General features: G+C 45.8%; 7 protein-coding genes across 12 annotated transcripts; 2 read left to right on the plus strand and 5 right to left on the minus strand.

Annotated features, from left to right (window-relative positions):
* Positions 1-2,365: 2,365 nt before the first annotated feature.
* LOC120849601 lies at positions 2,366-26,777 on the minus strand. 2 transcript variants are annotated; one of them, XM_040221847.3, is made up of 6 exons: positions 26,516-26,777; positions 10,609-10,804; positions 8,432-8,568; positions 6,449-6,577; positions 5,676-5,740; positions 2,366-2,835 (listed from the first exon to the last, which is right to left on the minus strand). In XM_040221847.3, the coding sequence occupies exons 1-5, from the start codon at positions 26,634-26,636 to the stop codon at positions 5,724-5,726; spliced, it is 600 nt and encodes a 199-aa protein (XP_040077781.1). In that variant the 5' UTR covers positions 26,637-26,777; the 3' UTR covers positions 2,366-2,835; positions 5,676-5,723. The 2 variants fall into 2 exon arrangements, with proteins under 2 accessions (XP_040077781.1, XP_040077780.2); XM_040221846.3 differs by having other exon boundaries at positions 6,434-6,577.
* Positions 26,778-27,486: 709 nt separating this feature from the next.
* Positions 27,487-47,738, minus strand: LOC120849600. 4 transcript variants are annotated; one of them, XM_040221843.3, is made up of 12 exons: positions 47,480-47,738; positions 45,955-46,146; positions 42,858-42,980; positions 41,673-41,837; positions 40,500-40,613; positions 36,886-37,089; positions 35,411-35,521; positions 34,687-34,752; positions 33,568-33,750; positions 32,271-32,453; positions 29,522-29,689; positions 27,487-28,117 (listed from the first exon to the last, which is right to left on the minus strand). In XM_040221843.3, the coding sequence occupies exons 1-12, from the start codon at positions 47,550-47,552 to the stop codon at positions 27,915-27,917; spliced, it is 1,785 nt and encodes a 594-aa protein (XP_040077777.2). In that variant the 5' UTR covers positions 47,553-47,738; the 3' UTR covers positions 27,487-27,914. The 4 variants fall into 4 exon arrangements, with proteins under 4 accessions (XP_040077777.2, XP_040077776.2, XP_040077779.2 ...); XM_040221842.2 differs by having other exon boundaries at positions 32,271-32,486; XM_040221845.3 differs by lacking the exon at positions 36,886-37,089.
* A 6,085-nt stretch (positions 47,739-53,823) lies between these two features.
* LOC120849602 (superoxide dismutase [Cu-Zn]) lies at positions 53,824-59,346 on the minus strand. The gene is made up of 5 exons (XM_040221849.2): positions 59,099-59,346; positions 58,146-58,252; positions 56,394-56,587; positions 55,445-55,562; positions 53,824-54,433 (listed from the first exon to the last, which is right to left on the minus strand). Exons 1-5 carry the CDS (start codon positions 59,298-59,300, stop codon positions 54,242-54,244), a joined length of 813 nt encoding a protein of 270 aa, XP_040077783.2. The 5' UTR covers positions 59,301-59,346; the 3' UTR covers positions 53,824-54,241.
* Positions 59,347-65,931: 6,585 nt separating this feature from the next.
* LOC120849603 lies at positions 65,932-68,334 on the minus strand. Its single transcript, XM_040221850.2, has 3 exons — positions 68,174-68,334; positions 66,898-67,089; positions 65,932-66,341 (listed from the first exon to the last, which is right to left on the minus strand). Exons 1-3 carry the CDS (start codon positions 68,238-68,240, stop codon positions 65,947-65,949), a joined length of 654 nt encoding a protein of 217 aa, XP_040077784.2. The 5' UTR covers positions 68,241-68,334; the 3' UTR covers positions 65,932-65,946.
* Positions 68,335-77,908: 9,574 nt separating this feature from the next.
* Positions 77,909-81,171, plus strand: LOC115330120. The gene is made up of 2 exons (XM_042292168.1): positions 77,909-79,106; positions 81,166-81,171. Exons 1-2 carry the CDS (start codon positions 77,931-77,933, stop codon positions 81,169-81,171), a joined length of 1,182 nt encoding a protein of 393 aa, XP_042148102.1. The 5' UTR covers positions 77,909-77,930.
* A 40-nt stretch (positions 81,172-81,211) lies between these two features.
* LOC121836701 lies at positions 81,212-82,702 on the minus strand. Its single transcript, XM_042291691.1, has one exon. The coding sequence runs from the start codon at positions 82,700-82,702 to the stop codon at positions 81,212-81,214; it is 1,491 nt and encodes a 496-aa protein (XP_042147625.1).
* A 9,084-nt stretch (positions 82,703-91,786) lies between these two features.
* On the plus strand, positions 91,787-119,730 carry LOC120849604 (methionine aminopeptidase 2). 2 transcript variants are annotated; one of them, XM_040221851.3, is made up of 12 exons: positions 91,787-92,063; positions 92,586-92,696; positions 94,127-94,171; positions 95,086-95,191; positions 97,143-97,248; positions 97,906-97,961; positions 99,636-99,817; positions 100,548-100,642; positions 112,588-112,684; positions 112,752-112,855; positions 114,300-114,415; positions 119,224-119,730. In XM_040221851.3, the coding sequence occupies exons 1-12, from the start codon at positions 91,910-91,912 to the stop codon at positions 119,474-119,476; spliced, it is 1,425 nt and encodes a 474-aa protein (XP_040077785.2). In that variant the 5' UTR covers positions 91,787-91,909; the 3' UTR covers positions 119,477-119,730. The 2 variants fall into 2 exon arrangements, with proteins under 2 accessions (XP_040077785.2, XP_040077786.2); XM_040221852.3 differs by having other exon boundaries at positions 91,926-92,063; positions 94,096-94,171.
* Positions 119,731-142,415: the final 22,685 nt, after the last annotated feature.

The raw sequence follows: 142,415 nt of genomic DNA on the forward strand, positions 1-142,415 counted from the left end.
CGATCACAGTAGCAGCGAAAACAACACAGCAGCTCCAAAACACAGGTATCTAAACACGTACCAACAAGAAAACAAGCTACAAATGTTTGTCCTGTGGTTTGTTTTGGGGCATTTTCTTGCACCCCTTGGTCCCAGGATACAACTCAACACAATTTACAGCATTTGGTTGCACACGTTCGATAAGGCTCATTTGACATCGCTCCGGGATAGGAATATGTGTTCACTGCAATGTATTGGGTATTCAAAACCCCAGCTGCAATGCTTTTTAGATAAACCGAGTAAAGGACAAAGGTTCAAGAGCATCTTCTCGCAAATCAATATCCTATACGCTCCACAAAATGTATTCACAGATTTTGCAAACTGTAAACAAACTAAAACAAACATCGATCACTATACTTAGTCTCATCCTACGATGAACTAAATTCCAAAGCCACGGGCCCTCCCAGGTCCAATCACGATCCACGCTAAACTCTGACATACTTAACATTGATTATGGATGGACGAATAATGCTCCGAATCAAAGAGCGCTGCATCATTTCTATAGCTTCGACACTGCAAGAAGCCTTATTTCGTGGCATTCTTTGCAATGTAAAATTCATGAGTCATTCACTGCTATTTTATTCAAACCACTGTCCGCTCGTCCCCATAATAGTGATCCGAGACGCTGGCACCGATACGTGCATCGAAGCGAAATACCACGCAATTTCTAAATGGCTCGAGATTGGATCTGGCGGTCCGTAACTATTGCCTTTAGTCCATCGCAGGATAAGATAAAATGTAATGACAATGAAAATACAAAAGAAACGAAGGCGAAAATAACTTCTAGACACCATTCGCATTAAATTATTCGTACCGTCTACTTCTTGCGTTTGTTGTAGCAATGCGTGTTGCAAGTTCGTCTGCTTCTTTTGCTGAGGTTGTGGTTACGTCAGAACGTCCAGCTCTGATTGGCTTTGATTGACGGATAGTGGGTAGACCTCAAGGCAGCTTGCTTTAAGGTTTACTCACTATCCTTCAAACAGAGCGAATCGGAGCTCGGTGTTCGGACGTCACCACAACCCCTGCAAAACGAGCAGACGAACTGGCGCTCTGGATTGTGTTACTTGAAGCGGGCTTACCAGACCATATGAACGACCATCAAACCGCTTTACATTCCTCAATTTCTCAGTGATTATGCACAGAATAAACTAAGTTAAGAAAGTAATTAAGCCCAAAAGGATATCATGGACAGAAAATGTTGTTACACCGTCTTGGTTTAATGTGGTTAAATTTCCCAACGAACTATAAACTGTATGACGCAATATATATATATTTTTCAAATTGTTTTGATTTCGGTACTTCAAAGGTCTGCCATATTATTCTAGAAGTGTACGTTGGTTTTCTATTGCTTGATTAGAGACGGGTAATATAATTACAAAAAGGTTCTTCGCCGCCGTTAGAACCTCCCATTCGCCACTTTTTGGGAGTTCATGTTAAATTAGCATTGCATTACTGCGAAAAATTTCAGCGACAGGGTAACTTAGTTTGAAAAAAGTGCAATGGGAATTATGCTAATGCAATTAATGAAAATTTGCAGGCGAGCTGGACAAGAATGATGATAACGAATGGCAGAAATGATTGTGTTAATATTGTCACAAGTCTCCAAACTGAAGCATATATGTTTGACTTTACACCTTATGCCATTAGATCTCATACTATACTTGTGTTCCTGATACATAAATACATCATTCAAATTGTAAAAAAAAAATAGTACAGTAACGTACACCCTAATAAATGGAAAGAGCGATGTTCCGAATCAACATTTCATTTTTTAAGTTAATGGACTAATGAAAGTAAGCATTTGTATGTGATATAGCGGTGCTAGAATGTAATAAGAGGCACATTCTTCTAACTCCAACAAATCCGAAAATTCCTCTTATAAACCTAATGCTTCATTGAACACACCAACTTGGTTCACGAATCCAGCTCTTCGAACAATAACAAACTTGATTAACCCACATAAGTTTGATAGTATAATTTTGTTCAAGCGGGTGCACCCTATACGTTGGGAGGCCGAAACGATACATCAACATTTCACTTCTACGGACAGAAGTTCAAAAATGTTGGCTAGCCGGCCTTAAACTACCCAAGTCCTGTTTCCTTTTTTTTTTATGGCATGAAGAAGTTTCACAGCTTCAAAAACTTCTAAAGTGTTTGACAAGCGTCGTGAACCTCGAGAGGGTGACAAAGTTGGCACAATCAGAAGTATTGTGCTAAAAAAATTCGTAACATCTGTGTAACGATTGCGTTTTTGTTTGCAGAACTTGAGAAGTGTGGGGTAGACTAACATAGTATAAACGGCCGCTAGAAGCATGACCTTCTGGCATTTTCAGCATCAGTTTGTGTTTATTTTGTGTTTCTTCGACTCTTTAGTGCTCAGTTGAGTTCTTTTTTTTTCTAGTAGCTTTACTAAGCATTGAGAGTATAGTGTCTGCTCTTCTTTATCGCAACAATGAGCTTTCTATAGGCAGTGGAGTGCAAAATTCAAAACAAATTTACGCGTCAATGTTTCCAGCTCACTTGCAAGCAAACTCTTGGCGTCGACGGCACAATTTCTAGATTGTTTCTTGGATCGCTATGAGGCAGCTTTCGCAGACGGCACCTTGCTTCGTAGGAACCAAATTTTAGGCATCCAGGGTTGGGAAGTTGGACTGTGGCACACGCGCGCACGTTGCTTGATGATACGCACGATTGTGCCTTCTGATGCTTGTTCTTTTTGGTAGATTCTCTGACGGCGGGTTCACGGAGCGAACAAGTGGGCTTCTGTGAACGCTTGCCAGCAGCGTCGTTCACTTCCTGAAATTGATATCGAATCGTAAGGCTCCCGACTAACGAAGTGTGAGAAGATGCACACCGCGTGTTTCACCGAACGCCCGCCAAACTTTTCGGATAAAAACTACACATTGCTAAAAAAATAGGATCTATACTGTCACTGTGTTAGTCACTGTCATGAGGATTTTAATAAGGGGTAACTCCGGTACATTTGTTTAGATTAAATATTCAGTTTTTAAGTTAGTTAGGGTTAGTTAGGGTTAGGCATTCAGTTTTTAAGTGAAGAGAGTGCCCCTAATTACGAGGCGTCCTTTTTTTTTCCCGATTCTTTGTGTAGTTTCGTAGATATCCCATCTCAAAGTTTTGTTTCGGAGGTCTACGGTGAAACCGAAACTACCTGCTTGAACATGATGGCAACCCTTGCGATCACCTGCATGGCTGTCATGTGACGACAAGTTCATCTTGCCGTACCGCAAAACGTGTGCCTGTCCTAGTCGTAGGAGCAGTTCCGATCAATCAGGTAAGACGCTACGGCTGTTACTGCTTTGCTTTACAGACATTAGACATCCGCAGAAAACATTCATAAAGTTGTCGGTTGAAAAGCCAGTTTGCCACGATGAACGCCTGCTCAGCACAAGCCCCCACTTATCCTCTGAGAAGAACTACAATCTTGGTGATGTGAAATGCACGTTGCAGAAGCGTTGTTTAAGTTAATCGTAAGCTCGCGCTGAGCAGGAACGGACTAAACATGGCCGCCAGGGAATGCCATTTTCGATACCACAACGAGCTTTACCGAGCAGAGAGTCAATAATCTTCGTGTACGGTCGCCGAAGTGCACTTACAAAACTACGGACGCTAAAACACAACATAACATAAGCAGAAATCGTCCGATGGGTCGGCTGAAAACGCAAGGCCGAAAGAAGTGGCAGTGCGAACAAGAAACCTCCTTTAAACGGAGATGGCAGCAGGGCACAGGGTTGCTTGACAAATAGCCGACCCACTGAATGCCCGCCGAAAATCTGCAGCGAGTAGCATTTTTAATATCAGTTTTAGAGTGGTTCGCGGTTTCCCATTAGTGCAATATTATAGCAGCCCCCGTATTGCGTCTCCAAAAAAATCGATATCAGCCATTTACTTTGGTTCGACTTCTGTCCGAAGTTACCCTTTAACCTTTAGGGCCCCTACGCACATTTGCGTTTGAGAGCCTTGGAGTGCGTTCGACTGCGTTAGGTATAGAGGGTATGTGGTTAATTAGACATTTAATTAGTGTTGCGTAATATTTATTTTTATTTAGTGCAACATACCTGTAAAGCTACAGTTAGAAACTGGCTGGGAACTATCAAAAATCTATTCCATCGTCAGTTTTAGAAATACTGTTTTACAGGTTACTGATAGGGTATCAATATTTCTGTACGTTGCATTAGTTTTTGCATAAAACCTTTGGACGACGTGTGAGTTAACATTTAAAATATACAGTGGGATTTGCACAAAAAGAGTGTTTGGATGCCAACTTTTTTTATGTTCACATGCATCACACCGGGCAACAATGAGGTGTGCGATACTAGCATACAAAACTTGAAAGTATAAAACAGATAGTTTTAGTGAAAGTATAAATGAAAGATGTCCGGTTCCCGTCCTCGTCCTCTCTGTTTTATACTTTCAACATTATTACGAACCAGCGCAAGTAGACAGTTATTCAAAATCCAAACACACAAAAAAATACACTCACACAGCGCTGAACTATCAACTGAATTGTATTTCAAACTTCCTCTTCTTCGACCCCAAGGAATAGGTTGCCAAGGAAGAAAAGGGGAAAGACAAGGCAAATGGGGGAAGGCAAAAGAAAAAGAAAAGGTAAACAGATGAATAGAAGACAAAGGAAAGGGGAATAAAGGAGAATAAGACCAGATGTCCAAGAGTTACAAAAATTACAAAAATTACAAAAATTACAAAAATTACAAAAAATTACAAAAACTCTTGAACTCTGGTCTATTAGTATTATCATTATTTGAACTGTGCTTTGCGTGTATGTATTCTTTTTCTGTGAACATCCTTTACATGAATTTTTGTCTTTTTTTTTTTGTTTTGTTTTCTGTGCCACTGCTGCCAAATGTAAGGATGGGGGGCCGAGGACTTGTCAAGCTGCATCATGCAGCTTTTTTCCTCGGTCTCCCTCCGTCATACACTTTTGACGGAAAATAAAACATATTATTATTTTCACTAGCTGATTGTTCCATCCCCAAGCGATATGTTCCTGCATTCGTTCGAGTTTGACAGGAGCCTGACGTTCAATTAATTAACCTAAGACCGGTAACAAACTCGGACTCTCGTCTCATTAGAGCAAGTGTAAATCAGGGTTTATAAATAATAGTTCAGTTTTTTCTCTTTTTTTTTCTTTTTTGTAATGTAACTTGCATATTGTTATAGAAGAAATCATATGAGAAATCACGGAGTGAGAGACCCATTTTTTTATTTGTGCTTGCAGCTCGCATAAAAAAAAGAAACCCGAATACCCAGAAAGTATAAATATTGGTTATGCGCCGAGAAGCTGAGGGAGAGGAGGAGACGAAAGGGGGCGTCAAAACGACGATCTCTGATTGGAAGGATTAGTGGGTAGACCTAAAACTATCTGCCCTTGTCTCCACTGCATGCGTCGAACGCGTTGAAATGAAGAACGCCGGCGTCCGGCTCTCGCGTTCTAACAGGTTGGAAGAGTGCAGTGGAGGCAAAGGCAGCTAGTTTTTTATCTACCCACTAATCCTTCCAATACGAGATCGGCGTTCTGACGTCCCATCTCGTCTCCTCCTCTCCCTCAGCTTTTCGGCGCATTAGCAATGTACTAGAAAATGTCTTGTTATACTTACGTTAAGTAGCCACTTCTTCACTTTATGCAAGCTAGGACTGGACGCGCGCTACACTGCTGTCGCCCCTGATAAGGAGAAAAGGCCGAAACATATTTGGTATCTTAAAATTCGCACATTTCTAATATCAGAGATTTAGTTCGACTCGCGAATTGCGAGTTATTAAGTTATATCTTTCATAAACTTTTATGTCTAGCTTGATTTACCATTCAGGTCCCTTTCATTTTTATTTTTGATCGAGTCTGCTTTTAATAACGAATATCTCAAATGCTATTTCAGATGTTTATTGGCTGCATACACCATAGTCATTGAAAGCTTAAGACACGCAGGGTGTGGCTCAGTACGTTCACGCTTCGTGCTCCGTGATCGGTCCTTCGGCCATTTTTATTGACAAATGCCACAGTTTCATTGGCTGCGGAGCGATGATAACTCACTGGGGACTCGTCATGCTTTGCCTATCTTAGCTGTCGTTGACTCTACATCAAAAATACATAAGCGGAAAGTTAGAAAACAAATACAATTCAAGGATGGAAGTCAATGCTCTTAGCGTTCGACCACGGCCGCTTGAGTCTATCTACACGATATCACAGTTAACATAGTTCAATTTTAACTTCTGATGGTGACTTCTTTTCTTCTTTTTTTAAGTTTTGCACGATTTGCGTACGTAAGCTTGATAACTGTCGCACTGTCAAAGAGTGCACATAATTGCACAATATAATGCTTTGTTGAGAGAGAATGATCTTTATGAGCGCATGGATTACCGGGCGTGGGCTTACGCTGGCTCGGAGTTTTGACGTTGCCGTCCAGGGTCGGGCTGCCATTTGTAGAAGCCAGCGGGGCATATTTTTTCTTGTTTCCGGGCGACTCCGTCGGCATCGTCTCCATCACAAACTCTTGAGATTTGTCTGCATGGGGGAAAAAAAAAAGCGGGACCTCTTCCAAATGCATACCATAGAATTGCAACCCACCGTAAAGGAGCAGCAAAATGAATATGTTAAAAAAAGAAAAGATCAAAGCCTGTACTATGCCTTTTTTCTTTTCAATCTAGCAATGCTTCGTGATGATTTTAACTATATTATTCGCGACTTTGTGTTTTTATATAACTTGTCGCTTGCTAATGCCTTAAGTGAAAGCTATGCCAAATACATAACCAAGGCAACGCTAAATACTTAACTAAAATTGATTTAGCTAAGTAGCCTTGCTTTTTTACACCTTATCGGTATTTAGTAAATAAACATCTCGTTTTCGTGAATGTAAAATATTCAACCTTTGCCCAACCTCAAGTGCAGTTGTAAAAGTTGACTGTTCCAAAGGAAAAAAAAGAAAAAAAAAAAGAAGAAATCCCTAACAGCATCGTTGCTGCGTAGAGCTTGCTGGTATTCTTTAATAATTACATTCCACTTAGCAATACAAATCACGTACGTCAATCTAAAAATAAAATAAGAAAAAAAAATTATTCAGTTTAGTTTAAATGTCAACTTAATCATTTTCAGTAAACGTTTTTGTATTGCCCCCTAATGTGTCACTTTCTTCTCTATAAAAACCAAACCGCTCTCGACAAACAAGTGAGCGTATGGCCACACGGAGTGTAGGCACTGGGCACGCGCAGAAACCAGCTTTGTGATAAGTAAAGCGTCTGTGGGTGATGGGGGACCCAAACCGAACAAATTTGTCGCCACCGGTTTATAAAATAGGGTTTTCGCAACGGAGTGCGGCGCGCTTGCGTTTCCCGCTTGCAGCGTCAATGCGGTTAACAACTGTATTAACTAAAAAAAGAAAAAGATATTAAAAAAAACGTAAGACATGTTATCTTGACAAGTACTTTTTGTTCGCAAATAATAATTAAGGTAAAACCACATTAACCTGTCTAAAACAAGAGACAATCTAAAATCGGTATGAATATTGTTAGCTGTTTTCGGTCAAAACAGTCGAATCAGTGGCGCTCTAATCTGGCGCTCGGTCTCGAATTGTTTTTGACGTTTGTGTGCCGCGTTGACCGTCTGTCGCTAAAAATTTAGGCCTTTAACTATGCTGAAATTGAATCGAACGCTGGCGAGCATACTCTTTGAGCAGCTGCTTTATTTTAATCTGAGCTGCAGCGGCTTGAAGCCTTAGAAGACTTGTTTTAAAGGTTCAGCCAACGTTACAAGAACACTCAATCTGGAAACCTACCCTTGAAAGCCGGACCACTAGTGTCCACCGAGACTGAACAAGAGTAACGTTGGCTACAGGTAACGTGCCATGAGCACTCGGCCGTTCGAGCCAAGAAAATTCACTCAGAGTCTCGGAGTAGCGAGACGGCGTGCCGACGGTTACCGCGTCTCTTTAGGCTTAGGAACGGCCAGAATCGGAAGACGATCTGTAAAATGGGGCGAGCTCACCCGTTGACTATCTGTGATTTGAGCGAGATAAAGCGAAGCGAAAGCCGGCTGCACCATTCAGTGGCAGTGAACGGGGCTAATACGGCAGCGACCATGACGAATTCACTCCGAAGCGAGCGGAAAGGGCGCTGTCATGTTCGCCGACGCAAACCCGGCCCCGAGCAAATAGGGGCCCCTACGCCGTTTCTCGATTTTTGCGTTAGGGTCGAGCGCCAACCCAAAACCCAAAACGAAGTTTGAGTTCGACGCATGTGCAGTGGTCAGCCCCCATTTGTTAGGAGCCCCCGAGACTTTGGTGGCCCCTATTCTAAAACTCTCTTCTGCCAACATGATCGAGGTGGTGCAACTTTGGACAGCGATGAAATGCGAGCAACTCACGGTGCGGGATGTCGTGATTGTAGCGCGACCTGCAGGCGTTGTACAGCGGGCAGCGCGGCCAGAAGCAGCACACGATGACGAGCAGGGTGAGCGCGAAGCACGTCAGCGTCACCGAGACAGCGATGGCCGTCGCCAGCCTGCACGCACGAGGTCGCGTCCGTTGGCGATGGCGTTGGACGCAGACAAGAGGAATCAGAGAGATGCAGTCACTGACAGAATGATACAATACAAAATCCTCACCTCCCGTCTTATTTTTCTTTTCCCTCTGCACAAATGGAGCGTTAGCGGTTCGAAACCTAAGTTTCATCACTATTCGGTGCCTTATTCAAAAGTTATGAGTGATTTTCTGAAACTTTCAAAGGCACAAGGTCGGCAGACGGAGTTCTCGACGACATGGAGCACAATGGCGCCAGCTACCAAGAGTGGGCCGAGTTTTTCCATTGAAATTGTCAAAAAAACTTACTGGTAACTTTTTAATAAGATAACGATTAGTTTTAAAACTTTGGGATCTGGTTTGTACCGCTAGCGCTACCGCTTGTGCGGAAAATGAGCGTTCGGCGAAGCGTAGTTTATTTTTCCGTTAAAAAGAAATATGTAAATTTTGTTTTTGGACACGCTGTAGATGCCTGGCCTCCAGTATACGTGCTCGGTGCACTCCGTTGTGGTTTGGTTGCGCGTGCACGCTGGAAGCTAACGATAATGCCGAAGCGTTATCGAAGGCAGGAAGCACGCGCTGGATTCGGGACAAATGAAAATCCTCCTTTCCGCTTAACCCTGTCAGCGACTAAAGTATCGAGATTTAACAATTATATATCCGTATTAACGCGTAGCAAGGAGGACCTTCGAATAAACGAGGGGACGATAAATACAAAAATCATTTTTATGCTCTAAATAAAGAAAATCTTAACAAAATAACATTAGTTTCTCCCATACAACCCTAAAATAGCAATATTGATTGACTGTTCTCAGTATCTTTCGCGGCAAAACACTGGTATATTCTGCAATTTCTTGGGACTCCTTCTTATGTTCTGTAAGTATGGTAGCTATTGTACTTTTCATCTTTTTCTATTTATTTTAAAGTCATTTTCTTTACTTTCTATTTGTGTTTAAAAAAAAAACATTATTTAAGCACCACCGCTAAGAAATATTTCCCCCTCACTACGGTTCTTCCCCCGACGTAAAGAAAGAAAAAAAACAAGATTCCAAAAATAGTTAACGAAAGGGAATAACGCGGTCGAGTGAAAGTCGTATTAAGACTAAGCCGATAGGGCGTAATTTAATAATTAGTAATGAAATTTGAACCGTCTGAACAATTACAATATATAAATAAATAAATTTTTTCTGGGTTTTGGCATATCTGATGTATCCCATTTCTATTTTATATTCAAGGCGCAGGAAGAGGAAAACGCGCGCGATGTACATGTACTCGGGTACCCTACCCGCGTTTTTAAAACGACAACAAAATCAAACGCAAAGAAACAAATAAAAAAATCACCGAATCGGCTTATGACTGCTTTGTGTAAGTTAATTATTTTGTCAAGGGGCTTCGGTCCTCAAATCCCAGGATCGTCAGGTTGCCCCCCTCCTCCGTCTCTCGGTGTTGATTGCAGAAAACCTTATAAATAACCCTTCCCATACTAAAGCGTGAAACACTGGTAAGCAAAAACCGCGTCGCGTGTTGTTGCCGAAGGACGTAACCATAGCAACTGTAGCTGACGTTGTGACGTCAGCGACAGCTGCTATGGTTACGCTGTTAAGCGACGCGACGCGACGCAGGTTTTTTGGCTTAAAGAGCCTACATTTCGGAGAGGGAGCAACTTAAACCACGGGGAGCGTTTGCATTATAATGGCGGACGCCTCCTGCGCCGATTAGTCACGAGGGTGGGTTCACTGCGCTGTCGGGTGGCGAGGAGGAAAGGCTGAGACGCTTACAGACGATCAACGCTTTCGTCACCTCCTCGCAGCTCGTATAGCAAACGTAACCCATAAACCACGTGACCTCGATGGAACAGTTGGAAACTCTCTGCAATACAGGCTCTGTAGTTTTTGCTCACACTCGTTTCACGCTTTAAGTTTTATTGAGGGACCGCTCACTTTTCGAAGGACATGATATACAAAAAAACCAAGCCACGGAAGGTAAGAAATGTACAAAAAAGTTTTGAGGGAGGGCAGCGTACGTGTTGTCAATCTCGTAGAACCATCTGTCAGGAGGGCAGCATTTGGAGGCCTCTGGGCCACAGCACTCCGTGTAGTCCGGTGGGTGGTAGATGCCCGGGCAGTGGTAGTAGTAGTGCTTCCAGCTGGTGATGTTCAGCAGGTCGCTGCTGTTGGCGGGCATCTCCTGCTCCAGGTGACTCATGCATGTCTTGGCCGCTGCACACGCCACCACGACGGTTCGCGTTTGATCATACGACGGGACGTTAAACCCCAGTCGACAGCTATGCAACAGCGCAGGAAGCGCACGAAAGCTAATTTGATTCATTTTCCGGTATATCGGCCTTGTCCCATAATAAAATATGTAAGTTCAATCTTCGTCGCAATTATTACTTGACAGCTAGTACAAAAGTCCGGCAATCGGAAGAATGTTCTGCATGCGCTAATAGAGGATGCTTTCATCTTTACTATTTTCCACCCTTCAATCAATAAAGTCAAGGTTTCTTTTTTTACAGCGGAGCTTTTAAGGGCTTGTTTCTCCAGGATTGTGTCCCCCGCAAAGAAATGAAGACACCGAACTCTGGACACCTACCGCCATCTATGAGCGACGGCGGTACCCACGTGTCTGGTTGACGCCGTTGCTCATAGATGGCGGCAGCCTTTCCACTCCGGCTGGCGACTTGCGGCCGGCCATTACTTTCCATTGTACAGCTCCGCTGGTCTTCCTTCTTCACCAAAACTAAAAAACGGAAAATTTCTTCTTTTTTTTTTGGGGGGGGGGGGGGGGGGGGAGGGGGGGGGGGAGGGGGGGGAGGGGGGTTGGGTCAAGTTTTAGCAATAAAATATCCTCTCAATCATCCCCCATTTCCCCTTTCTTCTTTCCTACATACAGTCGGGGTTTCCGAAACGGCGTGACGTCAAGTACAGGATTAAAACATAGTCGTTTAATAAATACCTTTTCAACAAAAACAACACACACACACACATTCAGGGGGAAAACTGACCATTTCTCTATATAAGGCATCAAATGGCCATCCAATTATTTAAGATTAGTCACAAGTGCTTCGAGATTCCTTTTTAGAGACACACAAGACAGAAAAGGTATAGACTTATAATAACACGCGATTCTTTAATCGCTCATTGATAAAAACGTAACCGTTTGAAGAGTTGTTGTAGGAAATTTTTAAAAATCTTCTTCTAGAAATTACTTATCATAAGCGGGTATTCTTATCCTTGTTGATACTCATACACCTCCATACACGCGCCGCAATTGATCTTCCATAAGTCGTGCGTCTTTCCCCAGCATTTTTTTTTACTTAGTCTGCCTTTCCGGCAACCGTTATGGTTACCTACTGCTAAATGTCGATATATCCTTACATCGGCCACTCTCGTATATCCCTTTTTATCGCTCGTCTCTATTCTGCGAGCAACTCTTATCATAAGCTTGCCAGTCAGTCGCGCTACATGTATTGTCTTTTTTTTTTTTTTATAATTATTGTTAAATGTATTTTAAGTTTTATGTTCCTTACTTTTATAACCGAATGATTTCTTGCCTCTCAAAGAGATGGCGCTGCAACCGCATTAACAAAACCCCTGTTCTTCTCATCGCTTAGCTTATTAAAAGTACAAACGTATGTTACTATACATTTCTTTATGTGAGACATGTGTCCTATTTTTAACGTGTCTCGCTATTTCAACTTTTTGTGTAACTCGAATAGCGCCGTTACACCTCTCCGGGACCGCATCTTGAGTGTAGGCCAAACTGCTCTCGTTATATACAGCATCACATTTTTATTTAAACTCGCAATGACCAAACAACTTTTAAAAAAATAACGAACCATTTTGGGGGTTTTGACGCATTGCGGAGGAGAACGCCCCCGAAGGATCCACCATCCCTACAATCCCAACACTCGACAGCGTCAACCGAGTTTTAAACATTGTCCCGAAGGACATTCGCGCGGCGTAAACGGAAAAAAACACCAACAAACACACACAAAAAAAAACATCTTTGTATCTTTCGAAAGAGAATACAGACGCGTCAGAAACTGCGCTTGCCCCCAGACACGGGACGCGACAAACTCTGTCGGTCCCAGGAGAGAACCACCAGCGATATTTGCTCTTGTTCTCCCTTTTGTGGCCGCCTCTTCTTTTTCTTTTCTTTTTTTCATTTCTCCGGAGGAATTGACTCAAGCGTGAGGAAGACATTCGGGTCGATAGTCCGCTTTCGCTCGGGTAAACCAGACGATATTGACCAGCAGGGCTGTCGCGTACCACCCGGACCGAACCGCTACAACCGGCCATAACCCTCGCCATTTTTCTGTGTGTGTGTGTGTCGCAGGTCCCTTGTTGCCAGTCGGCGCCACTGGGCGGCACGCAGGCGCCCTCTAGGGAGAAGTCACGCAGTTTCAGTCAGTCGGGGCTCGTCCATGCGGCGCGCGCGGTAACTATTCTCCCGTTTCGTCTTACGATGCTCCGCAACGGGCGCTGTGAGAGCCACGCCAGCCAATCCGGCTCTACGAACGAATCGTGAGACTGCGTTCCCCGCGCGTCGCTGCTCCCCACTCGGAGGACACGCGGCCTTGGATTGGTTTTGACGGATCGGAGTGTCGTCTGCGGTTCGTCCTGAGACACTCGTAAGCTGACAGTGCGGGGGAAGTTGCACGCTCTCCGGGTCAATCGGCCGCCTTTCTTTTCATCTTCTGAACCCGCTCTCCGCGCGTGGGTACACGGCCGGACTGGATTCGAGCGCTTCTTTGTCGTGCGGCCTTTTCCGTCACAAGAGAAAGCATGAGCATCTTTCTGGGGGGGATCCCCGCTACCACCGTAACCCCGCTGCTGGAGTACGTTTCTCGTGACTCAATGGTCTATTGTCGTGTTCCGAATTGCACGTCAACATCGGGGAAGACTTCTGGCGTGTCTTTCCACGTGAAAAAGAAGATACCAAGAAAGACCCTTGTTGTCAACAAGCACTCATTTACGGTGTGTTCGTGAGGACCTCTATTCCCGTTGCAAAGCATTTAGCAAAATATTGCTTCGATGGCAATTAAATGAATAAACGAGAGAATGCTCACACCCTCCGATTTTTGTGCCCTGGTACTACGCCGGGGAGAGTCAAGGCCTGTTCACACATGTAGCGGAGCGCTACAAGCGTAGCGCTAACCTCGCGCTAAGCGCGTGCTGACGGGAGCGTTCACCAGCTTTGTGTCGCACCGTCAATACTGCTGTTCATGGCAGACAATAAGTAGCAGACGACACGTGAGAAGCGCTACATTAGCGCTTCGCTGCATGTGTGAACCGGCCTTCAGCATCCAGGCCTTCGACCAGCGCTGTAATTATGCCTTTTCTAGTGATTTTCAAAATGCATACTCAAAATTAACGTCCACCGCCGGGCACCGAGAATCTAGCATCACCTTACGCGCACGTCGCATTTTCAGCGCAACGTAAGGAATAGTGCATAGCAGTCTCCGCGAGAGTTTTGCAAACAATTTAAGCGTCCGCTTCTTCTTTGTCGACTTCTCCAGCTTGCTTTGACCGGAGTCCATACTCGTAGACAACTTTCTGTGGCATTTCCAAAGAGGGGAAGAGCGCACGCGTGCACAGCTTTGATCAGCAGTCAAGCGTGCGCTCCCGTACCTTTGATTGCATGTATACACTCCGTGCGGGAACTATAGGGGGCGCTTTGAAAAATGCGCGCAGCGCCGCTAGCGGAGGAGCTGGCGTTCGACCGTGAGGCGCGTTCAGCAGCTTGCGGCGCCTTTTCGCATGCCAAGCTGTGGCGGTGGAAGCGCGCACGGACGAAACTTTTGCTTTTTGAGCCGATACGTTGAGGGTGACGTTGCATGAATGCTGGGGCAGACCTAAGAAGGGCATTTAGCTGTTCTCCTCTTCTTATATATTGAGTTTTAGTCGTTATTTGGGGGAATTTCTCTAGTTGCGGCCAAAAAAGGAGTTGGAGCAATTTTACGAAAAGCAAGACGGCCGCCACCATAATTGCTTTGAGTAGGAAATTTATTTCGTTCGTCGCTGTAAACGTAGGACTGCTGGAACGATGATATTGGAGGCGAGTGAGATGTCCACTAAGTTTCTGCACGAAGTGTGCCAAGTTTCATTAAGACAGCAGGTGTGAAAGTTCTTTCTAATAATGCTGTGTTATAGCGGGCTGTGCAAAGTGCAGATTTGGGCACACAGGTGCTTGGACTTGACAGTAACATGACACAGCACTTATTATACAAAAAACAAAAAGGTGGCACCAGGTGAAAATTTGGTTTGGGCGGCGTAACTCAATGGGAACCGGTTTTGACCATGAAAAGGCTGTCAAGGGAATACCACTGGTCGGTGGAGGTGGAGACTTTAGAGGTGGGAAGGGACTAGTGGACTGTACTTCCAATTGAAACAACTTTACGAAAGGTGGTTCCAAAGCCGAGAAAACGAAGTTGTCGGCCAACACACGGTTTGGCCGCCAAGGGCTTTTGCGGTCAGCTGTTGTGTAATAACCTGTTGTGCGAGGTGCTGATTTTCGGCCCACAGGTACTTTGACATGACAGTCACTTGGCAGAACACTTATTATCACAAAAATAGTTGGCATAGCGAAACCAGGTGGAAATTTAGTTTGGGCGGCGTAACTAAATGGGAACTGGCTTTGACCGTCAAAGGCTGTCAGAAAATACCACTCATGGTGGGAGGTGCACACTTCACAGGTAGGAAGGGACCAGTGGACGGTACTTCCATTCGAACCTATTTGCGATAGGTGGCTCTAAAGCCGAGAAAAAAAAATGTTCTCTACAGAACTCGGGGTGTCAGTGTTTCCACATCCAAAAGGAGGCTGATCAAGAAAGAAAGCACACCACATAAACTTCCATACTCAAACGCCGATTCTCCAGTGGTTCTGAGTTTCATGGTAGTTTTTTTTTAGATTTATATTTGTCACTTTCTTTACGGTTCAAATCTTTCTTCATGAAGTACAGATTGCGTGCCGTATTTGTCCGGAAATATCATCGACAGGTACGATGGGGACGAAACTTCTTTGGAGGGCATTCCTCCAACGAAATTGGCATTGCATACCCGCGAGTGTGGGATGGCATTTCAGTTCGTCCCATCGGCGCTGACACATGTGGGCGTTACTGGTACGAAAACAAACGCAGAGCGCAAAGCGGCAGTGCAGAATATGTCAGGCGTGCCGACACAGTGGCAGACATGATCGGGACACCAAATTTCTCGCGTCGTGCGGCACGGCTCCACGGTTGTCGCTGTCCCACAAAACATCGGCGAGGTGAAAAACTGTGAAACTTTGTCTCCACGAGATACGACGCATAACTATTGAAGCACTTAATGACGCAGCACAGGCAGCACTTCATGCTGTGAACCCAGCGCAACAGCACCACTCCGAGTTCAACGCGTACCAACGTACGCCGGCGTGGTTTCGGTTTCGTTTTCTCTGGGATGCTCACAGCCTACCTTCGGAACCGGCCGCGCGGCGGCGCGCCAGTCGCGTCGCACGGAGTGTATAGCTGCACAATTTTGTCCCCGACTATAGCAGTGACACATTCTACGGCCGCGCTGTGGCACAGCTCCTTGCCACCCAGCGGCACTTAGAGCCTAGTATGTGCCAGCATCGTTTCGTAAACATGGGTGTTATCTTGCCTCACTGGAGAGGCCATAAGACAGCGAGCGCGTATCCAGTCCGGCAGTGGTGGGTATGGGCGGGAGTGTGGTCACGAGGTGAAGGATAAGCGTATTACTGGTCCGAAGAGCTCGTAACGACCCCTGCGCTGTCAGCTTGGGAGTGAGAGGCGTATACCTTTCGGGATTTTTGTGTGGACGTAGGCAATGACGTTTCTAAAAATAAAAAAGAAAAAGGAAGGTATGGTTGATATACGTGCCAGGCTGATGCTCTGCTGAGAGTTTAGATTACGTTTGTAGTGGACTTAGAACAATGTAAATAGGCAATTAATATATATTAAGTAACTAGTGGAAATCTTTTTATTCGCTTCCAGTTTTGTTTTTATTTTGTAATAGTATGCTTACCATTCACATTTTAGCATGTTTGACGCGTCGTAGTAGCACTCCATAGAGTCTTTTTTTTTTTTTGGCGTTTTTGACTTCTGAAATCAAAATTATGTTAGTTTATTGAGGAAGTAATTTATTTAAAAACCGTACCTTTAAAAAAAATAATGTTCTAGACAGCACCGCTCTTTAATTCAAAGACGTTAAATTTATTATTGCAAGCCACATTCATGTAATAATAGTACATGCCTTTCCACCAAACTTTCAAAGGATATTAACTTCGTGTTGCGTGTTTTGAAACTCCATCGAGCAATTTACTTCTCAACGAACACATACAGTTTGAAGGAGAATCATAGTTTTAAAGGTTTCAATGAAGGTAACTTGAAAGCTAATTAAAAAGAGAATATAAGTTGAATTAAAGAATGGTTTTATAGTTTTTGAAAATAGCTGACCGATTTACTCTAGGTTTGCTACATTCAAATGAAAACGCGGAAAATATCATAACATAATAAAAAAAAATCTAAATATTCAGAAGTCATTGGAGGGGAGCTCCGGCAAGATATTTATGATTATTGATTTTTATAATTTTGTTCATATGTTCTAAATGTCTACCCGCGAGTATGCCTACAAAGTATTCAATCAAAATGTTCTCTTTTTTTTAAATAAATTTTGAAGTTTACGCGTAGACCAACGAGTCACTTGCTGTTGCTCTACTGGCAACAACGAGCAGAGGCACTCTTCACGTGAAATGTTGTATCCGAGAGCAGACGACTGTCAATACACGGCGTTGTGCTTTGTAGTGGTAGTGAGCTTGTGTGGTTTTGCAAATTTCGTCTGGTTTAGGCTGTTTGCGGCGTGTTACTGAGGATGGGGGGAATTGGTGATTGCCTGTGGGGTGCAATAACACCCCGAAGAAATGCAGCGGAGTGACATGTCATTGGCTGCCGACCGAGAAGTACCTGCGACGGAAATGGATCTGAACAGGTCGACGGGACCGCTGGCTCCTGGCGTTTGCGTCGTGCTAAAAGTACAGTTCACATCTTGCCAGCAAATAAAACCTTCCATGCCATTCTGCTTCGAAGCGGCATTTGAGTCTACATGTCAGCGGATTGCGAATGCAGCCACCACGGGCGGTCCCCTCAAAGGCGATGACGGCGGATGAAATGGGAACGGTGAATCGTATGAAATCTTGTACTAAAAATCTTGAAACATTTGCTGGCCAATGATTGATTAAGACAAGCTTGATGAATCGTAGTCCATTATTTCTCACGGACGATCGCGGTGCTTCTGACTGCTTTTGACGCTGGGCGAAAGAGGCCCAAGCTGCCCATGTGCTGATGTTTATACGACATCTGACCTCAGAAGAAGATGGCGAGCCAGTAAAGTCGCAGGTTTAGTTTTGGTTTAGGTTACATCGTATTTCTACGATTAAACACCATTTAAATTATTTTCTGGAAAATTTACTTGCTGCTCTAAGCTCCGTTTCTTTATGCTCTTTTAGAAAATATGTTTAGTTGAAAAACGTTCAAACCGACGCCGGAGCTCTGAGAAATTTCATTATATTTTGTCGAAGGAAACATGATTGGCCTTTTTTCTTCCTCTGAATAAAATGAAGTTTAGAAAGATCACGTAATATCTTTGGAAGCTACGTTACCTAAACATTTTTTTATACAAAAAATGCATTGCATAAAACCCTCTAAACTTACTGCTTTGTAACGAATGCTTTGTGTGTAAGCAAAACCGTCAATTTCCTTTACATTTATTCTTGTTTTTTTTTTAGACTATATATTGGTTTTACAAATATAGGCTGTGTGCTTTTGAAACGAGACGTTCGATTCCGATTCTACTTCCAGGAGAGTCTCTCCGTGGGCACGTGCGGGGACTTTGAACTAAATTCGTGAGGATTGAGTGCGTCTCGGCAGGATTCGGCGTACCCGTGTATGTATGTATAGGGGTATTCACGGCGAGAAAGAAATCCCGGGGATTTCTCCCCGGCGCGCGCGCGTTACGAGACGAAAACGCGAGGCTTTTGCACATCGCAAAGCCTGACGATTTCGTCGCAGGATGCGCGTGCCGTGGAGAAATCCCCGGGATTTCTCCCTTGTGTGAATACCCCTTATCTAACCCCCCCCCCCCCCCCCCCCCCCCTGTTTTTGCTGTTCCTTTGTTCCCCCTATACTCATCATCGAGGGAGGAGAAAGAACATATTTCTCTCATCCGTGATTTTAGTTTTTTTTTTCTTTCGAGTTAGGGGGTTATTTATCGGTGTTTTTTCATTTAAATCGGTATTTTTTAATGTCTAATTTCAATGTCGGAGAGAAATTTGTGTTTATCGGGCTTGTGTTGAAAAGTGACTGTATAATTACTGGAGAAAATGCTAGACTCTTTAAGTTATAAATTATAATATTTCCTCCAGTAATGCTGGTAAATATAGGAGAAGGGAACGGTACAAAGAATGTGGTGGTACTAGAAAAGAACAACCCCTAGGAAAGTCCAGCGCGGCTGTATTCCGTGTCAACAAGCAAAAAAAGGGGAAAAAAATCTTCCCGTAAAGTTGTCGTTTTATTTTTTTTTTTTATTTTTTCTCAAGGACAGTTCAAACTTAAATTTTGTGTCTTTTACTATTCACTGATTCAAAGAAAACCGCCCTGGGGGTTAATTTTTGGTGTTTTCGGTATATACCCAAAACACGGAACCCTATTTACAACCCAACGCCATTCACCACACCAAAACCAAATAGAGAGCTGCCCCGTACGTTTCGCTTCTCCGCAGTAAGACTCATGGCAAGGTGAAGTACCCCTTACAGAGCAGGGCCCGGGATGCGTAATTTTCTCCTCGAAATATTATTTATATTTGAGTATTACATTTCTCTTTGAAATATTGAAATATCTGCCAACTAGCCCACCATATGATCTTGATGCAGTTCTATTTCGAAATTCGGGTTTAAAATTTACTCAGGCACATGTAAACTCTTATCTGAAATGTGATTCTTTACAGTAAGGGTTTTGCTCTAGTGCACTGTTGTTCAGCGCTAAATGGAAGGTACACGAATCGTGTAAATTACAACAATCGTATCTAAAAAAAAGTTTAGTAAAAAACAACTAATTTTGCATGTAAACATTTTTTATCACATGCTAAATTTTGGACCTTAGTAGCTGGGAGTATTTTATCATATTCGATTCCGCGTATTTCCTCGAGTTTTATCGCTGCTGTTCCGGCGGGACAAGCATTCGTTCGGGACGGCCCCTATATGCAAACGGCCATTTTATTAACGTTGACCCCATAAAAAAAGTAAACACCGCGTAACATAAACCAAACTGTAGTGCGCGGACAGCGACGAAAGACTGCAGCGCTAGACTGTATTATTTCTCCTTGACATTTAAACGCTCCCAGAGTCAAACGTCCGACTTCGGCGGCCTACTTTTTCTTTCTTTCCAAGAAAGATTTTTACTACCTCGGTCGACGCCACAACGTTCTTAGCGCCGTCCAGCGTCGCGAGCGTCGGCAGCCGGCGCTAGAAAGAGCGAGCAGCTCAAACCATAGAGAGAGGTTTGCAATTTGATAATGGCAGCCTCGTGCGATGATTGGGTGCACGTGCACACGCGTGCGTTGTCGAGGGGCGATGAAGGTATCGGGTGCGGAGAGACGAAGCGAGACGGAGACGCTTTCAAACGATAGACGCTTTTGCCTTTTCCCTTCCTCGCAGCTTGTGTTGCGAACGCGGCCCATGGACCACGTGACCCCTATCCAGCAGTTGGAAGCACTCCGGCGTCTGGGCGCCCTCGCGGCGCGGGCGTCGGCTCCGGCGGCCCGGTCCGTCTCCCTCCACCACGCCCTTGCGCTCCGTGCCCGGCGACAGTGCGGCGTCCGAGGCCCCGCCACTGGCGCCGCCGAGGCGCCAGGTGAAGCGAGCCCGAGCCCATCGATCCGCACTCCTTGCACTCGACAGCGCGGGAGTTTACAAACGGGGTCTAATGCTAATGTGCCTAGATTACAGAGGGTTTCCAACTGCTTGGTTGAGGGCACGTGGCTTATTAGTCCCGTTTGCAACACGGACTGCGAGGACGTGATGAACGCGGCGATCGTTTGCGGGCGCGTCTCCGCTTTTCCGCCCGCTTTCCTCCTTTCCACGAGACAACGCGACGCATGCGCACTCACGACCAATCTGCCCAGGAGCGTCGAGATTGTGTGAGTTGCTCCCACTCTTAAATCTTCGCTCTCCGGTTGAACGTCGCCGCCGAGCGTTCCGACTCGCGGATGAAATAACCTTTCTGGGCGGAGAATGCATTTCCGCCTTGGCTCCTCGGTCTATGCATGACCCATCTCGCCAATGTCTCATGGGGGCAATCAAAGACACGAGCGCGAGTTTGGATTTGCGGGTCACCTTGTTTCGCACCGGAGAAAGCACGTCTTAAAGCTACGTGTGCCCGCCTGTGACTTGGCCTTTTTGAATATTGCAAGCCCCGCGAGAAAGCGGGAAGCGGGCGTGCTCGGCTCCATGAATATCCGTGTGCGTGAAGATTCGTTTAATTCCAAAGAAACACTTGTCTTTGAGTCTATGGCTGACTACATGAATTTTTATACGAAGCGGAGAGTTGGTTTCCGTTCAAACGACTTTTTAGGTTCCTGTTGTCTAGCAGTCACCAGTGCGGCACGCTCGCTGACTTGAGGATGTGACACCATGCAGCAGTAATTAGACTGCCAAATGAATGACCATCTCACCATTTTCGAGTGTGCATGTCCCTTCACGTGCTGTTGAAGTACTCATTGCAGGCATTCTCGACGTCCGAGTTCACCAATGCGTCTTGATCTAACTTTCTGGAGTTAACACTCAGTGTTATCTCGGTGTCTATGATGGGAGTCCAGTGGGTAGCTTCACAAAACGAAAACGGAATCGTGTGAAATGGTGGTCCGCCTCTGACTTTTGTTATTACTCTCAATGGGTGTTTGAGAGCTGTAGGTATATCCATGTCTAAAAAAAAACTCGTCGGCTCCTAAACGAATATTCCTTTCATCGCGATACCCTGGCAAACTTCTTTTTATTTTTTTTTAATTTTCCCTTTGTCTTATTTTTGAGCTTCTAGTATCACATTTTGTAAAACACCCAGTACATCCATACGTCAAGCTTGATGGCGAAAAGAATTGCGGCAGTAACTATGTTCAATATACTCAGGATTTGTTCTGAGCTCATGGCTTTTAGCTTTTCATACTATTGTTGAAATGGTGAGCTAGGTGTCAACAACTTTGAGATGCATATTTCCTGATGTCTTACTTATTATTATAAGCTGCCATAGCATTAAAAAAAATTAGCAAACACCACGAACAAGCATCAGTTTTAATACATTCTTATAGTTTATACAGATCTTTCATGGTATGACAGGATATTCAAGAGGCGTTAGAAACGCAAAATTGTTTATTTGCGTTTGCTGATGTTCTAGCGCTCGCAAGTGAACGGGACGGAACTTGTCCCAGTTTACGTTTGCAAAAATAGCACTTGTTTAGGAGTAAAATTGTGCTATTTCACTGATTGGTTATAAAAGTCTTCTTAATTTAGGAGATTATTTTTTGGGGCAGGCGACTTATTTCTTTATAATGAGCTGTGCGGAAGTACAAGTGAAGCGACTTGCTCTATTTTTGTTCGTCTAATTGCTCTTAGGTGATTCTTATTTGCAAAGATGTCTGCTACAATATCATTTTCATGAAAAAAAAAAAAAAAAAAAGCCGTAGGTAAGTTTGCTCCGGTAGAAACTTTGCACGCTAAAACGTTGACATGCATGTTCTGCATTGCGAGTCGCCTGGCTTAAAGAAACTGTTCTTGAGATGTCCGTGCTTTAGATGGAACTATCTTATTTGTCTTATAAATCCACCTGAGCTATAATAATAATTCGTTTTCGTTTTAATAAAGTTGAAAATCGTTGGTATTTGTAACAAATATTTTTAAACCACACTTCTATCAGGAACCTTCAGTTAAATACTTATGCATTGTCAGGATATTTTCGTGTTTCATGTCTCAGGCATAACTTGGGGAAATAGTTTGTAAAAATTACTTACCTAACTCCTTTTTTTTGTGTGGCATGCGAGACATATAATTTTAAGGACGCAAACGAAAGGTTACTTTTGAGCGACGCGGGTATCTTTAATAAATATTTTCATGGCGCGAAATTAGTCCGCTTTAACTATGGCGTTCGATGCAACATCTGCGGAGGTAAGATTTAGCCACCGAAGTACGACATTGTTTTACGATACTTCAATTAAACGAAATCGGCAGAGAGTGAGTTATGTTGTAATTATAGCAGCTCTTATGTCATACTGCGTGGATACACATTAAGTACAATAGAATTGGAATCGTTCCGACGCCACCAGAGAATACCCGGTTAATCAGGCGTAGTTGGTATTCTCTGTAATAAATAATATTCTATATCTCGTGTTCAATTTATATGTTGTTGATAACTTACGAATATCCAGCCCGAACTGAAAATACGAGAGGTCGCTCACACAAGTACTGCGTGTTCAACGTTCCAGTGTGCGCCTTGACACGCTGCTCACGGTTTTTCAATGCAGTGAACAAAAACTTAATTATTACATTTCCTTCGCACTATTTATCTCCTTGTAGTTGCAACAGCTTTTCAGCTCGCCAATTCACTTCGAAGATTGCGTGTGGGCAGGCGTATTTCTTAACTTCAGCAATTCTCTCTCCGGTCTACCAACAGACACTTTTGTTTTGAATGATCAAAGGTTTAAAGAAAATCTCAAATAATAGAAACACAACTTTCCATGGCGAGACTATGCGGGCAGAAACTGAGGGGGAGGAAACAACGCGTTCGCCTGGCGTTGAAACAACGCCAGACTCCGACGCTCCGCGTTTTAACGCTTTCGAACAGTGTAGTAGAAACATTGCTTTGCCTCTACCCACTAATGCCTCCAGTCAGAGCATGACGTTCTGGCGTCTCCTCCGCGCTCTCGTTACCTCCTCTCCCTCAGCTTCTACTCGCATAGTCGCTGACAGACCTATAAACGCAGGGTGTCTCTGTTCATTGCCCGGCCTCCAGCACGCGCGCGTCGCCTTCCATTGTGCTTTGGCTGCGCGTGCACGCTCGAAGCTCACGAGACGCCGAAGTGCTATCGAAAAAGAGGAAGCACGCGCTGGAGGCGGGGACGTTTCAAGGATATCCCCGGCCGCTCTTATTCTGGTATTGGCTTTATATGAGCGTCGCGATGTTTCGGTGGCGCCCTCTACTGATTCCTTTCCATGATGTCACGACCAGGATTTTCCTCGCCGTGACGTCACGAGTTGTAATCCTGGCTCTTATCGTCAGCTGCTAACAACCAACTCCGTAATGTGAAAAAAAAAGCACGGTGGAAGATTGGAGTCAACGCATTCTTGAAGCAACAACGTTGAAGTTGACGGTATTTGCGTCGATGAAACCAAAATTAATACGACTAAAGACGTAATAGTAGTTTCTCCCATCGTGAAATGCCTACCACAGCAATCTTTTGGGTCACGCGGGTCGCCTAGAAGCGCTAAAAAAACGCAATAATTATTTTTGATTAAAAAAAAACTGTGAACAAGGAGCGCGAAATAACGCATTGGTTAGTTTTGATTCCAAAAACTGCAAACGACGCGCGTGAACACACGCCGGGACGCTAGGACCACACTTAAGGAAATTTGCTCGAAGCAGGCAAAACCCTCACTCGGGTGACACTTTTTTTGGATCCTAGGCGTCCGGCTCTTATGGGTAACCATTACGTGTGCAAACAACACGTCCGCGGCCTCCGCTGCTCGGCGCTTCCGTGTCTCGTCTCACTGATTCCCGTATGTTCGCGACTCACCATGTTTGCCGAAGAGCATCGGAAGCAACGCGTCTTACACAGGATGAGCGACCCCTCACGCAGCTATTGAATTGAGTGATGTTCGATTAAAGATTAAGGCAGTCTTTATTCAGATCAAGTCCCTTTACTGCTTCCGAATGATGCTCGAGGAAGGTGGCCTTAAGTAAAGAGATCACGTTCAGTTAGGGGGAGAGGCGGGGGAGAGAGGCATTGAGTCATGGGTCTTTTTCTGCTCCACGAGGTGTCGGACGTGTTTACGGTCGGTGATTCACGCCGTCCGCTCGGGCAAAATCTAGACACCTAAATATAGCTGACCGGCTTATAGCGATATGCGGGAGCTCCGGTGGGGCACCGGGACGCGAGCGATACGACCGATGACGGCTTAACGAGAGTGGTACGCTTTTTAATCGCGATGTCTCGTTAATGTGGACACATCCGCTCCCCCAGAAAAAGCGTCCATAATGAGAGTTGTTCGTAATAACGAGACAAACATGCATGTAGCTGCCCAGTTCGTGCACCAAAATGTTCTCTATATAAAGGGTATTTCATGGGGTCCGTGTTATCGAGACATGACTGTAGTTTGTTGGAGGCCGAATTATGTCATCAAGTCTACGCGTGCTCACTTGTCCTTTATTTATGGCAACGCGGCAGGCAACATAAGCAACGAATAGGAGCCGAGCAAGCTCGTGTTGATGTTTAGACGAAACTCAAACAACACAATATCAAATCTCACATAACAAAACAAAACAAAATTTCGTTACGGGTCGTTCGGTTGCTTGGTAACCGTCACCAGCATTCATACAGCGACCGATCAAACGTAGCCCCCTATTCTCTACCTGACCATTGTCCTCCCAATTTGTTCCTTCTTTTTTTTCGTGAGTGTGTTTCGACGATCACGGCGTGCCATTGTCCAGTGCGGGAGCTTCAGCGGCGAGTTATCGGACCCCAAAACGGATCGGGTCGATCGTCGTGGCGGGTTGAGCGAACTTCCAGTCCGGAAACAGCTAGGCTGCCTTCTTGACGAGAGCGACAGCGCTGAGAAAAATCACCTCACAAACACCGTTGTCCATCATCCCTACCCGGTCGATCCTGGCTCTCTGCATATCTGAGTATTTTTTTGTTTGTCGCTTTTTTGCCTTTGGAAGCAGATGCTTGCGTTAGCGAGATTAACAGGCGTAGTATGAAGGAAAAAAATAATAAAGCGCTTCGTTGAGCCTTATCTATGCGTCCACGGCGGCCGGGTGCGGTGCTTGACGTGGAGTGCGTGCGAACATAATTGAAAAAAAGAAGAAAGCTTTTCCTGAATACGTTATTTTTTTACCCTTTCTTTTTTATCTTGCTCTATTGAGGCGCTATCTTTTCGGAATAATAGGGTTTTCGACACCGGCCACGGCTGCCAGCTGTCTCCTTAATAATGTTCGAAATTATGGATTCTCTACATATAGCTATATTGCAGCAAAAATAAAAAAAAGCCGGATGTTTTTGTGAAAAGCCACAATTATCAACAGTTTAGTTTCTAACAATAGACACGCGACAAAACTCGCGCGTTTTTGTTTTTAATTGTATCCAGCGCGCTTATTTGATTAGCGTTCAACGAGGCACGACGTCGATCAAACAAAACAAGCTAGGATTAACACTCGAGAGTGAGTAGTGCCCAAGACAGCCGATATTTCTCTCCCGAGATCGCGCGCGCCCGGCTTTCAAACCGCTTCGCTCTCTCGCTCGCTCGTCGCGCAGTAAGTAGGACAAACGATCAGCGTCCCGACGGAGCAAAGACGAAGTTTGAATCGAGCCCTGTCGGCGTCGAAGAACTGGACGACTTTCAAAGAGGTCGCGGATCTTTCCTTCAAAAGTGGGCGTGGTCTCGAACACTAGCTCGAAACCGTCGCTAGGAGCTCAGAACAAAATCAGCCTACCCACGCGAAAGTTTCTCCCGAGTTTCCCAACACACGCTCAGCTGCGCTAACGAGTTCGCGAGTTTGTACGCGACGGCTAGAAGAACGTGCACGCGACGTGAGATCGAGCTCGGGGCTCCTCCCTTTTGTTCTGGCTGCAAGTGTGGTGTCTCCGAGTGGCGTTCCAAACGGTTGTACTCACCGACGGCGTGCAGGAAGCAAGCGGGGACGATAATTTTCCTGAGAGCGGAGCTTCCCGGCAGCGCCGTCCAGGCAGACATCTTGACTGGGCGGGCGCCGCTCGGTCGCACATGTTGAGCCATCTGGTGGTGGAAAGGGGAACCACCCCGTCCCGTTCTTTCCCTATTGTTCCTCACCGCTCCTCACTTTGCCCCATTTCTCTTTTCTCTCGTTCCTTTCTGTCTCCCCCCTCTCTCTTTACTCCTCTCCTCTTTATTGTTTTCTTTCTTTCTCTTGTAGTTGTGTTTTCAAGAGCGGATTGGAAAGCGTCGGTTTTATTTGGTAGTTTGAAAGGTTTGGGTGTTAGTGCGAGATACCGGAGAACAAAGGTCGATGTGTGCAGTGCTCACGTACGCAGGGGATGGAAGATTTTATCATCGCTCCTAAAAAAAATAACCGATGGCTTCCCTAAACGTGGCTTATCATACCGACACGAACTTTAGGATCATTGACCGAAGAGACGACGAAAACGCTATGTGATAGTCATGATGGAGAGATACACAACGGATGACAATCTTATATACACAAGCAGTTTTTATTTATTTTATTCTTGTGTACCCTATAATCTATTAAATGCACTTCATGGCATGCCAACTCAGGATTCATGCTTCCAGGCTTGTAGCGGAAAAAGAAAAACAAGGCTGCGATACAAAAAGCCTGATGCCCAGCATCGCAAAAAAAAAAATAATAAAAGAAATTTATTGATACTATGTATCAGAGTTATATAGCGAATACCCGCACTTCTCGCCGCTCTGCGCATGAAATGCGTGCGTGTACAGTGCTCCTCGGAATTAGCCTTCCAACTTCCATTGTGTCTCCTTTGTTGTCTCCTTTCTTCTCGACTACAGTCGTCCCCAATTCGATGAAGAACAAGCGAGCGGCGGCCAATCGTCATAAGCGCATGCGCAGAAAAGAGACGTGAAGATGCAAAAGCAAAGTACCAACCGTCGTTTTATTTGCTAAGTTGCCGCTTCAAGGCGCTGGCCGCGCCGATAGGACCGATGCTCGCGTGTTCACCGTCATATCGAAGGCGAATGTACAGTCTCCAATTTTATGAAAGACCCATTCAACGGGGCAGTTTAAGGGGCCTCTGCTGGATTCGCCTTAGCCGGTCCACATTGCCAGGGGTAAGAAAATAATTTTTCTAAAAGTATAGTTCCTCTGAGAAACAAATGTGCTTAGCACCGCCGCATAAACTGCCCCGGCGAATGGGTCTTTCGTATTGTGGGCTTACACATCTTTCGCTTTTAGTGAGGAATTCAAACCGTGCAACTGGGTCAGCTTTCGTCTTAAGAACGAATATGTTCGGAGGTGGAACACTGAACACGGAGGGCGGCAGTATAGGCGATGTGCCGTGCGCCTTATGACGAGCGGTTGCCGTCTTGCTTGGCACGACGACCGCCGTGCTTCTTGTGGGCCCTGTGGGGCGGCTTGCTCGGTTCCTCGGTCTGGTACGGCTGGTGCGGCAACGGAGTCACGTGCGCGTGTTGCGGACGGTGAGGTTCGTGATGCCTCTCGTACTGCTGCCTCGCAAAGAGAGCCTTCAGCTCTTCCGACGCAGGACCTGCGAGAGAAGTTCGGAAGAAGAAAGCACAAAGATCGCATTACAGATACAAAGTCATCCGTGGCTATCTCGATACAATAAAGGCGCTGCTGACAAATGAGCCTGCCTTCGCCCATACCAGTTGTGGGCACTGCACTTGCGAAGAAACCAGATTGCCGTGAAGTGAAGCTTCTGCGCATGCGCCGTAGGTACAACAGCGCCACCGCTTAGGCGTGACATCAGAGAGTCTAGCTCTTGTATCGTTCTTGCTTTTTTTTTTTTTTTTCTCCTTCGAATTTGTAGACCAGCTAGGGGCTTCGCGTATTGTTTGGTATACTGAGGGTTCCAACTCAGTGCCAGTGCACCCAAAAAGCGTCTTGTGTACATTTTATTTATTCGGCCTTTCTTTATTGCTCGATATAAATTACTGTTTCAAGGTGCGAATGTATGTGTACCGTACTGTCAAGTTCGCTGCACAACGATAAGTTGAAGTGATCAAGCCAGTATACTGTTAACACTTTTTTCATGTCACTTATGGGACGAGTTTTAGTTAACTACGTAATGTGAGCCGTAAAAGAAAGCACCAAGGCTGAGAAATAAGGTGGTGGACACGAGCGTTTAATACCAAGAAAGGGTATGTGTTACCCTGACGTCGTCTTATGACCTCAATTGTAACTTGTCCTTACGCTTGCATTCCTGAGTTTCATCTTTGTATGCATTTCTTTGTGTGTGTGTGTGTGCGTGTGTGTGTGTGTGTGTGTGTCTGTCTGTCTGTGTGAGTGTGTGAGCAGCGTACTTTAAAAAAGCTTTATGGATGGGGAATAAAATATAGCTCGACTTTCGCTTCGTTCAAACCGTGACGAAAATAACGAATGCGTTGAATGGTAAAAAAAAAAAAAAAAAATGCTGGGTTTCAAAGACGCACGGAAGTTCGGAGCAATTTCATAGTCGATTTCCTCTGGCCATTTTTCGTCATACGGTAGAAAGAACGACTTTATTTTCATGAGGGCTGAAATTGTAGCGTCGTTTCACGCGTTCAAAGTTTCCGACCAGTTCGGTCGCTCTCACACAAAGGTTCTTAAAAAGGAACAAACAATATAAATCAATGATAACTTCTAAAGGGCCCTACAGTTGGCCCATTTCCCAACCGTACAATATTGTTTTTAACGTTTACTCGCACATATGGTAAACTATGCGTCATATGCCCAAAATCGCTTGGTTTACGTTACCTAAAGTTGCTGTTTTTAACCAGACATAATTAACGGCCCTTCTAATTGGGCTGTGGCTTGCGCCTCCTAGCCCAGGCTTTCCGAACTATAGCACAGAATTCATAACACAACGTCCAGAAAGGAAGTCCAGCAAAAAGTTAGAAGTTTCACTGGACCCTAAGATAAACAGGGTCAAGTTACGCGGTACCCAGCGTACCATGGATGCCGCGGGCTTGCTCGGCCCTGGTGATGAGGTGCTGATGGTGGAAGCTCTGCTGCTGCACATCATGCATCATCCTCTCTAAAGCACCGAAGTCGGCGATCATCCTATGCAGAGTGGGCTCCGAGCAGTACGAAGCGAACACGTCTGCCATTTGGTCGCGCCCTGCAGTACAAGCAGATTATTACATATCGAAGAACGAGTTTTATCACATGAATTTATTCAAGACACCGTACTAGTTTCTTGAGGCCTTTTCTAAGAAGTTCGTTGATGGGCATATCATCAGTCGGGCGCATTACTTCCCCTATACTCATGGCCCCCGAGATTTTTCCCACGCTCGGCTGCCCAGCAGAAAAAGTGAGTCGAGCCAGTTCTCTAAATCTCCGCGTGGGGGCGCTTATAAGCAAACCAAAAACAAGAACAGAATCGCCTCAAATCACGCTGTCAAGTGTGAGCCCGCGGCACGAAACTTGCATTGTTCTCATCATCAGAATAGAGACAAGTAAATTTCTGGTGATTCGTAATTTTAATTCGCTGCTTCAGTCTTTGCGCTGTTTCGCTCACTGATACCTCAGGGTGCAAGATGTAGTGAGAATCTATACATCGTGGAAAAGTGCGAAAACACGAAGACGTAGACGAAGAAGAAACAAACGGGACGAACGCTGGCTATTAACTGACGAATTTTGTTAGGAAGACACACGAAAACGACCCTTCATGCCACGGAAGCATTAGATGACTACGACGCGATGAAGTCCCACCAACTCGCCAAAACTATACATTCTTCTAATCCGTATTTGTATTTGTCTTCTGCAGATACTGTCTAGGCTGGCGGGACAAGCGTAGAAATATGTTTTGTCGTCATGCATGGGAACAGCTGTCTGAACTTCACGTATGTGCACGGACATTTGTTCTACACCTTTCGCGCTTTAGAAAGATAAACGTTCAAATTTCTGACTTTTTCCTTGCCAAAGGTATGTGTGTTGCGGCGAGAGATGGGAAGCACATTTCGCACTGTTCCTAACTTCCGTAGACCGACGATAATGGTGATGATAATAATTCGCGGCTGTTTTCTTTGCATTGTTTGGCCTGGTTGCGAAAGCCACAAAGCGCCCCAGAGTAACGGTCCCTAACGGAGAATGAAACGGTCCGAGAAGCGCAGCCAGCGCGCAAAAAATTTTGGAGGCCATGCTATACTAAGAGCAAGCTAAGTGCTTTTATACAATGAAAAGAACGAGCTTCATAACATGCGCCTGCTTACTACTACAATATTTTTATATTATTCTAAAACGAAAGATGTGCGGATCTTATTATTTATTGTGTGACATTAGTATTAAAAGGAGACTCTGACGACTGCTGTCCTTGCAACACGGGACGACAAAATGTCGTTTCGTGGGAAGTTATATTTTAGCGAACGGACATATGCAAATCTTCGAAAAAATCATAAATGATGTGCGTTCAAAAATATTGATGATGATGATGACTAGACCATCGTGCGACGTGGCACATGGGTTATTCCGGGGAACAAAACCGTGCTATCTGAGCCTGCGGAGCTAGCTTTCGGTATAAAACACACGGTCACCGACCTTTGTTCCTCTCCATTATCGGCCACTAAATACCCACTTCTAAAATATTAAGGTAGCTACTTCACTGAACAAAAAATAAAAGCGTTGAGTCTTAAGAGGCTTTCTGAAGCGATCGTTATTGGACAGCTAATTTACTGTAGAAATGCTCAAAGATAACCAAACGCAAGCTGTTGTTTGCAGTCAAAGCGCTCCACAACTTGCCAAAATCCCATCATATCCCGCATTCTTAATCGAGGTCGAGGGTAGAGCGTTTGAAACACCAGATAACACTGGACTTGCGCGATGCCAAACACGTATAATATGAGGTATTGTTATCGAAGTGCGAAAACGTTAACACCGAGTAATTGGTGCAATTTATTCTGTGTAGCATGGCATGTGGCACTATAATTAAGTCGTTGCTAGTAGGCGGGTTCGCGACATGAAGAAATACTAATTGGCATGACGTGCTTCAAGATTAAGTAACGTGAATTGTTTGTTTAGAAACAAACTTTATCAGTACATTTTATATACGTATACTTCAGTGAGAAAATACAACTATGTGATGATCTAGATGAATTCGTTTCTAGGCCGTCGTCGAATTCAATGTTTTCACACTAGTTATTTGCGTCAAGTTGTCTCTTCACACTCATAATATGATGCGAAATTCTTAAGCAATAGTATGAAAGCTTTTAAAACTAGGATTAAACGCCTGTATTTCCTCTGCCTTTCCCTACACTCTAGAAATGCCTGCGTGTCTATTTACCGGCAAAACACTCGAATAGCTAATCATTGCGATCTACAAACTCAACTCAGCGAATGATGAGGCGGAACATCTGTTTAGACCTCAAAATTAAGTCTGCGCTGTTGCATTACGCAATGCAAGCATGACGCTTTGTATTGCGTAATGTCACAGCGCAGACTTACTTTTGAGGTCTAAGCAGATGTTCCGCCTCATCATTCGCTGAGCTGATTCCGTAGATCGCAAAGATTGTCTCTGAGTGTTTTGCAGGAGAGTAGACGCACAGGCATTTCTTAGAGTGTATGCAGTAGCAAGTCAGAGAGCAAACTCCGATTCATCTTTCCATGCTTCAATAAAAAAAAATATCTCTACCAAATACCTAGGATGATTCATCGTATCTCAAAACATTGCTTACAAAGCTAGGAATGTTCTCGAGGTCGCATACCCGCATGTGGATTGCAGACACATCGCTCGCATCTGCTGGCGTCCGTGAAGTAGGGCTGGCACCCGGCGCCACACACGATGTCCGGGCACACGTCCGGGCAGTCACACACCAGGCAGCCGTGCTCCGCCGGCCTCTGCTTGCAGTAGGGTTCGCACACGGGGACCACGCACTGCACCTGACCAGCTTCAGGAACGGCGTCTCGCTTTAAAGGTGAAACTATGCGACGCACGTTATGAACAACACTGCGCACTCGGCTAGCGCGTTAAAAACTCAAATAACTGAGCCCGATCTGTGCCGACATCGGGTTACCATTTTTTTTTTTTTTAGAAATGTACAGATGTTTTATATTTTAATCGAATCAATTTGAATCGAAAAAAAAAAAGTTCCTGTCTCAAGATACTACTTGCGCTACAGATTATGGTCATTGCAGCTTGAGAGACACCGGGAACGGCTTGTCGTTTTCGCGTATCTTCCTTTCTGATATGTTTTTTTTCAGCGTTCTTATCAGCTAATGAAGCAATGTCATCGGCTCCAGAGCGATAATAATAAGGTTCTCGAAACTTGCTACTCCCCGCGTTTTCTAAACTGTCCGCGCCTATACGGCGTGCAAATTCTCTGCTCTCCTCGTGGGTCTGTTTGCCCTCCGAATGCGGCCACGTGCTTTTGTTTTCCCCGCGACCTAAACCAAGGACGACGCGCGCTTGCTTGCCTCGTGATCGCGCCTTCCCTGCTCTTTGATTAACGTGCGTTCTGATGCGCCAAAGATCTATCTTAAAACATACTTTCCGCATAAAAAAGAGAGAGAGAGAGCGCGCAGGGACGCCAGAGGGCCGAGCTCTGATTGGAACGATAACTGTCGAGACCGGTTATAACGAAGTCGGTTATAATGAAATCGCGGCTATAGCGAAGCGATCACGATTTCCCTTTCCCTTTTGCACTTCGTTATAACCGAAGTCGGTTGTAACGAAATAGCGGCTACAGAGAAGTGATTTCCGATTCCCGTTGACTTCGTTATAACCGTTATAACCCGAAGCTAGCTGCCTTTTTTCGCGTTCACTGCTCGGACGCTTTCGAACGCGAACGCCGAAAGCCGGGCGCCAGCGTTCGACGAGTTAGTAGAGACATTTGTTGACACTTGAACTCGGCGGCCGCTATTTCAACGAGCGCTTCGCGAAGGTTTGCTCGCCTTCAAATGCGACTAGTAACAAAAATGAATCGCGGTACATTTTTATGGGTCAGATACTCTACAGTGGCTATTCTGACATTCGTTTTTTACACCGAGTGAAAAAATACGTACGCTGTACTTGAGCGGTGACGTTAAGGACATCGTCGGTGTGGTCGACTCGCCTTGCAACCCGTGGGCGCGTGTCGTTTCCGAGGTGTCCCAGGGGATCATAACGTCGTCTTCGGGATCCCGAGTCAGTTTTGAGAGTCGTCAGTGGCGACGTGGTGCTCGCTGCTTCTCCAACGTTGTCTTTATCTAATCAATAAAAAAAAATATAGAAGAACGTGTGAAGTACTTAGTCAGCACTGGACACGATCGATTGAGGAAATGTAGTACAGTTCTTAATATTATGAAAAGCTAATTTCACGCGCTTGGGTACATGCAATGTGTGAAACCGAATATTGACTTTGTTCGATTGTTCGATGCTCCTGTCTGTCTTATCACACAGTGTAACTCCTTTTTTCAAATCAGAGGAATTTAAGGCATATCCGCTCAAAATAATTGTCAGCAAAATAATGCGAAAGATGTGAACTCTTGGTGGTTTAAATAACCTTAATTAAACAACGCTCTTTCATCAATTTTTTTTTTTATACACAAGCCTGTAAGATCGTCTGTGACCAGTATTTTCCTTATGTTTGCCCAGTAGAACTATGCCGTACCAAAAAATGCCGATGTGAACATACCGGTCAATAAACGCACTACGATCCTGTTAGAATACGAATCAAGAGGTATCAGAAGCGCGTGAGATTTTAAAGCGCAATATTTGGTGCAATGCCAGCAAGTAGCCAGGATTTTGTTTCGGGGGCAGGTTACGTCGCGAATGCTCCATGATTCATCTCGCATTTCAGTAAATGCTCGTCGAGTACTTGATAGAGCGAGACATTCACAGACAAGCGAAAGTGCGCCATTCACTTACGGTTAATAATAAACTAATTTAATACAATTTCGAACACGGTGCGCCAACTGGTATTCTTTTTTTTTCTTTTTTTTTATTTCTTAATCATGTCGTGTTTACCAGAGGACCCGTACGTGTGGGGCACACAGGTGCACACAGGTACGGTACAGCGAGATTACGGTCCCTAATACCGTGTTGGCGTACGGAAGGTTGGTTCCGGTCACGTAGACAGGAAGTCGTATTTTCCGCGTCACCGGGGTCAGCGGGGCTTCACGACGCCTATTTAACGGACGTACCTGCTTCCTCGGAACTGTCATCGCGGTCACCGTGGCGTCTCTGCACGCTGTGCGACTTCTTCTCGTCTATATGAAGGAAAGACAAATGATTCCTCGGTGAAATACTCAGATGTTTAAAAATATTCGGCCACAGCCTCGCTGTGAAATATATTTAAGGAACAGAGAATCATGCTGAAACTTTGCAGCACGCGCCAGGTGAATAAACTATTGGCCTGAGAGCGTGCCTTTATCAGTATGTAGCGCACAAAAAATTTGTTACGTCTGAATAGCCATGCCGCTATTGCAATGTATAAAAATAAGAAACAGTCATAAAATGTATTGTAAAAGCTTGGTCTGCTGGGCAAGTTGGTAATTGACATTCATATTAAAAATAGCGCAAAAAAGACGGGACAAAAAGACGAGGAAGCAAACAAGACAATTAAGCGCTTGTCCTGTGTGCTTCTTCGTCTTTTTGTACCGTTTTTTTGCGCTATTTTTAATATGAGAGTCATGAAAGTCCGCACAAATAGCCTAGGCACACACACACACAAAACTAATCCTATTTTTTTATTATGCACTTTTGTTGAGATAATAGAGCACGTTCGTGAGCATAAGCACTATACGACGCTCTTTTTCTGCTACGAAGAGATACTTCACATGCCAAAAAATACATTTAAATACAATGATATAAAGTGTGGCACGGCCCTTTCGGAAACGATGAGGATGGGAGGAATGCTGTACGTACCAGATTCTTTGCTCTCTTCCGAGCTGTCGTCTTTCTGGCTTTTCCGTTTCTGCACACGGTGGGCTTTGTCTGCTAACGCGTTCTTGACATCCTTGTCCTTGGACCTTAGAACTGAAATGCGTTTGAAAAGTTTGAATCAAAATGCAGCCTAGAATACTCCTGTACGTCCACACCCCGGCAAAGCACTCGAGTGCCGATTGCCGTGGTTAGGGAAAAAGGACGGCGAACGACAAGGCAGCTCTTTCCGTTGACCTCAGTGATTGGCTCACCACAACTATTGGCTCACCGCGTGTTCAGCTGTAAAGCGGAAGAACGTGTTTTTGGAGTTCCGGGTATCACTAGCGTGCGACCCGAATGCTTCGCCTTGGGTGAGACACATCTACGTAAAGCTCATTTACAACGTCTTGCCAAGATATTCGTTTTTCAAAACCCCATCAAGCAACCTCGACAGTCGCCATTTCTTGGGCACGAAGTGTGCGAGTGGATCCGAATCCTCACCGAACTCTGACGTAGCCCTCGTGTCCAATACAAGTTCAGGGTATAATCCCAAACTATGGCGTGCTCGGGTAATTGGCGCCACAGGTGCTAGATGGCGCTCACTTCTGAAGACGGTCTATTTTAGCCAAATCGATCAATCGAAAATGGTGATAAATTAGCCACGTTTCAAGCCACTCAGGCACGCATACATAAAAAGACGCCTCAAAAGTCTATACGCGTACGTGCAGGTTCGTTTGCTTCTTGAGCAGGGACTGCAGTGACGTCAGAACATCCAGCTCCTGATGGCCCTGATTGGAAGGTTGGTAGGTAGACTTCAGTGCTAGCTGCCTTTAGGTCTACCCACCATCTTTCCAATCGGAGCCAATTAGAGCTGGGCGTTCTGACGTCATTGCTACCTCTGCGCAAAAAGCAGACGAACTTGCGCTCCGCATAGTCACCGCGAGCTTGAGAAAGCGGGGTGGGGCGAGTTGCGGCCATCTTGTTATTGATCCACAGCTAATGGAATTGCGGCATCAGTGAATACGTACGGCCAAGAAGGAACCACCAAGCGTGAACATAATCTGTCTTTTAAGCTGTCAGTTACCCTAGCGAGTCAAATAAATAAATGAATAAATAAAGCTGAGGCATTCGGTTGTGTTCCGTCGGATCTTTCTTTTCCGAGCCTCGGATTTGTTTGTGTTGGTTAGGCCTTGCTAGGCTACCGTTAGCCCGCTGGTCTTCGTGGCTGTCGTGCTAGGTTTTAGACCCCGTTGCGGATTAAGAAAAGCCCTCCACCCTTTCAACTTTAGCAGAGAGAACGCTGGAGAGGAGGCGAGCGGACTCTCCTCCTCTCTCATCTCTTCTACAACGTTCGCTCGCTGAAGTCGAAAGAGCGGAGAACTTTACGGGGAGGACTTTGACCTAGTTTGTTTAACCTGCAACGGGGTATGGTAGAATAATTTCTTCCAGCGAGGTCTGTTGTGTGTTTCGCCATGCACCTTCGCAGATGCATTCGGGGCAGCGTCCGTGGGGGACGTTCGTCTCCTGCTGACAGTTGAGTCCGCAGGCGAGTGCGGGGCAGGCCGGGTCGCACTGGCAGACGGGACAGCCGTGCAGACCCGGGGCCGTCCGGCAGCGCTCCCCCGCACAGCCGGGCACCGGACAGATCTTGCGCCCGCCACGCTCAGCCTCCGAGACCGCCCCTGGGGTTTGCCACACCCGCCGACCATTGCAAGGCGGACCACCGCCCCGCACTCGCGCCCCGATAACTATATGGATGCCGGGAAGTTTTGTCCAAACTGAAGTTCACCTGGTTCGTCGAACCTTCGAACGTCTAGCGAAATTCTACGAAGCCAATGGATGTATGTTGATGGCTGTATCCTTTATAAAGGGCGGCAGCTTGCGCCACCTAACCTAAGAACTAAAACAGAAAGATGTGTAGAAAGATTTCTTCACATTTTTATAGTTTTTGTTGACTGACAAAGAATACATTGATGTAATATATATATATATATATATGTATATATTTGTTGACTTAAAGCAATGTATGGTTCTTGCACGAGACCATGATGAACCGCTACTGCCGGTTGGTAAATCTCACCCGTACCCGCCGGAATCTGCGTTGGAGGCATTCGCCGCTGTTATGCTAGGTTTTGTGTGGTTTGAGGCCGTGTTCGCACTGTAGTTTGTCCGCTCACTCGAGGTTTCAAATGGTAAGTTGCACCGTAATCAATTGTTCCAGCCGAGAAAAGTCGACAACAAAACGGAGCTACGGCCAGCTGTATTGGTTTTTCTAGAATTCCGGCAATCATTAGGAACCAGGACAAGGTGACGCTGGTGATATCGGTTTGCCGGCGTCATGAATGACTCCGACGAGTACACCGGCACAATCTCTAACAGGTGGGAGCAGAACGCGGCAAATCCTGGGAGCTAACATCTCCGGTTTCGAGAGAAAGAACGAGAAAGTGACGAAAGAGAAGAAAAAGAATGGAGTCGAAGGGGTTGGGGCGTGTTCGTTTTGCCGCGACAAGTTCAAGTTGCTCGAGCGATTGTCAACTTAATTTAATTTTGTCACTGCGCAATTCTTGAGTTTTTCTGCAAAGTAAAAAAAGAAATCAAAAGGAACAGCCCTTACAGGCAATGTTTTGCTGCTTCTTCGTGCATATTAAGGCGTGATCAGCGATTTGGGCTCTTTGGGAACACGAACTGGAACCGCCTATGTCCGCTTCTATGCCCGCCGTTCCGAAGCGGCCAAATGCATGGGAACTTTCACTCTAGGTTATTACATTAGCTTTATGATTTCGGCAGAAAAGCTTCGTACCCCAACTAAGGGCTTCTGGACTGAACTTAGTGTCAGATGAGGAACCTCTTTGCGATTGACTAGAGTCTAGGACAAAAAAAAATATTCTGAAATGTGGTTATACAAAGACGGTTCTGTGGCTTTATGGCAGTACTGCTGCCACGATAAGACGCCGAATGCCTCCAACATGGCGCCGAGGCATTGATAGCAGACGACGATGTTGATTTCGATTTCGAGTCTAACCGGAAGTGACGTCACGTGCAAGAAGCCTATATCCGATAAGTGCTCCGCTTTTCCACCTTGGCGGCGAAAGCTCGTTTTCAATTTACGTGTGAGCGCGTAACTGTAAAACTTCGGTCGAACTTTGCGTAAAAAAATATTACTGAAATCAAACCTGGTCCAACTTGAACCTTAGCGGCTTCGCGACATCCCTGATGCTAATGCCGATCATCAGAGGCTGAGACGGGGGTTCAATCCCCACAAGGTACTAAAGCCGAGGTTGCACTGCTCATGCACCATACAAAAGACACGGTGTTTCCTGCAGGCAGGATGAGAGGATAAACTGCGGACAAGCCTCAATCATGCTCCAAGCAGGTGTGCTTGAAACATGCTTTGAACTTGTCTGCAGCCAGTTTTTGTATGACCAATGTGACGTCCTAAAAAGAAGGCCTGAGACAGTGTCTGCAGACAGTCTTTTGTTTGATGCATTAGTTGTGTGACCGCGATTTAAAGGTCGAGTTCTAAACTATGCAGGCCGACCTTTAATTTACCGAAATATGTTTTGTTGAAGCCGGGCGTGGAGGGTCACCCAGTCGCCTTCTTTTATGCGTGCAGACGTGAAATGGTCCCGTGGTAAACGCGTGCTTCCGAACTTGCTATGTTTGAAGTATCAATCTCGCGATATGCTATTATACACGTACTATAAGACCAAAAAGAAGCCGTCACAAACCTCCGAGCATGTCTTTCTGAATTTGAAACTACGCAGACGAGTGAACTTTGCTGGTCTAGACTCCAAAGTAACTTGATCCTGGGAAAGTAGCGCCATTGCCTTTATTGCTTGTGAGCTGGACACAAGCAAATAATATTATGCGGACGATAAGACCACGCAAGATGATTGGTTCATCGGTCTCGGTTGCCGTGGCAATCACCATTTCACTCCCTTCAAATCTTCGAGGCTTTCCGAAAGGGTCATTTTGAACCAGTCGCGGCAAGATCGCTAGAGAGCATAATTGTACTGAAAGCGTCTTTGTCACTGTAAGGTGTCTTTGGCACTGTGTATGCAATCAACTGACCCATAATGCTTATCACCACAGATCTCTTACTATAATATTTCTCTTCTTGCGTATTTAAAGACAGAAAATTGATTTTACAACGCCTCTAAGCACCGATGCCGCATGTGGTGGCGGTGCGAGGAGCACGCTTTCGTCAATGTGCGGATAGCAAAATCACTATACACAAGAAATGTCTCTATACAGCTACCCCTCACGTGCAAATTTAGATGGGCTGACCAAGAATGGAGACGTAAAAAAGAAACTGCTTATTTCATAAACGAAAATGGCAACCACATGGCGCTACTTTTTTTTTTGGATTCAGTGATTTCATACTGGTCGAATGCAACACAGGGTACGAAGTGGCCAAAATACACAATCTTTGGTGGGGCCAGAATTCGAGCTCCGGGTGCAGTGTACTGGTTCGCATGCCCGACCGGATATTGAGAGACCCGCAGCTCGAATACCGGCGCCCCCGAACATTTTCTCTTTCGGCGGCTTTGTAACCATTTTTTCATTTGGTCAATACGGATCATACCTCTGCATATTTTTGATTATTTCCTCTTCAGAGTCCGCGTAGGAGGATGAAAAAGTGCTCCGTATTTATGGATTATTCGCAAGGGTGCTGAGAGCTACACAGAACGGCGCAGGTAGAATAAACCCTCTCGTCATTTCTATAATGCTTTATCCTTTTTGTTTGTATTAGATTACTATATGTCTCGCTCGTGCTCCTTACTTGCACACTAGTTCGTGTTTCCCCTTAACAGAAAAATTTGATCGAAGCTTGATCTGCTTTTTTTCTTAACGATCTCGCAGCCTGTACCGGTGTGTCCGCCTACCTTCGACAAAGTGTACTTACATTGGACAACTCGAACAGCTCTCTATTGCATTCACAGGGGTCCATATCTTTTTCCTCTTGTTATTATTTGGAAGTTATCTTGCCCAAAATCCTGCCCTCGTTCTCCCGCATTCATTCGCAGGAAAACGAGAGAGTTTATAGATGACGGCAATACGGACAGGTTAGAAAGCAAGAGGGAAAGAGTACCTTCGCCACACGAGCAGTGGGGGCAGCCGTCCTCTCCAGGCACGAGCCTGCAGTCTTTGCCAGTGCATTCGGGGTTGCTGCATCCTGGCTTGAGACCGGAAGCAAGGGGATCGCCTGGGAATACGTTCACGGTCCGCATATTGTAAAGGGGGGATGCCACACTTGTTCGTACTTTCAGTAAACTTGCTTCGAGTTATTCATTGACATTCATCGCCTATAAAACATCCATTAGTTTTTTTTTTTCTTACCATGCAATGTTATACGTATAGTGAAAAACGTACACCCCCTCAACTCGCTACCAGAACAAGCGGCCACGTGACCTGCAGCACATGATATGCCGTCAATCATCGATGTTTGTCATAGCCACGCGCTGTTGTTGGCTAAACAAAGGGCGCACGCTGAGTTAAAAAGATGGTTGTGGCTATATTTATACAGCCTTGAATTTTGTCTGTCTTCAACAAACGACTTGTCTCTCAGCTGTAGAGGAGAAATTTAGCCAATGCAGTAAAACCGTTAGCCTGGGGTCTTTAAAGTGTACCACGCAGTTAGTGACACACGACCGCACGCCGATACGATGCTCATCCAGATCGAAACGAGCAGGAGTGGGGACTGAACCCAGGATGCCTGGGTTCTGCAGTGCAAGCTTTCGCTCCACGTGCTCCGAGATGGTGTGCGCTAGACCACTCGGCCACCGATCCCCCTCACGCGCTGAGCTCCGCAAATCGTCAAGGTCCCTATATTCCCGTCAACGCAGTGATAGGGCACGAGCCACTACCCGAATGCATGTCGAGGCTTCGATTGTCACACAAGCCCCAGTCGAATGCTCACGCAGTGCTCGTGTCAACTGCATGAGCCGCATTTAAATATCGTCACCGCGGAGATCGCAAAGTCTGATGATAAACCCCGCATTGTTGACACCGCCAACAATGCAGTCCCCACAACTTCGTCATTAAATTTTGCGAAGGAAAGACCGAAATAAAACGTCCGCTTTTAATCTTGAAATTACGCGGCGTTGCGCGCCAGTACACTTGGGTGCCATAGGTGCCAGTAAGCTTGTGTAAAGTTAGAAATATTCCTTTTAAATACAGTTGTAACTTTTGGGGGACTATGGCGCTCTAAAAAGAACAAGACCCCGCGCACCTGTACTAGTTTCTGATTAGTTAGAAATGTTACCTCCTGTGATATTGCCGTCCAATGTCCTGACGGCAAGGTCCTGGTAGTGAAGTTGTTCGCGCAGGATCTGAGTGTGCTTGAAGAGACCGTCAGCCTGTCTGAACAGCATCTCCATGAGTTCCCGAGGGCAGTGCCTTTCACCGAACTTCTCAAGCGTTTTTCTGGCTGCAACAAAAATTTTATACAATGCTCGTTGCTGGGGGTTTCAAGTCGTCAGTAATACTAAAAATATTCTTTTACAGCGAAGCTGTTAAGGGCTTGTTTCCCCAGTTCCCTGTCCGTGGACAAATAAATCTCGAAACAACCCTCTGGACAGCTACCGCCATCTATAAGTGACGGTGACAACCAGACAACCGGCTTGCCGGTTGTCTGGTTGCCGCCCTTGCTCATAGATGGCGGCACATGGTACAGCTCCGCTGATCTTCCTTCTTCACCAGAGTGGAAAGGCTGAAAGTTTTTTTTTAAATATTATTTTACAAAACCTATCTTTGTGAACTGTTAAAATTAATATCGTTATATATAGAAGAAAAACGAAGAGGTTAAGGTATTTATTTACATTTTGATTAAATTTTCCCTTTTCTTTACGGGAAAATGGAATACTTCTTAACATTGTTGTCCACCTTCTTTTTTAACTGTTGGTCACTTTGGAAAGAAAGGAAAAACGTATACACTAAGTAACACAGTTGGTGAAAATGCGTCTGACGGTTTTTCGTATTTCGCACATTAGAGCTTGCAACGAACACAAAACACTCTATCACCCAAGTTTGTGTTGTATAAATAGGTAAATTCGTAGTGTCGATGAAAGCCTTTCGTCTGCAAAAAAAGACAAATAAAAACTGGCTAATTATTTAATTAAATTCGTCGGGCTCCGTACCTCGACAGAAAGCAGTCACAAGGTTCCGACTCCTTGCCTAGCTACAAAATTACACATTGCGCTGTGTGAACTATTGTTCGAGGAAAACGCAGGTGTGCTTGGAAACGCAGAAATGAACAAAATCAATATGGCGAGAAAAACAAAATCTACGATTTCCGAAAAGAAAATGATTGAGATTGATAGAAAAATGTTAATAATAACCTGCGTCTTAATTCCAAACTGTTTTTGACTGGAGGTTCTCACAAACATGTTCCTTTGTCTTTTCCGGTGGCATCAAAAGGCATAAACAAGCAGACAGAAAGAACAACTACCAGTGATCGGATGGCACAGGCACCAGGGACACCTGTGTGGAGGGATGACTTGTTCTTTCTCGCAGTCTGCCGGGCACTGAACTTCTGGACAGTTACGATGTCCTCCGTCGACGAGAGAATCTCCTGAAGTGACAAATGATTGAGGTAGTTTTAGGATTCTTCGGTTGGATTGGCAAAAATTCCGAACGGTGGGCATTGCCGACAAGCGTTAGGAAAATTCGTCGGAGCCTTCGGCTGCCTCACATCTACTGAGTTTTACCTTGTGAAAACAATCAGAAACAATCCGCGTCAACGAACGACGCCATAAAAAGCTTTTACATACAACACAATACACGACGCGATACAGTAGCAATTTAATCTCTGAAATATAATACAATTGTAGCCGACATAAACTAGAACGCTTGTGCGTCGGACGCAATAATTGCTACAGCCTTTTATTTTTGCCTGCAAAAAAAAAATTATTGAAATTTAAGCAGTGGAGCATAAATTTGTGGAGTGCATACAATTTGCATGTTTTGAAGAGTTACAATAAATATAAGAAGGAGCAGTAAACAGAATTATAACGTGAGGGCTCACGCTCTATCGAGATGAAGTACTTATTCTACTCTGGATAAATGCCGCGTGTACACCGCCAAATTCGAAGGATTCTGTTGCCTCACCGAAAGTTATATTCATTCGTTCAGGACATTGCATGACAATGGACAAGTCTAGACGACCACTACATTGAATTTACCTGCTAGTGATCGCAGATATGCTTTAAGCAAGCACCGTATTTTCCATCCGATGCGGACTATCTAGAGGTGCGGACTATACAATGATTTGTTCTTTTCTAGGTCGTTCACTGTGACAAGTCGTGAAGGATTTTACGAGTGAAGGACAATCTTAATGCTTATTTATGTACGATAAAGCTTCTTTGTGAGCTAATACAGTAAGCATTTGTCAAGGTGTGCTGTGTATCACACTTTTTTTAAGTTCGGACTTGGCACTAAGTGCGGACTATGCACGGGGTGCGGATGATGTACCGCGTTCGGACCATCTAAGCGAATACTTTTATTTGTGACCTAAAATTTGCCCCTGCGGACTATGCACCCGGTTCCGACTGTAGTCCAGAAAATAACGGTACTCAGCCCCTGGTCAGACACTCGAGGATCTGCGGTTAGTTGCCATAGGCTTGGAAACATGCTGCGGTTCACAGAATTTTAAGATACACGAAAACACAACGCAGATATTTTATAGTAGCAAAAAAGGCCATCTGATTTGTTATATTTGCATCGAGTGTCAAATTTAAACGTGCTAGCTGCTTTTGCTTATTCACGGTTTCCTGTGTGCCATGAGTTCGCTCTCTCGAACCCAAAGCGCACGTAAAGGTCAAGCAGCCACATTAATGATATAAAGCACAGGCAAGCCCAGGTTGCTTTTAACTTTGTGAGTTGTTTTCCAGCGCAATAATTATATCAGTAGCGTCGACGGCTTTAACCTCATTCACGTGGCTGTCTCTAAGCTTCAGGTATGCGTAGAATAAAAAGTAGTTTGACACTAACGATACCGGACACTGGCAGGCCTTGGAGGCTCTTAGCTTCGTAAGCTGCTTACAGCGCACAAATTAAATCAGAGAATGACAGTTTTAACCTCGCGTGCGTAGAATTCTCTGCGCACCACGTAGGCGTAATTCCTAAAGTAATTTTGCTTTTTTCCGTAGCTTTGCTAAGCATCTTAGCAAGACGTTGATTACCACTCTAAAACTTCTAGGTTTTTTTTTTTTTTTTTCAAGTTTTTGTTGCAAGCCTTGCCCCTTTAGTCGTATTATGTTCGTGTATGTTTAGAATTAAATGTACGCATATGCGTGCGTAAAACTGTCTGCTGCAACATTTGACTTTTTTGTACACTCCATCCCAATATGAACAACCCATTCGCATAGGCAGTTTACATGGCTGTGCTGCGCGTAGACTAGTCAGCCACAGGTACTTCAGTTTTAGAGAGCGAAAGGTACAAATGTTCATTCCTTTTCTCACTCCAAGTACGTTTGTCCCGGCAAAAGCGAATCCAGCTCAATCGCATGAAGCAGCCTCGTTGAAAAAATCTTTCGTATTGGTGGAGACTCTACATATACTTTTGTTGTTATATTTACGCGTTCTCGACATTCTTATATGCACGCTTGTTTTTCGTTGTCTTACTTATTCATTTTCCTTTCCCCCTGTCTCTCATTCCTTCACAGGAGGTTCCAATGTACACTGTTGCCCGACCGCTTTGTCTTTCCACTACACAAACTTTATCTATTTCTCTCTCTCTCTCTCTGTTTACTTTCTCTACTTTTTTATGCCTAGGATTGTGTTCGTCCCTTTAACCAATCCTTTGCAGTATTTGCCTTGGCGTTCTATCCTGCCTCTCCCTTTGTGACCGCAGGACGTCCCAATCAACAGTGTTGCCCGACCACTTTGTCTTTTCACTAAACAGCATCTCGCTCACTTTCTTTCAGTGTTGTACGGAACGGCGTTCCAAGGAACGACGTTCCTGGAACGTGTTCCTTTCTGAAGGAACGGACGAACGCCGCCGTTTCGACTTGCATCGGTGGGACTGATATGGGAACTCGATATACGCTTTCGGAAAAACGGCAAAAGAAACCGCATTATTTCTCTTTTTTGTCTATTTATCTACAATTTTACCCGAATTGAGTAGGCATTTAGAATTTTTATTATCGTCTATTTCAACCTCTAACTTCGAAAGATGGCGTAGTGTCCGAGAGATGGTCGAAATAAAATGCATAAGTAAAACAAATGTGATCGTGGTGACTCGACGCGTAGTTTGATGTGGGTATTTTCAATTGCTCGCTTTATTTTATCAACGGATTATACAACACAATATTGCATTAATATCTACAAACGTAATGTTAATGTAGCGATACGTTTCAAATTTAAAAATGCAACAGGAACGCGTTCCTTTCGAACCACTGAAACTTGTAACGAGAACTCGTTCCAAGATTGAGAAGGAACGAGGAAACGAGCTTTCGTTGCTGTGTTGGAAGAACGTGGTCAACACTGTTCTCTCTCTCTTTCTTTCTTTCTTTCTTTCTTTCCTTCTCTCCCCTTCTTTTACTTACCATCGCAGGTGCACTCGGGGCAGCGGTCTTGGGTGACGTTGACCTCGGGACGGCAACCGGGTCCGCAGACCAGCGTGGGACAGGAGGTACCGCATTCGCAGACCAGACAGCCGTCGCTGCCCGTCTTGGTCTTGCAGTCCTTGCCCGAGCAGTCCGGCTCGGCGCAGTCCAGGGGCGCTTGGGTCGCCTTTCCTGTCACCGTAGCAAATCACCTGTGCTCAGTCTGGTATACTGTGTGTACACTCACATACTGCTATAAACAAGTGCGTGTTTGCACACACCAGGTGGGGGCACTGCGCGTGCACAGAAACCGTATTGCGCGTGAGAAGAAGCATCTACGCATGCGCAGTAGGGACAGCAGCGCCACCGCACTGGCGGGACGTCAGAGAGTTCTGTTGGCTTTTTTGATTCAGGATTTGAGGTTACGAAACTTGAGCGCGTACAACCTTCGATGATTCAGAAGAAATACCAAAAAATAAAATGCGACACTGCTTTTTTTTTTTTTTTTTAAGGCATTGGCAGGAAGGGCTAGGTTTTGTGCAGGAATTACTTTAGAACTGATAAATCGCACACTTTTTAGGTTTTAATTTTATAAGACACGCTCCGGACGTCTCTTCCGGTATATAGACGCATTATTTGCGGCGAACACAACTTTAGGAGACGAGCGGAATTGGTAAAGTGCACTGCTATCATTCATTCAAATTTTCCTCTAATTGTAGACTGCAAAGGCGCCTAGTGCCAATCTGTGTAATATGAGAATGAACAATGGATGGCGCGAGGGACGTCTGGTTTTGGACATGCACTATGTTCTCGCAGCGACAGCGTATCTGAGACGAAACACGACGTCGTTTCTGTTATAGTCACGTGGCTTCTCGGATATATCACTATATGGGTGTTTTCAAGGAAACCAGCTGCGAAGGTACCCTTCACAATGAGAGCGAATCTATTCATGCATCCATTCTTCTACACCTCAAACCAAATCTTTATTATCTACATCAAGTCTCGGTAATATAACTTTTTTTCTTCTTCTATTCACAATTCACACATCTCATGATCTCAGAAAATCAATTTCAACATCTAGAGATTCAGTTTTAACTGGCTGAAACGTTGCCTGTTGCACGCACTATTTATGCCACAAAACGTTTTTAGATGAACACACGTCTGCTGCTCCATGCGAAACAACACTGGGCACATCATTTCTGGGTCCAGAATGGAGAGCCTCTTCTCTGCAGATAATAATATACCACGTCTGAAGAACTCTTTTTTACGACACCAACATGTTTCCTAAGGTCGGTAAAACCCCTTTACCAACGCCAATCAACTTCCCGCTACCATAACTCCCGATTAGCGCGCGTGCTACGTCCCCTGTCTCGGTCATGACAGAACTTCGGAAGAGACGATGGGTGATCCCTCATCCCCATATCCGGCATTGATGCGGTCGGCTTCCCGCCACGCCCTTGCAAGAGACCCAGAACCTAGTTCGGTAATGCGACTATAAAAATAGCTGCGTAACGGACAGACTTACCTTTGGCGGCTACGACAACGCCCACAACCGCCAGCAGGAAGAGTAGGCTTGCGCCAGCGTTGGAAGGCCTCATGGCGCAGCGATGTCGTGCAGCGTGCCCGTAAACAGCGTGCCGTACGACAGCGGAGACGATGGAGGGAGAGTTTGGATCACGTCGCTGCCGAGACGGCACCGCGGCTCATCGCTCCTTATCGTATCGCAGATAATTTTGCAGCCTCAAGATCTCCCGCGCACAGACACGGACGCTGTTGACCTTTGCGCTCGTAGGGAAAGCGGGCCTCTGCGCTCGTCTTTGCGCAACAGTTTCCGCCAGTGGGTTCCGGGTGGATTCAGCGGTTTTCGCAATATCTTTTTTCTCCCGAATTCTCTTTCTATCCTTAGCTTTTCCGGCCAAGTGCATGAAGTGAAGTGTGTTGTAGAGAGAGCCACGCGTTTGGTCCAAATGCACGATTGCCTCTTTTTTTAAACATTCTGCTTTCAGTACTAAAATTCTGCTGTAAAAGCTGCTTCACTCTAAAAAAAGTCTGTGCGTATACTTTCCCGCACAACACTCGGAAAGCCAATCACCGCAACTAACGGAGGCAGCTCAGCGAGTGACGATGCCGAAACATATGTTTAGACCAAAAAACGCAGTCTGAGTAGTGACATTAAGCAATGCAAGCGTGACGTTTTGCATTGCTTAATGTCGCAACTCAGACGGCGTTTTTTGGTCTAGACATGTGTTTCGGCATCGTCATGCGCTGAGCTGCCTCCTTAAGTGTCAGTGATTGGCTTTCCGAGTGTGGTGCGGTAAAATAGAAGCACCGACTTTTTTTTTTAGAGTGTACAAGGTGATGGAACCAACCAGGCGGTGTCAAAAATGCACCATTATGGTGTTCGCCACGTTTTTGTACGGGTTCTATTATTGCTTTATTAATCACAAACATAACAGGCCTATAGTCCGTTGCAACTCAAGAAGGTAGGGCAAGGGTAAGAAAGACTGGGGAGGAGGAAGCAGACGGAACGCGGGAGAGAAGAGGGGGAAACCCCTCTCCTGTCCAGCGTTCCGCCTGCTTCCTCTTCCCCTCTTTCCTTCCCCTCGCCCTACCTTCTTAAGTTGCAACGGACTGTAGTTACATGCGCCTTTGACGCTGCTTGATTAGTTCCATTACCTCGTAGCGTCGGCTACGTCTTGACTGAAACAAAGGTTAACAAAAGTGTTTGTGAGTTAACTTTCCTGTAGAACACGGAGACAGCCTATCACGGCAGATATTACTTTCAGCGAACGACGAAGCTGAGAATGCAATTAGATCGTGAGGGCAGGGGCAAGTCAAGGGAGGGCGGGGGCAAGTCAAACGGGACGCTCATCATCTCGGTGCACATCTCATTTTTTTGCTTCTTGTCGTATTCTGGGCTTTATAATTCGCTATAGATCGTGGTATTGTTCGCCATGATAGGCTCGCTTCGTGTTCTACAAGAAAGTGAACTCAACGACAATTTTTTTAGTGTGTATATAGTCACTGAGAATTAAGAAACGCAGGGCGTGGCGAGCCCCGTGCATCTCATTATCGCTCCGTAGTTGTTAACGCTTCTTGCTTCGTGATTCGTTCCTCGGCGTTCTTACTGGCCAATGCCGCATTGTCATTGGCTACGGAGCTATATTGAGATGCGCAGGGCTCGCCACGCCCTGCGTTTCTTAAGTTGTCTGTCGCTTATAGTGTAATTGAACGTGCCTACATGCGGTACTAAAGCCTCTCTCCGATGTTGAGCACCGCGATCGCAGCGTAGCGCAGAACGCGCGCGTTTCAGCGGCCGGCCAGCGGGAACTCGATATCTGCGACCAACCAGTATCAGCGTGCGCTGCGCTACGCCGCGTTTGTTACGCTCCACGTCGGAGTAGAACCGAACCCTAACTTAGGTGGGAAACGTTCGTCATAAACACTCATTCGTGGCGAGATATTGCGAAAAGGCGCCGATGTCGCGGTTGTGCTAACGTGGTGTTCGAGTTTATACACCACGAAACTGACTCGGACGCATACACAGCTTGCACATGTCGTCATCGCACCATGCCGGTGGTCATTCCGACTTGTTCTTGCCGAAAAAAAAAAAATTCGATTGCACAAAACATATGTTGCAGAAAGTACGCGCACAGTTGCAAGGCCATCGCAATAGCCTTTGATGTAACGTCAGTGGAAGCCATGTATGGAACTTCTTCGTTTACCCGCGCCTTCTGCCACGTAGATCATATATCCGGTATGGGGGAAAAAGAAATAAAAAATAACAATATGTTTTGTTCAATTTTGTTTATGTTCGCTTTTGAGTGGTTTGGTCAACGCAAGGCATATACTAACCTCAAGGTGCGTACTGCACTCTAAAAAAAAAAAAGGCCAGTGCATCTACTTTCCCGCACAACACTCGGAGATCCAATCACCGCAACTTATGGAGGCAGCTCAGCGAATTACAATGCCGAAACATATGTTTAGACCAAAAACGCAGTCTGAGTTGTAATATTAAGTAATGCAAAACGTCACGCTTGCTGTCACAACTGAGAGTGTGTTTTTTGGTCTAAACATATGTTTCGGCACCATCATTCGCTGAGCTGCCTCCGTAAGTTGCGGTGATTGGCTCTCCGAGTGTTTTGCGGGAAAGTAGACGCACGGGCTTTTTTTAGAGTGTGTACTGGTATCATACAACAGGACATTTCAGAGGAGATGACACAAAAGAACTGCGGTACAGCTCGCGTTTTTATTGAAAGCTGCTTTCTCTTTTGCCCTGTGATATCCCAGCCTGGTGTACGAACTTTCTACACGCGTGTCGGAAACTAATAAGCCTGTTTGCGACTTTATGACAACTCTGTAAAATAAAGTTAGTGTGCCTTTCTACATTATTTTTGTCTGATTCCTGTTGTGTCACGGAGATTTTTGACTGGCCTCTGTTGAGTCTTTTAGCTGGCATCATCCTGAACACTTGTTTAATAAGAAGAAAACTAATATCTATCTGATAATTAATCTCAATTGTAGCATAGAAACGAAAACATATTAGTATGTCAATGAGCCGATTCGCTCGCTCTTCGGAGGTAGCTTCGGAAAAGCAGAGCTCTTTAGGTTTTGTATTGTCAGAACAAAGCGATGTAACAAAATGAACCCAGATAAGGTAATGCCAAACAAAAAATCTTGTCCTCTTTATAAAAATTTTAAGGATCTTCAATTTTAAAAATAAGGAATAGGTAACAGGTTTTGAACAATGATCGTAATCGTAAAGCGGCTCTGTCGTCTGCCAGTCAGGCAAAACAGAATGGACCACATGGCATTCCGAAAAGTAATTACCGCTCCTGAATTATCTGGACACTCTCATATATTTCTGTCCTTTATTTTTCTGTGCCAACATTTATTTAAGCACTAAGTTTACTTGTGCATGAATGCGTACTTCTCCATGGCCAACTTTCTCGGACATTCCGTGGTTAAAAAAGTTGTGGGAATGTCAAAATTCTAATTGATTTGCGTTCTGCGATACCCAGGCAATTGCAGTCCTCGGGAACATTAGGAGTTTTTGTCAAGAAAATTAGAAATTCATAATTATGTAAACGTAGCCTATAGACCAACGCGCGGCCCTGACGTCACGCAGCTGCGGTGGCGCTGTCGACGGCACTGCGCATGCGCAGACGCTTCACATTTCGCGAATTCCGTTTCTGCGCACGCGCAGTGCCCACACCCGGGGTGGGCAAACGCGGGCTTGTTTGTAAACAGCGCGTCGGTCTATAGGATTCAATGAAAAAAAAAAAATTGTAGATCCGTGGAATAAAAACATTACGCGTCCGAAACTTTATTTGCTGCTTATTAAGATATTATGGCTGTCATCTAAAATATTCTCGGGACACATTGCAATGTTTGTTGTTCAGTTGAAGTCGTCATTTTAGTGCTTGCGCCGAGGCGTTGATGTCCAAGGTAGTTGGGGATGCGCGGTAGAAATCACTCTGTTTTGCCGCCTTCCATGGAAACAAAAAAACGTTAATTTGTTTTTTTTTGGTGCATCAGTATACTTGTAAACCCTGTCAATATCCTTTTCTCTAAAGGTGTCTTCGTTGCAGGACCTATGCACCTATGGACCTCGATACCTCGTCTCAAGAGCTGAAATTGGACATTGCCAATTTTTCATTGCCAAGGGCACTTTTCCTGTGGAGAGCTCACCATAACCGCGTCAGGGATCAGTTCTTGTTTTTGGTACTTAAGACTGGTTCACACATTTTTGTCGGTGTCGTCGAGAGCATCCAAAACGACTGCAACGACCGGAACACCGGGACAACAGCGACTCATGCTTGCTTCACGAAGCTACATTTTGCGTTGCTCGTATGTTTCTGTGCGTCGAACACTTTTCCGTGGTGACTTTGCCGTCTGAACCAGGCTTCACAGACATGAACGTTGCTCCAGAGGCGGCGGCCATCGGTTAGGCTTAGACTTCTATGCGGGTAAAAGCTGAGGGAGAGGAGAAAGTGAGAGCACGCGGGGACGTCAAAAACACCGTGCTCTGGTTGTAATGATTAGTGGGTAGACGCGAAGCTAGCTGCAATTGTCTCTACTCACTGTTTGAATGCAGACGCCGACCGCCGAACACCTAGAGAACATTTAGAGGACAAGGCCGGCGCCTTTCACCGCCAGATGTCATCCCTAGCATGGATCCACGCAGAGCCACCCACCTGGCGTCAGTAGGGACTTTTAGCAAACCGTTACCGCGTTCAGCGTATAGGCCTGTTTCTCTCGGCCAGGGGGCGCTGTCGTGTTCACGAGACGCGACCACAAAAGAGGCGACTCCGCTGGCGTCCGCGAGACGCGACCATTCAATGCTGACGTGAAGAGGCGCCCAAGCATCCCCTCATGTACCTTCCAAGGGCGTAAATCAGCGTCTGTCAGCTTCCCTCGGCGTCTGCTCATGGTTCGCGCGCCCTGACAGTGCGTTTGAAAGGGTGCAACGCTACGCCTAGTGGAAACGCGACCTAAAAATATCCGATGTTTCTCGCCAGGGGCGCTGTTCAAAACTTAAGAGCTGCGTGTCTATACCGCACTACCGGAGCCTTTGAAGTGCGCGGAATACGGTAACGGTTTTCTAAAAGTTCTTAATATCGCTGCCAGCGCGTCTCGCAGCATCTAACAACGACAGCGACGCCAGCGCTATGTGGCGACGAGTTTTGGCGTGTTTGCCGCTTGGGGCGCTTCGGGGGTCCACCTACGATGGCGTCATGCGCAGGCCTTGTCTTTTAGCTGGTATTGCTCCAAGCCGTATACGTGTTTGTTCGCACTTGAATACCGTAGACGCAAACGCAAGCTAAGTAATTATCAGTGCGACATCATTTTTCTTTTTCTGCATTTCGCACACTCAAACACGTGCTTGTTTTGACGGAAGCACTCGGTAGACATGATGAGCAAGGTTAGGTTTCCAACGTAGCGGAGTGTACAAAAGTAAAAGAACCAGATACGGCGGATCTTTTGTAAGACGACTAGAATTTCAGGGCAATGTGGACATGCGATAAGACGGAGGCGCCCAGTCACAGTCAGCACAGTCTTGTGCCGGCTTTGCACACGATGCTATGCCGTAAGTTCGTAGAGAGTCTTGGCCTTTTGGCTCCTGTTAGCAGTTTTGTTTCTTCTCATTTCAGTGCAAATATAGCGTGTGTTTTTGTTTGAATTTTTATCCCTCAATATATTTTGCTTTGATTACATACGAAGCTTGGAATATTCGATTTTCGCGGGGCTCAGAATATTCGCAGGATGCTGGAAAATGGCAATCTTACTCTATTTTTTATGGCTAACCATTTTTACTGTAGCTTAAACTACGCATCGATATTTCGAGATGTGTAACCGCAGCCCGTCTTTCAAAGCGTTTTGTGCATATATCTCTTCTCGTGGGTTTTATGGCTAATCAGTTTTACTATAACGTAAACTACGCATCGAGATTTCGAGATTTGTAGCCGTAGCTTATTTTTAAGTGTTTTGTGCGTATATCTCTTCTCGTGGGGAGAAAACAATTCGGAAGTTCTAGGGCGCTCCTTCAAGTAGTTTTCGCTGAATTCCCGCCTTCTGGAAAGCTGTCAGTGCAAGAAATGCAGACGGAGAAGCGCGAGCGCGTTATCGGCCCAGACCTGACTTCAGATCTGGCGCTGCCGCAACCTTGCTCCTTTTCGCGGCGGTCTCTCCGAAGTATTCGAGTGCTGATAATAAATGTCGGTGATTGGCTTCCTCTTCAGTTCGATACCTTGTTTTTCTTACTAGTTTTTTGGCGTGTTTTTTTTTTTTTTTGTGTGTGTGTGTCTCGGGACTATATTCTTAACAGTCGGGAGAGTTTTTGGGTGACCGACATATCAAGGACAAAACTTCGAATGAAAATGGCGGATTTTATTTCGCATTACAATCAAGAAAATACGAGCACAATAGTGGTTTACTTACAACTATGCTAACCTACTGATATGGAGTGAGTATGAACATGTATAAAAAAAACTTGATTACGATATCATTAGGAAGGTAGGCTGCGTGTTCTTGCGTACTCTATCAGTCCTTTGTTGTTGTTTCGTTGCTGTTACCCTAGTGTAAACAAAGAACAGGGCCTCGCCAGGCATAAAAAAAAGTCAACCTTTTGCCTTGTTACCCTAAAGTTTGTGTCTAAACAAACAAACAAAGCGAACAAACCAAGCTCAACAATCCGTGCATGCTTGCAATGTTGGGTCGGGTGCAATCAAGCGATTTGGCCCAGCGCTATATGTACGTGAACGTCCCGCAAACAGGTTCTTATTTTTCATTCGTTTTCAATGTCGCTGAACGGCTGCATGATGTCCCTGAGGATGCGACGCGCTGTCTTGGTACTCAGCTGAGGCAGCTTGTCCACCTTCTCGATGATGCAGCACGCGATGCGTGGACCCGCGTTGCCGGAGGACACGCTGGCAGGGATGTGGGGGTTCTTGCCCAGGTCGTCCATATGCGCGTGGATCTGGTGCGGCACAAAGGCGTTTCATCGCATACTCTATCGGACAGTTTGTGCCATGTTTTTTCTAGTAGAGGCACGGACGTGGACGGGTGCCTTTTGAAAGCGATTTGGTTGAACGAGTGCATGAACGTTCTAGTGAACAAAACGTCCCCGTAAAAAAAAGAAAAAAAAAAACGTGTTTTTTGACCCGGGAAAATAAGCTAGGCATTAGAGAGAGCTCAAATTCCGCTAGCTAACGCTAGCGGTTGGGATAGAACGCGAAAGTTTAAGATGTCGTTACCCAAATAAAAAAAACAATTTAGGAATTTATGTAAGTAAAAATACTTGTCAGCATGCTTTCTTGCTGAAAAGTTTTTTTTTTCTTCTTCTTCTTTACTGAAATAAAAGCTTGGTGCGCACAATTTTATTGATAGATAAATGTCGTTTTTTTTTTCTTCTCAATTATGTTTTGATTCCAGGCGAGGCCATGTTTTCAAACTTTAGTGTTCTATAATCCAACCACTACTACCACGTTTTCACGGAGTTTGAGCTGTCCTCGATGCTTAGTTTATTTATTCATTCCGGAAAACAGGGTTTTCTTTTCTCGGGAATACCCTGCATTTCCACATTGCATTCGCAGCTTGAGAAATAAATAATTCAAATGCACATTAAACCTCTTCGGATTGTGCGTTACAGAATAACTGACAACTTTGTACGCTTTAATGTCGGAAGCTGCTCAGAAGTGATTCGTAGTTTGTTTTAAGAATCTCATTGAAATTAAAATTAGCGATGGCAACGTGAAAACGGAGAAGGATACCAAATTTATGTGCAACTTACTCTCAAATTCAGAAAATAGTTAAGGCGCGACACCTGTTATGAATAGGGGTAGTAAACAAAGTAACGAAGTCATTGATAGACAATGAGTCAAAATTAAATAAAATCTCGAGAGTAAAGGCACATCATTAAGACAAAAAAAAAAAACTTCTTGTCACGACAAACGTGAGGAACATAAGATGTGCTGGTGTACACACGCACATTGATAGAGCGTCCCACGATGCTGGAAGGCCCAGTGAGCGACGCCACGGTGTCCGTGAAGACCACGTTCGTTATTCCGTGCTTGTCGCACGCTATGTTCCCAAAGTCACCGACATGCCTAGAAGCATAAATATTACGCAAATTGGTGTTCTTAACGCAAAACTCTCGCAGGTGCTCATGCAACTTTTTCAAAATAGTGCATAAAAAAAGACTCACTAAGATTTCTTTAACCACATAATTATAGTATAGTATATTACTAAAGACATTTTCGAGCCCAGCTCTTTTATGAGTGAATGAATGAACATATCCGACCTTGTATTGCGCGACAACGCTAATCTTGTACGCGGGTGATCTACTCGAAAAGGTGGGTATTGCGGGCCGTTCCACACGGTGCTTACAAACGAGTCAGCGTTCCCGAACGCCACGTATGGGCACTGCGCGTGAGTAAAAATCAAATTCGCGCGAAGAGGTGTGCCTGCGCATGCGCAGTTCCTACAACTGCTCCACAGCATCGGCGTGACGTCAGGTGTTGATCTCGTGAATGGTGCGGAAGCAATTTATTCCCGTGCGTGAGAGAATACTTCTACGTTTGTTCGTAAACGACGCTTCGATCGAATAAAAATACCTCGTTTCTTATAGCTCTTCCCGATCCAATGGAGGTATTCACTGGACGCCATATTTGAGGGCCATGTTGTAAAGCACATGCTCAGAAGGAGCTTAGATTAATAGACTGCTAAATCCGGCAATCTTGACGGTGCGGAATGCACGCGTTGCAAAAGAATTGTGGGAGCTCACCGTCAGCGCGAGCTCAGCAGTAGTGAACAAAGCTATGGCTGCCATTGACTAGCCCCTATATGACCGCCTTCTTTTCTCCTTTACAGAAATGTAATTGACTCGGGCGTGTTTGCAGTGTTTGTACGTAGGGCAACGTGCGCAATGTTTCGGTCACCTGATAGACGCTCGGCGATCTCCGTGCACAGTGGCGGTGGGGTTGAAATGGGCCCCGGTCGACTGGCAGCTATCGGTCAGGTTTCCCTCGACGTGCACGTGCATGCCGTGCATGTAGGCGCGATGGTCACGTGCGCTCGCGTTCACCTTGAACCCAGTGACGTGCACGTGCACGTTCAGATCCTTGCTCTCTTTCTGCAATCACGTCAAATTGAGGTTCATGCAGGTACACACACCGTGACACACGGTTAGCACAAAAAATGCGATCGGCGGTTTTCGCTGGTTTTCTGTCGCAAGAAGAAGAAACCGGCCTTAGACAGCGTCTGCGGACTGTCCTTTGTATGATGTATTAGCGATGTTACCTCGGCCTGAGAGGAGTGAAATGGGCTCGCCCTTCGACAAAGACACAGGCGCTACAAGATCGTCTGTCCGTTGATATACTGTCTCAGTAAAATGCTAATAAGCGCCAGTGCCGTGCTCGCACTAACACTGTCACCCAGTACACGTCGCTTCCTCCGGCTAGACTTGTACCTATAACGCGGCACAACTAGCGATGCGCCGGTTTGACATGCCATTCTCATTTTGTGTAGCAAAAAAAGTGAAAGCCGTTTACAAATCCCTGTAACGCCGAATTGGAGCGCAGCTCTTGAGGAGGAGGAGTGAAGGGTACTGAGGGGAGGGTAGACCCCTCCTCCTCCCCTCATTCTTTAATATGCTCCGGGGGGGGCGGTCACGTGACCTCGGGGGGGGGGGGGGGTGTCACGTGACTTCGGGGAGGGGGGTCACGTGACCTCAGAGGGGTCACGTGACCTGGGGGTCACGTGGGGGTCACCTTGAGGTCACGTGACCTTGAGATGACCTTGGGAGGGGTCACGTGACCTTGGGGGTCACGTGACCTTGGGGAGGAGACCACGTGACCTCGGGGGTCACGTGACCTCAGAGGGGTCACGTGACCTTCAAAGGGTCACGTGGGGTCTTAAGGTCACGTGACCTTGAGATGACCTTGGGAGGGGTCACGTGACCTTGGGAGTCACGTGGGGTCACGTGACCTTGAGATGACCTTGGGAGGGGTCACGTGACCTGGAGGGGTCACGTGACCTTGGGGGTCACGTGACCTGGGGGTCACGTGACCTTGGGGGTCACGTGACCTTGGGATGACCTTGGTTACGCCGACGGCGACGGCGACGGCGACGGCGACGGCGACGGCGACGCCGCTCAAGCCGGGAACGGGCCCCTAAGAGCTGCGCTCTAAAATGAAAGCCGTTTACAACTCCCTGTAACGCCGAATTGGAGCGCAGCTCTTGAGGAGGAGTAGGGAATTGTCACCTGCGGGTAGTCACGTGACCTCGGGGGGGGGGGGGGGTCACGTGATCTCGGGGGGGGGGGGGTCACCTGACCTCGGGGGGGGGGGGTCACGTAACCTCAGGGGGGGGGGGTTCACGTGACCTCGGGGGGGGGGGGGGGGTCACGTGACCCTCCCCCGGTTACGCCGACGCCGACGCCGACGCCGACGCCGCTCAGGCTGGAAACGGGCCCCTAAGAGCTTCGCTCTAAAACTAAAACAAACATAATCCACCGCTAAAGTAGCCCATATCCGCTTCAAAGATTGTTTTTTACCTTAATGTTTTTTTCTTGCTGGGTAACTCTTGTTAACTTCGTCATAGGTATCTCGAATACCGCTTTATATGATTGACTTTTTTCTTACTTTTTTTTTTTCGGGACATAATACATATAGTTTGTAGTTGTGACGTACCTGCTGCCAGAGGCTGATAAGTCCGTTCACTGGCTGTTGCTGATCGACAGGAAGGGCAGTGTTGGGTCGCACCCGGCAGATTGCGAAGTCGTACTCTGTTTCGGATACTTGTAGAAAATAAAATGCTGTTTCAAAACAATTTTTTTTTTCTAGAATATATTTTACCACGTTGAAACCGAAATAATGATTGAGTTAATATGTGCGTCAACTAAGTAAACCCTTAATATAAACGAGGACATCTGACGGATATTATTGCGCATGTTGGTGCGTTTGAGGCTTGCTATCTTTGCCTGCTAAAGTGGAGGGCACTTGCACCCTGTGGGCTGTGAAGATCGCGCACTGAGAAAGGAATTTGGATCGACATACATGTACATGAAATACGTGGTTACACTTTTGAAAGCATTAAAACCGAATTAAAATATCTTCGTTTTTCCGAGAAAAAAAATTATCGAATTGAAAAGCTGTTTGTTCTGAGTGCAAACAAGAGGCAAAAGCGCCAATGGACCATCAGGAAAAAAAGGGACGAAGGGGGGGGGGGGGGGGGGTAGAATTTTTTTCTTTTTAGTTTTTCGGCAAGAAAAAAAAACGGTATTAAAAACCAAGCTCCGTATGGCACTCAAGGGCACTTCACCATTTTTCAGTCCACCATTCTTGTCTATCTTACATGCTTATCAGGTGCATGTGAAGAAGACCGGCAGGAAGCAATGCTGTACCACGTTACCCAATTTTCTTGTTCAGTTTCGATGTTTCCGAGCTCATGCTCATTTTAAGCAATGGTACAGTTAGTAAAATATTTCGAACCGATTTTTGTTTATTTTGAGTCTTGGATAATTAAACCGCTGTGGATTTATGATTGGACAATAAACTCCCTATTTATTTTTTAACGAGCTCAACTCAGTAGTAATATTTTCGCGCTGACATAAACGGTATGAAAAAAAAAGAGAATTACTTACGCCTTGGTTCCCCTTGAACAAGGGCATCATCCCGATGAATGAGGTTGTTTTCTGGTCGGTTCAGCGGGAACCGAAGGCCGCCTTCACCGCTGTGTTTGTGCCCGTGTTGGTGAGGCACATGCAACAAGTTGGGGTTCTCGTCGTCCTGGCCTCCTCTGGACCCATGGTGGTGGTGGCCCGGGCGGCTGGAGGCGCCGTGCATACCGTCGCTCCCGCGGATCAGGAACCCTTGAGGCGCGTGAGTAGTTGTTTAAAATCGTCAAATCAGTGTATTAATGCCTCGACGATCTCTTGCTTTTCCGAATCATTGAAAAATAATTCGTAACAATATATAACGCTTAAAACAGAAAAAAAAGGAAAGCCGTTTACAAGTCACTGTAACGCCGAATTGGAGCGCAGCTCTTGAGGAGGAGTAGGGGAGGGCACTGAGGGGGGGGCGGGGGTCACGTGACCTTAGGGGAGTCAAGTGACCTGGGCGGTCACGTGACCTCGGGGGGGGGGGTCACGTGACCCCCCCCCCCTTCCCGAGGTCACCGAAAGTACCCGAGGTTCTCCCGAAGGAACCCGAAGTCCTCCCGAGGTCCTCCCGAAGGAACCCGAGGTCCTCCCGAAGAAACCCGAGGTCCTCCCGAGCTCCTCGGGGGGGGGGGGGGGGGGTCACGTGACCTGGAAGGGAGTGAGGTGACCCCCCCCCCCCCGAGGTCGCCGAGGGTACCCGAGGTCCTCCCGAAGGAACCCGAAGTCCTCCCGAGGTCCTCTTGAAGGAACCTCCGAGGTCCTCCCGAGCTCCTCGGGGGGGGGGGGGGGGGGGGGGGGGGGGGGAGGGTCGCGGTTACGCCGACGCCGGCGCCGACGGCGACAGCGACGGCGACGCCGCTCAAGCCGGAAACGGGCGCCTAAGAGCTGCGCTCTAAAAAAAGACGAGCCGTACATGGTTGGAAAGCAGACCATTTACTCGAGTTTGCCATTTGTGCATCCAAGGGAAACCCGCACCAACATTTTCATTGCCGTAATCCTTATTATCATATATAATCATCGTCATTGTCAACATCACCCCATCATATAGAAGGGCAACTGTCAGAAACTTAATTGAGTGTTACATTCGTCAGTACCAGCCATGCACACAGTTATTATTTTTTAAAACTATATTTTTCTTAAAAATGTCCTACAATGATTATTTTGTGATTAGCATAAGTTTTGCTTCTCTTAATGAAATATAGACTGCGGCACGTTCGTGGAAATCACAAATCATCTTCCGCCTACGATGTCTCTCCCAAGCGACAGGGTGTTGGCTTAAAAATGGCCACTCAGCTCGCTCACATTGAAAAATTCCAAATAGACGCGAAGAAAACAGCATTCTTCCTACTGGAGTGCGCCATTTCTGATATCAAGCAAAATAATTATAAATCAAAATTGAAGAGTCAAATATCTCATTCAATCACAAGCTTCCCATGCAAGGCAACCTTTTGCTTATCGTTCTCTTTCCCTGTCGGCTATTGAAATTGGTTGACTACTTATGACTGATAGAACAATTAGTATGGCATTGGGGGCGAGGGGAGGGAGTGCCTTGTAAGACATCTTTATTGTCGTTTGACTATTCAAAATCAATAAAAACGTATTGACAGATATAAAACACTGGTTCTTCCACGCCTCTCTTACGTTAGTTTTCACTGATGCCGTCAATTTCGCTGCGAGACAGTGCTGCAAATGCGGCAAACCCTTATATATAATGTAGGATCCGTACTGAGACTTCTATACTAAATGTACTTAGCCAAAAAATGCAATAATAAATATTACTTCGTTCCGCTTCACGCTCTAAAGATGCAAGTACGTTTACTTTCTTGTGACGCTTGCGTATATAGCCACACACCGCAGTCCGCAAAGGGAGTTTATGAAAAAGTTAACTCTCTCACTTTGCGAGTAGTTCTGGCACATTAGCCGCAAACACGGTGTGCCATCGTATATCTCTGGGTCTCCACATGCTCTTCAGCAAATAAGATACGCGAAAGTAAAGTTCATTGGTTGATTGGCAAGCCTAACCTAAGAGTCACTGTGACGTAATGCGCGTCGGCGAGATACGATTGATTCAGTTTGCATAAAAGCTTCTGTCCATCCGAATATAGAACGAGGCGTAAATATCTGTTGAAAATGTCAACCCACCCATGATCTTGCATCGCACGGGTAGACACTGCCACTACTGCCAGAAAAACGATTCTACGGGAGAAACGCACGGCACGCAAAAGACGTGGGACGTTTCTCATGTCGATGTCCAAGCGCAAATTGCGTTTTTATTCAAAACTCTGTGTAAGCTTTGTCAATCGCTAGACTCGTTCCTTATATTTCAGATACTTGCCTTCAGCGTGCCCTGCAGAAAAGTGTACTGGTGGATATTTTTAGACATGTACTTGTAGCCAATGCGGCCCAGGGCGGGGACATTATGTCTCCGGGTTCTAGTGTACTATTCTGATGTAACGATGCCATATCCTTAATATCCTGTCTTCAATTATTTATTTCTACTATGTAACAGATACATGTGATATGTTGTAAAAAAACCATTCTATGTTTTCTTTCTTCTTTTTTTGCGTAATTATTAAATAGCAAGTAGTACCAAATCGAATCGGGGCAACCGGGGATGACTTCGTCCTTTATTTCTTGGGATCTCTTTTTTTAATGATTATATAACCTTGTGGGCTACTTACGCCGGTATGCATCGAACGCTTCATGCACAATTTATATAAAGTAGTCATTGACGCCCGAATATTGAAATAATGGCAGTGCCAGGGTTTTATGTTTGTTTTGGTTGTAATTGGTCTGCGTAATTCTGCGAGGTGTTGCTGACAATACGCGCTTTCTCAGCCAATGAAATATCCCCTTTGAGATTATCACCACTCTATTTGGCGCTTAAACACTCGCGAAGAAAGGAGATAAATATATAACGTATAACAAACATTCACCGAAACGCAAGTGTTATGCATCGTGTGCGATAATTAACTTTAACGCAGTACCGATTCAGAAAGTGAGTGTACGTTTAATGCGAATGCACGCACAGATGGCGCAGATGCGGTGTTGTTGTTTTATAAATTAATATGAATTTAAATATTTATGCATTAGAAATAGAAGCGAACCAGAATATAAAGGCCTGGTACCCTTACACAATAATGATGTCAGGTTGCCTTCAATTTTGCAATTCATTCGTTATCAAACCTTTTGCTAAAACAAAACGAGAACGACACGACCAAAAAAGAGGTAGTCCAGTGTCCTGACACAAACTGCGGTCTCCAAATGGTGGAGTATACGTAGACTGCATAAACTACTCAGTGAACGTCACTGGTTGAAATATTTGTGTGTGCTTGTGTGTGTTTTGTTCAGCGTATTGTTGCACATTAGGTAACGGTTATAAATAAGATTATTAAAGTTTCTAAAAATATATCTATCAAATTGACCCAAGTTTTTATTCATATACGTATGTTTTCACCCCAAACTTACGACGCCACAAGATGGCTTGTTTGAAGCACTTGTAGGGCCATTCCTCTGGCCACTGATTGAACTATGTGGTGACACCTTGAATCCTTAAAGGTGCCCTGAGGAGGATTCTGAGATCACCTAAATGGGGCGATAACTCAATCTGTGGCCTCTAAACATCTTAGAGATTACTAAATCATGACCGATACGCGGTCGATTTCTCTATTAAAAAGCAATCAAATATCGCAACACACCGAGGTTATCTGCGGTGATGCGGGGAGCATGTTCCAAAACCAATAGCGAGCGAACGATCCTCGCGCCCCCGACCGCTGGAACCACGAAATATCTCAAATGCGCGCAGCTCGTTGCCCATACCGCCCGCACTACGATTCAATCCAGTGAGCCCGCGCTTGAGCCCTGACGACCAGACACACCACTCCCACGGAAAAAAAAAAAAAAGAAACAACATTGTGCGTTGTTTTTGAGACGATTACTGCAGTATATATATTCCCGCTCCGCGAAAAATTAACATTTTTGGACTAGGTACTTTTATTGGCGACCATCGTCCACAAACACATGCACATTTTGTAATAACAGCGTTTGCAATCTCAACGAGATGTGGCATTTTCATTGGCCACATGTTCTGGTCCTCCTCCCGTCGCCGGAGATTACCTCAGTGTGATCGATCTTTGATTTCTTCTTTAATAGGAAAATCGGCAGCGCATCGTTATGATTTATGGATTTCTAGGATGCTTAGATTCCCCAGAGTGAGTTATCACCATATTTAGGCGATCTCAGAAACCTCCTCAGGGCACCTTTAACGCCCGTCCAGCCTCGAGGAAGCATCAGAACTTGTCCCGTGTGTATTTTTGAGCAACCAGCAATAGCTCAATAAAAAAAAGAAAACAAAAACAAGTGGCTGTATTAATTTGAGGAGCACTGTAGCTAAATTTAAATACCGGTGCTGTTTTTCACTTCCTTTCACTTCTTTTTTTTTTTTTTTTTGATGAAGAAACAATTTAATGACAATTTTGTTGTTGGTGTCGTAGCAATATTTTAAATGGTAAGTAATAATTGATGAGAAAAATGGGAATAAAGTAGGGCATAGGCATAAGGTCCCAACGTCTGACGAGACCGTTCCCTAACATTGTTGGTGCGGGACAACGAGAAATCAACCCTACGCACAAAAAGAAAACATCGAGAAACTTCCAGCCTTTGGAAACCGTTTACGGCAGCTCAAGAGAGGGAGCCAGCCTAAAACCATACCAAGAAACGCTCCCTCGATGTCGCTTTCTCACTTGGCAGCATCGTAATCTGCAAAGTTTCTCTGACGAGTCCGTTCGCCTCGAGCTGCGTCTGACAAGCACGCTTTATTCCACATATTTTATATCAAGAACATGTTGACTGTTACTGCACACGTTGCTTGGGATGAGGCGCTCATAGTAGAAACTGTCTGGACTGCCGTACCCTAGGACTCCATCATTTAAAGCTATGCGGCAAGCAGGCAATCCAAGATGTGTCTTTCGCGCATCCGAACGCAAGGACTGTCAATCAAAGGCCACCATAGAGAACGCACAGGGAACGCGAGATGACGAGGTAACTAAGCGCGCGCCGCCATTGGTTAAGGTCGAGGTGAACAAGAGCACGTGGGCTTATTTAGGGGTAAACAAACGCACGAGGTGCGCCAAGAGCAGACGAACTTTCAGGCCTCATATACTCAGCAGATGTGAGTTCTTTCTCGTTTTTCTGGAGATAATAATGCGGAGCGCCAATTCGTCTGCATCTTGCACAGTGGTTGCGATGACGTCAGAACGACGAGCTCTTATTGGCTGGTTGAAAACAAATAGTGGGTAGGCCTCAAGGCATCTAGCATTAAAGTCTACCCACTATCGTTTCAATCAAAGCCAACCAGAGCTCTCTGTCGTTCTAAAGGCACCGCAACTTCTGCGCAAGAAGCAGGCGACTTGCTCTCCACGTAGAAATGGTGCGCATTACATTTTTATTTCACGAAAATTGCATTGTTTTTGGTTTCGTCTTTGACCCAAGCCCGCTCGCACAATGGTAAACGGCCCAATGAATGTTTGTAAGCAATAAGTGAAGCTGCAGACCTCATGCGAGAAAAAAAAGCTACGCCATAAAAAAGCACCATGTGCAGTTATTTTCAAATTTAACACCACCACAAGGTGGCCTGTTTTTGGCACTTTTGGTGCCATTTATGCGGATGTTGGTCGAATTACCTGGTGGCATCTCGACTCTCCGATCACTACCATACTCGGGGAAGGCATTCCAGCAGGTCCAGTGGCAGATTTTTCTTTGGGCAATCATCTACAGCTCAACGTTTGGAAAATGACTATCAAGCCCGGACCGTAAAAGGGGGTGGGGGCGGACAATTTAATGCATTTAAAGCCTTCAGTAATTGGTTAAGTGACTACTTTCCTCAATTGTATGTATATCTACATTTATCTCTGAAGCCCGCCGATGAGGCTACTATAAGGTTCTCCGTTATTCTGGTTCCAGACAGCAAAACGCCCTCAGCAGGCAAGCTATCATAGAATGGAACACAAATTATTGATACAAAATTTTGGTTTTGCAAGGTTTTCTTAGTTTTACTCACTGACCCTGTACTCTCTCCGCAGGATTTTAGCTGCTGTAGGGCCCACAGTCAAGTATGCTAGAGCTCTATAGCATCGCAGGCTACACCTTTTAGCGAGACATTATTTGTTCATCGTGATTAGATATAAGCATGATGTGATGGAAAGTAGGAAAAGACTTTCTTTCTGTGTACGGTACACAGTCTCTTGCGTGTTCCTTGTAAGATTTTAGAGCTTTAAAAGTTTCTGCGTGATACTAATATTCAGATTGCAAGTTGGACATTACCAGCTTATTTAAATTCATCTGAAGTTCTTTGCTGAGGCATCCAAAATATTTTACGTCTGTTTAGCGAGGGTAAATATCAAAGATATTTTGTTTTATTGCCCACACACCCGAATTGCAATGGATGGGTGTCCGCAGGTCCCGTAACTACGTATACACACACGTAAACAGTCCAGTATGTTATTTGAGGGCGGCTATTATAATTAAAGTGAAAGGCGGAAGGTTTTAACGAGCGTATACATGTCTTTATACTGGTCACTTACGTTTGTGTATCAAGACTTGTGCGTCGGTAATAAAATCACATGCAAGGAGACGAGGAAAAAAAGGCTAGCAACTTCAGAAAGAGTTAGTGGTGAGTAGTACCCTTTAGCTGCGATATCTCGAGCAGGGAAGGGATAGATCATGCAGTGAGCTACCAAGACACGTGTCGCCATGCTCTCCAAGTTTGTTAGTATACCGCAGTCACTCACACTGTGACCACGTATCATGCGCGAAGCGGGTCAGGCTGACATTTACATCATGCTCACAAAAAGAAACACAGACGGACCTCGGGGGTTCATTTGCATGCGAATGTTTATTGGACACTGCGCCCCCGAGAAACGCGAATCATGCAAAGATGTCCCTAACAGGGCGCCCGCGCGCCGGAGGGCGGGACTGGTCTGCCGTGGTACGTCGCGTGCCACGATCCTCAAGCAACGGCATGCGGGGGTAGGGGCCGGAACTTTACCGCCACGGGACTCCAGAGCGGGAAAGAGGCGCAGCAGCCGGAGCTCGTTGTCGTCGACGAGGTGCCGGACGTGACGCAGCTGGTTCTCGAGTTCGGCCAGTCGGCGCAGCGTCCGCCTCAGCATGGGCGTGAAGCAGGGGACGTCTTGTCCGTCGTCAGCTGGATGCGGGACACCGCCGCCTTATGAGAAAAAAACACGATAGCATTTGATTAGAGTGATTGCTAACTGCAAGAACAAGAAGCGGGCTCGTACCAGGGGAGGATTTATGGGTCACGCTTAGGGGGCATTTGGCCGGGGGAGCGGGGGTCTGTAGGAAGATTTGACGTCACGGACGGATGTCACGTCATGGGCGAAGTGTTGGCCAGATCTACTGTGTGGAATAAAGTGCTAACTGATGCAAACGATCTCATAGTATGTGTTAGTCCTTTAACTTGTTCCTCGAAAAGCTTGGGCGTCTGCGCACTTCTCAGCTTATATGGTTTGTAGCACACCAGCAGTGCGCACCAAAAAGCTGATGAGTCGACATTTTGAACCCCCGAGACTATAGGAACAAAAAGTGTGGTATGTGGTCGCACACATACCCGTGTGTGTGTGTTGTCCACATCTTGTTCCTAGTCTTGGGTATTCGAGGTGTTCAAAGTTCGCCAGCTCGTCACCATCTTCTCTGTTATAGCTGATATTTGTATTCCCAACATCAGGAACATCTTTGCTGCAAATACGAAGTAGTGCGCTTACCATTACAGACGCATTCGGGGCAGCGGTCCTGCGGCACATTTTCTTCGGGATGACACGGAGGGGGGCAATGCAGAACGGGACACTCTTTCTCGCAGTCGCATTCGAGGCAGCCGGAAACTGCCAACTTAGTCTTGCAGTTCTTTCCCTTGCAGTCGAGCACAGGACACTTTTTGCCGTCTTTCACTGTCTCGGCTGGGTGAAATAAAGGTAAAAAAAACAACTAGAATTAGTATAGAAACAATTAAAATTGAGCGAGTTTAATTTTTGCAAAATAAAACGCGGGCAACGACAGTGTGTGCTACATGACTGCTGATACGGTAGTCATACACTCTTTGGTGCCCCTGAGAAGAAGGACCTGAGAATGAATGGGAAGGCTCGGCATCAAATCCGCTGGTTGGTTCAATTTGGGACCCTTCAGCCGCGCTCACGCTGATAATACATCAAACAAAGGACAGTCTGGAGAAACTGTCAGAGGTGTGTTTCTTGCCTGTATAAAGGTCCTCACCAAAACTCCGATCGTCCTCGGAAATGTCGGCTTATGTTGCGTTGTTGTTCAATCGCTTCCGCACGCAATCATCGCCAAACTTTTCATAAACTCGTAATGCAAAAATCTACGTATAGTCTTTGGATGAAGAACTGGTGCAAACCGCATGATCCGGAAATAAATAAGAAAACTCAATTTCATCTGGATATTCTCGCTACAATTACGTACGCGTAGCAATCCCTGATCTGAACTTGAAATTCCTAGAGTCTTGGAACGGCCAGCTGAATCGCACGCCGGTTGCGCCTCAATGCGGCATAGTCAAGAAAATATAAACTTATCACTGTGATTAATTCACAAGTACAACATGTTCAATACTCCGTGACACGAATCATTTATTATTTCACTGCGCACACTGTTTGTTCGAAAAAATAAATAAATAAAATGAGTCTTACTCATAACATTACCAGGGCCACGAATCTCAGCTGTAGAAGGTTACAAGACTACCGGCACACGTTTATGTGACACACCATTTTTATGTTTTTTCGCTCGTGTTATTTTAGGTTGTGTCGATTGCTGAATGTCTAGCCTCTCTCTTTCTGTTTGCTACTCTATATCTTTTTTCATATTCTTCATGAAGTAGCATATGCCAGATCCTTGACCCTTGTTGACACCCGCACGTTTCACCGAACAGTCCCTCCGCTACCATTACTACAATTGTTCCAGTTCGTAACCAAACAGGCTCAAAAAAGAAAAAGAAAAGAAATAAAGATTGGTGAATAGAAGCATACGAACCTAGCGTCTCGCAGCAGAGCACCGCCAAGGCTAAGGCGACTATGACTTGGGCCGCTCCGATCTTCATGGCGGAAAGATGCTGGGACTGGCACGGGAGTCTTCGAGGGCCGCGATCTCTCTGACGTTGTCTCGTAAAGTGAGAGTCTCGCTGTGCCTCGCACCAATGCGGCGTGGGCCGCCCTCTTATCGCCGAGGACGAGATATCAGGGCGGCTGAGAGATTTCTCCTTTCATGCGTTCTTCTTACCACCGTTCTAGATGGCGTGTGTAGGCGCTTCCGCTAGTCTTCGTGGCAAAACACATTTGTCAGAGGCGGCTATTTGCGGTCACTCGAGCTACTAAAATAATTCAAAGTAGACGTGCTGCCCGAACTATGCTGCTGCAACCACTTGCATCTTGTCAAGACTGCTTGCGCCTAACTGTTTCTATGGCAACCCTAGTGACTCTAGGCGACCCTTACGGCGAGCCAATGGAGAGGCGTTCATGACGCAACGCAGCGCAACGCAGTCGACGGAACTGTGTGAACGAGACTTTGCGTTTTTACACCATACTAACGCGCTCAACTCAAAACAAAATTGTGAGAATATATTTTTCCCACACGTTAAGTACGCTAGGTTAGCATCCTCGGAAGTAGGTGTGATGATCGGCCGCAGCATGACTGCGATCACTCCTGTCTACAGACGGTCTAATAGTCATTACAAACTACCGCTAGACGCGGAACGTGGAAGCGGCGATGATTTTCTTCAGCATGCATGCCGGAAACCACATTTTTTGTGCTCGTGTGTTGGTCAGACAACTTTAAAATTAACCGTGATTTTCGTCTGCTTCCAATCCTGTTTCTTTTCTTTTTTTTTATAAAATTTAAGTCATCGTAAATTTAAATATGTAGGTAGTGGTCTACGAATTACCCACCATAGCTCCGGTGTATCTTTTTGTTGTTGCCCCTGAAGGGAGTGTTTTTCAAAAGTGGGCGCCATCTAGTCGCTGCTGCGCCAATTTCAGAGTCTGCCATTGGTTGGGTACGTAATCGGAGCGGCTATTGGACAACTTCGGCAGCGTTCGGCGCCAACTGGGCTCGGCTCGCATCGAAAGCGAGTGCTGCGTCAGTGTTTGCTGTGGGCTCGAATGCAACCACACACTTTTTGCTCAAGGATGAATCGAAGGATGCTAACGAACGTACTCTTTATAACGGGTGGTAGCTTGCGCCACCTAGCCTCGAAATTAAAAACTAAAAGGATGATTCCTCCCTTCACCCTTCTATGCCGACTTGCTTCCCCTCTGGAATTTTGTAACTCTCACCGGGCAGTGTGGGATATCACCAGGATGATCGAGACGTGGCAACCGCCAATATTGCTTGATGGGGCTTTGAAGTTTGAATAGGGTCTATTGTTGCCGCAAACACAAGAGGGGCCTTGGTCAAGGAACGGTGTTCGTTTCAATTTCTTTCATTATCCTCTTTGTCCCGCCGTTCTCATGTTAGCCACGTAATCTTTTTTAGTGCAGGACCACCTACTCTCTCAGACTTCATAAGTCGTTCTTCCTGTAATAATAATAAAAAGAGACGTATCCGAACTATAAGTCGTCTCCATTCCCTCGTAATGGAGGTGAGCGGAAAAGAGGTTAACCTAATAATGGACAATACAAAATTTATTGGAGGGGCTTCTCTTCCTCTCATGTTGCAACAGGTCCCGTGGAGTCTGGACAGAATCGATTTCGGGCGGACACCTTTTGCGAAGTATGTCATGTAATCATCGGCCTCCGCTCACATTTTCTTTTTTTTTTTTTTTTTTTTTTGGGGGGGGGGGGGTATTAAGTATGATATTTGTAAATATATGAAGAACTTGAAGTAAAGCGAGGTGCATAAATTGAAACAAAAAGAGGAACACGTGCATTACATTATGTACCATTTGCATTCACCACGAACTACACCCTCCCTACCTCCCATGCGTTCGGGAACAAATATGTCCATCATATTTTCAACTCCGAGACACAGGGGGGGGGGGGGGGGGAGGAGGAGGAGGAGGAGGAGTAAAACCAGTCTTGTACACGTTACTAAAAAAAGTAATCGATTACAATTGCTATTACTCTTGGCTAAAAAGTATTCGATTAGATTACTTGATTACTCGACGGCAAAAGTAATTGGACATTACTTAAAGAAGTAATCGTTACTTTTCCGATTACTTTATTGTGTGAAGACACATCTTTAGCGCTCATAACAATAAACTACTTCCAACCTATATTTCACATTTGCACAACTATTGAAGAAGAAAAACTGGCTCCCTCTTCGTGGTCGTTGCACCTTCACAACGCGGACACAAGCATAGAATTCGTTTGAAGACGTTTAATGATTTGGGCGTTCGCCAGTGTGTGTGCGTGTGTGTGTGTGTGTGGGAGGGGGGGGGGAGCGGAGGGTGTGCTAGATCTTTTTAAGCTTGAGCAAGGGTTGTCGCTCATTTTATTATTGACATGTGGATGAGCTCGCATGTTATACAAGAGAGCAGCAGCTCCAGGATTTGAAAGAGATCATGTGTAGTATCCATTAGCGGAAGAGATCGCCCCGACCACTTCTCAACTCGAAACATTGCTTGTCACAAAGACCACGTAGGGGACATGGGGAAATATTTAAACTGCCTTTGTTATATTTTGCATCCGCTTTAGGCATTCTTCGGTTCTGGTTCTCCTACGGACTGCGAGTAGGTACCCGAAGCAGGATTTTTTTTTTTTTTGTGCGTGCGTGAGGGGGCTAGTTTGAACGAAAGTCTCACAAAGCTACATTCTGCTTCCTCAAACTTCGCCCTGAATGGCCTTTGTCACGGACTGTGGCTTCCCTGGGGCTTCCCACTCCCCAGTCCCAGCTCGAAAAAAAAAAACAAAAAAAAAAAAACGGACATTCCACAGAAACTGTACATAGAAATAGATTGACCTCGTTTCCTACAGCTCCGCAAAAATCTTCCTTTTTTTCCGTTCGAAAAAAAAAAAGCAAATTTTATTTTTGTCATTTCATAAAAAAAGGCGTGTGCCCGGGGGGGGGGGGGGGGGGGGGGGGGGGGGGGTCCCGTGAAATTGTAACGGTTACAAGTAATTTTATTACTTCAAAAAATAATCAGATTACCCTTGTGATTACTGCCTAATAAAAGTAATCAACTGATTACAAAATTACTCCAAAAAGTAATCGATTACATGTAATTTTATTACTTGTAATGCGTACGGTACAAGTCTGGAGTATACTAACGTGCCTCAGTGTTTATATTATGATGTTTTCTAACCAGGCCGCCTGCATACTTTCGCTTCTTAGAAATCGCTGTATCCGTATCCCGGAATACCTTTTCTCGTAGGGATATCCGTTTCATAAAAGACAAATTTATGTATCTCAGTATCTGTATTTTGCTCTTAAAATACGCGCATCTCACTACCTTTATTGCCGAATACTTTATGGAGTATCTCTGCCAGAGTGTGGAACCGAAATTTGTATCAGTTGGGTTCGGGTTCGGGTTCACAAACTTCAGTTCCGATTCAGCTCTGGAAAACAAATATAACGGTTCAAACCGGTTCGATCCGGTTTGAACAGCTAAAGTTTAAATATGCTTTCCGCGTTTTCTTTTTTGTGCAAAGCAGGTAGTTTTTTTTTTTTTTATTGTTTGCACAATTTACTTTAATTTCTAAGTAGGAAAAAACAAGACAAAAATTGCGTTATTTTACTTACACTCTAAAAAATGCCTGTGCGTCTACTTACCTGCAAAACACTCAAAGAGCCAATCTCTGCGATCTAGGAAATCAGCTCAGCAAATAATGAGGCGGGACATTCGTTTAGACTTAAAAATGCAGTCTGCGCTGTGTCATTAAGCAATGCAATGCGTCATGTTTGCATTGCGTAATGCCAAAGCGCAGACTGCATTTTTATGTCTAAATAGATGTCCCGCCTCATCATTCGCTGAGCTGATTTCGTAGATCGCAAAGATTGGCTCTTTGAGTGTTTTGCGAGTAAGTAGACGCGCAGGCATTTCTTAGAGTGTAGACGCTGCAGTAAAAAAAAAATAGATTAAAATATAAAACGCCGTGTGTATACAACCGAATTTTCAGTTGTTTACCCCAGTCGCATGGGTTAGCTGAATCGATTGTCACAAAGTGCTTATTCACCTAGAATGTCAGTGATTGCTACAACTTGTCACAGTCTTAAGAGTTCAATCATGCGTTATGCTTTTAACATAAAGTATTCATTGCGGTACATAATATTATATATTATACACCTCATTGGCATATTTATATCGTGAAATATATTTCAAGAACAATATGTTTTACGATATAAACGCAAACTATCATTATTGGACTTTATAAATGTAATGAAAGTTTCGGAACAAATCCTTTCAGTCTACCTCACATAAACAAATTAAAAAAAAAAAAAAAACGTCAACGGAAATTACAATTTTTGTTTTCCTAACAGTCATTGTTTACATTCAGCACCGCAATGCCTCGTGCAAAAAGGAGTGATTAAAATTGCTTATTCTAGTACATATACGTGCCTTCGCGTTCAGTTCGAAAATGGCCTGAAACAGCGCGTAACCAAGTAAACATTTCCTGCTACACGGCTATATTGGTCTAGCCTGGCTGAGGTAGAGCTCTGCTTTTGAAAATATAGTAGTCAATTCGCTTTACGAACCGGCAATACTCTTGCTAATTGATTTTTTTTTTGCATATATATAACAAAGCAGTGTACTCTGCCCAACATAGCCCCATCTATAGTGGCTTTCTGCCGGTCTGAGTGTGTGGCCACGAGATCGGTATAGTTCCACCACGCGCCCCTGTGTAATTTGTTTTCGTCCAGCCCACAGACAAAAGGGCATCGGTGGCCGAGTGTGTTAGCGCATCTCAGCTCGGAGCGCGTGGAGCGAAAGCTCTCGCTGCAGAACTCAGGGATCCTGGGTTCCATTCCCGCCCCTGGCCATTTCGATCTGTATGGGCGCCACTCCGTCATGCAGTCGTGTATCACGACTGCGTGGGGCGCGTTAAAGACCCCAGGCTAGCGGTTGTACTGCACTGGCTAAATTGCTCATCTATACAGCTGAAACCCCAGACACCTATTGAGGCTGACTAACTTACGGCTGTGTAAACATACACACAACAAAATAATTATTATTTGCTCGCAGACACATACAATTGAGGTCCATCAAATAAAAAAAGCCGTAACAGGTGTCTATGTTTGAAAAGTCATTTATGTGTCAGAAAAACACATTTAATTAAATCAGCTCCCAAAAAAAATTTTTAAACAAATATTTAAGACTGCAAATCACTGGTATACGTGCCTATCCTGACTATCCAGATAAAACGCCAGTGAAGATTTGCAGATAATCTTTCAGTAATTCGACTGAAGAGGTCATTTACGATTTATATATTGAATATGTTTACTGGTTCATCCTTGAATTTGTCAAATTTTCTGTCAGTAATTAAATACATTTTTATCATGATCAAAATTGGACTTTACGAGGTTTACATCACGGTTTGAGACCGACACGGAAGGACGCTTTTTGAAAATATGCCAGATGTTGAGCCGGCCTGCGGTAACCTGCTTCTTTGTTCACTGTTTGGCGTTGTGAAACATCGGGCCACCGAGTACGTAAAAACAAACCACGTGCTTAGATGATTAATATAAAGGCAAATACACAAAATCTATAATTCTTGGAAAGAATCCGATACACTATGCTTTACTACAAGAAAGACAGAGATGCGATGATATTTTAGTATAGATCGCACTTGGACATCAGCATGAGCTAGAAACTTGGCGAAATACTGCCTCGAGATATTAATGTCATATTCGGTTTTTCGTGCACGCGTATCTGGGCCAGGGTGGAGAATAAAAATCACAATGATTTAAATCCTGATTTAAATCAAAGCAGTTTTATTTATTTATTTATTTACAGAATACCTACATCGCCTCGTGGGCATTATCGTAGGGGGGGGGGGGGATCACGAAATAACAAATAACAGTGATTTTCACAAACAAGAAAAAAATACATCATTGTCTGAGATACTGACCAGCTCCTGTTGCAGCAGGTTCCAGTCTTTGATTGTTTGAACAAAAAAAGAACTACCAAAATTGTTTGTTTTATAACAGTACTCAAAAACCTTTTCAGAGTTATCGAACCGCGCTGACATGTAACTTGGTTTATACAAATACTCATTTCTATCAATGCCAGTTTCATTATAATAAATCCGATGAAAAAACTTCAACCTTAACTTATACCTTCTAGTGTTTAATGATTCCCATCCCAGCATGGCTTTTATTTCAGAGATACTTGCATAAGGGTTATAGTTATTGCTGACAAATCGTGCCGCTTGATTCTGTACCTTTTCTAATTTTTCGATAAGATACTCTTGGTATGGGTCCCAAATGATGCATGCATAGTCGAGTATCGACCTAACATGCAAAATATAAAGAGTTTCTTTCACCTCTGTTGAAGCGCCCTTAAAATTCCTCCGGATAAAATATAACATTTTGCTTGCCTTTGCTATTGTATAGTCAATATGATTGTGCCATTTAAGTGATTGGGTGAAATTAACTCCTAAGTATTTACAGTCGCTTACTCTGCGGATTATTGCATTTTTAATGGTATAGCTGGCGGGAGACCTTGATACATTTTTTGTGAAGCTGAGATAATTACATTTTCCAATATTTAAACTCATTTTCCACTTATCACACCAGTGTTCTATTTTATCTAGGTCGCTTTGCAATATTTCTATGTCCATTGTTGAATATATTTGTCTATAAACAACGCAATCGTCCGCAAACAACTTAATCGGCGATTGAATGTCAGTTACAATATCATTAATATAAATTAAGAACAATAATGGTCCCAAGACACTGACTGCCTTGGGGTACTCCTGAACTCACAGTTATAGGTAATGACTTGCTACCATTTAAAACCACGCACTGCTCTCGGCCACTTAAGTAATTTTTTATCCACTTTTGAATATTGTTAGTTATATTTAAAGATGCTAATTTCTTCAGTAGTAGGTGGTGTGGTACAGTATCAAAGGCTTTACGAAAATCAAGGAAAATTGCATCTACATTAGTATTGCTGTCAAGTGATTTTGAAATGTAATGTTGAAATTCTGCCAGTTGTGTGTTACATGAACACCCTCTGAGAAAGCCATGCTGGGAAGGGGCAAGAAATTTACAGGATTCCAGGTAATCAAAAACTTCACTATATATAATATGTTCCAACAATTTGCAACTAATTGACGTCAAAGATATAGGCCTATAATTTTCTACAAGTTTTTTATCCCCCGACTTGAAAACAGGAATAACATTTGCTACCTTCCAATCGTGTGGAACTGCCCCAGTTTCAAGGGAAATCTTAAACATGAGACATAAATACTGGGCTATAATATCTCGACACTTACAAAGAACAATCGATGGTAATCCATCAGGTCCGGTTGCCTTTGAGGTATTCATTTCACGCAAGAGGCAAGTAATACCGTTAACATCAATTTCAATATCTGCCATTGTGTTACCAGAAATAACAGATACTGGGGATTCATCGCTGGTTGTTTCTTGAGAAAATACCGATTTGAAGTAAGAATTAAAACATTCTGCCTTCTCAGCATCACTCTTGATTATTGTATTGTTAACATTTAAGTATGGGATAGAAATATCATCTTTTCTACTTGTTTTAACGTAATTCCAGAACACTTTGGGATTTCGCTTAAGATCATCGTTTAGCCGGGAGAAAAATAACTTCTTTGCTTTTCTTATAGATAACTTTAATGTGTAATTAATTTCCTTTAGCCTTTGCAGGTTTATTGGACAGCCATCTCTGGAAACCCTTCTATATGCACACCGCGCTCTTCTTACGAGTTTACGAATTTCAATATTAAACCATGGTTTTTGTTTTCGTTTTTGTCGAATAATCCTCGATGGTACAAAAGTGTCGATTAAGTTTGTTATTTTATTACGAAAGATGCTCCACAGATCTTCTAGACAGTGCGATTCTGCTAAGCATAAAAAGGTTGAAAAATAGCTGTCCAATTCAGTGCCGATGGCGTCAAAGTTTCCTCTCTCATACATGAATACCTTGCGTGGAAGTTGTGCCCTCTCGGGTGCTCCACATACATTTAGCGTTGCAACAACCACACTATGGTCACTTATTCCAGGATACACCCCGACCTGAGCTACAATATTAGGGTCATTACATAAGACCAAGTCTAGAATGGCGTTCAACCTCGTCGGCTGCTGCACATATTGATTGAAGCCGAAAGTGCCCAATACCTCTGTAAACACAGTGTTAACGCGTGATTTAACAATACATTCTGTTGTTCCAGTAGACCAGTTAAAATCTGGCAGATTAAAATCACCTCCTAGAAAAACACTGTCAGGAATCATTGATAACATGTCACAGAGCAAACATGTCACAGAGCAAACAAATGGCAGCGAGACGAATATGCCACTGAGTTTCTTCTGTCTCACCCTACAGATCGCTGTCTTCGGAACGGTCTGGTCATCCCCGGCTTCCGTATGCCGCGTCACCGCGGATTTGTTGCCGCACGGGTTCGCCAGTTCCCGCTTTCTGGTTCCTGAACCCCCGTCATCGTGTGATGATTCGACACCTTTTGACGACCGGCCTGCACTTCATCTAGCAACACTGGATTGGACCCTCTACGGAAGCACCGCAGCGACACCTACTTCCGCTACAGATGCCATAAAGCCATCGACGCAGTCTCTTCTCTTCAGTGGGCTTGGTGGCAGCGAGACGAATATGCCACTGAGTTTCTTCTGTCTCACCCTACAGGTAGAGTTTGTTTCTTTGCCAGACGGTTTTAAGTCCGATGATCGCTTTCTTTTGCTGCTACCGGGCCCACTGGTTGGCATTTGTTCTGATATATTGTCATGGTTTAGGATATGTTCATCTATCCTGTTGTGTAGTGGCGATATTGAATCTAACCCTGGCCCCGAGACGCTAGCTCTCCTTCAGCAATTACTAACTGGCCAAACACAAATTGCTGCGGACGTTACTTCTATCAAAAACAGACAAGAGGCTCTGGATGCTAAGTTTGCCGCCTACGAATCTCGACTTGTTGCAATCGAAGCTGGCTCGTCCCAGATATCTGATATCGCCCGACGGTTGCAGTGTCTAGAAAGAAAGAGTGCCGCTCTCGAAACAGCTGTCTGTCAACTTACAGATAAGAATGATGATTTGGAAAACCGTTCTCGCAGAAACAACTTGGTCGTGTATGGTCTAGAAGAGCCTGTTAATGAAACCCCTGCATCACTACTGGATAGTGTAACTGAACTGTTGACCAGAAAACTGTCTGTGACTTGCGATGCCATAGAACGCTGTCATCGTATTGGTATCCCCGCACAAGGTAAAATACGACCTATAATTTTTAAATTGATGGACTTCCGTGACAAAATGCGGATACTCAAAAATGTTTCTAAACTTAAAGGCACACGGATATTTATTAACGAGGATTTTTCACCTCGTATTAGAGACATTCGAAAACAACTCTGGCTTAGTACTGCCGAATTCCGAAGAAATGGCGCAAAGGTCCGTCTACGTTACGACTACGCTCTTGTTGACAACGACCGATACTCGTGGGATTCAACAAATAGAACGCTGATAAAAGTTCCTCCTCCGGTTCTTGCCACCGGATCGAACTGACAGTTACCGAATAAACCATTGTCTGTATTAAACATTAATGCTCGGAGCCTTGTCCCTAAATTTACAGAGTTCTCGTGCATTGCAGCTTCTTATTCACCGCACGTGATGTGTGTTACGGAAACCTGGTTACACGATGGCATTCTTGATTGCGAATTTACACCTCCTAATTACAACGTGGTACGATGCGATAGGTCTTCTAGAGGTGGTGGTGTCGCGCTTTTTTTTAAATCTGGTATTAGCTTTTCGGTTCTTCCCTGTTTACCTAACACAGAGTCTTTATGGTGTAAGGTGCAGCTTGATAAGTTCGTTCTTGTTATCGGAGCGGTTTATCGCGCTCCTAGTTCGGGCCTGCAAACGATCTTTGATATATATGACTACATTCACAAATACAATCTGGCGAATTTCAAGCTTATCTTGCTGGGCGATTTTAATGCACCCGATATAAACTGGGAAACGCTAGTGGTTGGCTGTCGCGACAGGGCCATTTGTGATGCTCTAGTAGATATAGCTGTGTCATTCGACCTAGATCAGGTTGTCAAAACGTGCACCAGAGATAATTCTGTTCTTGATCTTGTTTTTCTAACCCATAGTATCGCAAACCTAGGTTATGACTGCGAGGTGGTCGAGGGAATTTCTGATCACAAAGCTGTCCTTGTCAGCCTTAACATTCGTGTCAAGCGTTCGAACCCTGAATTCGTCACGTTCCTTGATTTCAACAGAGCTGACGATGTGTCAATTATTGATGAACTTAGTTTTTATTTTGATGATTTTTGTGCCATAAGTCTAGACGCTGATGTCAATACGTTGCTTAGATATTTCAACTCCCTTATAGAAAAATGCATCAACAAATTTGTACCTGTTACTAGAAAGAAAAAGAACCCTGCGCACCCCTGGATTACGAGAGAGGTGCTGCAGTTGATGCGGCAAACGAAGAGGAGACGTCGTTCAACGAAAGATAACACAGAATCAGTTGTTCATACCTCGTTTGAATATCTGAAAACAACCTTGAAAGAAAAGATGTTAACAGCTAAAACCAAATATTTTAATGTAACTTTGTCTGAATTTATGAAATCAAATCCTGCCAAATTTTGGAGATCTATTATTCCAAGATGTAGTGTATCACAGAGTTTTACTATTGAAGGTGAATCTGTAAGTGAGCCGACAAAGATAGCGAACTGTTTCAATGATTATTTTAAATCTGTATTCAGTCGTGACAACGGCAATGATTCAGAGTTTTTCTTTGAAGGTATATACCCAGCTTTATCTGATTTAGAGATTATGGTGTCCTCAATCTACTAATGAAACTTGACTGTAAGAAAAGCCCTGGCTGGCCCTGATGGAATTCCAAATTCTTTTCTTCGCCGTTATTCACTTTGGAGTTCAAAATACCTATCTGTCATTTTCAAAAAATCTATTTCTACTGCAACAGTGCCTCAGTCATGGAAGTCGGCTAAAATTATCCCCTTGTTCAAGTCAGGCAACAAACAGGTGGTCACAAACTACAGACCCATTTCGCTCACATCGTCTTCATGCAAACTTTTGGAACATATTGTCTATAAACAGATATCTGAGTACCTCGAGACTAATTTTATTCTTTGCCCTCAACAGCATGGTTTTCGTCGTGGTTACTCCACCTCAACCCAACTTCTTGAATTCACTCACGACATAGCTTTAGCTTTAGATAAAAGAGTACAACTTGATGCCATCTTTGTAGATTATTCTAAGGCTTTTGATAAGGTACCACATCATAAGCTTCTTCAGAAATTACAAGCGATATTAAATAATACGTCATTAGTTAATTGGATCGAAGATTACCTAAAAAATAGATCACAGTTTGTTTCATACAGGGATGTTCATTCTAGCAATGTCTCAGTTAGTTCCGGTGTCCCACAGGGATCAGTTTTAGGTCCTCTTTTGTTTTTACTTTATATTAATGACGTTGCAAATGGTCTTCAAGTTAAAATTCGCCTCTATGCAGATGATTGCGTTTTGTACAACGAAATCAACTCGGTAGATGACCATGCCTTACTAAATGACTCTCTTGAACAGTTTTTGAATTGGAGTAAAAAGTGGCAGATGGAAATTAATTTTGAGAAATCTGTAGTTATGTCATTTACTAATAAGAAGGAACCGTCTGTTTTTAGCTATGGTACTCGTAATATAATTCTGCGTCAAGTTCACGAATACAAGTATTTGGGTATTTTTTTCACGCCTAGTCTCAAATGGGATAAGCACATCAGTTCTATTTGTTCTCGTGCTCTGCAAAGGCTAGGATACGTCAAGAGAACTTTAAAATCTTCAACTAGGGAAGTTAAAATAACGGCGTACAAGACCTTGATTAGACCTATCTTAGAGTACGGTTGTGTGGTGTGGGATCCCTATCTAAAAGGTGATATAAAGCAGATTGACGCAATACAATCAAAGGCAGCTAGATTTATTTGTAATAGATATGACCGCAATTTTTCTCCTACATCTGCCATGACTGACATAGGACTTACGCCTCTTGATTCTAGACGCGCTGTAGAACGGCTCAAGCTCCTGCATAAAATAGTGAATAATAACTGTACACTTAATCGAGAAAAATATGTTAGTTTTGTTACTGAATCACGCACTAGAAGCTTCCATCCATTAAATCTTGTACCATACAGAGCCCACCTTAACTGTTTTAAATATTCTTTTTTTCCTAGAACGATAGAAAACTGGAATAACATAAATGGATCCATTCGTTGTCTCGATTTTGATAACTTTGTGTTAGAAATACAGTAGGTGTTCTGGTATGGTGCCTGGAATCTGTACTTGAAGTGTATGTGATTGTTTTTGTAATCTTTTGATATTGCATTTTTCAAGGTTTTCTAAGTTTTGTTTGTAGGGTGTGTACATCTTTAATCGATTGTCTTTTTGAATGTATATGTATGTTTTCTCTCCACTCCTGCGATGACCTCATCGAGGTCGCAGTATTTTGAAATAAATAATAATAAATAAATTGAAGTTTCACTGTTATCAGGGGGGCGGTAGAAGGTCCCGAACACGAGAGCAGTTCCCCTTGGGAAAAAGACCCGACACCAGACAGACTCGGTAGCATTTTCGAAAACCAGTTCATGACTAGTCCATCTATTAGAAATTAGTAGAAAAACTCCCCCACCGTGCCGATGTCTGTCTTTGCGATAAACTGTAAAACCCGCCGGAAATACCTCAGCGTCACTAACAGTATCATCTAACCAAGACTCCGTCCCCATAACAACTTCAGGTTTAAGGGTCTCCAACAAAAGTGCAAACTCGTCTACTTTATTTTTGATGCTACGGCAATTTACCAATAGTACTGAAGGCGCCTGTTTTGTAGCTGTAGCCTCATGATTGCTTGGGCCATCTTTAGGCTTTCCGACCCGTCATTCGTGTTCTCTTGGTTGGCCAGGCGCCCGATATAAAACAGGTTGTCTCGTTTCGCTGTCCCAGATAAACGTCTGTCCATTGATAACCAGTTTATCATGGTTTAAATGAACCTTGTTCTCTCTGTTCTGCCTTTTCTCCTTCGCATAATTCCAAAGTTGACGCCTCTTTTCTTGGACTGCAAGACTAAAATCCTCGGAGACACTGAATGAAGTATTCTTGAATTTAAAAGCACTTCGCAACACAGACTCTTTGACCTTCCAACCCGGGAAGTTGACTACAATTGGTCTGTTTTTCCCATCTTTGTGTTTCCCCAATCGGTGGGCTCTTTCAATTAAAACATCTAGCGATAACACGTCTTTGCAGATTTTTGTGATCAGCCTTTCCGATTCTTCCCACGTTTCACTGCGAGAGTTGTCGGGAACTCCCAAAAATACCAAATTTGTCCTCCTGCTTCTGTTTTCAAGATCATCTAATTTTGCTTCTAATTTCCTGCCACTTCCTTCAATCTGCAAAACACGTTTTTCAATATCATTAGTTTTCAAGCTTATGGTATCAAGCTTCCTCTCAAGATCAGCTTGTTTTGCCTCAATACCAGCTAACTTTCCCAAAACAGTCATTTGACCAGATTGCAATTCCAACAAAATGGTCTCAATTTTCCCAAGCTGTTCAATCTGTGCCTTAGTCATGGGACCGGGGTTTAGCTCCACGTCACCCGACAAAAGCAACAAGGTCTCAAAAAACGAAAACGATAGTTCACAGCACAAAGACATCAATGTAGCAATCACCCAAGAGCCAGCAAAATGCATGTATCTACAAAGCACACGTTTGTCGATTGGGCACGACACTCTGAGAAGCATTACATTGCTCGTTCGGCAACATTTTGAATGATTTAAATAACTAACCTGGTACATGGAGCAGCGTGAGTATGGGCCGAAAAGAGTGTCGTGCCCCAGCGGCTGAAGGCGAAGTAGCTCCCTTTTATGGCAACGGTGCAGCGGATCCGGAAACGTCCCTCGATGCCTGGCCATCTGTCGGTCTTCAAGATGACACAGAAACTTCTCTGGAAAATCCGGTGGCTCGAGGGGACGATGAGTTGACGAAAAGAAGGTCGTCGCTGGCCATGACTCGTAGATTGGGGCTGCCGCTGTCCCGACGGAATTCGCCGTGACAGTGAGAATCCAAATCAGCACCTGGTACATGGAGCAGCGTGAGTATGGGCCGAAAAGGGTGTCGTGCCCCAGCGGCTGAAGGCGAAGTAGCTCCCTTTTATGGCAACGGTGCAGCGGATCCGGAAACGTCCCTCGATGCCTGGCCATCTGTCGGTCTTCAAGATGACACAGAAACTTCTCTGGAAAATCCGGTGGCTCGAGGGGACGATGAGTTGACGAAAAGAAGGTCGTCGCTGGCCATGACTCGTAGATTGGGGCTGCCGCTGTCCCGACGGAATTCGCCGTGACAGCGAGAATCCAAATCAGCACCTGGTACATGGAGCAGCGTGAGTATGGGCCGAAAAGAGTGTCGTGCCCCCAACTATGAATATTTAAATCAAGCATTTCCCGCTAAGATAATCCCTAAAATTGTTATTGTTTACCGTGTGTCCCTCATCCAATGCTTTTTATGTGCGTTTGTTTAGTACTGAAATCAAATAATCATCAAGTGAGAAAGACTGAAGTCAGACTGAACATGAACAAAAAGCAGTTTTCTTCAAAGCAAATCAGATGAATGAGCTTTCTTCCTACCTTCTATTTCCTTCGTATGTTACGTGATGTCCCTTTTCTAAACAAACCAGAACTCGAAAGAAATGAAGACTCCTAGAAAAGCAATGTCTTATTGTAAGCGAATCAAAACGCAAAAAAAAAAAAGCTTCATAGTTATTAAAAAAAAATCAAGCTGTTTTTGTTGTAGTATGGTGGGGTTTACATCAGTAATAAGTCGTTAGTTAATCTGTACCTTAAATTTACAGTTAGTTTTTTTCTTCTGCATTGTTACCGGTGGCTGATCAATCAATCTGCCATGGTTAAAAATGCAGGTTATAATAAAAAAGTAACGATTTTACAGTTAGTTATTTAAATCAAATCAATCTGATTTAAATCAAATAAATCTGATTTGATGGACATTTTTATGAAATCACGATATTTTTCTATTTTCACTGTAAAGCTCTGTGCATCATCTGTCATGCCCGGTAGCAATTTGTCATACTCCGTTCGCCCTAAAGCTGACAGTACGGTGGAGGCTACATCCTCATTGGACCAGTTATCCTTCTATCTCTCGCCACGTGATCACGGTCCCGCCTATACCCACGCGCAGAAAAACCATCGCGAGACTGCTCCATACTATACTTCGTTTCAGCTTCGGTCCGAGCGCGGCCGATGTTATGAGCCGAAGGGCCAATCAAACAGCGCAAAAAGCGCACCGTCATGGCGTGCTCTCTGCGCTTGATAGGACTAGCCGGCGGAGGAGCACGCACAGAGACACGGCGAATATCGGCTAGCCCTATCAACTGCAGAGAGCACGCCATGACGTTGTGCCTCTTTCGCTGTTTGATTGGCCCTTTGGCTCATAACGTCGGCCGCGCTCGGACCGAAGCTGAAACGAAGTATAGGGTGCCTTAATGACCTTCTGTTTAGAGTGATGCCACCCTTTGTAGTACCCGATGCCGACAGCACGCGCTCACGGGGGAAATACAAAGGAATCGACGAAAACAAAATGTCGCCATAGCACAGTCAGCACCACAGACGCGTGCAGGGACACGCTCTTTCACGCGCTTCTGAACAAAAAATGAATGTAAAAGTAGGAACAAAATGGCCAGATGTCTCCACCCTAAGCAAAGCGCACATGAAGGCATCCTACTCCATACTCGACTCTGTTTCACCTTATGATGTACCGCAGGCAAGGCTACAAGCGCGAGCTCCTTGCTTTAGGGCACGTCTCGACGGAACAAGCTCTCGTGCCCTAAGGGCTGCTGCCAACACTATGAGCTCGTGCTTCTAGCCTTCTCTGCGGTACAACATAAGGTGAAACGGAGTATAGACAACGTTACAGTTTGGACGGTTAATGGCGTAGGTTTTTCTTGTACTGCAAATAATGCACTTTACCAGAAAGGAACTGGTTCCATAAGTGGCTTGAACGTGACGTCATCTCATCACGCTGACAGTCATGCTCAAGGCCGCCACAAGGGCAGCTGATCTGACGTCAGTGCGAGCCAGTAAAACATCTTGATTCATGTTTTTTTTTTAATACATGAAATTTAATATCTATTCTTGCTCGGTGCGGCGTCATGAGAACGACACGGGCGTGTGACACCACAAAAACTCGCTTTCTGGCAGGGGTGCTTATGCAAGCAAAATAGTTTCCGGTACCACGCTCTCTAATATGTGTCGTAGATACGTCGCCGAAGAACCTTTACAACACAGTATGCTTTAAAAACTACTCTTCCCCTTTTTCTCTAGCCCTCCATTTTTCTATTGGACAATCATTTTGAACCCTTATTTTGCACCCAAAGGCTGGGAAGTTTAAACAAAATACGGAGGTGGTCGAAGCTGGTCGGAACACCTCCTGTGAGAGTCAGAGCGGTTGCTAACGTCTTTCTGATCGGGTTAGCTTCTCAGACTCAAAATTGTTTTTTTTTTATGCCCCCCCCCCCCCCCACCTCCCATCCCTCCCTCCCCCGTACACGCTGCGTAACGTTGGGCCTGGTTAATAAGTCACACTTGGTGCTTTTAAAGCTTCTTCCCTCAAAACTAACTCTATCTCTAGCAATTAAAAAAAAAAAAAAAAACATACTTGCGCGGGTATTTCAGTGCTAGGTATACAGTGTTCAGCAAACTTATCTGTAACATGTGAAAAGTGTCTTATCTCGAGGGTGCGCTATCCTGGCATAAGCAGAAGAACTCCTCATGTCTGGGGTTCCGTGCTTTCGTATACAAACCGGAAAGAACTCGAAACACTCGCCAGTAAAATTTCCGTGAATTGCAAGGTCACGACGGCAAAATAAAAAGCACAAGAGGTGGTGTTTTACAAATAACTTTTTTTTTTTATAAGAGCACAGTGTCAGTGGTCTAGAGAGGGACCACTTCAGTTTCCTTTGAAATCTCGGACTGCTGAAAAAGGGGAGGGCAGTGTTTTTATAACTGTGAAAGCTAGGAACCCGTACATTTCAATGGAGACGGAGTGCAGCTGAAGCTTCCATGTTCCCCAGCGACTATACGTCCAGGAGTTTAGTTATCTTAAAGAATCGATAGTTATTTGCTATTTTTGTCTCTTGGGATAGATGGTATTGCTAATGGCAATGGCACCAATGCCAAATGTAGCTGAAGAAATATTCGATAAAGGCGAGTTCTGATGAATTTAGGGTACGTTTGTGTCAGCACATTATTTTGTTTTTGGAATATTGAAATATTAAAAATGCGATAAATGTATAAACTCGGAATTCCAGAGAATTAGGAACCTACCGAAAACAAACTCCGATGAACCCTCGATTTTCAGCTAAGGATAAACTCTGAGAACACCCTCCGAATTTCACGATAAAGAAACTTGAAAAACAGGGATTCCAGTCCATGACGTAGTGCTCAATAAAATTGCCCGAGCAGGGGAGTCCACTCGCTGGACCGTGGACGTAGCAGAAATATTGCCGGTGGGGCAATCTATGCTTATCGCCACCTCTTCGCACGAAGATGCATAGTTTACTTTGAAAAGAGTCAATAGTGCGAGGATTCAATCAGCATCAGCTATTTCCATTAGATGGGGGGGAAAAACCTAGATAGCCTCGTAAGCAGAACTATTGTGTCGCCCTAGGACCAGCAGCGATCTCGGTCTTGAGCGGGCCCCTGCTCGGACTTCCACTGAGCGGTACGTCATGAAGTTTGGCTGCCGCCAGGATAGCGCTCCCATGAGACAAGACGCAGTTCGCGTGATCCGGATAAGTTTGGTGAGCACTATCCTAAATGGGCCATGCAGTGTTTTTTCTACTTTCAGTAAATACTCCGCTTAGGACTAATCCTTGACGTTAATAACCTGCGGAATACGCATTGGCCTTTTTTTTTAAGAGCAATGGCCGTCTGAGAAAAAAAAATAACAAATAAGCAGCGTTCACCCTCTTGACTCGCATTTACAAGTGGCTACATGATGTGGCGATGCCGGTTATGTACAGCCAACGTCCGTCATAGTTACGGACAATGGCAAAGCAAAAGGCATGGATGGGCTGAACCTGCCGACATTGCTAAAGTTCGGCTCATCTCGATTCACTGCTCGAATTTTGACCGATGGTCTGATTGTCATGAGCTTGAGTCGAGTTCTCGGCCGCATGGCAATCAAGTACATAGTTGTTGCCTCACGGTGCGAAACTGTGGTGCCACGTGACGACACGGAGTCAACGACGAATCTATAAACGTTGGCTGTAAAGTCGTGGTGCAAAGTCTTGGCATGCAATCACGCGAAACGACGACTTGACGCCGCGTGACGTCAGGTCACGTCACGCCATGGTGGCACGTGACACAATGACACGTGACGTCACATATACAAAAACGCCATAAATTATCACCATTTTTCATTCACTGCAATTATGTATATGACGATTTGATTAATAAATAGAAATACAGCTGCCATTCTTTTGTATTCTCAAGTATTTAGTCTGAGTTATAACAAACCAACCAATATTGAGTAGAACCGTTTTGAACCGGTTACCATTAATTTTCTTGCCGGTTCAGTTCCGGTTCAGTTTCAAAATGGCGGTGACGATTTCATTTTGCTTAAGGTTTGGCTAAAAATAACGGTTCGGTTCCAGTTCGACACTCCGCTTATCACCGCCTCTTTGGAAGAAGATGCATATGTGACTTTCAGAACAGCCAATGAGTGTATTATTTAATCAGTTAGGGGCCGAAGCCGGAAGAATCCCACCGAATCACGGGGACGCAGGGCCACGCGGGACTGGAGGGCTGCAGACTTCCACGTGTTCAACTACTCTGCTCAGGTTACTGTAGTTTAGCTACTTTTCTGAGTAGTTTATTAACTTTCAATTAAATTTTTATTTCGGTAATCAGTAGTTTACTTTAATCACTTTTTCCGAGGAACTTCTACTCAAATTACAAATTACTTTTCAATTTTAGTGGCAGGTTAGATCTTGGAAGATCAGCTGATATTTGCAAAGAGGGGGGAAGAATGTGAGCCTAGGCAGTTAGGGGGGGGGTCTAAACTTTTTACGAACACCCCCTTCCCCCCCCCCCCTTCCACTGCAACAACCCTGCTACGAGGCGCGTGTAGCGGACAGACATGACGCAAGTGAAGCCACGAAACTGCGGGGTTAACACCGAAGGCTGGCGTTTCTTTGTGTCCCAAAGCTGAAGGCGACTTGACGCATTTGAGGAAAGGGCTTGTCACCGCTTCTCCCCAACCTAAAAACTCTCGCCCACTACAGGAAGTGTACACATGCATCCTCACTCAGAGGAGGCAATAAAATGCAGCACCCGCTCTGAAGCTCATCTGGTTCTCCCGTAGTTTGTGCTGTACTCGAAGAATCACATGCTAAAGGGCAACACAAAGATTACCTTTTTGCGTTGCCTTTCCTTTCAAAACTCAGAATATACAGATCTTCAAAGATTCATAGATCGTTCGAGAAATCTTAGTAATTTCCCCGCCGGTTTTATAAATAAATAAATAAATAAATAAACAAGTGGCGTTGGAAAGTTCTATAAGTGCATGGTACTTAATAAAGAGCAACTCCGCTTCATTTTTGATATTTAGAAAACTATGTAGCCCTCTTCAGTATCATATAGGAAGACCCCATGTCAAATATTACGATCTAATTCCGTCTATATATTTAATAAATTGGCCAGCGAACCTCCAAGCGAGCCAAGTCGCCGAAATCTGCCAACTCTAGCGTGCGGCGCGAGGCGCAATCATCAGCGCAGTCAATGCCACGGAGTTGGAGCGGCCAACGTTGAACCACTACGTCAGAGGCATGCATACTTCATTCTCACGTTTTGCTTGTTTTTACTTTTCAGAGCGAAATTTAACGATGACGTCATGAGTTTCTCCTCCCGGTGTTGGCTGACCGGGCGTTCACGTGATCACCGCTGCCCTGCGCGCTTATCGGTCTGTTTCTCCGCTCCCCTTCTCCTCTTTCGTCTTCTCCCCTTCCCCCTCTCCCCCGGGCCATCACCGTCCACGCCATGCGAAGCGACCTGCCCGCGTCCAAAAAAAAAAGAAAAGACCTGCCCGCGTCGCGTGTCCTGTTTCTCGCTCCCTCCCGAACGTCACAAGACCACGTGGTTCGACGTGGGTGCCCATGACTGTGACGACCCGAGACCAATGTTGCCTGACGCAACCGAAGTTTCGGTTTCGGTATCTGCTGATGTTTAAATTAGGATTACACAAATATTATTCCACATTTCGCGAATCCGAAGACGTAGAGTTGTTGAGTATTACTTTGTGAATGTGAATCACATGGAAGCCTAAATTTTTCGAAATTGAGCGGAGTTGCCCTTTAAAGTGTTATTTAAAGTAGGTTAAAAAAACTTGTACTATACTTGAAGTACATTTTCTGAGCATATAGTTGTACTTTACTAAAGTATTTTTTTTTTGTACTTCCGATGACAGTTCAACTTGCGACCTAAAAGTACATTCCCCTAGTTTGAAAACAAAAAATGGTGTATCATCATGTGAAAACGTACTATCGTCTTTCGAGAAGTCATCTGGTCATTTTGCTGAGTGAAGTAACGGCGGCCGTAAGACCGATAGAAATAAATGCCTTATAGGTTGATCGTGTTAAATAGTTCGTCAGAGCACGTAAAACAACTACTATGTCGCGACTTGACCTCATCTAATAAATTTGCCGCCATTTCCGAAATACAAAACAAAACAAAACAAAAAAAAACTGATGCAGTCTGATTTCTCCTAAAGAAATGCATACCAGTTAAAAAAAAAAAAAAGCCAATTTGCATAGGGTATGAAAGGGCAATATGACAGATTGTGTTAAAATATACTCGTACTTTACATTGAAAGTACATTTAATTTATAGAACTTTACTTAAAGCTCCAGGTGTACTTACTACTTTGCTTGAAGTACATGACCGGTCATATAATTTGTACTTTACTTCAAGCACTTGTTAGATGTACTTTACGCAACCCTGTAAACAAGCAAACACTATCTGCAAAATCAAGCTAAGGCAGTGCTAAACCTCAAAGTAGAAATGATACATTGAAACACATCGTTGACCAAATAACAAAAAGAAAAAGAAAAAAGAAAACAAAAAGTGCAAAACAATTAGGCACGCAGAAATAGAACCAGCTATTAAAGCACATCTGTAAAAACACAAGCTCCTTTATATTTGGCTAGCAGAATTTCGCTAACAGATCAAAACCTATGTACTTTCTGATTACCATAAAGAATATAAACGTAACTTCAAAGTAGTTCGCTACCTTTTTTACGGTAGTTAGTAATTTACCGAATTACTTTCCATTTTAATAATTTCTACTCTACCCAAATTACTTTTGAGGCCAATACTCAGTAACTTAACTTAATTACCTTTTTTTTAGTAGTCGCATCTCGTTAATTCAAACTCGAGGGGGACCGAAAATTTGTTTGAATAATGCAAAGTTTGAATTACCGGGAGTTTCTTCTCATAGAAACGTTCTGGAAGGGACCTGCTTGTTAGTTTGAATTATCCGCAAGTTTGAATTAAGAGAGTTTGAATTAATGAGAGTCGACTTGTACATGTCTGCTGAAGGGGAACGAAAGGGCGAACGCCATAGCTCGAGCGCTAATCAACTGAGCGGGGCAAAACCGATCGTCCCATCAATCCCCATCCTTTATTTTCGTGCACCTGACACCCAATTACGGCGAACGCATCGAGATCCAGCGGCTCAACCGCAGGATTTATCCTACATCTCACAGAAAGCTCAGCACTGACGACGCAGTAGCTCTCAAGCTTATCCAAACGAATACATTCTCAAACCTACATATACAGCAAAATGTACCTATCTTCCCATGGCCAGTGGAGTCCTGGAATGGGGACACCACCCACTCGACCTCAAGAGCAATAACCTCGATGATTTAAATAAATGTCTTGCTCTCTCTTAATCAGTATAAGCATGTGTTGTTTCCCTAAATGAGGCAAAAAGCCTAGATCGCCTCGTAAGAAAAATTCCTGTTTTGTCCCAGTTCAAGCAACGGCGGCCTCCCCTGCTGGGACTATTCCACTGTGCACTACGTCATGGAGCAGATAAGAAGCCGTTCGGGCGTTCCAGATAAGTTTGATAAGCAGTGTACATTTTAAAGGGATGGTAAACAAAAATTTGGATTTCAAAAAAAAAAAAAAAATGCTGGAGATGTAGGCGGGGCGCTACAATCCCTACAACATTACTAGTAAGGCGATATCTGAAATGGACGGCCGTATTTTTGGAAAAAAAAGTCCTGATTAAACCAGGCCGACGAGGCGCGTAACCGTCAAGATACCTAGTTTCCTCCTCTCTTCGCTTCGCTCCCTCAAGGCCGCGAGGCGGAGAAGACGCGAGGCCGTTCCCTCTCCTTCTCGGAGAAACATGACGTCAACATTCCTGCCAAATGCGCCTCTTTTTTTTTTCAAAAATACGGTGATCCGTTCGAGATATCGTTGTATGAGTGATGTTTTGGTGTTTGTAGCATCCCGTTGTACGCTTTTGCCGCGTGTTTTGGGGAATCCAGGTTTCGGTTTAGCATCCCTTTAATGGACCGTACGACGATTTTTCTTTCGGTAAATTATCCGCTTAGAACTAATCCTTGACGTTGATAACCTGCGGAACACAAACCAGCTTTTCTCTCCACGCAATGGCAGTCGCAGAAAAAAAGAATAAGCAGCGTCACTGGAAGTCGTTGTGTCACGTGACGCCACGGTGTGAACAGCGCTACTCAAAGTAGGGCGTGGGTAAGACGGGCCGGGGAGAAGGAAGCAGACGGAACGCTAAAGAGAGAAGGAAGTTTTCCACTCTCTTCTTTAGCGTTCCGTCTGCTTCCTCCTCCCGGCCCGTCTTACTCTCGCCCTACCTTCTTGAGTCGGGTGTATGGTCGCAGTGTAAAGTGATGTCATGGGCATCATGCGATAGGACGGCCTGACGACATGACGTCACGTGACGTCGTGATGTCACTTTGCCACGTGACGGCATGTCACTTTATACCACTTGACACTTTGCTTGACACCGAGATTTCACGCGATCATGTCGTATATATCACGTGACACGTGACGTCAGATGACTAATTAGTCTTAATACAAACGCGTCATAAAGTTTCACCATATCTCATACTTTGCAATAGCGATTTGACCGATAGATAAAAACATGCAGCTGCCCATTTTATTTATTATTATTATTATCAAATATTTAGTTCGCTGTATTAACAACAGAAAATTAAAATATTGGGCTGAACTGTTTTGAACCGGTTACCCCGGTTACAAATAAATTATTTTCCGTTTTACTTTTGAGATGGCGGCGACGATTTTGGTTCGGTTCGGTTCTGGTTCGACACTCGGAGTCTGCCCAGCGAAATACAATATTGCTCCAGCCCACTCTCGCGGACACTGCACTCGTGAACATACGTAAACACCGCAGTTGCGGCGGTTGCGGCGGTTGCGGCGTCGAGCGGCGCGCGGCTCGCGCGGCGGCGCTCGTTGCTGCTCGAGCCGCGCGAGGCGCCACACGACAGAGATCCAAGGAACTAGTGCAAACATGGCGGCCGTCTTGCAGGACCACGGAGGAAAACATGTGGATGAAAAAGACGATAATCTAGAGGACGGCGACGAGGAGGACGATGTCGAGGACGACGCCGGAGCTCCAGAGGCTGCCAAGAAGAAAAAGAAACGCAAGAAGAAAAAGAAGAAAGGTGAGGCCCTCCGTCAGGCCCCGTCCGGGCCGCCGCCTTCCCACATGGTGCACTCGGGAGCTGCTAACACTCGACCGGTTTATGGGATGACACAAAAACTGCATGCTCACGCCAACGCACACTTTCGCAGCAGCTGCTCGCCACCGAAAATGCATTTTCCTACGCAACGGTACAGCAGTGAACTGACGGTGCAAGCGGTCCGGTCGCATTCTACGAGTGTTTGATTACCGCCCTTGGGCTATAAATAAACAGGTTGGGGACTGGAAAGCACCGATCGGAAACCGCGAAGGGAAGCCCCGGCATATCACCGTTTCATCCGTTTAAGGTCGTAATTTCTGTTCCGCTTTATGGCTGTTTTTGTATCTTCTGCGAAGCCAGACTGGCGCGTGTCACTGTTGCAGCGGCGGACCGCGAAAACGTGATAAGCGATAAAACGTGGCTATTGTCTTACTGGGGGCATTATACCGTCTGTTGTTGGTGTCTTGAGACTTCCCAGAAGGTGATTATAATTTCCTTCTCCAGCACCGCAAGAGGTCGACGGCGAGAATCACGATGGAGCCACGGCTGGAGAGGTAACAGATCTACTCGAGCAGCAACAACTCGATGAAGCCGGTGAAAAGAACGACGAGAAAGGTGCTTATAATGATATTTTCGTTATAAATATATCGCGCTGTTTACATGAGTACACCTGCCGATAACTTGTACCTGATAGTATGTAGGCTGTAGTCTTTTAAAAACATGGATAGTATGCAGGCTGCTGTCTTTTAAAAACATAAAAATGTTGATAGAGACATCAGAAGAAATGGACCTTGTAGCTGAGTTTGACGTCGTCTCTCCCCTTTTTTTCATTATCTTCCAATATGTTGGTTTCTTTTTCCTCCCTATTCCCTGGTTTTACTGTTGTGATGAACATACACCGTCTCGACTGCATGTTGACCGTTTTGGGTCTGGCCAACTTCTCAGCAGCCAATTCGTCGAATATGCCAATTTGTAAGAGGGGATTCATCGAAGGGCAACTTGTCGAAAGGGGCAACCTGTCAAAGGCGATTCGTCGAATGGGTTGAATGACGATCCGAGGTAAAAGTTTGTGGTTCTTTGTTATCTTTTGATTAAATTTTTATTTATGTGTGGACTAGGGACAGCACCCTTCTTAAGTTACAAGACGGAGAGGAAAATCACAAGAGTGCGAAGACAGGACAGTACCTTGAGACAAGTTGAGAAATGTTAATTTCGGGATTGTCCCTTTTGTTTGTTTTCTTTATTACTTTTTGTAATGAGCCACCGCAGACTCTCGCCACAAAGTGGCGTGACTGGTGGGCCAGGTGGGTTAGCATTTCTGCTATGAGCCGCCTCAGACTGTCGTCGCGAAGTGGCGTGAACGGGCGGTCCATCTATGTTAACACATGCCCCAGTGATGCATGCACGACGTAATGATCGCCCCCCACTGCACTGTGAAAGCGGCAAAAGCTGCAAGTTGTTATCTTCATCAAGAAAGAGCATACTGAATGTCTATTGGCGACGTGAACGATCAAAAGCGTCGCTGTGGTCGGCCCACCACAATTGGCCGGATGCTGACTATGACGTCAGCAAAGGATGTCTCATTAAGGCATATAAGAGGCATGTGAGAACTTTGACGGTGTTAGCAGTGTTGCTCTGAGAGCGCTATGATTTCAGGCTTTCACCATGCTCATTACAAACACCATCGAACTTGTTGTTCACAAGGTAAGGATGTCACGAAAGGTAACTAAACGAGGGCGCCACCGAAACATCTCGCCACTAATTACCTACTATAGAACAGATTTTGCTCAAAAATTTCAGGACAAAAATTTTATAGTATGGCTTTGAAACAGCGGTGACCAGTTGGCCTCTTCGACGAGTTGCCCTATTAAGAATTGGCCTATTCGACGAATGAGCCACCACCGAGTTGGCAGTTGACGAGTTGGCCGAGACCCACCATTTCTACATCAGTGGAAATGGGTCTGGATTATCTAGCTATTTGTTGAAATGATGCCCTTCTGTGGTCTGTTTTTAGCGTGTGCCGCTGAGTTCTTTTCTTCTGCTAGGGGATGCAGAGGAAGCCAAGAAGAAGAAAAAGAAGAAGCCAAAAGGTGTGTAATCTCTGAACTTTCAGCTTTGCATTCTGTGCAGTGCAAGAAATGTATTCTCTATAGCAGCCGCAGAAGCTATTTTTAGTAGAGATAGAACTTGGTAAGGTTCAACATTTTACAATGCTCTCAAGCAAAACTCACTAGTAAATGCTCACATTGAGTGCCATTGATTCTGGGACTGTGGAGCCGCGGTCCCAGAATTGCTGCAGCACAATGCAAGGTAGGATAGGCCAAAATAACATGCCACTGCATTGTACATAAATTAGTTTTCAGCTAGTGCAACATTGCACTTGGCTGCTCGTTGCTCATTCATACACTCGTGTTCTTGCTTTCTGTAATGACACAGGGAGGTAGCGCCACGCATAACGGTGGCACACGCTCCTGCATTTTCTTTCATAGTTTCACAACAATACCTGTGCAAAGCTAATAAGTGCAAAAAGATGGTGTCTCTTGCTGAAGTCTGTCATCAGTCCAGTGTCACTGCGGTATTTGGGGATCTTGGTGAAAGGAAATGTGCTCTTGTGTGGTATGCACTTCATTTCTCGAGGGAAGCTACTTGCAGAGGGGCATGGTTTTGCAGGAAAATTGTTGCAATGTACAGTTATGCTTCAACACTTTTTAATCCCGTCTCACAAAGGCAAGAATGGTTGCCCAAATATTTTGTGTATTTTCTAATTTGCTGGAGCATGAGGTTGGGCAGAAGTTTGTCTCAGCACTGCTTTCTAATAGAAAATTGTACACAATACACTTTTTGTGCAATCAATTTCTACTATTGGCAACAGTGAAGACTCCTGGCATGTGGCATGCAACTGCTGCCATTTGAAATATCAACTGACATGGTGTTTAAGTATAAGGTGTCTTGTCTTACTCTTTGGCAGTCGCAGCCAGTAAACTAGAACCTCCTTTTTCAATAGGGCCCAAACAGCAGACGGACCCACCATCAATTCCTATCTGTGACCTGTTTCCCGATGGGAACTTCCCAGTCGGACAGGAAATGGAGTATCCCATTCCAAACGACAGGTAAATTTCTACTTATTGCATATAGAGCTCTCTCCTACATTAAGTAATCTCTTTATACATATTCTCCAGGAGCTTAGGGTTTAGAAAATTTTATTATTTGGGTACTAATTCGCATAATTTTGTATAATGCAAGTCAGGGTGACTAGGGAACATCCCTGGAGTTTCAACACACTGAAAATTCAAGACCAGGGAAACACTGGAGGTTCACATGACGCACAAAAATACAGTGATGGAAGTGCTGCTCCAATTGCGCCATCAACGAAAAGCTGCTATATCTTGCGCCAAACCGCCAGTTTTGCTAAGAACTATGGTTCTTAGCAAAACTATGGAGGTTGCATCCGAAACCTCCGACGCTCAGGAAAACAGACTGGCTCTCCAAAGACAAGGGTGTGCGGACCGTTACGATCTTGGAATTCTCATCTTTCGCTGAGTCGAAACCTCTGCGCTAAATGCTAACGCATTTCGTCGAGAATTAGCGTAACGACAGCAGCGATTTCAGCATCATTTTTTACAGGCTGAATTAACTACCGGGTGTAAAAGAAAGAGGGAAAGAGAGGCCCTATCTCAAATAAAATGTTGTGCTATACTTTATTTTTCATCTATTTTTTTAAATAATCATTGTAAGTTGAACATACTCTTAGCTGAGCCTCATTTCTAAAGAAGGCTGGGAGTTCTTTTTGGCATCCTATCTTTTCCTACTACAAAAGATAGAGTATTGTGCTTCAGTACCAAAAAGGAACCCTTAATCATTATCAAATATGAGCTCATTTAGCAATGCAATCACATTTTCATTTTCAAGTGACAAGCTAACAGATGTTGGCATCTGCTCCAAAAAGCCCCACTGGTTGCTTCAAACCAACATTTGCCTGCTACAAAACCTGCTACGAAAGGTCCGCTTCCATCAGTGAAAATAGTTCTGAGACCCTGGTGCGTCTCGTCTTTTTCTATGCTTGCTTGATCTTGGGTTTTCTTTCTGTATTGTAAAGTTTGTCAGCTTACTCATATCTGTAGTGTTTTCCTTGTCTCCGGAGCGCTTGGTGCAGTTTATTTATTGGCTGTCACTCCAGATGGGCAAGTTTTGAACCACGTACAAGATGTTTAAGTGCGTGAAATACATTAGCATTTTTTGGTTGGAACATATCCTGGCTGCTTCTGCATTAATCTGACCGTACAGTTTGGATTGTATTAGTGCCTCGGATCAGCTTGCAGACACGGTACGATTCTTCTAGCATGGCATACCGTAATCATTACCATCCATAAAGGTGACAGAAAAATTGCGTGGTGCGCCTTTCAGTGCGGAGATAAGGCTATCACATCACGTATGTTGAAGGGAGCATGGGCCTTATCTTTGCAATCAGCTGTCAGTCACCCGTGACAATACGAAGTGACTGACAGCTTAATTAAGAAACACATGATTCATACTTGGACATTTTTGGCTAATGCAGCAATCTCGTCAGCTGAGAAGCGATAGCAAAATGCTCAGAACTTACAACACCCTGTGTTTCTTTAGTTGTCATTGACCATTACTAGATGTATTTACATAGACAATGAAGACAATTCTTGCTCTTTCACAGTCAGAACATTTTACGCTTGTTTGAAGAATCAGTAAGCTAGGAGGGAGACTTCCCTGAAATTTAGACTAGGATATTTTGTTGAAATGCAGATAAGAATGCTTGCACCATTCCATTTCCATTACTCGGCTGTGGTAGCAGATTCGAGTGATTGTTTCAAAGGGTTCTCCTGCAGGAGTGAGCGTGAGCCACCGCATACTTCTACTGTGGCTACACGCGCAGCTTAATCAGGCTTGTGTCTGTTTGTTTGATGCAATTGTACCCACACCAGTAGGTTCTTACTTTGGTGCCTGCACAAATGAGAGTAGATGGAAAGCTAACAATACATATGCCAAAGTGTCATCATAAAAGGTTCCAATATAATGAGGCTGTGCTTGTAGCCGCACGGGAAAAAACCGGATGACGGACCAAGACAAGAAGGCCATGGAGGGCATGTCTCAAGACCAGTACAAGGAGATCAGGCAAGCGGCTGAAGCTCACCGCCAGGTTAGTCCTGGATATTTCATTCAATTCCACTGATTACAGCTTTGGTGATAGCTTACCTGGGGTCAAATTTTGGTTACCGCAATTCGCTCTCGTGGAGCAAGCGAAGATGGCATTCATAGACGGTTAGCTTGCTAACGCAAGTGAAGAATGTGCTTCGTCTGCTAAAAACTGTCATTTGAGGGTGGAAACAGAACAAGAAAACACGTCGTCTGCTAACAGACCGGGAAAAGAGGTTGATCATCTGCTACGAACTAAGCGCTGCGGCGAAGTGAGATCAGATGCGGGCTGAAATTGTGATTGTTGGCTATTTCACGTTGAAAGCCATTGACAGCTTGTACTTCCTTTGCAAATCTAAGTTGTTCTGCTGCCGTACATAAGCGGACATTGACCGGTGGATGAAAGAGTACTAAGGAGAAAAACATCAGGAGCCATGAGACCTCTCTTGCTATTTTTATGTTTGCAAGATGTTCTGACCAAAATATTACCTGATTGTGATCTCGCGAATGGCTCATAAACGTCTCATTGGTTGATTAAAACGCAAACGGTGGTGGCGCGTTCAATCAGCAGCTGAGAACGCTCTCGCTTTCACCTTGACCAAAATTGGACCCTTGCATTCACTGATATTGTCTGGCTCATTGAGTTTATTTTATTTTTCAGACAAGGCAGTACATGCAGAAGACAATCAAGCCAGGAATGACGATGATTGAGATCTGGTAAGTCCATTTTTGACGTGGCATATCGAACCTATTCAATGGTATGTACTTATACTGGTAGTTGAGCTGTTGACGCGGTATGTAAACCATTCCCCGATTTGCACCCACTGAGACGGAATGAAAATGCACTCGGTATTCTTTCCTGCAGTTGCTGAATCCCTAGCTATAGTAATTTTTTACGTTCTATTTGAGTAAGACGTCCAGCATTTAGCATGTAGATATTGCATGTTTTTCTGCGTGCTGTCTACGTGTGTCCCGTCTCCTAGCAACGAAAGGCGACAATGAGCAAAACAAAAATGCAAAACTACATGCAACATTGCCAAGCCACTGAATTCGCCTACTATTCATTTCGCAAAAGGCATTTTCTGCCTTCTAAATCGAAAGATGTTCTTATGAACCCTGTTTTCAAAACAGAGTTTTCCCATTTGAGTAGCATGACCTCAGTCTGGAGATTACAGGGCGTTTTGCTCCCTCATAGTTGCTTTTCACTTCCGACTTGGTGGATGACTGTGCTGGTCTGAGAAGCGTGTCTGGGGCAGTGGTCGTAATTTTGTGGCATGCGCAATTGCTCATTGCAAAGTGGTGCTCATTCTCGTCAATTGACTCTGCTGTTCTGTTAGATGTGGAGGTCAAATGAATTTTCTGTGGATTACCTTTGTATCATGTGGCATATATATTTCATTTCTTGGGCAGGCCTCTTTTGTACAGGCCTCACAGGTTGAAATGTCAATACGGGTCAGGCCAGAGCATGTCGGGCCCCCTGTTGGTGACAACCCACCTCCGACTTTGATTTCCTTCAACTCATTGTGACGGTAAAACACTGGGCATTTGTTTCAATCCATACTGTTGCAGTCAAATTATTGGAGCGCGGCTTTGGCAGTGTTTTACTTGCTAGGCTTGTTATAAAAGTGGTGTGCTGGGCAACCGCCTTCTGATGAAACAAATTTGTCGTTTTCACCGAAGGTGCAATATTCCTCTGGTTTAGCAATTTTAGTTCTGGTCACTTAATGCAACGCCTATGAAGCGAAGATGGTGACGTGACCTAGCGACGCACATGTAGCACTTTTTTGGTTCCTTTGAGAAGAATAAGAGTAACACCTGCAGAGCCTACAGCTCAATTAAACTTTTTAGGCCATTGCAGTATGGGGTAACCTTGGTGGCAGCCTTGGCTACAGGCTAGAAGTGCAGGTCTTTCAGGAATGGTTTTGTTCTTTCGACTTCTTATTTGAAGTTTTAGGGCATGGCATGCAGTACACAAGCACCAACCTTTATCTGTGTGGTAGAATCAGACCCATTTCCAGATACCTGATGCCTCAATAGTCTCGCACATGAGAATTATACTAGGTACGGTGTTTCCGACGTTCGGGGACTCATTTTACTCAGAAGGACACGAGTAATGAAGTCATGACTGTCTGCATGTTGTCCTCGTGGTGGCTTCAGCTCGTTTCACTTTATGTGCAAGCGAAGCCGCAAGCATGAACATGTTGTCCTGAACAGTGCTTGCACTGCACGGTTACACATGCCTGCCAGGGACACTACAAGCCGAAGATCGCTCTTGCAGCTTCTGCCAGACGCACTTCAAATGAAACGAAGTGTAACGACGGCAGGTGCCTATGTTACTACCACATCTGCGGGTCTTATTAATAAGACCGTCTTTTTCCACCCCGATCCCAGCGAGACCTTGGAGTCGACGGCCCGCAAGCTGATCAAAGAGAACGGCCTGAGTGCCGGGCTGGCCTTCCCGACGGGCTGTTCACTCAATCACTGTGCCGCCCACTACACGCCAAATGCCGGGGACCCCACCGTGCTAGGGTACGACGACGTATGCAAGATCGACTTCGGAACTCACATCAATGGCAAGTTGGCTCTGCACTTCGTCACGATCGAATTTTGCAATGTGCATTAGGGTTAGCGCACGAGTTGATGAGGTGCTGCCAACACTCTAAAAAATCTTCTGGACTTCCTTAGAAGCCGGGAGTGGGAATTCAATCTTTGGGGTGTGCTGGTGGAAATTCTGGTGCTGTCGGGAAATTTATTAATGTAGTCATGGCAGTTACTTTGTTTTACTGTTTCAATGGCCAACAACTTATTGACAAGGCTTTTGTAGCCTCAGTTGCCAAGTGATAGCAGTGGAAGGACACAGCACCAAAGAACAAAAACAAATGCTCTGAGGGACTGTTCGGCATTTTATTATGATGTGAAGTAAGTTGGGAGTAGGTGAGAGCACCAGTGTAAGTATTTGAAAACATTTTCATATTCATGTTTTAAAGAATTAGCCATAGTAGTGCAGAGTAGTCTCTATTATTGGGTATCTTTGTTGCAACCTACGATGTGAAGCACCTTTATTTCTTGCTGTTCTACACATTAAAATGCAGTGCAATTATCCAGTAAAGTTTCTGGATTCTCTCTAAGTCTTGTGGGAAAACCTGAGATTGGAAAATGCTAAAAGGAGACAAGCACAAAGTCTCAAATACAGAACTTCTTATTACTTAGATTGTCTAATTGACCTGCCATTAATCGGTGCATCCACTGGCAAATAGAAGGCACACATGCTCACCTGCCTCTGTTTCCACCTTTCTTCCTCAGGTCAGATAATCGACTGTGCCTTCACTCTAACATTCAACAACAAGTATGACAAGCTCCTGGAGGCTGTCAGGGATGCCACTAACACTGGAATCAGGGTAAGGCACCTGGCTCTTCACAGGGGACCACTCTCTTTATGCCTACCCATGCTAGGGCTTGAAACATTGATACAGATTACTACGAAAGTGGAGAACTAGGCCTTGAAACATTGATACAGATTACAACGAAAATGGAGAAGGCAGCTGCTATTGCAAAGTCTGTCGTTATGATAACTGGCGGTATTACTTTCACGTTCATAACGTCACTTCCGAAAGACGTCGATGTAGATTTGTATTATTTTTACTTTGCCGAGAGTGGCCCTGCGGCCTTGCTTTTCTGCCCGAGAAGCTTCGCTTCTACTCGGCACTGAAAATGTCCTCTGCCGAGATTGTGTGTGTGCTCAATTGTCAGGTGATTCACATGAAATAGTCTCTTGACCGTAACAGTTGACCGTAATAATTGAAATTCTGGCGGCTTACGACGATGCCGCAATCCTTCTCCACAAAGCGACCACCGAACCTTGCATAAGACTCTCGACCACCTGGGACACCCAACACCACTTATGAATCCCTGCCCGCAAGTGTGCCAGACTAAACGATTTACAGTGCTGCCCGAAGGGGCACCACCAAAAAATAAGACAAAAAACTCGAGACCGGTCATTGGCACAGACACAGCATCATGGGTATCTTCCTCCTTTTACAGCGGAGCTGTTAAGGGCTAGTTTCCCCAGTATCGTGTCCGCGGACAAACAAATGTCGAAACAAAACTCTGGACAGCTACCGCCATCTATAAGTGACAACAGCAACCAGACAACCGGCTTGCCGGTTGTCTGGTTGCCGCCATCACTCATAGATGGGGGCAACCTTTCCAGCCTTTCCACTCTGGTTTTCTCACCGGGCATCGTCTTGAGGTCGTCCTAGGCGTCGTCCTTGAGGTCGTCCTAGGCGTCGTTCTGAGGTCGTCCTGGACGTTGTCCTTGAGGTTGTCCTCAAGGTCGCCCTAAAAGTCATCCTTGAGGTCGTCTTAGACGTTGTTTAAAAGTTATCCTAGACGTAGTCCTTGAGGTCGTCCTAGATGATGTTCCTGAGGTCGCCCTAGGCGTCGTCCCTGAGGTCGTCCTAGGCGTTGTCTTCAAGGCCACCCTAGAAGTTGTCCTTGAGGTCCTAGACATCGTCCTTGAGGTCATCCTAGACGTCGCGCCTAGGCATCGTCCTTGAGGTCGTCCCACCACAGTACAGCTTCGCTGGTCTTCCTTCTTTACCAGACAGGAAAGGCTGAAAGTTTTTTGGAAATGCATAGTACCTGCCAAGTCTTGCAAATATGTCCGCAAACCTCCCGAATTCCAGTAGAGTCTGCCCATTCTACATGTGCAACCTTAAACCTCCCAAAAAGTGGCTGCAGCATTTTTTGGGGAAGGCTCGCCCCACAGAATATAGCTATAGCCGTCTTGCTATATTGCCATCACGCGTGTTCCTGTGGGTCTGCATCTGATTGGAGGTTTGGTAGAGCAGCCTGTAGGATCAGCCAGGTCAGACTGGCTGGGCCATGGTAGGACTTTGTTTCTTTGTGTTTCTGCATTTGGTTTGGGCAATGACATTATTAAAACGTAAGAAGAAATTGCTTCTGCCATCCCTATGTTGATGACCTCATCGCCAACTTCTTTCTCACCAAACTCGAAATGCCACCTTTCAGGTCGGCTTTTTGAGTACTGTATTCCTTTCCATCCTACCCTGTTCCTAGAGGAGCAGCCTCTGATATCAATTGACCATGTCTTAGCTTTTCTGGAAAATATAGGGATTTTGCACAAATTATTGTCGCGGAATTTCTTCCTCGGTGCACCTTTTCTAGTTGATTTTAGTTTGCCTAGTTGGTGCAGTATGGCCATCAAAGCTCTTGAGCCATAAAACCCGCAAACAGCAACAGCACCACCCCCAGGCAGTTTTCGAGCGCCACTAGATATGGTGTTGTCAGTAGCATTGTTAAGTGTTCAACACAAAAAGAAATATTTGCAAATATTCTGGAAGCTCTATTCGCGACTCCAACTAACTATAGGTGGCGCCACTCATTTTTCAAGATGGCGGGTTTAGTGAGGGTCAGAGATGCGTGCCGCTGTTGAGCCTGTCTAGTGTGCTGGCTTCACTGAGCGACATAAATTATTTCTGGTAATACGAGGAAGTTAATGTTTTATGAGCGCAGGTCACCTCTTCAACCTGAAAACAAGAACGGTGTTTAGCGTATTAATTACGGAAGGATGCGCGTTTTAATTCTGGAGCGAAACCGAAACTTACCTCTATTTTGGATTTAATTTCTCGACAGAGGTCTTAATTTCGGATTCTTTCATGACTCAAGATGTGTCTCACATCGTAATTATTTACTTAGAAAAGTTGTTTGCGGAAACTTTATTTTGTGACATACTCTTCGATCCAGGCTGATATTCGTAGTTGTTGAAAAAATCAGTGCTGATATCTGTGTGTTCTCGCTGCCTTTTTCTCGCTCAGATAATTGTCATGGAGAATAATGACAATTATCCCAGCACAAGAATAAGAAAATAATTCCAATTTTTACAATATGTCCACGAAACGCATAAATTAATAAGCGCTGCTCTCACTGCAACAACCCAAGACGAAATCCGAGTCAGACAGCTGAATTGTGTGTGTGCGTTTTTATAGCACCGCGTGACGCGTAGGACTTCATATTACATCCAGCGTTTAACTGTTTGTCTATCTTGATAACTATGTCAGAGTTTTTCATATGCTAAAAAGAACTCAGAATTATACCTTTCTGGAAAGACTATTATGGTTAAATAGATTATTCTCGTGATCTTGGCGTTAATTAGAGGCATACATTGCCGTGATTTGTATTGATAATAATAATATTAAAATTCGCATATTTGAATAAGTAATTCTTCAAGCTCTAATATAATTTGTTGCTTATGATCTAATTTTAAACGCGCGAAGAAATATGACAATGAAAACTGTGCTAATTATCGTCACTGGTTCCAATTGCTGCGTTTTAATTACAAATAAAATAAAAAGAGTCTAAAATCAGTGCAAACATTCTAGCTAATGTGAGAAATCCATGTAAAATTACATTAATTGTGGGTAAAGTATATTGTGCTATCAAAGTCGTGACATTTGACAAGCGGCGAAACGTCCAAAGTCGCCGCCAATATACTTCCAGACCAAATGCCCAAAAGTTAAAAAAAGCTTTTTTTTAATACTAGTTTTCTTATAACATTTATTTACTTTTGTATCTCCTCGCCGTCGTTATGCCAATCTCAGACTTTCCAGTTCGAAGGGACGCCTACCTGCTTGCACGTCTGCTCACTGCAGCATGTTTCGTTGGCGTTGGAAGCCGGTGAAACAGTAGTGAGTTTTAATATTGTGTATACGAGCGAACTCAAGCCCTGTGTGTTTGCGTTAGTTTTGCGTGTTCCACACTGCGCGTGCGCGGAGCCCAAAATTGCGGTCTTGGATGGCGCATGGCGATGAGGCGTACGCACAACGTGGGGCACGCAACTCTAACGCAAACGTACACCGCTTGGGTTTGCTTCTATGCGCAATAATAAAACTCTCCAGTAAGGTACAATCCCATACCGGCTGCAGCACTACGTTGGGACAGTGAAGAGTATTGTTTGCTTTCGGAAACGACACTTCGCGAGCCATGATCGCGAGCAGTTCCGCCGTGCCCGCTGAGCAGGAGAATCGGGGGACCCTCACTAGAGCGCTTCCCGTTTCCGCCACGGGAGGGCGAGCGCCGAGCTGGAGACGCGAATATGGTTATGTTTCCATGTTTCGTCTAGTAAAGGTGGGAAGCTTGGAATTTGTACAACTTGTACCTGGAATGTCAGCGTCTGGCTCCAACATGCTGCAAATCGCATAGCATGAGTTCCAGCAAATGCACAAATTAGGCATCGCTTGACCGTCGTTGATCTCATGGACCTTACCACTGCGCATGGCCCCGAAGAAAACAGCAGGTGATGAAGACCGTGCAGAGAGTGTCGCTCACTGCGTTATGACTCTGCACTGCTATCCCATTCCTCACATTGAAGTCACATCATACAGCCCCGATGGAGCGTTCATTTTTTCCTTAATATACTTGGTGCGTGCCGATCGCCAGATGTTTGTCGCCCCAGACGACATGCCGAAAACTGTTGTCATCACTCCCTTTGGACTTAATGAATTAACTGGAATGCTGCCCAAACCTTCCGAAGGTTTATTGAGTAGATACTCCGAGACTGCACCCTCTGCCGTGCCCATCTTGATGACCTCATTGCAAACTTCTTTCCCGCCAAACTCGAAACACCACCTTCAGGCAGTTTTCGAGCACCTCACTGCATAGATATGGCATCGTCATCGACATTGCCATGTGTCCCTTAGGCGTGCCAGATTTGGAGTTATCGCAACATTGCATTAACAAGAAGATTATCAGTTCTCTTCCCTCAAAGTAGTGGTTATGCAAAAATGTTCCTCGCCCACCAATGTTACGACAGCTATTGCAAGCTCCTCGGAGTTGTCAACCTCCACTGGTGTTTCATTTTCTATTCACGATGGACGTGCAACATGGGAGCAGCTACGCCAATCTCGTGGCAGATGCGTTGTCGTGGCTCATCATTGTTGCCTCACAATACCCGGTGATTGACTTTGCTGTCGTCGCTGCAGCCCAGAAAATGGTTACTTTGCTCTTCAAACTTAGTTCGACCACGCACTCTATGGAGCTGGGCAAACTGCTTTGGCTGACGTGCAACGCGACTGTATGGTGCGTCATTCTAACAAAGATGCCTTGTCCTTCCCTTCCTGCACCATTCCGTGCTGTGGCGTTTGAGGCATTACATTCATTGTTGTGCTCGGGCGTTCTAGCTGGAAAGCGTGGCTTGTTACCACGCTTTCCATTTGGTTTGACATAAATCTTGGAGTTCTCCTGCGGGCTCAAACACTTGTTTCCTGTCTGTGATTTAAATTCGGCAGCATATTATCGATTTTCTGGACTTTTGCCATTCTTGGTGTGAGGTTCGATCATATCCATGTGGACAGACTGCCAAGCAGCTACCACCGTTGGAGGGCCGGAGGTAGCTGCTTGGCAGCTACCTCTCTCACGTTAAAGCTACACCTGTTAATCTGCATTCAGGTCTCATTGGATTTCACGTTTTGAAATTTTATCCACCATCACGGTAGATTGCAGACGCGCGTTCGAGCCATCACTTTTCTCCGAGTCAATGTCCTCGCTCGGCTTCAGGTTTGCGAAAACAATCGCAAACTTCCAAGTTTGCCAACGAGATCATGAAGGCAGCATTTGAGCTGCACATATGCATGAATCGGGCTGTCATTCTGCCGTACATACATCTTGGCCTCGGAATAACAATTAATGGGGTTGTTTCATGCATGGCCACTAAGTTGGACTATGATAACACTTTGTGTGCCGGGCAGATTCTTTGCCGCGGCCTACAACAAAGACTGTGGGCAATACCAGCACAAACGGTTTGGCATTGAGATCGCTTAATCAGTGTAGAGCATTGTACGGAACAAACATAAATGCAGGTGTTTTTTCTGCACAGCGCTGTGCAGATTCCTCCCAACTTTGGCAAGTGCACCTCGCATCTTGCATGCAATCACCACATCACATGTCCTCAACAGTAAAGTCAGTGACAGGTTAAAAATTCACTAGGCGGTCCGCCTTCAATGCAAGCTTCCTTCTTTCGATAGTACTTCAGTGGCAGTGCAATCAAAGCTTAATGGAAGCCTGTGAGCATGTACCTTGTTAGCGCACTTCTAATTCACACTTTTTTTCGCCAAAATCTGTGCGCAAAACTACATGTGCATTCCAATCGAAACCAAAAACCGAAACTCAAAAGAGAGGCACAATACTCGGTATAAGGTGACTAGCCCCATTGCCATCATGATATTGTTTGTTTACATTCTGTGAAGATGAGATTGGAGTGCTGGTGGAAATTATCTAGGGAAAATTGAACTATTTACAACTAACTAGCTCAGCTGGGGGCAGGTGGAACAGAGGAAAATTGGGACTCCCTCCCTCGTGGCTCCGGCCCAAAGTCCAAACCTTGTCCCCCAGCGGGTCAGGTGTTATGTGATGCCGACAAGGTTCAACCAGAGGAAAATTGGCAACTCTCTTGCCGGGGGGAGGAGGCGGGGGGGTGATGTTTTTTTTGCTCGATCCCCCAAAGGTCTTCCTGGCTATCACCTTCATGACCTGGTGATAAACGCATTGGCTGGGAAGGGGAAATAAGGTTTTTGTTATTGTTTTTAGGCCAGGCGGCGCAAGCTACAGCCTGTTACAAAGGGTACAGCTGTTATTATCCATCCTTTCCCATTTTGGTATCTGTATCACATGCATTGTCTCGTGTCTACGGGCTTGTGTCTGTTGCTTTAAGGGGGGACACGGGCTCCAATTCCCGATTTTTTTTTAAAAAGTGCATTTTTCAAATTTGTTATATCTGATTTCAGAAACTAATAATGCACCCTTCCATAAAATTTCATGCCCGTACGTCGAGTATTTAAGCAGATATAAAAGATTTTCGACAGGTCGGCGACGCGCCTCCTATCCCCGAGTCGTTCCGTCGCGCGATCGGTTGACAATATTCGCCATTTTCAAATGCCGACCGCTCCGCGCCCATTTGGCCTACCGCGATGTTGATACCCTCGTTGGAAGCGTCGTTTCTTCGGGCTTTTATGACGATAGTAAACTTCGTTCGAGAGTAAGCATGAACAAAGCCAGAGCCCTCTAGTTGTCGGCTATATTTGGCTTAAAAACGAAACTCAAGCCTGGATTGGTCCGTGACACCCCACGTGATCCGCTCGCCCGAATTGTTGTTTCGTCTCGTTGCTTCGGCCGAACGTTCGCTTCTTTTGCTTGCTCGTTATATATTTCTCACAGTTTTATCGTTTTATCTACGGTCTCGTCGCCGCGATGCCGGCCGTTAAACGGCATTCCCTCCAAGCCTTTGGAGCTCGCCGCCGTTCTGTGAAACCAAGAGGCTCGTCAGGTGGACGCGTACGATGCGCTAACCCTAACGGAACCACGTCGGACGCGTCAGCTGCTTCGCTCCCGAGCGCGTCACCATCTCCCGGTTCGTCGCTTCAGGACCTGACCTCTGAACAACCAGCCGACGTTTCTTCGTCTCTTCCTGAAGATTATGAGGTTGTGGAGGAGCTCACGGCGATAGAGCGCAAGATCTCGCTACTGCAAGAGAGCGATCCCGCTTCGGATCCCACGGACGCTCCCGCTGCTCCCGACGGTGCCCCAACCGAAGGTTATCGTCTGGTTGCTTTATCTGCCATCGAGACACTGGTGTCCGCTCTTCTGTGCCCAGTGTGCTGTGGATCAGACCTTCAGCTAAGCGAGAGTGGCAAGGGAGTTCAGGCGCAATTCGTCGTCGTCTGCCCAGACTGCGGGGACGTTGCTCGGACGCCGCACTCGTCGACCATCGGACACTCGCGGCAGAATGAATTGGCAGCACGGATTTCTCTTGCGTCTCGTGAATGTGGAATCGGATACACGAAGCTTACAAACTTTTTTGCCGGTATCAATGCTCCTTCGCCCATGCATCTCCGATCTTGTCAAGATCTGGGAGAAAAGGTCCACGACGCCTCAGTGAGAGCAGCCAGCAACGTAATGAGCAAGGCAGCAGAAGCTGTACGAGAAACACGCGAGTCAGATAGCGGCGATTTGATGGACGTTTGTGTGACATACGATGGCACTTGGCATAAGCGTGGGCACACTTCACACTTTGGTGTTGGAGTTGCCATCGAGCTTGAGACTGGACTAGTTTTGGACTATTCTGTCCAGAGCAATTATTGCCATGGATGTAGCCTTGGACCTGCGCAGGGATCTGACAGCCATGAAGACTGGGCTGAAAATCACAGGGCAGTATGCCAGAAGAATTTTGCTGGGTCTGCAAATGCGATGGAGCTGCAAGCAGCAGACGAGATCTTCCGTCGGTCCGTCCAACTCCACAACCTGCAGTATGTGACAGTGCTGTGCGACGGGGACAGTAAAGCCTTCAACCATGTTGCGGGACTTGATCTTTACGACAAGGGCATGAGGAAAGAAGACTGTGTGAACCACGTCGCCAAAAGAATGTATGCTGGCATGGAGGCCCTAAAGAAAACAAAAAAAGGTCTCGGTGGAAGGGGCAAACTAACGAACCTTGTCATGAAGAAATTGACCAGCTACTATGCATCTGCACTGAAGACCAGTGCCCCAGACGTTCCAGCCATGCAGAAGGCAGTGTTTGCCAGCCTCCTCCACAGCTACTCCACCGATGAAGAGCCCCGGCATCAGGCCTGCCCTCATGGAGAACATTCCTGGTGTCACTTCAATCGCCAGAAAGCGCTGGAGGCAGCAGGAGAGCCGACGAAGCCACAGCCACACCGCCCTGCCTTCTCCAGAGACATCGCAAAGGAGTTGGTGCCCCTCTACAATAGACTCTCAAGGCGGGACCTACTCGAGAGGTGTGCTAGGATGGGAACGCAGAACAACAACGAGTCGTTCAATGCTCTGGTGTGGAGGTGGTGTCCCAAGACGGATTTCGCCTCTCGAAGAACTGTGGAAACTGCCGTGGCTCTTGCCGTCCTGGAATTCAACCTGGGCCCCAAGGGCTTTGAGAGGGCCCTTCATGAAATGGGAATCGAACCCGGAAGCCACCAGGTTCAGCACGCTGACAAGGCCCTCCAAGCCAAGGTCTCCAAGGCGAAGCAGAAGGCCCTCAACTCTTCGAAAGTGGCCCATAAGCAAAGGAAGCTGGCAGCAATCGCCAAGGCACAGAGGGACCAGGCAGCCGAAGGGGAGACCTACTCTGCCGGCGCCTTTTAGTGGACACAGACTGGGCCAAACTAATAAAGTAAAGGTGCTCAATGTTTGAATGCGTTTTTCTCAGTTTCACTTTTTTGCTGCAAACTTTGTAGCAAGGAATCTATCGTTTGATGGTAAACATATCCAGGTGCCTCGTTCAAAGTGTTTCTGAACTGAAATTTACTGGGGAATTGGGCTATCTACTTCATTTTGTTTTAAGTTGAAGTCATCACTGAGAAAAAGTGACATTTTGGCAAAATGGCATTCAAAGAAAGTGCATATCATTTTTGGAGACAGAATTTCTCTCCGAAATCTTTACATTTTAATCATACAAATTAGATAGCCCAAAGCCACATACCCTCTACTTCATATCCAAGCAATAAAAACAGTGGTTTAACATTTCATTTTCATACGATAGATTTCCTAAGGAAAGGTGCCACAGCCTCATACACAAATATGTAACTTTTTACATAATTCTCCTATAGAAGTCAAAGTTTGCACAGTGTCCCTGCATCTGCTAATAAATGCACTCTCCAAATTTCGTTAAAATCGGACGAGGAGTTCAAAAGTTAATAATTACGCCAGTGTCTCCCCTTAAGATGGAACAACGAAAGAAATTCCACTAGGAAGCTTTATTTAAACTAAAGGCGATCACGCTGGAGGGAAAGGATAACAACAGAGCAGCACTGCGTGGCCTCGCGATCCCAGCGACCCTTCGAGCTCGCAAAGTGTTTGGAGGACGACCCTGCCAAAGGAGACAGTCGCGTGCTCGAACAAGTGCAAGAAGCTCAGCGCATGCTGCGCCATCATAGCATTAGATCACAGTCACCTGAGTAACCTGCAGGCAAAGGACGCAGAACGCCACAAGTTAGTCACTGGCGAGCGACATAAACAGCCTGTACAACAACGAGAATGATGTCCTCACGAAAGAAACCATGGAGAAAGAATTGTCATTCCCGCCACACTCCGAGAGTTTGTGATGGCGATTTTTCACGACAACTCGGGACACATGGGAACGGAAAAGACGAAGGAACTCATCCTATGAAAGTTCTGGTGGGCGACCTTGCTCAAAGACGTGCGTCGTTACGTACAGTCCCGCCGCACATGTCAGACGATTAGCATGCGCACAACACGGAGCAAAGGCTGCTTAAGGCCTCGCGCCATCCCGGTGGAGCCCAACATGGTTATCTCACTGGACTGCCTCCGTCCAGTCGACACGAGCGAAGACAGGGGCTATGTTCTCGTATGTGTTGACTACGCCACAAGATACATGGACGCAGCGGCTGTACCAAGCACTGCATCAACGCACTACATGGATTTTTTATGAACCGATGGATTTCTCTATTTGGGTTGCCGGAAGTCATCATTACAGATAGAGCACAAGGTTTTGTGAGCAAACGCACGACAGCTCTCTATCGTCTCCTGGGAATGGAACACGTCAACACTCCACCCTACTGGCCACAGTCGAGCGGTCTCGTCAAAAGAGTGGTTGGAGCAGAGTTTTGAATGATGCGACGCTGGCCACAAACGTCAGCGAGGACAAGCACAGTAACCGGAGCCGCCTCTGGATCATGCATGGAAACAACCCGAAGCTTCCGGGAGAACTTAACATCGGTTCAGTCAATGAAGATGTATCCGACAGCGAAACGCTTCACGAGCTCGCCAAAATACGAGCTCGCCAAAATACGAGACCAGGGCCGGCCTGCGGGCAAGTCAGTGGTACTCCAGGCTCCGGTACAGCAGGGAAAGGGGAACTCCAGATATTAGAACAGGAGACACCTTTCTTCTCCAGAGCGGCACCAGAAGCGCTCCCTGGACACGTGGTTCGACGGACCCTATGAGATAACTGACTCCCTCGAAGACAATTTGGTTACGAATCGCCATTTTTCGCCAGCATGGAAAATTAAATATGAAAATAGTCAACGTGGAAGGGATTCGACTCAACGAGCGGGATCTGAATCCGGCAGAACTTTTCACCATGGCCGAGGGACCTGGTGATCTGAGGACAGATCACATTTAGACGAGGACGTGTCAGTGTCACGCACCTTCCGCGTGGAAGCCACTGAGCCTGATAGACAGAGACCCAGACAGTCGACCAAAATTTCATCCAGACTAGGCTTTCCCCTGGCCAAGGCAAACGCAGACAGGCGTCGGGTTTCAGCTCCTCGAGGAAAAGCCCCCTCCCCGAGAGACGGACTCCTGGACGGTCGCCGGACGGACGCCCGTACGAAACGGACGGGACGGAAGCTCTACCTTCCGCCATAATGTAGCTCCAGTTAATAAACATCTTGTTAATTTTAAATCAACCCCAGTCTACGCCTTAAGCCTACAATCACCTACGAACTCCTAAAAACTAGACAAGATAACCTGACAGGTGCATGCTTTGCTTACTGCTCGTGACTGTACACAAATAAATTGGTGCGAGCCTCAACATGTTGGCCTCGAGCAACCGAATCGATGGCACCGCAATCAATGCAAAAGAAAAACTGACTCACATAGTTGCGACCGTACGTGGCCTCACAGCAGATATGAAGGATGCTAATGGTTTGGAACCAATTTAGAGCTCTTTGTCTCTCATGAATAACATGAATTATTATGAAATGCAATGTTTCATGATTTAGCATCTGTGACATGTACAACTACCATACTGCTGTGTACCAGCGTAGTCTCAATGGGAGCTCTTCCAAATTCGCATTGTGCGGCCTGTTAGCCAGGCAGTATTTTCAGATGTTTGATTGGCTGCCTTATAAAAAATCTGGTCAGAAAAATTGGTCAATTGAGGTGAGTTTTGTTCTGGAAAATGTGTTTGTGTCATTGAACTGATGTGCCAACTTCAAATTAAAATAGTGAAGTAACCATTTTGATGAGGGCGTTAAAGTAGTGAGGCGGTTATTTTGACTTTGGGTGTCTAATATTCACGGCCTGTTTAGGACATTAGCGGCTCATTGCGAATTGTGTCAAACCTTAGAGAAGGTCTCTTTAAAGGAGTTGTCACATGATGTTTGTCTTTAGTAGAATTACGATGTTCGAGTTTTATTAAGGCAGCAACTTTAATAACAACTTTTTACTTTTTTTTAGCCTTGCTTGTATGTTTGTGTGGCCTGATTGTTTCAATGGCTATCAAGCTTTGTATGGCAGACAGCGCAGGGCTTTGCTATTCTCGTGAAATATCACATCGCGGTCTCTCTTGCCGCAGACTGCCGGGATAGACGTCAGGCTGTGCGACATCGGCGAAGCCATCCAAGAAGTGATGGAGTCCTACGAAGTTGAACTAGATGGAAAGACTTACCAGGGTGAGTCATCCTGACCACGCACATTTTGCTTGGAGGGTGTTACTTACCGCATTATCTTTGGTTGCAGTGAAATCGATCCGGAACCTGAACGGCCACTCCATTGGACCTTACCGCATTCACGCGGGCAAGACCGTGCCCATTGTGAAGGGCGGGGAGGCAGTCAGGATGGAGGTAATCTGAATTTGTTCTACTTTTGTTGGATAGTGTTTGTAGCATTGCTTCTAGAACCTTTTTATTGGCAAACTTAAGAAATCCTCAAAAGCAGTATCGAGCACAGTATCCCAAAAGATTGTCCACCCCACTCCGAGACCCAAATGGGGTGAAAAAGACAGGAAAGACACCAACTAAATGTACGAGACAAAAAAAAAAAAAAAAAAATTGTGAAAAGTGCTTATTTTTGTTTCTCAGCCGCCTACGTACACATCAGCTGCTCTAGAGCAGCATTTCCCGAGCATTATGTCGCCAATGGCCCCCTAGCTATCGTGGGGCCATTTGCGAACCCCACTGACACCAATGTGTCGCATACATTGGGGAACTGTCGTCACCACAAATCACAAAGAGCTCCTTCCAGCCGCATAAAAATCTCGTTTGTCATCAGCATCTTGTGGACCAGCTCAGAAAAAGTGGTCTCGGAGTGGAAAGTGGTAATGGCAAAGCATATCTGAGTGCTTTCTTCGAGTAAGCGTGTTGAGAAAATAAACCAGCAAGGGCAATCTGGCTCGTGAGAACTTTGTCTTAGGTGCAAGACGTTCGATTCAATGATTTTACCTTTCTTCACTGTCTCACCTTTCCCTTGGGGCTGTACTGACCAAATTTTGAGAACTGTCACTCTAGTCTGTGCCACGAGCGTCGAAATATTTGAAAGGCAATGGCAGTGCTGGGTCAACTCGCTTGCCCTCGAAAGTTGTCAAAGAAGAGCTGCAGTTGCTTTGATCAACAAATCTGACATTGCTAATCCTGCTGCACTTATTGTCTAAATCCAGGCCGCATAATTTTTATGGTCACTGAAGAGGTGGGAATGGGAGGGCGGAGCTTTAGTTTCCCTGCCTCCAGTGCGAGCTTTTTACCTTTGACAATGCTTCAGAGTCTCGCATATCACAAGCGCCACGCGTGCTGCCAAAGCATGGTGGAAGGCATGGCTCGTGTGCTGGGGGCTGGACGTTTGAGAGATATGCCCAAAAGAGGGTCTATCATTTTTCTTTTTTAAAAAAAGAAAGTTTAACAGAAACTGTGTAGACTATCATTCTCTTTATTGCACTCATGTGGAATCACTCAAGTTGTACACCTGCATTTAGTTTCCTTCTCAGCTGCGTGACACCTGAAAGCAAAATATTTGTCATAGAACGTAGACGGAGTGCTTGCATGCTAATTGGCAAGACATTGTAACCTGATTTATTTTTAAGCCCGCATAATTATTGTTTGTTTCTCTTATATTTACAAAAGCTTTAGGAAGCTTGGGTCTTACATTCACTGCTGAATTTGACAGCAACAGCAAATGTTTATTAGTGATTGTTTTGTATCAGTGTGCCCAGGGTAAGTTAGTTACCCTGGACAGGCTGAGTCAAGGAAGATCCTCCAGAAGACTTGTCATTCACCAAAACCCTCCTCTTGACAGGAGGGAGAAGTGTATGCCATTGAGACATTTGGCAGCACTGGCAAAGGTTATGTGCACGACGACATGGAGGTGTCCCACTACATGAAGAACTTTGATGCAGGCCGGGTACCCCTCAGGTGAGTCCTGCTTCTTGAGGCTGGCTCAAAGATTTTCTTTACTGGAATTTTCTTGTTGTTATCCTAGGCCTACAAACTACCTTGCCTCACAATGCAACATTGAGCACATGTTCATGCTGGATGCAACAGACCTGTTGAAGATATTACTTATAGGTTAAATTTTATGGCTGTGGTGCTTTAACCAAAACTGGCTAACAGTGTGCTGAACTAGTAGATATTTACATTCCTGGCTTTATTTGTATTTAACCTAGGCACTTCCTGAGTATTTCGGCCTAATGCTGCCTCAGTGCCATATAAACCAAAATGTCTTCAAAACTTAGTACTACCGTAAAGTCCCGAGAGAACGCCCGCACCCGAGAGATCACCCATCCCATTTTTTTTGGCTGTATATTCGTAGCATTAAAATTCAGAAAAATCGCCCACCCCACAATTCCCACTGAGTGTCGATCACGCGATGTGTGTAGGGAATCGCATTAACCATGCGATCTGCGATATTGTTATATATGACAAGCATGTTCGCCGTGGGTTCTGTCTTGTTTATCGCAACGCAACACATTAATCTGCTGCATCCACAATCTGCGGTATCTGTTCCCATGACATGTATGTTTGTAGCGGGTTCCTGTCCTTTTGTCCACGATTATCACGCGCGATATTGGTTCCCGTGAAACCGTAGTTTATAGCGGGTTCACACACATTTATAGCACTGTGAAGTGTGCATGTGCTGCGTCCGCATTCTGCAGTATCTGTTCTCCTCAATCTGCAGTATCTGTTCTCGTGACGGGAGAGTTTGTAGCAAATTCCCACATACTTATCGCACCGTGAGACCCGGATTTGCTGTGTCCACGATCTATGTTATCAGTTCCCAATTTGCGCAGTTTGTAAAAACAGCCCCCCCCCCCCCACATCCCACATCCCACCCTTTTCATGCTTATTGCCAATTTTTTATGAAATATTGTTGTTGCATTCCCAAACATCGCCCACCCCATATTTTCAACATTTATCTCTTCACTTTGGGTGGGCGTTTTTTTGGAACTTTACGGTAAGCATAAAATAAATTTTACTGTGGGAATGCATCTAAATTTCAGTGTCATTATCAAAACTTGTGTTTTTGAGTTCAAATTGAGGGATAATTGACCGTGCTGCAATTATTTTTGCGGCACGGTCAATAATGCATTCCTTGTTGTTGCCTTGCACCAACAAGGAATGCATTCTTCGTTGCTGAACTCGTAAATGATTGCCAGCTCTGGTCACACTTTCTACCTCTGTAGTATTGGTTTAAACATGCGTCTGTTTCTTGAATACGATTCCTGCAAAAGTCTGATTCCATGAGCTGCTTCAGAGCTTGGGTGCTGTAGAGCCAATAAATGAGCCATGTTTCAGGGTGGCGACACCTCGGCCATCTTGGTGCTTGAAATCATTGTTGCCAGTTATCTGAAATTGCAGGAAATGTTCTTCAGTCTTCCAGAAATACTAAAACCGTCTGCAACCGAGCAAAGTGACGTCGCCCCATCCTCTTGACGCTGTACCTAAAGCCGAGAAAGTCTCATTTCCGAATCGTAACGATAACCAATTGCGCCCGCCCTGCACTAGGCATCGAAATGGCGGTGGCCACGAGAAAATCGGGGAACAGAGTGTCGGTACCCTGAGCATAGTTTATTTAGTGGCTCTATACTTGTAGTCACCTCAAGAACCGTAGTAGGAAATGTACGGCTTCTCGCGGAACATTACTGAGTTACCTTTTTATGTGGTGAATTATTATATAGTCAAGCCCAGTTATAATGAATCCGCTTATAGTGAATTAGCGGTTACAACGAAGAGATTTTGATTTCCCATTCCCATTTATGCATTTTCAATGCAATTTGGGTCCAGTTTTAACGAAATAAATTTTAAAAAGCCTCAACGGAGAGAACAAGAAATTTCGTGCTGACCGAGTAAAATATCTATCGATTACAATAATTTACGACCATTCCGGTAAATTTTAAGCAACAAAACCAGTGAAATTTCAGCTGCCAGCAGCCTCCACAGCGTGGTCTACTCTCCCCTTCGCATTGCCCCTATAAGATTGCTTCACCGCACTACCTCATGTGGTGCCGTGTGTTTGAGGCTCTCTAAAACAAGCGAAAGAGAAAAAAAAAAAGACGTCGATTACGGCATATTTTTTGGTGGCCAATCATCGTTGTCTCTTTTTTTTCCTGTCACGTGATATGATTGTGATACGACAGGTACAACTGCTAGAGGCGCCAGAGTTACATCGGACTCTGCTGGGGTAGCTAACGCGCTGTTGATCCGTTCGCGTACTCGCGAAGCATTTGCAAGTAACACTTGTATCGTGCTGACGCCATCCTGCTCTGCTCCTTCTGCGGTCTTGATAGTTCTTTGACCCTGATTTCCCCTTGACAACTTTTAAACTACAGACTTGAACTATTAGACTTCCACGGAATTGGCTCGGGCCGCCCCTGCCTTCTTCCAAATCACCAACTTGTCGATGATGTCCAGTTCCGCGAGCCCCGGGATAATGGCGAGAAAAAGAAACGAGCTGTCCTTGAAGCTGAAGCGCGCCATTTTGGACGAAGCCCGCAGGAACGTCGAGAAGACCGATATTGTGCGGTCTACTTTGTTTAGCAAGATCAATGCCATTTTGGATGACGATGTTGGTGGCGGGGATTGGAAAAGAATCCGAGGTGCCTCTGGGTTGGTGGCACCTCGGATTCTTTTTTGACATAGAAGCGGCACTTTACAAGTGGTTTGTGGATACCCACGCAAAGAACATCCCGCTGAGTGGACCACTCGTGCTAGGAAAAGCCAAAGATTTGGGCTTTGTTCTTGGCCAAGATGACTTCTAGCCAGGATATGTGTGGCTGCAACACTTCAAAGAGAGGCACAACATCACGTGCAAGAACATTGTCAGTGAGGCCGCGCCCTAAGACAATCGGTCATTCCAAAAGTGGATGGACAAGAACCTGGAGTGCATGCTTGGAACATACGCCGACAAGGTCATCTACAACACGGATGAAATGGGACTGTTTTTTCAGCTGCTGCCGACAAAGACACTAGCGGCCAAGACTGACAAATGTGTAGGAGGCAAAAACAGCAAGAACAGCATTACGGTGCTCATCTGCGCAAACATTAACTGTTCAACAAGCGCGATCTGCTGGTCTTCAGCAATGTGAAGAAACCACGAGGCTTCGCTAAGGTGCTGTCCATGCCGGTAGCAAATAGGAACAACAGGAATGGCTCGTTCACACTTGCGAAATACACGCTCGCCACCGACTGGATTCGCTCGCCAAAAAAGATCGGGCCGTTCACATTTGTTGCCGCCTGCGGAGTGCACGGCGTGAGCGTCTCGCAGTTTCCCGAGCTGACAAAAGCTCCCAAACCTTCTCCTTGCCCGCGCGCGTCTCGTTGCCATCGTCGCCAGCTCATCAGCGGGGATCTGACGTCAGCAAGCACCACTTCCCCTGTGCGTTCAGATTGGCTTGCGGCGAGAAAAAACTTTTTTCCGACGTTCAAAATTGGTCCCAGAGTGATCTTGCTCTCCGCCGAAAATTCTGCCCGCTTTCGTCGTCAGGCGTCAGAAATCTCGCGGATCCGGCCGCCGGTTCACAAGCGTGAACAAGGCAGAACGCCTGGATGACACAAGATATCTTCAGCAAGTGGCTCACAGAGTTCGACAAGACAATGGGTAAAAAGAAGCTCAAGGTGTTGCTGCTATTGGACAGTTGCAGCGCTCATCACATCAGCGTTCACCCGAGCGCTGTCAAGGTGCCATTCCTGCCCCCAAACATGACTTTTTAAGCTGCAACCAATAGACCAAGGTGTCATCACAGATTTCAAAATGCTTTATCGGCGCTCAGTGATCGAGCGTTTGCTCATTGACATTCACACCGCTAGCGAACCCAGCCAACCTGAAGTTCTCGTTGGTGTAGGCCGTCTTCTTTGCAAGCGGAGCCTGGAGGAACATTAAGGCAGGCTACCCTCCACTGCTTCCAAAAAGGTTGCTTCTCGAGAAGCAGCAGTACTGAGTGGAAACCTGCTGGAGACAGAGCAGTAGCAGCTGATGGTGCCACAGCGGCGAAGTGCTTGGGGCGGCTCTGGGAGTCTGCCAGAGAAGTCGACCTCGTGCCTCCTGGCTTGGACCAGATGGACTTCGTCTTTGCCGATGACAACATTCTCGCTACGGAGGACGTGTCTACCGAGGACACTGCCTCTGACGATAAATGTGACGACGACCGCGCTTTGCTCGCTGCCTGTGACCACAGGAGCAGCCATTGCTGCAGTCCACTTGCTGCGAATGTATTTTGGGGGTTCCAATCCGAACTTTGACTAGCAGCTCAACGACATTAAGGCCACTATCCTTCTACGCGTGTTCACGAAATGCATGCAGGGAACCTTGGATGGCTTCCTGCAGAAGAAATAAACATGTTTCCCGAGGTGATCCATTTTATATATTATGTTTTTTAGTTTGGTTATAACAAAATAGCGGATACAGCGAAGTGGTTTCCAGTTCCCACCGACTTCGTTATAAACGAGCTAGACTGTACGTGGGTGAACTTTAGATTAGCTTGCCATTATTTTATCAAGACGTACACATTCCAAATGCCAAAAGCATAGTTTTCTTCCTCAGTCAACCAAATCTTGTAAGAACTACTTCGGACAACGCATAAATAATGCGCAAAACTTTTTTTTTTTTGTGGTGAGTATAGGTTCCGACATGTAGAACCTCTTCGTGCTCATTATCATCAGTAGCCCTGCCTGGTTTGAAATTAACTTCCTTCAACTGAGGCTTCTTTTTCTCGTCTTGTGCACAGGCTGCCCCGGTCCAAACAGCTGCTGAGCGTGATCAACCAGAACTTTGGGACGCTGGCGTTCTGTCGTCGCTGGCTAGATCGCCTGGGCCAGTCCAAGTACCTGATGGCCCTGAAGGATCTCTGTGACAAAAGCATTGTGGACCCGTACCCTCCTCTGTGCGACACCAAGGGGTGCTACACAGCACAGTTTGAGCACACCATCATCCTTCGCCCTACCTGCAAGGAGGTGGTCAGCCGTGGAGAGGACTACTGACCCCGGCCTGGGCCTAACTCTTGTTTGCCTTGGCTTCTGCTTCAGAGACTTCCTTGGCACACAGTGCCCGATTGTTTTCTTTGTTCCTGATTTGGTTTATGTAAGGAGCAGCCTGGAAATGAAAAAGAAAAAAAAAGAAACATTGCTGCTAGTGTTCTCAACAGAGGTTGCATTTTTTCTAATTTTTTTTATTCTACTTTAAAAGGAGGGTTTGATTTGTTGTTGTTTGGAACAAGATAAAGGATGGATCCCTATTTTGGGTTGGTTGGCGTGTCTTTCCTAATGTTTATGTTGTTTCTAATGGTTAAAAAGTTTGCTTCTGATGGTGCCTTGGAGGAAGGGTAGTACTTTTTTTTTTCTTCCCTGATGTGATGATGTGGTTATTTATTTACCTCGTTAAGAATATGCTCTTGTGAAGTGAAAGATTTATACTGTCAATTTTCTGAGCTCTGCTGTAGCCAGGGTAAGATCATTGAGGGTTCCAATCAACTTGGGGAGCCATGCAAGATGGCAGGACGAAGGGACCGGCACATTGCCGCCTGCTGCGATTGGTCAGTACCATGCCGCTGACCAATCGCAGCAGGCTTCAGTGTCCCGGTCCCTTCGTCCTGCAGTCTTGCCTACCCCTTAGGTGTCACAAATATGGCCTTTCTAAAAACAAAAGGGGCATTATCTGTACCCTCCCCCATTTACTTCATTTTTTTTTGTCCTCCATTGTTTTGAACTCGGTTTTATTTTTTTATTGTACCTTGGTCTCAAGATAATTTTACATCATGGTAAACTTCCATGATCTTGTCTGCACTCTTTTATCCGAAAAGGCTGCTTTGGCTAACGAATTAGATTACACGCTGCAAAGCAGTGTTACTTTGGCAGAACAGTGCTGTTTCATTGCCTGAGGTAAGATTCGGTTTGGCAAGAAATAGCATGTCGGTATCATCGGAGGTTGAGAGTTGTGATGCCGATGTTTTGCAAAAATGGGGATGCTAGCGAGCTGGTCAAACTTCTTGCTTGATTTAACAATGATCCCACCGTAGCAGAACGAAACATCCCGTCGCAGGCCACTGGTCACTATTTTCTTTTTTTGCGCTTTCAATGATTGTATTCATCATTTTTACTTGCTTCTTTCTCATCAAGCTGTAAATGTCAAAATCTAGCAGTTGTGCTTAGAGGGGCCCTGCAAGCACTTTTTTACTGGTTTTTAATTTGCACGAAACCTGAGCGCACTGGCCGTAGTAACTTTTCTTTTGTCGAATTTTGTTTTATTTTAAAAGTTATAAATCAAAATTACAAACAGTCGAAAAGATCGTCTGCTAGAGACGCCGGCTTTCGGTGCCGTATGCCAGGGATCCTGGGTTCGAGCCCCACCCCTGCCCGTTTCGATCTGGATGAGCATCGTACCGGCGTGCGGTCGTGTATCACTACTGCGTGGTGCACGTTAAAGACCCCAGGCTAGCGGCTGTACCGCACTGGCTAAATTTCTCATCTACAGCTGGGAGACTCGTCGCCCCTGTGAGGCAGACGAAGTTCTAGGCTGTATAAGCACACACACAACCCAATTTTTATGCTCGTTCGTTGGCGCGGTTGGCATCGCGACCGCTTGCGCCTTCTCTTGTCTGCCGTGCGAAACGGCGTCGTATTGTTCGAAGACCTTTGGCTTCGCCGCATTTCCATAGGAGCTAAGCCTTTTTCTTTTTTTACTTTTTCCTCAGGTAAGTTTGCTCTGCAAATTTTACAAAAAGAAAAAAAAAAATGCACCATCTGTGGGCAACGCTGCACAAAGTCTTAGCGCGATAGGTTAAGAAACCGAATTTTGCGGTCGATTTAAAGAGCCTGGTCTCTTCTTGATACACCCGGTAGAATGGGAGTACGTAAGCAAGGTACGCGAGTTCTTTTATTTTCTGTGGAGCAGTTTTCAGGTTACGTTAACAAAGTCAAGTGCTCTGTTCATAATTTTATCTTAAAAAAAACGCAGTTAATTGATATATCAATTAAAAGATCATATGCAAAAGTCCATTGTCACGCGCCCTCGTGATGCTCAGGAAATCTGAGCCGACTTTGAGAAAGCAACACCCCAGTACTGGTTCAAAATTCGTCCCATGAAAGGAGGAAAAATGCAACTAATTCTGGCTGAAAAAAAATGGTCGGAGGTTCGCCGCCTTTATGGAAGAGGGCGCCACCATGCCGTAAAACCACTAAAGCGCAGCAAAAACCTCGGCGCTGGTGTGCGTTTGACCCAGACATGTACAAGTTACTCAAAAAAGTAATTAAGTTAGTGAGAATTGACGTCAAATGTAATTTGAGTAGAGTAAAAATTACTCAAATAGAAAGCAATTGAGAAAATGATCAATTACCGTAAAAAAGTAGCGAATTACATTTAAAGTTACTTTATATGTTTTTATGGTAAAAATAAACTAGAGGTTTTAATCCGTTTGCGAAATTGTGCTAGCCAAATATGAATCTGCTTGTTTTTTTGTTTTTCACAGAACTACTTTAATAGCTGGTTCTGCTTCTGCGTGCTATAGTTGTTTTCTACTTTCTTGTTTGTTTGGTCAATGATGTACTGCGAATGTGCAATTTGTACCTTAAGGTTTAGCACTCTCTCAGCTTGATTTTCTAGACAGTGTTTGCTTGTTTACGGTGTTGTATAAAGCACATTTAAAAAGTACTTGAAGTAAAGCACAAAGTGAATGAGAGGTTATATACTTCAAGCGAAGTAGTAAGTATACTGGGTGCAAAGCACTTGAAGTAGCATATATAAATACAATGTATTTCAAGGTAAAATACAAGCACTTTTAACACAACCTTTCATGATGCCCTTTCATTCCCTATATTGTGTTTTTTTTATTAGTATGCATTGCTCCAGGGGTAATCCAAGGTGCATCAGTTTTTTTTACGGAAATGGCAGCAAATATTGTATGAGGTCACGTCACCGCAGAGTAATTGTTTTACTCTCGCTGACGAGCTATTTGACACAATCAACTCAAAGGCACTTGTAAATATATTTCCATCGGTCTTACAGCCGCCATTACTCCACTCAGAGAAATTACGAGATGACGTCTCGGAAAAGCATGTTATCACGCGGCGATACCGCCATTTTTTGTTTTCATATTCGGGCACTGTACATTGAAGTCGAAAGTTTTACATTCCTCGGAAAATACAAGTACATGTTAAAAGAATTTACTTCAAGTACAATTTTTCTAAACAGTAGTACTTTAAGTATCATGTACATAGACTACTTCCCAACACTGCTTGTTTATTATTTTTTATATAAAAAAAGTGAAAGGCCGTTTACAACTCCCTGTAACGCCAAATTAGAGCGCAGCTCTTGAGAGGGAGGAGGGATGGGTACTGAGGGTCACGTGCTCTCGGGGGGGGGGGGGGGGCTCACGTGACGTTGGGGGGGGGGGGGGTCAAGTGACCTCGGGAGGGGGGTTCACGTGACTCCCTAGGTCACGTGACCCCCAGAGAAATTTTTCCGCTAGATTTAGCGGGGAAAATTTCCCTCCAGATTTAGCGGGGAAATTTTTCCACTATATTTAGCGGGGAAATTTTCCCGCTTGATTTAGCGGGGAAATTTTTCCGCAAGATCTAGCGGGGAAATTTTTCCGCTAAATTTAGCTGGGAAATTTTCCCGCTAGATTTAGTGGGGAAATTTTTCCGCTAGATATAGCGGGGAAATTTTTCTGCTAGATTTAGCGGGGAAATTTTTCCGCTAGATTTATCGGGGAAATTTTTCCGCTAGTTTTAGCGGGGAAATTTTTCCGCAGATTTAGCGGGGAAATTTTTCCGCTAGAGTTGGCGGGGAAATTTTTCCGCTAGATTTAGCGGAAAAAGCGACGCCGCTCAAGCCGGAAGCGGGCGCCTATAAGAGCTGTGCTCTAAAACGTTGGGGGAATTACTACAGGTTTCTCGAACGATCTATGAATCTTTGAAAATCTGTATATTCTGAGTTTTGGGAGGAAAGGCAACGCAAAAAGGTCATCTTCGCGTTGGCCTTTAGCACGCGATTCTTTGAGTACAGCACAAACTTAGGGAGCACAAGATGAGTTTCATCTTGTGTTCCCTAAGTTAAGGAGCTACATTTTGTTGCCTCCTATGAGTGAGGATGCAGTGTGTAAACCTCCTGAAGTGGCCGGGAGTTACTACGCTGGGGAGAAGCGGAGGCCAGCCCTTTCTTCAAAAGGGTCGAGTCTCCTTGAGCTTCGGGACACAAAGAAGCGCCAGTGTTCGGCGCAAATCCCGCAGTTACTCGGCATCTTTTGCGTCGTGTCTGTTCGCTCCCCGCGCCTCGTAGCAGTGTTGTTGCGATTCTGGGGGGGGGGGGGGGGCTGTCTTGTGAAAATTTAAGGGGGTGTTTCAGACTCTCCAAACCATTTTCTCCCCCCTCCCCTTTCCTACGCCACATGCTTCCCCCTCTTTGCAAATATCAGCTGATCTTCTAACATCTTATCTCCTTTGTACAGGAATGTTTGTTGATAGGCAAAACAACCACTAAAATTCGAAAGTAATTTGTAACTTAAGTAGAAGTTACTAAAAGAAGTAATTAAAGTAAACTACTAATTACCGAAATAAAAATGTAATTGAAAATTAATAAACTACCCAGAAAAGTAGTGTAACTACAGTAACTTGAGTAGAGTAGTTCAACTACGTACAAGTCTGGTTTGACCTCTTATGTAAGAAATTCATAACAAAGCAGGGCCCTGCGACGAAAAAGAGGCGGAATCGGAATGTGACAATACACAGCTGATAAAATTTGAAAGGAATAATAATAAAAAAAAAAAGAATAAAAAGCACACATAAACACAAAAAAAAAAAAAAATATATATATATATATACAGGCGAGCTGGTGAACTTTATACTTGGTGGAATCCCGAGATCGAGTAACTGCAGGAAAGGGAATGGTCCACGTCTTAACGTCTCGGGTTGCCACGATGTTCAAAGAAAACATATGTTAACAAATAAAACTGGTGCCCAATAACGATTAATTTCTCGTTCGCATCAACTTTTCAATCTAATATAAAATTTGGACTCATTCCACTTTGTGAAGTTGGATGACCAGCGAAGCTGTTTAACACACGACACAGACCCGCCCCGAGGAGCCGGGGGAAACAAGACACGCTCGACGGGACCGCCACCCAGCGGAAAGTAGACACGCCAGAGCCGTTTATACTGGGAGAGTTTGGCCCTCTTAGGGAGATTTTGTCGGCCTGGCAACCACAGCAGCGTAGTCTAACAACCGGGGGATGACTAGTTCCGTCCACCATTTTGTGTCTCTGACTCATAGGAGGTCTATGCGCTTTCTCAGGAATAAAGAAGACAAAGAAGTAACCGCATTTTGTGTTATTGCGAAATCCGCTGAGCGGGCAAGAAGCTCCGCCAATTGGCCAAACTCTCTCAGTATAAACGGTTCCAAGACACGTGCGACGGGACCGACACCCCGGGAGAGCGGAAGGAAAGGAAACTATATGCACGCAAGTGCTTGGAACGACGACAAAAAGAGGGTGGTGCGAGCGGAGACATGGCCGACGAGGGTCGCACAGCGGCAAATCTTTGAGAAATCTTTATTATCTACTTGAGGGTCTTCTGATCTTGAAAACGGTGCCTATTGATAACTATTCTACTGAATTGTCCTATTGATAAATTACTCAAGCATCAAGGAGAATGCAGGGAATGGTGTTCCACGTGCCGGCGTCTGCAGCAGTAACTGTTCTAAAACAAAAGTTCTAAGACAAATGGCATCTTGCACGTGCATTCGTCAATGCTTTATTTGGGTTATTTACTTTGAATATTTTATGCGGGGAAGGCGTGCGCGTGCGGCGGTGCGAGCGTAGGGTCTTTGGTCACTCACACGGAAAATCCACGGAGCCCTAGCCATAAACAGCTTCCCTGTAAAATAGTTCGTGGCTGTATATTGAATGAAAGGGCTACTATAAAATAATCCATTCACGGGACAACATGTCGACAGCATTGAATACATTGAGGTGTAGGATCACTCCTCAGATAAAACGCGCTCCAAATATGTACCAAGGACGTCAATAGCCATCGGAAATAGGACAGTGTAAAGTTAACCTATACTGAAATAAAAGGCACAGTCCGACACTGTTAGCGCGAACAAGATATAGCCGGTTTTCCATGTTGTTCTTTTTGCTCATACATACATCGTACGAAAGACACTGCGTTCACTGCAAATACAAAAGGCATACTTATCTGCGTATAAGCGCCTCAAGCTTGTCCGAAGCCGGTTTGCTTCATACGTGTTTGGAACACGTCTACAGACAGTTTTTGTCTATGACCAATCTGACAGAACCGCCGCACAAAGAAGAAGCACACCTCGGATAGTGACCGCGGCTTTAGGGTACTGACCTAAGCAATAAAATGTGGGGCATGAGGATACCGTATTCAGGAACAATGGGAAAATGACATCTTCGATGTTAGGAAGTTTTAGGGAACCGTTTTTGCACATCCGATATGGTACGATTGGCCCTCCGGTACGAACTGCGCATGTGCTACCGGATAAGACTCGCACATGCCCAGTTAGTACCGGAGGACCCATCGTACCGTATCGGATGTGCAAAAACGGTTCCCTAAAACTCCCTATTGGAGAGTTTGAGGGAACCGTTTTTGCACATCCGTTACGGTACGATGGGCCCTCCGGTACGGACTACGCATGCGCTACCGCGGAAGACCCACTCATGCCCAGTTCGTACCGGAGGACCCATCGTACCGTATCGAATGTGCAAAAACGGTTCCCCAAAACTCCCTATTAGAGAGTTTAAGGGAACCGTTTTTGCACATCCGTTACGGTACGATGGGCCCTCCGGTACGGACTACGCATGCGCTACCGCGGAAGACCCACTCATGCCCAGTTCGTACCGGAGGACCCATCGTACCGTATCGGATGTGCAAAAACGGTTCCCTAAAACTCCCTATTAGAGAGTTTGAGGGAACCGTTTTTGCACATCCGTTACGGTACGATGGGCCCTCCGGTACGGACTGCGCATGCGCTACCGCGGAATACTCACTCATGCCCAGTTCGTACCGGAGGACCCATCGTACCGTAACGGATGTGCAAAAACGGTTCCCTAAAACTCCCTATTAGAGAGTTTGAGGGAACCGTTTTTGCACATCCGTTACGGTACGATGGGCCCTCCGGTACGGACTGCGCATGCGCTACCGCGGAAGACTCACTCATGCCCAGTTCGTACCGGAGGACCCTTCGCACCGTATCGGATGTGCAAAAACGGTTCCCTAAAACTCCCTATTAGAGAGTTTTAGGGAACCGTTTTTGCACATCCGTTACGGTACGATGGGCCCTCCGGTACGGACTGCGCATGCGCTACCGCGGAAGACTCACTCATGCCCAGTTCGTACCGGAGGACCCATCGTACCGTATCGGATGTGCAAAAACGGTTCCCTAAAACTCCCTATTAGAGAGTTTGAGGGAACCGTTTTTGCACATCCGTTACGGTACGATGGGCCCTCCGGTACGGACTGCGCATGCGCTACCGCGGAAGACTCACTCATGCCCAGTTCGTACCGGAGGACCCATCGTACCGTATCGGATGTGCAAAAACGGTTCCCTAAAACTCCCTATTAGAGAGTTTTAGGGAACCGTTTTTGCACATCCGTTACGGTACGATGGGCCCTCCGGTACGGACTGCGCATGCGCTACGGCAGAAGACTCACTCATGCCCAGTTCGTACCGGAGGACCCATCGTACCGTATCGGATGTGCAAAAACGGTTCCCTAAAACTCCCTATTAGAGAGTTTTAGGGAACCGTTTTTGCACATCCGTTACGGTACGATGGGCCCTCCGGTACGGACTGCGCATGCGCTACCGCGGAAGACTCACTCATGCCCAGTTCGTACCGGAGGGCCAATCTTACCGTACCGGATGTGCAAAAAACGGTTCCCTAACACTGTTTATTGTGTTTGCGCTAACAGTGTCGCGCAACATACGTCCTATACTATAGACTTACGCACACGCACACACACGCACAGGTGATCGCGTACACGCGCACACACACACAAAGAAACTATACTTCATTTCAGCTTAAGTTCAGACGCGGCCGATGCTACAAGTGCGGGGATGGAGCCCTGAACCATAGCCTCCTCTATACTCACGAATCCTCGCAGTTCGACGTTGGAGCCATAGAGTGCCCACTGCCCGATCGCAGGTTCGGAGTGGGAGGATCTGGTAGCAGAGAGCATTTCCCGGGGAGCCTGGTATTCAGCGCGCAGCTTTTGCAGCGACGAGGACCCGAAACATAGCTTTCAAACCTGATGACAAAAAGAAGACGTAGCACGAGCTACACAAGGGAGCACGAGCGGACATTCCACCGCTCAGGAGAAGTGTGTTTCGGCATCTCACCGCAGCGGGGCGCCTGTTACATGACTCTTCTCTCATCCGTTGTCTGCCGCTCTACCTTTTCACTTTCGGCGACCGTGTCTCGTGGCGATCTGCCAGGCTTCGTCACTAGCTGCGCTCGATTTACTTGCACCTCCTGCACCAGTGCAGAAAAGTGTAGGCGGTCTACTTCCGCTATGTGTGTTGAGATACGATCGTAAGTGCACCGCCCTACACTCTTCTGCGCCGGTGCAGGAGGTGTAAGCAAAGCGCCGTTCACACATATGCGACCGAGTAAGACCGAGATAGACCAGACCGGTTTTTAAGCCCCTTGCGACGTCTTAGGACCCGATGCGCTGCTGCGGAGCTGGTTCTAAGACGTCGTGAGAGGCTTAAAAACCGGTCTTATCTCTGTCGGTCGTACTCGGTTGCAAGAGTGTGAACAGGCCTTAAATCGAACAAAGCTACTATAGACGCTTTCAGGCAGCTGTGCATAGGCGCCGCCACAGCCGACCTTCAGTTTTTGTCTCCTCTTATTCCGTTCGCTTCACTTCATCATTGCCACATCAGGACAGGTTATTGTCATTTTAGGTGCTACTGTGTCCGTGTGCCTAGCATAGGACTTTGTGGAGTTTCGCCAACCTCCGCTTCAGTGGCTCGGCATCTCGGTAAAACAAGAGAAGGTCGGCTATGGCGGTTCAATCTGGCGCGTGCTGAAAGCGTCTATAGAGGAGGCTATGCCTAAACAGTGCTTGCACTGCACGAGCGCGCGTGCTTGGCACGGACCCTGAAAGCCCGGAGCTCGTTCTTGTAGCTTTTGTTAGGCTCACACTTAAGCGCCGTTCACACATTTACAACCGAGTACGACCGAAAGAGACAAGAACGGGTTTTAAGCCTCTTACGACGTCTTAGGACCAATTTCGCAGCAGCGCACCCAGTTCTAAGAGGTCGCAAGAGGCTTAAAAACCGCACTCTTTTCTTTCTCGGTCGTACTCAGTTGCACATGTGTGAACGGGCCTTTACAGTAAAACGCAGTATACCATTCGTTTAATTATTGAGAAGAAAATGCGCACGAAAATTGCGTATTTACATTTTGGGTCGGACTATAGAGTTAATACAATAGACGCTAGAGGCTCAGCTGCCGCTAGTGTCTACGGGACTTCCGGTTGCAAATTGAAACAGACAGCAAACAGTCTACTTTTCCAGTCTTCCTGTGTATTTCTATGGGAAAAGATATTTGATATTTTTCTCTTCGCCAGGGAATAATAGAAATCCAGCGTAGTTTCTTTACTCATAACGGGTACTATGTAGTAAAATGGATAGGTAGACTAGTTGGTAGATGTTTAACTTGTGAAGCACGTAAAAAAACGAGGACACGAGGAAGACGAGACGGGACCAACTCACTATGCACACGCATGGACCCACGCACACCCCCACAGACACCCGCGCACACACACACGTCTGTACGCGCTTGCGCATACGCACGCAAACACACACGCGCACTCACAAATACGCGAACCCACACAAACACACATGCACAAACAGATACAAACGCACAGATGTCTCTCTCCCCGTCTCACAAACACCCAGGCAAAAAAGAAACTGTAAAAGGAGGACACTAATGATAGCGAAGTACTTATGGCGATATTGCGCCCTCCGTCGGAGAAGCGTGGTTGGGCGACTGCTTCTTTTCGCCAACTTGAACGCTGCCCGTTAATCAAAGGCGGATCGAAAACGTCCATTAGGCGAAGGGGGGCCCCCAGATGTCCCCAACCGGGATCGGATCCCGCACTTTTCCCCTTTATTTCTCCCAAGAAGCAGACTGCTGAGCGAAGCGGAGTGCGGCGCTGCCTGCCAGCAGCCATATTGGATGGACGGCCAAACCTACAATTTGTGAGCCGAATCCGCGCTCGGCCTCGTGTGATTGGCCCTTGGCTCGGGAAGCTCTTTTGTCTCCGGTTGCCCCGCGATCGCCTTTCGGTGTCCCGTGTCAATCTTCGTTTCTTTATGGGCACCTCGAACTGGGGGGAAGGAAAGCAAAAAGGACCCAGTATATAGTTGTTGTAGTGCGTTTTTTTTTTCTTCGTCTCGAACTGTTTCGATAAAGTGCACGGTCTGTTTCTTTCGTTCGCGTGATTCGTTTCGGATGTGTTAGGTTAACTTCTCTCGGAGCACATCCGGGAAAAGTTTGCTAAAGTGGGGGAGTGACTCTTTCTGGATTTATGTGAGAAAATGATAGTCGCTGGCCTCTTAACAAACGCAGGGCGTGGTTTATTATCTTACGCCTCATGCTTCGTGATTCGTTCTTCAGCGTCCTTATCAGCTGATGGAGCAATCTCATTGGCTGCAAAGTGGCAATAAGAAGCGCGTCACCAAACTGAGGGAGAGGAGGAGACTAGAGCGCGGAGGAGACGTTAGAACGCCGAGATCTGGTTGAAATGATTAGTGAAAAGACGCAAAGCAAGCTGCCTTTGTCTACTCACTGTTCGAATCCGTTAGAGCGCGAACGACTGAAGCCGGACGTCAGCGTTCGTCGTTCAAGCGCGTTCAAAGAGTGAGTAGAGACAAAGGCAGCTGTCTGTGCGTCCAACGAGAGCTCGGCTTTCCGATTCCTTCCCTCGCGCACGCTCGTCTCCTCTTCTCAGATCCTCGACGCGCCGCCTGTATACGGTTTTCCAACGCAGGGTCTCATTTGAATTTATGAACACGAGTGAAGGGGTTCGAACGAGCGCGGGGGGTTCCGACTTGTTTGCTGACAGGCGTGCATCTCAGTAAAGAAAACCTCTAAAAAGTGAAAGCCGCTTACAACTCCCTGTAACGCCGAATTAGAGCGCAGCTCTTGAGGAGGAGGAGGGAAGGGCACTGGGGGGGGGGGGGTTAAACTAACCAGGGGGGTCACGTGACCTTGGGGGTCACGTGACCCCCAATGCCGATGATGTCGTCACTGACGTCACTGATGACGTCATTAGTGACGTCACTGATGACTTCACCAGTGATGATGACGATGCGAATGTCGGTGACGTCATAAGTGACGTCGCTGATGACGTCATCAGTGATGATGACGATGACGATGCGGATGTCGGTAACGTCATCAGTGATGATGACGATGCGGATGCCGGTGACGTCATCAGTGATGATGACGATGACGATGCGGATGCCGGTGACGTCATCAGTGATGATGACGATGACGATGGGGATGCCGGTGACGACATCAGTGACGTCACTGATGTCGGATGTCGGTAACGTCATCAGTGATGATGACGATGACGATGCGGATGCCGGTGACGTCATCAGTGATGATGACGATGCGGATGCCGGTGACGTCATCAGTGATGATGACGATGACGATGTGGATGCCGGTGATGACATCAGTGACGTCACTGATGACGTCATCAGTGATGATGACGACGACGATGCGGATGCCGGTAACGTCATCAGTGATGATGAAGATGACGATGCGGATGCCGGTGACGTCATCAGTGATGATGACGATGAAGATGTGGATGCCGGTGACGTCATCAGTGATGATGACGATGACGATGTGGATGCCGGTGACGTCATCAGTGATGATGACGTCATCAGTGATGATGACGATGACGATGTGGATGCCGGTGACATCATCAGTGACGATGACGTCATCGGGGGGTCACGCGACATCGGCGGGGGTCACGTGACCTCGGGGGGTCACGTTCCCTCGAGGAGGGGGTCACGTGACCTCAGGGGAGTCACGTGACCTCGGGGGGTCACGTGCCCCCCACGAGGTCACGTGACCCCGGTAGGGGGCTCGCGCGGTGCATTATGGGACATTTCCCATGATGCACCGCGCAGTTACGCCGACGGCGACGCCGACGCCGACGCCGACGCCGCTCAAGCCGGAAACGGGCCCCTAAGAGCTGCGCTCTAAAAGGGTCACCGAGTAGCTTCGCACCGTCGAGTATTTTAATGCGTTAGCATTAGTGCCCTTGTACGTGCGTTGACCTTGGACTGGTTTGGACTGACCAAATCTCGCAACATCGCCACGGAATGGCGCCACAGCCGCACTGGCTGTGGAAACTGGCCTGCAAGCGCCGACAAACGACGGGCGGGGTGCGGGTGCGCTTGGGTGCGCGCTTTGGGCGCCTTAGGAAGCTCCTGCCGCCGGCTTTGGAGACCTGTGGAGACACATGGGCTGCGGCTGCGGGCCGAGTGCACACGGCCTGCACAACGGCACCACTACAGCTTGATATCCCCCCCTTCCGCCGCCCCTCCCCCCCCCCCCCCCCCCCGACATCAGGTACATAACGTTCAAACGGCGGCATATGTGGCGTCGTACTTCACGTTGCACAGGCCGCCCATGTGCATCATCATCCGCCGTAGGATTAAACACACGTTCGCGGTAAATAAATACGCGCAACGAAATGGCCCTGTTGTTTTACGCGCATCGCGCGCACGTCCTTCATGCACAGGCTGAGTGAACTGATCTGCTTGCACGAGGGTGAAAAAGGGTTTCGGGAATGATCACGCCGCGGAAATGTACTGAAAGGCTGCATTCACCATGCTTTGGTGTATATAACCGTCGCGAGAATTGCTCATGCATTTCTTCGAGAATCAACGGAGCGGCAGCAGAGTATTTGGGCATGTTTTTTCGAAGAAAACCGGTACATTTATCTTTATCATTAAATCCAGAAGCTATGTACAGTTTCTAAATTTTCCCTTACCAAGTTTTATTCGTCGCTAGTAAAGTTACTTTCAAGATGTCCAAGTGTCCAGATAAATGCAGCGTGTGAAGGTGAAGGTAGTCGCTTCTTTATTTTGCTTGCCCAAGAGACTAAACTGATCTTCTCACAAAAATCCCGACAGCTGCGTGGAAGTTTGCAACACTGAAATCTACGCGACAATGCAAGTAGAATAAGGTTCCTACTTGATACTTGCTTTCCGTTTTCTATTTTTTTATGCAATCCACTAAACGAAATGTTCCAACACGCATGAGCTTTAATGAGGCTATAAACCTTTCCAGCGCTTATCTCCCAGGCAAAAAATGCTGAGCCACTGGCATGTGGGAGCATGCGCGGCGAGTCATATTTCGTAGAAGAGAGTTAATGCGCACGCTCAGAACGCCTTTTAGAGCTTATTAGACAAAAATGGCAGCACGCAGAGCCGATTATCGGAAAGGTGTATATTCAGCGACAGGTTAAGATGACACTGATACCACCCAAACAGTTTTAAATTTTTTTTTTCAGGCGATTTAATATGGTGTTAGAAGACTACTCAATCAATATTTTGCTATAGTGTGACGTATATTTCTAATAAAGTTAAAAAACCGCAACTACTCGAAGCTGTAACCGAAACTAGACTGGGGAGGAAGGAGAAATGTAGAGGAGAGATGTTGGCAGAGACCACGTGGCAACACCCGACCGACATTGTTTTCTTTTTGGCCGTGCGATGAAGAGGAAAAACGCGTACGTCGCACGAAAAACGTAAACGTCAATCACTTCGTGCTTGACGTTTGCGCGTTTTTTAAGCTCTTACCAATTCCGGTTCGTAAGGTGAGCGATGTCTTCAGCCATGGAGACGGGGCGACGACTCGGCGACGTCTTCTTGAGAATCAGCTTGGTGGTTTGGCGTGTCGTACGGAATAAATCCTAATTATTTTTTTTTTATCGGTAAACGATTTCTCTTTCGAAGCTAGACAGATTCGCCGGTACCCGCGAACGAAAGTTTTGAAATAGAAGTCGCACGCCCGTCGTCCGCCGCCATGCTTAGTCAGCTTCGTCCAGCCGTCCAGCCCGCGACTCCAGCGATACGACGACATGTTGGGCATTGCGCAGGACGCGTACTTCCGGTACCCTGTGTCAATTTTTTTTAATTAACGTATTTGTAGCTTGTTAGAGCCCACAAAAAAGTAGGTTTCATATTTTTTTCAATTTTTAATATTGAGTGTGTGCCTTCGATGACCCACGACTTTGATTATATTCGCTGTGTGTGTGTCCGAACCGCAAGTGACCACAAAGAAGAGGGTGAGTGCGATTCAAATCGGCCAGTTCTCAATCGGCGGTTTTCTGGCGGAAAGAAAACGAATTTCAAGCCTCGAATTTGGCTTTGGGTAGCTGGGCTCTCCTCGTCATGCACAAATAAAAACCTTGGCGAGCATAACTACCATATCAGTGCCCCTTAAATAGTTCAGGGGGAGCTCCTTCCATCTCTTTTTACGTTAGCAGAGCGAAGGCTAAAGGGTAGGCGACCTCTTATCCAGCGTTCGCTCTGCTAAAGTGGCAAGAGATGGGAGGAGCTTTCCCTGAATTCCTAACCAGACTTTCTTCTTTTGGGCCGTCGTGTTGTAGGTTCTACCTGGCAGGGTGTAAAGACCTGTGCGAGATCTTGAACTGACTTCGAATCCATCATGAACTACTAACCCTAAAGCCGGGCTCATCCATAGGCTCTCGACTCCTGCGAGAGAGCACTAGCAAGAGGCCGGGGTGGAGAAGGACGTCCTTGTTGGACAAGACTCCGTTGTTTGCAGACTGCGCTTAAAGAAGAAGTACCGAAGGAACGGTTAATATAGTGGTTGACAGCATAAAGAACTCAGGGAGTGGCTTTTTATGGTCACGCATTTCGTGATTCGTTCTTCGGCGTTCTTGTCGGCTAATGTTGCACTCTCATTGGCTGGGAGCGATAATAAGACGCTCAAGACTCGTCACGTCCTGGCTTCTTTAAGTTGTCAGTGACTTTATATGCGGGCAGACATTAAGAGAGAGGAGGAGCCGAGAGCGCGGAGGAGACGTCAGAACGCCGAGCTCTGGTTGGAACGATTAGTTAATAGGCCTAAAGCTATAGCATCCTTTGTCTCCACTGCACTCGTCGAACCCGCTAGAACGCCGAACGCCGGCGTCGGGCATTTGAAATTCGCGTTCTAGCACGTTTGAAGAGCGCATTGGAGACAAAGGCAGCTTATCTTTGCGTCTACACACTAGTCCTTCCAACCAGGGCTCCCCGCGCGCTCTCGTTTCCTCCTCTCTTTCAGTTGCATCCCGCATAGGATGGACATAATGAACAATTGTCAACGCAGCTGAGTGGATATTCGGGCGACTGATGTCTATTGTAGTGGGCTGGATCGCGGATCAAGGCTTGTGTTGCTGGGGTCGAGTGGCACCATGCAGCGACAGCCATCGCTCGATGCTTGCACCTCACACGAGCGCGTGCGCTTGGAAGAAACGCCTGTGTTTCAGGTGACTCTGTGAATCAGGTTGTGGGGTCGCTCTATAATAATCGGCGCCCGATCGGTCTTTGATTCGCTCGTCTCCCAAGGAGTGACACAACACAACGAAAAACAGTGATTGGGTTTACTGTACTTGCCGGTTGCCCGTCCGCGAGAGCCGGCAGTCCGGTACGTTAGAAAACATGATTGCGCTTTGAAGACGGGGACATAGGAAGGACAGACACCACAGAGCGCTATGTGGTGTCTGTCCTTCCTATGTCCCCGTCTTCAAAGCGCAATCATGTTTTCTAACGTACCATACCAACTTGCCCAACAATCAGCACCCGGCAGTCCGGGCCCGCCGACCCTGGTTGTCCTCTGTCGTTCAAAGCTTGCCGTCGGTGTCCGTGTGCAGGCCTTCAAATTTTCCTTCGGACACTAGTGTTGCGTAGGCTAGCTATTCCGGACGATCATAGCCCGAGTCTCTCTGCAGAACCACTTCGGGATCGTCATGGCCTAGGCCGGTATGGCCAAGGCTCGCGAATTTTTGCCGATCGTGGTCCGAACCACGCTGGTGGACCGCTCCGAGGATCGCCATTTTCCAGACCGGCTCCATCGTTCCTGCCCGACCCCAGGCCCGCGCAGCACGCTGTCAAGTGCCAACTCGTATCTGTTCAGCCGACCCCTTCTGACGTGAACTCCGCCCCGTCGTCTTCCACCCTCGTCTCCCACACTCTCGCCCCCTCAAGGCCCGGACCTTCTGAAGACTTCCGGTACTCGGGATCTCATCGGCCTCAAAGAGGAGTTCTTCCACGTCAGCCATGGTGTGTTTGTCGACGGACTGGGTAGACAGAGGTGAATGGTCAGGGCGGTGCCGTATGAGGTGTCGAAAGAGGCAGCCCGAGGTGTTGAAGTGTGGCGTCTGAGGTGTTGCCGGAGTGGCCGCGTTGTAGTTTCCGAAAGCGGCGTAGGTGATGTTGAGACCCTCGGCGTCGGTGTTTCTTAGTGCCGGCCTCAGCTGGCCCTAATAGCGAAGCAGGCAATGTCGGCCTGTCTGTCGCTCTCTGTCCCATTCACCATGATGCAGCAGGGGCCCTGCTCTAAGCTGGTTCACCCCGACGCGGAGAAGCCTGCCCCGTTCTGCTTGGAGGTCCCCGCCTGCGTAGAACTGCTCGCTTGAACTTTTCGCCAGGCCAAACTATAGTGTCAGCCACCCTGAGCACTTGGAAAAACGAATGGGCCCGTGTTTTCTGCGGTGGACCTACTGGGTGACGCCGTCTATGGCGGTCTTTCCAGGAAGCCATTCTTCGCAGAACAAAGTGTTGAAATCACACACAACGAACAAACACTCTGCCGCAGATTGTGGCAGCGGCCATAGCCTCTACTGCAAAATTGCATGCCGACGGGGTCGCGTACCGTGCGGCTACTTCGGCGAGTAAGCATTCCGGAGCTCGCTCCTGGTTCGGCAGGAACGGGGGATTTGCTGTGTCCTACCGCAACCCCATGTTAATCATATTCCCCATCGTGACGGTAGTATCCCCGCAAGTAAGCGATCTAAACCGGGCCAGACTCCTCGTTTGTATCTCGGCGAGTAAGCCAAGAAGTAAGACACGACGCTCGCGTCTTTACCTCGTAGGTGCCTTGTCACCTTGGAGCAAGTGATACGGCCAAACCACTAGTCGCGTTGCTCAGAGGGTGAGTTTACCTCAGGACAAGGTAACGATGGCGTAAGCCCAGTCGAACTGTTGCGCAACCGAACGGATCCAAACCCGCGGCGTGATAGTCATATAATCCTCGCGTTCCGCAACGGCCGCATATACCGTGTGCGTATCGATATAAGCGTCAGCGTCCCTCCCGTCCACGCGCATCCGGGCTCTAGAAACTCATCGGCCCTCAAAGGGGGCGGCTAATTCAGCGAGCAAGCCCGCTTGAACCGTTCGCGCTTCAAGGCAAGCTGGACATCTACAAGCCTTCAGGAGTGTCTCCCGCCTCATCCCGGCCGTGTCGTGACCCGACATAACTTATGAAAAGCCTTTCTGCCACTGCCACGATCAGCCAGAGTGAAGTCTAGAAGGCTTCCGATAAATCACCTCCTCTAGGAACAACTCCCCTGAAGGGAGAGTCGTCCCTCTGCCCTTCGTCGTTCGTTAGGTTGACGCGAAGCAACCAGCCGTCTAGGTGTAGCAGATACGAATCGTAATGCTCATTATCTCGCCTTCCAGCGTTCCCGGTGCAAACCGCAATTCCGGCAATTTTTCCGACACCCCCTGACAAACTCTTCCGCCAGCGTTCCCGGTGTCAACTGCAACTCCCGCAATTTTTCCGACACCCGCTGACAAAAGCCCATCTGCTCCCCGGGCCTCGACAAGCTCTTTCTTGCTCAATACTTTACTCCAAGCCACGATCTTTGGTCTCATCCTGCAGCGTCCTAAATCTGCAACGAGTCCTGGCTGTTCCACGTCGTGCCAGCCTTTATCCTGCCTTCTAGCGAACAGGCGGTGCCTCTCCTCCGCCTCTGAAGAGGACTTTCTTACATCTTACCCGCACTCCTCGTCACCTCCCGGTTGCATCATCTCCTCCCAACGGCTATTCTGGGGTGCTCGAGAGAGCAGGTCTGCAACCTCATCTTTCGAGTCCTTTCTGTGCTCGACTCGAGGAGACACCCGCTGAGCTCTGCTGTGAGAGAGGTCGCCAAAGTTTCAACGGACTTTGTCTCGACGGGCATCGTTAGCGTCATTGACAACCCTCCCAATAAATCCGTGGTACTCCCTGGGGACGACCAGAAGCGGAGGCATACCGACCAAGCACACGTTGGGCGCCATTTTTACGTGGGGTCGCTCTATCATAATCCCCGCCCGATCGGTCTGTTATTCGCTTGTCTTCCACGATGTGACACAACACAACGAGAAAACAGTGAAGGAGTTTATTGTACTTCCCTGTTACCCGTCCTTGAGAGCCGGCAGTCCGGGTCCGCCGACCCTGGTTGTCGTCCGTCGTTCAGAACTCGCAGTCGGAGTCCGTGTCCAGGCTTGATGATCGTCCTTCTCACGCCAGCGCTGCGTAGGCTAGCTGTTTGGGCCATCATAGCCGGAGTCTCGCTGCGGAACCACTCCGGGATCGTCATGGCCTAGGCTGGTATGTCCAGGGCTCGCAGTTTCCGCTGGTCCTGGTCCGAACGTCGCGGGTGGACCGCTCCGGGGATTGCCATGGTCCGGATAGGTTCCATCGTTCCTGCCCGACCACAGGCCCGCGCAGCACGCTCTGTCACGCACCAGCTCGTGTCCCTTCGGCCGACCGCTTCTCACGTGCCTTCCGCTCCGTCGTCTTCCACAAGGTTCACCTGCTCAGTTTGTCTATGGGGTACAACTAGCTGTTGAATCTACTCGCGATTGGCCATAGATGATGGGGACAGAAAGAATTAAGATATAAGTAATCTCTACGCGATAGAACGATTTAATTGGCAGTTTCGCTGAAGCCCACTTCCGGAGTTATGGTCTTTCGAACTTTGCGCTAAGACGCCATTCTAATAGCGTACCTATGAATCGAAATCCTCAAATATATGGACGTATGTTTAACAGTTTTGAATATTGTTTTACGAGTTTTACTACGACACTAGAGTGTCTTGCGGGGTCAGAAATATGACATTGTCGAGGAGACACAGATGGGCATGAAAAGATGTCCCGTCTGCGTCTCGTCCATCTCTTTGAACGCAACAGCGTTAAGCAGCTCGTGAAGCAGAAAAGTCGGCGTCGTGGACATGACGAGAAATATCGCGGACGCGAAAATTCTGATTGGTCGATAGGGTCCTGACGTCACAGCCAGATAACCTGCCGCGGGAATTTCAGACAACCCACAACGCTCACGTGAAACGTGGTGTCATGAAAGTCATTAAAAAACATTACACGTAATGCGAAATAACGGTCGCCGCATGTCTCAAACGATTTCGCTTTATAAAGTAATTTATTTATATTAAAGAAAAAAATTAACAAATTTAGGTGGGCTTCGAAGTCACGACTTTTCGGTTGCGATCCATACACGATACTCACTGGAAGGAAGTGCATGAGAAGAGAATGATAAGGCGATGCGAACGGAGCGCGATAACGCTATCGCGTTCCACTCTTAAAGGCGAAACTTAAGAGTCCTATACGTCTTTGTATTGTTTTATTATTAAAAAAAACTTGGCTATCTGCATTGTTGGCCCCTTAGAGATCTACCAAGCTGTGATTTTAGGTGGTGGTGGTGGTGGCGGGGGAGATCATACTCTGTTACACCCGAGCTGTCAAGAGCGTTGAAATATATCGCGATCTGCGGTCACGAAAAGTGCTCTCGAATGGCAATGCCCAGTTCTCGTAATTTTCGCAATCATTCGAGTTTCAGCCCGTCACCGAATTCATGAATTCCAGCGTTTCTCGCCCTCTCGTTCGATCGAGAGCTATCCTATGAAAAGGTGGCGGCTGAAAGCGTTCGCCTGTCAGCGCGAATCAATCGCGACGCCGTGGCAGCGACCAACGCCAACGTTTGAGCGGCGTTATCGGCGGAAACGTCCCCCGACCAACCTCCTAGGTCTCCGCTTGCCGCTTCGCTTCACTTCCGCCATTGCTTCGTCCGTTTCTCCCACCCGTCGACGGCGCCACCACCGCCGTTGTTATGTGCGGACGTACCGCTTATCGTACGTCGGCTATCCCACGTTGCCGAGTTCTTCGTGGGCCTTCTGACGCGTCGGTGTTTCCTGTTGTTAATTTTGTGCTACTAGTTTTGCGCTCACACACTTACTTTTTTTTCCCCTTTAGGTTCTTCTTTTACTACAATGAACTATGTGGGAGACTCCGATAACTTGGCTTTTAGCCCAGTCGAGCCGCCTTTTTTTTTTTTTTTTTTTTCTTTCTTGGTTTTGGCTGGTTGGTTTTGTTCGGGCTCGAGCGGGTTTCTGGAGGCCGTTACGGTTTATTCTGTATTGCGTTCCTCAAACTTTATCGAAGTGTTTTGCGAAGTGCGGGAAAACTTCTTCGCCGCTTGAGCTTGATGCAGCCTCTCGAAACTTCTCGAAGTTGGCGGGCTTGGAAATCGCGTGCCTCGAACAGACATCGAAAAGATCTGACAGTTCTCACCAAGCGGGTGGGCCGTACGGATTGATCGATGGAAGAAAGTAAACCATTTTTGAAAATTTGCTTTCCCCCCTCTTTGATACTAGGCTAGGGGCGGGATAAAATTACGTATCAATTGTGAGACGAGTAGAAACTAATATATACAATTTGGGGTTTTACTTTCCAAACCAAAAAAGCGGAAGCCTGAGGATTAATTTTGAGTACTTGGGGATCTTTTGACGTGCATTCGCAGTCTCGGTTGCACGGCGCCTTCTCCATAATAACTTTCGTTAGCTAGCGAGCACCACGGCAGGGATTCGAGCCCGCCACCTGGGGTACAATTTTGGTCACCGCGAGAGCGAGATTTAATTTGCCTCTTGCGGAGCGAGCAAAGATAGCGTTTCTAGGGTTTGTCTGTTCACATGGGCATAGAAAGCGACTCGTCTGCTACGGAGCGCCATTCGCAGACAAAAAAAAAAGAACACAAGAGAACACTAGCTTCGTTCGATTTACCTGCACCTCCTGCACCGGTGCAAGAAGATGTAGGGCAGTGTATTTCCGTTATGGGTATTGAGATACGATCGGAAGTGCACCGCCCTACACTTTCCTACAACGGTGCAGCAGCTGCAGGTAAATTGGACGAAGCTATCTGTACATCGTCATGCTAACAAACCGGTGAAAAAGTTAATTGTCTGCCACGAACCGAGCGCCGCGGCGAAGTGAGATCGGACGCGGGCTGAAATTGTGATCGGCTGCGCTATCTCAGGGTGAGAGCTATGTGGAGCGAAAGTTTGTCTGGTTCTTGCACGGGGGTTGCGATGATGTCCGAACGCCAAGCTCTTATTGGCTAATCGATAAAAATTGTGTGTAGACCTCGAGGCATCTAGCATTGGCGTCTACCCACTATCCTTTCAATGAAAGCCAATCACAGCTTGGCGTCGTTATGACATCACAGCAACTCCTGCGCAGGAAGTGGACGACTTGATCTCGGCATTGAGAAATAGCGCTTCGCTCGAAAAGATCAAGTCTTTCCGCTGCCGCACACAAGCTGACATCGACAGGTAGATAAAGGAGTACTAAGGGGAAGCATATCAGAGGGTTCCTTCCAACTTCATTTCAAGTAATTTCATTCTTGAACAGTTCTTGCCGGACACTTCTTAATAAAGTCATCACGTTCTAATCTGTTTTATTTTCACATATCTTATCCCAGGAACACTTCGTAGCACGACATTTTGTGCCAGAAAAGGTTGCGCGAAAAGTGTCCTGGGATGAAGTGGGTGAACACCAGCGTGCAAGGGAGTCTCTCTCCAATACCCGGCATCCAGGGCGCGATCGTTGGCTTCCATGGTGCTCTGGTTGCGCGTGAACACTCGAAGTTCAAGGGGCGCCAGAGTGCTGTCGGAGGTAGGAAGGTCGCGTTCGAGGTGGGCCAGCTTAAAGTCTGCTTCCGTTCTTACCATGTCCGGGACTATAAAATCCTTTAATCTCCAACCCCGACATCTCCGTGATCCGTTTTCATTGAATGCTGAATCTTGAATTGACAGGAGCTGGTAAGAAGGCTGATACATTTTTTTTTAGATTGCACGAAGTACGTAAATTAAGTATACTTAAGTGCGAAATCTAAGTTATATTTAAGAGAACTTTCTTCAGTAATCTTAACGTTTCTTTTATAATTTTCTTTTAATTGATTGTATTCCCCCGCGTAATTGACAGTATGGTTAGGTGGAAATGTTTGTATTAACATAAGCATTTGGAGGTTGTCTTCTCATTTTCTTTTTAGAACAAGAACGCCAAATTTGTGCGTGAATGAAAAGATCCAAGGATGCAGACGTTGCGCAACAAGAAAACCAGAGGCGACTAAGTGATCCTTTTCTGGGCCCGTAGGTTCTTGAAAAGGGTGCGCTGTGCACCGAAAATATAATATGTAAATACCGCACGCGCACGCTCCGTGCCTAAATATGGCCTTAACAGATGCACTCGCATTCCTCGTTTCTTCTGAACGGGGAAAAACAAAAATAAAAAAGAGTGGGAGGGTATACAAAGAACTAAATTGAGGGGGAGTTTTTTGTTTTTTTTTAATAGTCGCTGTTACTTTTTTGTTTTTGTTTTTTACTCCTTTGGCTTTGACAGGGCTTCCACAAAAGTTTGCACTGATCTTTGTCAGCGCGCCCAAACGGCGCGCATTTCAGAGTGTTTTGTCGATACCTACTACTTTCTTCTTTCGGGCGTAAATATATTTTGGAGTTTGCCGCGTTCCTCACTTCCCCTCTCTTTGGCGAATCGGAAATTTCTCGAGTTGTTCGCCATTCCTCACTGACAGCTACTCTTAGCGCC

The sequence above is a fragment of the Ixodes scapularis genome, unplaced genomic scaffold (assembly GCF_016920785.2).
Source record: "Ixodes scapularis isolate PalLabHiFi unplaced genomic scaffold, ASM1692078v2 PGA_scaffold2__306_contigs__length_199485367, whole genome shotgun sequence".
Classification (NCBI taxonomy): domain Eukaryota; kingdom Metazoa; phylum Arthropoda; class Arachnida; order Ixodida; family Ixodidae; genus Ixodes; species Ixodes scapularis.

What these genes read in the sequence shown, in the direction of transcription:
- LOC120849601 (XM_040221846.3), bottom strand. Translation starts at nt 26,636, where the DNA reads ATGGCTCAACATGTGCGACCGAGCGGCGCCCGCCCAGTCAAGATGTCT. An exon ending in TTGCTTCCTGCACGCCGTCG is followed by an intron (nt 10,805 to 26,515) that starts GTGAGTACAACC and finishes TGGCGTGTGCAG; the next exon opens with CGGCCAAGACATGCATGAGT. An exon ending in TTCTACGAGATTGACAACAC is followed by an intron (nt 8,569 to 10,608) that starts GTACGCTGCCCT and finishes TCGTGCGTGCAG; the next exon opens with GCTGGCGACGGCCATCGCTG.
- LOC120849602 (XM_040221849.2), bottom strand. Translation starts at nt 59,300, where the DNA reads ATGCACGGCGCCTCCAGCCGCCCGGGCCACCACCACCATGGGTCCAGA. An exon ending in TGTTCAAGGGGAACCAAGGC is followed by an intron (nt 58,253 to 59,098) that starts GTAAGTAATTCT and finishes ATTTTCTACAAG; the next exon opens with TATCCGAAACAGAGTACGAC. An exon ending in TTATCAGCCTCTGGCAGCAG is followed by an intron (nt 56,588 to 58,145) that starts GTACGTCACAAC and finishes ACGTGATTGCAG; the next exon opens with AAAGAGAGCAAGGATCTGAA.
- LOC115330120 (XM_042292168.1), top strand. Translation starts at nt 77,931, where the DNA reads ATGTGTGTTACGGAAACCTGGTTACACGATGGCATTCTTGATTGCGAA.
- LOC120849604 (XM_040221851.3), top strand. Translation starts at nt 91,910, where the DNA reads ATGGCGGCCGTCTTGCAGGACCACGGAGGAAAACATGTGGATGAAAAA. An exon ending in TATCCCATTCCAAACGACAG is followed by an intron (nt 95,192 to 97,142) that starts GTAAATTTCTAC and finishes CTGTGCTTGTAG; the next exon opens with CCGCACGGGAAAAAACCGGA. An exon ending in CTTCGGAACTCACATCAATG is followed by an intron (nt 99,818 to 100,547) that starts GCAAGTTGGCTC and finishes TTTCTTCCTCAG; the next exon opens with GTCAGATAATCGACTGTGCC.
- LOC121836701 (XM_042291691.1), bottom strand. Translation starts at nt 82,702, where the DNA reads ATGTACCAGGTGCTGATTTGGATTCTCGCTGTCACGGCGAATTCCGTC.
- LOC120849600 (XM_040221842.2), bottom strand. Translation starts at nt 47,552, where the DNA reads ATGAGGCCTTCCAACGCTGGCGCAAGCCTACTCTTCCTGCTGGCGGTT. An exon ending in CCTGTGCCATCCGATCACTG is followed by an intron (nt 41,838 to 42,857) that starts GTAGTTGTTCTT and finishes TTTTTGTTGCAG; the next exon opens with CCAGAAAAACGCTTGAGAAG. An exon ending in GGACGGCAATATCACAGGAG is followed by an intron (nt 40,614 to 41,672) that starts GTAACATTTCTA and finishes ACGTATTCCCAG; the next exon opens with GCGATCCCCTTGCTTCCGGT.
- LOC120849603 (XM_040221850.2), bottom strand. Translation starts at nt 68,240, where the DNA reads ATGAAGATCGGAGCGGCCCAAGTCATAGTCGCCTTAGCCTTGGCGGTG. An exon ending in GCTCTGCTGCGAGACGCTAG is followed by an intron (nt 67,090 to 68,173) that starts GTTCGTATGCTT and finishes TATTTCACCCAG; the next exon opens with CCGAGACAGTGAAAGACGGC. An exon ending in CCCCGAATGCGTCTGTAATG is followed by an intron (nt 66,342 to 66,897) that starts GTAAGCGCACTA and finishes TTTTCTCATAAG; the next exon opens with GCGGCGGTGTCCCGCATCCA.